This window comes from Malaclemys terrapin, chromosome 14, assembly GCF_027887155.1.
Source record: "Malaclemys terrapin pileata isolate rMalTer1 chromosome 14, rMalTer1.hap1, whole genome shotgun sequence".
NCBI lineage: Eukaryota > Metazoa > Chordata > Testudines > Emydidae > Malaclemys > Malaclemys terrapin.
The window spans coordinates 16,494,972-16,639,150 of record NC_071518.1 but is presented as its reverse complement, the minus strand read 5'-3'; the positions used below and the strand labels follow the sequence as shown (position 1 = coordinate 16,639,150).

The 144,179-nt window shown below is 39.1% G+C and overlaps 1 protein-coding gene across 2 annotated transcripts; it reads left to right on the top strand.

Moving 5' to 3' along the window:
- The first annotated feature begins 37,185 nt into the window (after nucleotides 1–37,185).
- Nucleotides 37,186–140,823, top strand: CDH11 (cadherin 11). 2 transcript variants are annotated; one of them, XM_054048825.1, is made up of 13 exons: nucleotides 37,186–37,315; nucleotides 91,741–91,871; nucleotides 115,579–115,983; nucleotides 117,136–117,430; nucleotides 119,708–119,827; nucleotides 120,334–120,501; nucleotides 123,683–123,870; nucleotides 127,277–127,530; nucleotides 128,541–128,677; nucleotides 128,872–128,993; nucleotides 129,824–129,941; nucleotides 138,209–138,460; nucleotides 139,508–140,823. In XM_054048825.1, the coding sequence occupies exons 3-13, from the start codon at nucleotides 115,756–115,758 to the stop codon at nucleotides 140,002–140,004; spliced, it is 2,379 nt and encodes a 792-aa protein (XP_053904800.1). In that variant the 5' UTR covers nucleotides 37,186–37,315; nucleotides 91,741–91,871; nucleotides 115,579–115,755; the 3' UTR covers nucleotides 140,005–140,823. The 2 variants fall into 2 exon arrangements, with proteins under 2 accessions (XP_053904800.1, XP_053904799.1); XM_054048824.1 differs by lacking the exon at nucleotides 37,186–37,315 and adding an exon at nucleotides 42,826–43,235.
- The last annotated feature ends 3,356 nt before the right edge of the window (nucleotides 140,824–144,179 follow it).

Sequence of the window (144,179 nt, the reverse complement as noted above, 5' to 3'; positions counted from 1 at the left end):
CAAAATAAAAATTTTAAATGCTCTATGAAAGATTTTGTGGAGTATGTATGATGTATACAGAATGCATGAGGGTACAGTGAAAACAATAAAGAGGCACAGAGTTATGTGATGGGATGTTCACCCCACACTAGCCCTGAAGGGGTTACAGAATCTGGCAAGAAGTCAAAGAGGGAAGTAGGAAGGGGTCGAGGGAAATAGCAACAGGGTCTGGGAGCAAGCTGACCTGAGTTGCTAGACATAGTGTCCCTGGACTGGAATGTAGAGTAGGGGCAGGCTCAGGTTCCCATATCAGCCACTGGGGAAGTGGCATAGGACCTGGTCTTGGAGCAGAAGACTCTCTAGAATGGCATGTGGATACCTGATCCAGTGGGACTTTGATACCCCGGAAGGGGAAGATTATACAGTGACCTGGCCAGAGGGCTGAGTCACAAAGAGAGAGAGCCCCCCAAGTCACAGAGAGAGATAGGCCAAGAGGTGAGTGAATGACAGAAGGGGGCACCAGGCGAGAGAAGAGCTGATTCCCCATACACAGCCATGAGGAGGCACCACAGCAGTGAGTGAACCCCATTACAAGGTGGAAATTTAAATTCCAATTTTAAATTTTGTCTTTTAATAAACAAACTAAATAAAAAAAAAACCCACAGTGAAGCCTTTGTGTCATTAAGAGCAGCCGATTACCTTCACCTTCTGCTGCTGTAGCATTATTTCTGTTCCTTCTGTTTGTTTTGGTTTTTGTTTTCCCCTGTGCCATTTTGCTTGACTTATCTATGATTGTGGCTTCAGAAATACTGGTATAACTAGCATTCCTTATTGGGTGAGCTGACCTCGAGAATCTTAAACTAATAATAGATGGTAGCAGTCTCTAATAAAAATGACCTTTATGGGTGCCTGGGAATACTGTTTGCACCACAGATGTACTATATAGAAGCAGTGGAAGAAAAAGCTATTGTTTGTGAGCAAGAGTATATTAAGACAGGAGGAGTCAGTACTACTTGCTAGTGGGAGGAAAAGAAAATATTACTGTTCTATTACTTACTGTAGCATATTCGTGGGTATGTTTTCATGTCTGTTTCCATTCCATTTTGCTAAGCATCTTGGAAAAAAAGAACGTTTATAGGGTTTTGGAGAAGGGATGGATGGATTGATTGGGGAAAATATGAGGGTTCTTTCTCCCTTTTCCCATCTTGTATTTTGTCCTAACAATAGGAATCTCTCACCTGACTTCTGTCTGCTCCTCCAAAATAAAAACTATAGTAGGAAAACAAATCTTAAACCGTAATCCAGAAAAAAAAAGAACAAAGTGGTTTCAAGGAATTTGGCCCAACTTTTTGATATAGCTTTGATTTTCTTTCTCCTGGTTTCTCTCCCTGTGTAAAGTATCCTAGAAGCTCCAAATCACAGAAGCATGTAACAGCAATCAGAATTTTCTCCTTGACCAAAAGTCACCCACTGGCTCCAATATAATGAAAAGCAAATATGACAAGTCGAAATGCAGGGGGTCAGAGTGTGAGTGTGTGTGTGTGTGTGGAAAAAAAAATCTGATCTTTTCTTACCTATATTTGAAAGAAACTTTTTTTTTATTTCAGTTCATAAAAAAGAGGTTTTGTATGACTTTCTTGGCCACAACATTAAGGTCAAGCAATTGAGAATGGAAACAATAATCTTCTCCAGTAGCATACCCATGAAAATTTGCTTAAGTTTTTTCTGGAAAACTGCCCTTCAAAGCTCTTTCCCAAGTAAACTTGCAATGGCATTTCAAAAAGGATCCTGGGTGCCAATAATTATAGGGTAAATTTGGATTGTTACTGCTAATTTGCTAGCCATGCACAAAATACCTGTTGAACAAATCAGACTCTAGTAATTTACTATCCAGGTGCCTAAGCTTGTAACAGCTAGCATGCTGAGAAAACATTTGAAGATACTCACTGGAGTTTATATGTTTTCTGTATTGCTTTTCCTATTACTCTGATTGCTGATCTTCACAAAGCCTATAACACTTAGAAAGATAAAGCTGCCATCCCAGATTGATGGCTGTACTCATGGAGCAGTGGAATGTCAGAGTAATTTGATGTCAGATGGGTCACCCCATTAGGAGGTACAGGTTCATCCTGTTTTTGGATCATTTGTTTTGTTTTCGTTTTCATAAAGAAGCAAAGCTGGGTTCACTGCATTTTACAGCAAGATAAACATGCTACTGTGTAGATACCTAAACCTGGTGTCTTTAGCAATAATACAGAGAAGGAAGGTTTGGGGTCTAAATCTCAAGTCTAGAAAGTCCAGGATCTAGGTTATCATCCCCTACTTGTCAGATTTAGTGATTTAAGCTTCACAACAGCCTTTTGAGGTAGGTAAATATCCTCATTTTACAGCTGGGGAAGCTGAGGAAAGGGAGATTCACAGAACGTAAAGCACAGAGTGCCTTACCCACAGTTACAGTGGAAGTCTGACAGAGCTGGGAAGATAACCTGGAACCTCTGATGTGTTTTTGAATTGGCCAGACCATGTCTGTATGGGAAGGTTCACTCCTCCTTCATTCTCACTTGTCAAGGGAGTACAGAGTCAAGTTAGAAATTGGCATGTCCTGGAACATGGCTTCTCCATGAAAAGCCATTTATTGGAAAGAGTGCTAATGGAGTAACTTAAGATGCAGCAGTTGCAGAGGCTGCAACCTTTTCTCTATGTCCCTCCCCCCTCCTTTTTTTGCCTATATAGTTGCCTATATATATACCAACATCATCATATATTTGGGCACTGTACCAAAGATAAAATCAACAACAAATAAAATAAAATGTGGCCCAACCATTCTAAGAAAAGCAAGGTAAAGAAAAATAACCTTCTAGAAAACAGCTGATGCAAGAATGGAGAACTGCATGGTAAAGGAGGAAAAGTCTTAAACTGAGCTTTGTAAACATCCACAAAGGGACCCAGCTGGACATACACAGGGAGGGATCTCCATAGACTGAGAAAACTCTGCCTTAGTTTGATCTACATTAAACTTTGCCCTGAAAAGGAGCTCAACTCAGCATTATGAAACGTAAGGGCCCACTACTGTAGTGTAGTCCATACTCAGGAACAAATTCTTGCTGAAGTCAAAGGAAGTTTTGCCTGTTTAACAAATGCAGTATTGGCTTGTGATTGTATAAGTGAAATAGCCGATTCTTAGAGTTTAATTATTTGACATCAAATAATTTGCAGCACATGTGGCAGATTTTCATTTAAAACTGCTTTTCCTATTAAAGACCCAAAGCATCCCCAGTTAATACACTTAGGCCTTGATCCTGAAAACACTACCTGCCAGACCCCTCACCCCACAAATAACTTTGTGTGTGAATAGTCCGATGTGTGTGAAGTTACTCACATGGATAAGTGTCTGTAGGATCTGGGCCTCTCTTTCTCTTTGTATTTGTTTTAACTTCTTAAACTTTAACATGGCCATTATTTGTCTTTCTGTATTTGTAAAACAGGGCAAAAAAAAGTTTTCACTGAGACATGGTCTCTAAAGGAAATACCACTTATTGATCCACAGTCACATGGTCTTTGGTGCTTTGCATAATTTTATTGGTTAAATTTAATAGTGTTATTGGTTAAAGCTTTTAGTCTCAAGTCACAACTGCTAAGGGTGCATCATGAATGCCTTGTGGATATAAATAGCATATTAACTTGTCATGTTTAACTGCCAGCTTTTTTCTCCAGAGGCATCATGCTTGTCAGCTCATTTTTCAACTATATCTCACTGCTCTGGGTGTAGCAGAAATTATATTCTGCCTGCATCAAATCCTTAATATATGGTTAGGGCATTTAGCAGCTCCATAACATTATTTTATTTTATTTTATTACTTTAAAAAGAAGTTTTTGTGAAGTCTTTATTGTGTTATGTTATTTTTATTAGTAGGATAAATTCTTCTCTCAGTTATATTGGTGTAAACCTGGAATCCACTGAAGCCACTGGGAGTTAACATGGATCTGCTCTGAAGTATATGAGAGCAGAATCTGATGGATTGATAGCTTGTGTAACTTCCCTTTTTATTACTGGAATCTCTCCCTAATCCCTTTCAACGGTGTTTCATGGTTTCAAATGATGCTGTAACATGTACTGGAACCATAAGAACAGTTCATCAGTTGTCTCAGTTGGGACCATGACATCACTGTATGTCAGATCTGCTTGTGGAAGTCATGTTAAATTATGTGATCCCATGAGGAAAATCTGAGGCATTGACAGCTGTCTAACATATTTCAGGTTCAGTACATCTACTTTAGGGTTCAAGCTTGCGCTATTAAGGATCAGGACATAGGACTGATTCCTGAATTTCCCTACCAAACCTGAAACATGAACAAACAACTGGAAATGTCGACATTCAAGGTGACAAAGCACGCTCACACACAAAGGGAAGTTTCCAGGTCAGGGCATATTTCCTTGTCAATAAAAGACAGAGCCCAAGAAAACTGTCCCCGACTTGAAGAGATTCTTCCCTTCTTCTTGGGTCCTATTCATACCTCTTCATCTATATAAGATATTTAAAAGCACCTATCACCTCAGCATATACATGGCATGGACCTCCCATGAAAAGCAGTTAAGATAAAACATCTCCATGGAAAAACTGACAGCCTACAGCCTCATCCATTGTGAAGCCATTTGTGAAATTATATACATCCAACACCACAGAACTACTAATGTATAAATCCAATTGTAAATATTAACACTCAGCAGTGTAACACACAGTTTGGGAACCCTCTGGGAAATTTTATCTGTGTAAAAGCTTGGCATTTTGAGATAGCTATAATCCCACTCTCATATATATTTTACAAATAAAAAGAAATTGTACCAATTTGCCATAGAAAGTATGCTGAATCTTATTATGAATTAACTCAAAGAAGAGTACATATGAAAGTGTTTGGCATCAACTTTGAATGCTGAAGATTTGTGGGTTGGGGAAAGTGGCAGGGTTTTATTTTATTTTTAATTTTTTTTTTAAGTAAAACACTCTTGGATGAATTCTGAAATATTACTCAGTAAGAATTCCTACGGACATCAGTGGGATTTTCGACAAAATGAGGAATACAGTTTTTGGTGCAGTATTGAAGAAAAAATCCTATTCAGTTGTGTTCTTCAATGTGCACAAGGTTGGTGTTTGTGTAAGGGGCATTTTGTGGTATGTTGCATGTTTACCGTTGAACCAACTGGTAAATTTCACTGAGACTAGAATTCAGCCAGAAGAAATGCAGCACTGTCCCACACTTATCTGTCTCAAATGTGAATGAGTAGTGATTCATTGGTTCAACATCTTTATGAAATAACTCAACATCTCTTACTATGTGAACTGAGGCCATTGAATGGACATTTGCAGATAACCTTACATGGATCACGATATGGAATGAGGCACTTCAACAGCAGAGTCAAGGGAAAGGGTTGGGATGGCTTTGTGGCCTGCATCATGCGGGAGGTCAGACTAGATGATCATAATGGTCCCTTCTGACCTTAAAGTCTATGAGTCTATAAACTGTAGAACCCTGCCTTGCACCTCCCAAAACTTTTTGAATGCCTTCTGCGGTGTATGTTGTGACCTCAGACACCCTCATTTATTTTTATGATCTTCCCTTCTTAAGGCTGTTGCCAATAATGTAGAACTATTCTGTGGATTGAGATGAGTACAGTGGGTATTTCTTATAGTTCTCTTGCTGAAATTTAGCCTTTGCAGACATCTGTGGAAATATAGATAGATTTCTGTATAGCTTATTGTATTCAGTCTTACACAGAATAGCAAAATGTTCTTTGAAAATTTCTTTAGGGTTATCAGTCCTACTTAGGCATTTATAGAGTGCCCAGCACTCTAGTGCCAAGGTCAATAGGACATCAGTCTCATACAGTTTATGAAAGTCCTTATGGAACCTGAGTTCAAGTACCATAAAGTGAACATAACTTTCTTTCTTTCTTTCTTTCTTTCTTTCTTTCTTTCTTTCTTTCTTTCTTTTTCTTTCTTTCTTTCTTTCTAGTTGTCATTCAAAGGTTTAGTGAGCTGCAATTTATATCAAGTTCCATAGTTCTGAGTATTCTTCCAAAACTCCTTTTTTGTTTTGTGTTAATTTTGCCAACCTGCCAAGTGGCACACTCTACATACATTTATCAAGCATTATACCTGTGGCACAGCATTAGAGAGAACTGGAAAAGGATTTGGGTTTTGAGCAGTATATGCCCTAGGTAACTGCTCCGCTTTGACTTCTGACACATTTCTCAAACGAACAGCACCACATTCTGGTTCCTGGCCCTTCATGCACAACACAGCAGTTATGGGGTTAATATCATATACCATTTAAAGGAAACTGAAAAGTAAAGATTAGAAATTACCTGTGGTTTTACCACTAGTAAAAAAGCAAAGGCTGGGTTGTTGCGTTTTTTTTTTTTAACACCTCATCTATTTCCTATCGTGAAGAGTGCATACAGATGTAGGCAAAAAGTACTTTGGTGAACTGTGTGCACTTCAGTTTATCCCGGTGATGAGCTCTAAATCTGAAAAGGTGACAGAATATGGCTCTCTCGATGACTTGTTTGCACAATCTCATTCTAGAACTAAAACCTTGTGCATCTTTAAAACATGTGCCACACTTTAAGCAAGTAGAATAATGCATTTTCTGTTCCTAAACAAACTTTACTATTTTTCATCTGGACTTAGTTTTCTACTGTCAGCTAAAAATCCATGCATGTGGTTGTGTATTTATGAGCAAGTATTATCTCTAAACAGATTTGTAACTAAAACCAGAAATATCTTTTTATGGGAGACAGCTGGTTGGGAGATTAAAGAAACACAGCAAGGGAGGGGAGTTCAAATTAACAAACATTCCTCAACAAGGAATGTCTTTAAGCATTAGCAAGCTCTTAGCTTGCAACCTAAAAAACATATCTAATCTTACCCACTGGTCTGTACTGATGGGCTTCGCTTTATTTTTATTTTGATGACCCAAAAAAAAAAAAAAAAAACCTTTGAAAAGTCCAGTATGTAGCCATAACTCTTTTTCATCTCAAAGCATCAGAGAGAGCCTATAAATATTCTGTCAGAGTAAAAATTTCCAATTACGCCATGTGTTGGGATTCAGTGATAAAGAGTTACATCTGACAACGTGTGCACTGTTGAAGTTCTGCTTGGGTCAAATGGTGCTTACTCTTGAGTGACTTCACAAAAAACTTCCAGCCCATTGTGTGGCCTCACAGGGGGGCCTCCATCAAAAGCAGTCCCTTTGCCCTGCGGAGTGCAGGCACTGTTTTCTCCCTGCAGAGCGAATAACCAGAAAGGGGAGAGAGAGGAGGCAGGCTCTACTCGCATCTTCCACATCAGACTCAGAACAAAGTCAGTGCACCATGGGAAGCAATCTGTGCCAGCCTGAAGCTTGTCCATCTTACACATGAAGGAGAAATGGTGCCTGCATGAGACACAATCTCCCCAGTGTTCTGGGGTTGTGCAGCTCCACATTCTCCTTTATGCAGGGCTGTAGCCTTCAAGTGTCTCTGTAGGAACTGCTGGGCACTGAACACTTTTGAAAACCTGTCCCTTATTTAAGTGCCCAAATGGTGGCTGAGCTCTTTTGAAAATCTGGCCTCCATTGTGGTTGCTGGACACTTGAAAATCTGGCCTTGAGTTTTTGAAAAATCTGGCCCAATGTATTATGTTGCCGTGTATAATCATTTCAACTTTTTGTTTAAATATGGTCATTGGGAATGCTGCCAACTTCCAGTGGAGCTATTAGTTTTTAAGTCAGAAAAGTTACATTTGGAATTGTTATCCTTTAAATTTTTCCTAAGTTCTTCATATGGGGCCAAATGCTTTGCTGGAGTAAACTGGCACTGCTTTATTGAATTCAGTTTACACCAGCAGAGTATTTGGCCCATAGGTTTTCACAAACTTTCCAGAAATAATTGGACCAGGTAGGATACAATCATTCTTAAAATACATCACTTTGTATCCAGTGCTTTCTTCCAAGTTCCTTGCAACTCAAAACCATATTTTGGTGCATGTGTTTCTTAACCCTCCACTACAAAATGGTAAAATATCCCATCCTTTCATGTGGTTAGTTAAAACCACATTCCTGGTGTCCACATGTTCGACACATCTGCTTTACTTGTTAAGAAGAGGTTTGCTGGTTTTGAGAGAACAAGAAGAAGAAGTGAGAATAATAATAATAAAAAAAACCCTTTCAGCTAAAGGACAGCTCTTTATTCTTTCAATTGGTTAATAAATGTTGCATTAGGTGGGGATGAGAGAGACCAGGGTGTCTCTCTTGCTCTGTGCTCAGCTAGCAGCATGAGAAATGTGTTAGACAAACTACATATGTTAGTATTCATATGCCTAGCCTCATGCTTTTGAGATAAAACCAGGAGCATAACTGTTGTGATCCGAGAGTGGACAGGCACTTCACAAGTCTAGCCATACAAAGCAAGGTGACTCGGAGTGTGTGATTTAGGGCATGGCTACACTTGCAGATGTAGAGCGCTGTGAGTTAAACCAGCCCTTGGAGACCTCAGCAGGGAAAGCACTACAGTGTGTTCATGCTGTCAGCAGCAAGCGCACTGGCGTGGCCACATTTGCGGCACTTGCAGCGGCATTGGGAGCGGTGCATTATGGGCAGCTATCCCACAGAGCACCTCTTCTCATTCTGGCACTGTGGCTTGTGGGAAGTGGATTGGGGGGGGGTGAGGGGCATTCTGGATCCTGTCCCAATGCCCCGTGATGGGGCAATCCCTGTGCTTCTGTCCACATTTAGCGCCATCTTTCAACATTTTTTGTACTGCGCGCTCTGTCTTCCTTTTCGGTCTGCAGGAATGGATCCTGAACTGCTGAGGAATATGTTGATGGGTCTCGCCAGCACATCACGAATTGCAGTAGAGTTACTCCTTAAGCTACAAACCGACAGTGAGGAGTCCAATGATGTGATTTCCTCCTCCTGCCTTGTTGAATTGGGCTCTGAAGTGTCCATGGTGGTCTTCAGAGTGGAGGTTGGGTTGCCCCCAAGTACTGCGTCCAGCTCTTTGTAGAAATAGCACGTCCCGGGGGAAATCACCTGAGTGGCGGTTTGCCTTGCACGCTTTGCGATACGCATTCCGCAGCTCCTTCACTTTAACCCTGCACTGCAGTGTGTCCCGCTCATGGCCCCTTTCCAACATGTCCCTTGATATCTGCTCAAAGGTATCATAATTCCTACAGCCGGAGCATAGCGGGGACTGGACAGCTTCCTCCCCCCTAACACTGATGAGGTCCAGCACCTCGCCATTGCTCCATACTGGGGATTGCCTGGTGCGTGGAGGCATGGTCACCTGGAAAGATTCGCTGAGAGCACTCCATGCCTGGCTGAGCAAACAGGAAGGGGATTTGCAAAATTCCCAGAGAATTTAAAGAGTGGATCTGATGGTTGGTCACCTGAGGGAAGGGCAGTAGAATTCAAAGTGATGACCAGAGTGGCTAGAACAGGCATTGTGGGACACTTCTGGAAGCCGATCAGAGTGCATTAATAGACTAAGGCGTCCACACTGGTGCCACAGCGCTCCAGCCGGGGCGCAGCAAGCATTTTGCTTTTCGGGGAGGTGGATTACCAGGAGTGCTCCAGCCGCAGAGTCCTGGCACTCTACATGCCTTGCCAGTGTGGACACGTCATGAGTTAAGGTGCCCGGGGCTGCTTTAATGCACTCTAACTCACAAGTGTAGCCAAGCCCTTAGAATGGACGGTGCTGGCCCATCAAAGTTGATTGTGTTGTGTTATATTCCCCATTTGAATTGTTTGGTGTGATTTATCCTTGCCCCAAGGTAGCTGAGCAGGCTTTTTTCAGAATTTGGGTGCAAATTAACATTACCAAAATCCTACTTATTAGACAGTTATTGTATTTGTATTACATATCTATAGTTAGTCACTGGAGGCTTGTTCAGAAACGTTCAAAATCAGGGAGCTTGACAACTAAAACAGGCTTTTTCAGTTGTCAGTGTACTATAACTCAGGATCTAATCCAACTTGAAGTAGGACAATGTGATATATTTGTCTGGATTGTTTTTTATTTGAACTCATCCACCTTCAAAGTAAATTAGTGTTTAAGTGCAATCAGTAAATATTGGGACATGTGGCAGGCCTACGCTGATGCTGGTCACACAGTACTAGTTACCTTTACCAAATCTCTAAGATGCAGCCCAGCTAATCAACTCACCCCAGGCCCTGTCCCAGTTTACTTTTGTGTTCAAAGAGGACATTAGCTGTCCCTGTGCAAAGTGTACCGGGATTCACAATGGGAGAGGGAATATTTTCCCTTCCTACTCCCCTAGGAGATTGTCTGGTTGCTTTCTGCCCCAGTGACCCTTTTGGTGAGTAGGGCAACTTCCCTGCTAGTCCCCCGGTATGTTGTGGTAGCTGTGTCCTAATATCCCCGGAAAACCAAGAGGTGGGCGTCTTCTGGACCCAGAAGTGAATGGAAGAAAAAGCCAGGCAGCAAAGGTTGAGAGGCTGGAGGGAGGAGGGGAAGGGTTCATGGCAAAAATGACTTGGGAGAAGGCAACTGGACATTCTGGATGGAAGCTTTCTCAGAGTTGTGTGTTCTATAGAACTACAGCTTCCAAGCAAACCAGCAGGGGTTAGTTGGATGTAGTCCATAGCAAATAGGCCTTGCAAGTTCTAATTCATGTATACCTTGCAGGTTTCACTTACCCCTTCCTTTAGGATATAAGCAATGCCATTGAAAATCTACTTTAATTTACAATAAGTGGTTTGGTGAGATGAATTTAAAAATGATTGGTGATGAGGTCACTATGCTATGCTTCCAATTTCAAATGATAAGATTTCAAACAGAAGCTGCTTTTGTCTCTGCCCTTCCCAATTTTTACAGCTTCAGGACCTTTAGCCACATGTCTGACCATAGCCTTTTCTTTGCTGCATTGTGACACAGATATATTTGGGAATAAAAATGGAGTTTTGAAACAATTTTATTTAATTTATAAGGAAACTGGCTGCATGTGTAGATGCCAATTTGTTTTCTTTTTCCAACCCACAAATATGTACTTGATGCACATTATAAAATTGGAATCCTATCTCCAAAAATCTATTTCATTCATTGCTTTATGGTAAAGCATTGTATCCATCCCACCTCTCTTTATCACAGATGCTTACTACTAAATCATAATGAGGTAGAGGAAACATTTTTTTTAAGTTTATAAATAAATGCAAAGGAGACAATATGGTAAGTGCCACAAGTCAAGAGAAGACTTTTCCCTTATATTCATTAAAAAATTACTGATTTTGTTTTATAAGTTTAATTTAATATATAATATATTTGGTGTAGTATTTGCCCAGTTCTGTTTATGAATATTAGCTCTGTGGGCACGCCAAGCAGAACTGAGGTTACCTAATTGTGCTGGGAGTATAATAGGAATCCAGAAATTCAGCACAACATTAGACTAAGTATGTTTCATCCCAAGGCTAGAGTATCTCCTCATTGTTGCCAGGGATGCAATATAATTATTATACTAATCCCCTTGCACTTATTTGGCACCTTCCTTCTGATAGACTCAAAAAAGTTTAAAAGCATTAATTAAGTTTAACAACACCTTTGTAAGATAGGAAATACAATACTTTTTGAACAGATAGGCAAACTGAAGCATAGAGCACTTAAGTGCTTTGCCCGATGCCAAGCAGTGAGTCACAGGCAGAACTGGGAAATAAAGCCAGGAGAACTGACTCTCAGCCACACATTTTATTTTAGCTTTATTTTAAGAAATTAATGAAATTAATGAGTACAGGTGCAGTAACAATAGTCAACCGCATACAATAGAAAAGTCATTCCTAACACATTGGAAGCATACAGAATGTTATGTCTAAAAAGCAAAAGAAAATGATATTAACACAAAAGGCAAGGAGATTATGTACCACATTATTGATTTAATGTGCTTATTATGGCTATGTAGTGGGTTACTTAAATGGTTATCTGAAGGCTAAATAAGAGTAATCATAAGGTAGAAAGAAAAGGGGGAGAGAGCGAGAAAGGACCAGAGGAAGAGAAAGAGAGAGGGAGAGCAGAATTATCTTCCCAAGAATCAACAGGATCAATTATTATTTTTATCCTGGGAGGTTTTATGAGATATCCTATCATCATCCAATAATTATAAACTGCCAATCCAATAACCAGTATTTTGTTCTAACTATTAGATGATGCCGTAGCCACAGTATAGAATCAAGTGTATTTTACGTATTGTTCTTCAGTCAAAGAATAAAAAAAATACTTTTCAAAGAGCCTCATGACCCATTTAAAAAAAAATTCTCTGTTTTGGTTTCCCCTCAGTTTATTTGTGCTTACGGGAGCACTAGCTACTACAGCAGTTGTGTAACTCTGGTATACCTGATATTTTAACCATTGTTTTGTCTAGATGTCCCCTAAACAGTGTTAGACAACAAAGATACAATTCTAGCAGCCCATCTACTCTGGTAAGCCACATTGCATTGTATTCGTGGTGGCAACAGTGGGAGGATGTAATAAAAATTACTAGAGTTAGCCAGTGTGTTTGTAGAACGTTTCCCTTGGTCTTTTGGTATGTTCCTGGTACTTATATTTGTAACACACAAAAATTTTGAAGGTGCTAAAATTGGAAGATCGTATGCCCCCAAATGGAAAGACTAAATGCTGAGACTGACAAAAAGCCTTGAGTTCCTTTTGTTATATATGGTTTACTTGTCACTTGTGGGCCATGTGTTATTTATGGCTTTACTCATAAGATATAATTTAGACAAGAAAATTTAGGTGAGATATGGTGGCAGTGTATTTTTCTTGATCATCCTGGGACCAGGGCAGTTATAAGGTAGTAAAGCCTGGGTTAGGTGATCTTACCCTATATAACATGGTAAAGGCCTAATCTTTATTTAATGATTAGCAATGTATAAGTAGTTTGGAACATCATGTATATAATAAATATTTTTCAAATGGAAGGAAAGCTTTGGGAGTAGTGAATGAAAAGAAGGTGGTGTTAATAAAAAGAAAACATGTCATACTGCATATAAAAGATTGTATTGAGACTAAAAGTCTTTGTCTTTGTGTTTCTGAAAATATCCAGTTTCTTGAACTGCTATATTCCATATGATCACTGGGATGTAGTACTCTGTAAGTATGCAAATAAAACCTGGTCTATGGATATAAGTGGTGGTTCTGTCCTTGGATTTGTGAGATAACCTGTAGGGCTGGTTGAATCCGTCCTGAAAAATCCTTAAGCAGTAACACTGCAGTGGACAAGTATCACAATATGGCTTTATTTCTGAAGCAAGAGAATAATCGTGTCGTGGCTTTCTGAACTCTAAAGCTTTGAATTTAGGGTTTAGGAAGACCATAGAACTGGAAATCGCAATAGGTGAGACAAGAAGTAGTTAAGGTATGAATAAAGACTTCAGCAGAGTTAGGATTAAGGTAAGGACAGATTCTGGTAACTTTCTCAGGACAGGAAAATTTACTGGAAGGGAGAAGTAGATGGGAAAAGTAAGTAGAGTATATGCATGATTCCAAGTATGACTCCAAATGTTCTGCTCTAAGGAACAAAATAAAGGTCAGAATTAAGAATTGTTATAATAGAGACAGAGATCAGGACAAAGAATATTTTATTCAGTCTGAAAAATTCACCATAAGGAAGTAAAGGTCATATTTCCTACATTTAAAAAATAAGAAGATAACAAAATAAACCTGATCTTCTATTGAGGAAACTAATTCTCCATTTGATTTAAAATTTCCCACCCTAGATATCACACTCTAATCCTCTTGGCCCTTTTGGGATGTCTCACTTTTAAACATTTGCTTAGACAGTCCGTCACATTTAGGCAATCAGTGGAGGAAAGTTCAATCCCTGCACCTAAATGTGAGAAGGTTTGTGTGAAAATGCCCAAGAAGTTGTGCAGATTTCAGACGTTCAAACACCAGAACACATTCAAACACCAGAATAGATTTCAGACGTTCAAACACACAGAGGAATGACTGCATTTTAAATGCCTAGATGAGTGGATAGCTTGTCTCCATGAGATTCCTCCAGGAGTGGACAATAATGTTAAGTCCTGCTGGTGTGTTCTGAGGCTATAACTAATAGGTGGTTTCAGCTGATGAATCGTGGCTGTGGACTATGGGGAGGGTTGCAGTGCTGTACTTCTTTGATTGGAACCCATACATCTTTGGGTATATCCCTGGCATAATTTCTATTCACTGGAAAGAAAGCTATACACATTACATGCATTAAGAGAATATATTTCAATGTAAAAATCTAAGAGTTATTTGAAAACAAACAGCTGTTTAAGGTGATGGCACATGCAAAACTATATGACAAACTTTATAGCAAATAAACCATGAGACTTTTAAAATAAACATGCTGTTTATTTCTCCAGGATTGTGCTAAATAATATAAATAATCCCGTTAACGTGCTTACTAAAACATTGTTACGAAGGCTGATGTAATAAATGACAATGAATTAGGTATTAAAAAGTATGTCCCTAGTTTTGTTTTTGTAAAATTGATCTTTGATTGACTTTTAGAGTTTAAGATTTATTCAGAATCACCTCGTCCTCCACCACCCCTTCACTGCTTAAGTACATACAGTACTGTAACTTTGAATGTTATAGCTAGTTAGAATGCCTAGAAAATTTACATTCTTTTAAACCTTGTGGCCTTAAAGGCCTTAAAATCAACAGCTCTTTCATTTTTACTTAGAAATTCTGATTTTTCCTAATGACACAGCATTCCTTATTTACCTGGGTTAGACTTGATTTTACAGCTACATAGGCAATATGATGACTGCTGATCAACATCTCACTGCTTTATGGGTTTTGGATTTTTTTAAAGGCTTTGCATGGCAATTAACATTGTTCTTATTTTTACTTTCTTTTCTAATGTCTCCCTTTTCAGCTTTTTATGTTGCCTTGTAACTATAACACTCACTGTTGTATACTGTATTTGATGTTTTACCTAGGTTTCTCTTGTTGTGTGCTTTAGACATCAGGTGTTTGATTTTTGTAGGTCACTTCAATGTTACATTCACAATGGATTCTTTCAAATAGTTTTACATTTTGAACAAAACTAGAAATACATAATTTCCTTTCATGCTTTTAGCTTTTAATTCCACCATTTTAGACTGTTATACTGCACCTCCTAGTCCTTTTTTTGTACTACTTTAAGGTTTTGTGGGAGCAACACTTCAAGGTTTCTATTATAATTACTATATCCATCTTTTTTGCTCTGTGTGCACCCCATACACTCTAAATCTGTGGGTCGATCCAAATGAAGAGACGTGGACAGTGAATTCTGCTTGGGGCAGCATTAACTCTCTGACTTTCCTTTGCAGTTACAGAGCAAATCTGAGGTCTGTGAGCCAATGGCAACAGAACTATTAGTCATCCATGCTGCCAGAGTTGGACTCCCTCTGTGCAGCTGCCTGATATCTGTGGAGTCACAGGTACTGGAACTAGGGTTGTGCTGCACCCCCTGTCTTGAAGTGGTTTCCATCATATACAGGGTTTACAGTTTGGTTCAATGGCACCTCCACCTCACTACAGTTGAGAATTAGGATCTCCATGGACTGCCTCCTACCTTTTGGGGCCCTGTCCTACCCATTCCATATTGCTCCTGTAGAGTGGACTTGGGGAACGTGTAGCTGAAGATTCTGAGCATTGATTTATTTCCTCAGTGCAGTTTTGTGTGGGGGAGAGGGTGCTGATATTTATGACATTATCGCTAGAATCTTTAGTCTATTGGCATATGGGCAGGGCATGTGCTGTACCATCCCTTTGGATGATGCAACACCCTCCTTGTTGCACCCAACTAGCTTCAGGGGCCAGTGGGAGGGTTTAAGTAGCTGTGGGCCTGTCTCCTCCCCAGCCCCTGTTCTCAGAGAGAGTGTTCTTTGACTTATTATCCAAGTTAAGAGCTGAGGGTGTTGAGGGAATTGTTCTTGGGGCATCAGAAGTGGCAAAAACAATATCAAAACAAAGAAACTGCTCCAGAGCTAGTCTACTAAAGTAACCATTATGTTAGTCTCCACTGTGTGCTAATGGAAGCCTTTTCTGTGTTTCTGATGTCAAGTTTTCAGGAAGAATTGCAGTCACCTTGAATGCTGTGAAGGTAATATGAACCCCATCATTCCTTTGAGGAAATTTACATGAAAATGAAGCTACACCTTCATAGTATAAGTAATACACAGAGCTCTTTACACTGTCTTAGCTTTTCTAAAATGTTTTACAATTCAATACACTTTATTCAAATAAAATATTGCTTGATTTTAAAAAAAGGAGTCCCTGGTAGTACTGCGTGATCACTACTTTTCTAGAATTATGTGACACTAGAAATAATGGACCATATCCTCTGCTTCTATAAATTGGCACAAAACCACTGATTTCAATAGAATTTTGTAAATTTATATCAGCAGAGAATATCTGGCCAAGTTGATTTAAAATAAGATTATCCAATCAGCCTAACATAGGTTACCAGACTTCAAATAAATGAAGAGTGGACAGCATGGGATTGCATAGGAATTGCACGGAGGGAAAATGATTACACTCCAATTCTCCCCATGTAGGAAGAAATAGTGTGTGTTAAACTTAATGGGAGTTCTTCTTTGAGTGATTGCACAAGTCCATTCCACTTCAGGTGTGTGCACACCCAGTGTACCAGAGTTGGAGATTTTTCCCTAAGCAGTACCTGCCAGAGCACATGGGCACCTTCAGGAGTCTCATGCTGCTGCATCATGGTATAGAGGGGCACCTGGAGTGCCTCTACCCTTTGTTTCTTCTTACTGCCCATGGTTGGTAGTTGGAACACATAGGCTTGTTTACTGCAAGTTTTCTCCAACTGCAGAGGAATTATCTCCCTTCTGAAAATAGCTAGAGGTACTCTTGATAGTGTAAATGAGTGTAGGTTTTCTTTGTTAGTTCCTTATTCTGACTTTGGGCATTGGATTCTTCTTTTATACAAAGGGTTTGGTCGCTCAGTACAAGGGTATGCCTCAGACTGTGTGCATTAAGCTTCTGCTGGCTGCAGTAAGTGATCATCATTCCAAATTCCTAAAGTGCCAATGACAGTGAAGGCCATGTTTGAGACCACTGTCAGATGTGCAGGAACTATAAACCTTGGACTAAAAAGGATGGAGAGGTGAGACTGTGTCACATTCTCATGGAGGCTGCCCTGCGTCCACCCTCAGTGCAAGCACTGAGTGCTCCTCGGTTAGGAGTGCCTCTCTGGACGTTGTATTGGAAACTCATCACCAATCCCCTTCTCCAGTGCCAAGGAAGAAGCAGAGATCGGAACACTGTTCCTTAAAGGAGCTGAGCTCCTCTAGAAGGTCAAAGTCTCCAGTACTGTCCACTGGTAAACTACCAAGAGGAAAAGATAGCGTGTCATCTGGAATGAGACGCGCTGTGGTACCAACTTCTTCTGATTAAGGGTTGTCAACTCCAGCTCTGGGCCATTGAGGCCAACCCCCACTGTGGTGCCAAACCTTTGGTTGCTAAAACATTAATCCGGAAAAAATGGAAAAAGTCAATGACAACCAAATATTGATGCTTGGCTCGGTCATATGGCTGACCTTGTATCTAATGAATGACTGGCATTCTGCAAAAAGGGAATGCCCAAAAAAGAAAATTTGGGCAGACTTTTTAAAGGTCTGTGATTAACTTAGACCATGAAGATAAATATGTTGGTTTTCCTCCCTTCCCTTTATCCTAACTCTCTTTATTTACTTTGTATATTATGATGAATCTGGTATTCTGGAATATTTATTGTATTTGGAAAAAAACTAATGCAAAACTATAAATACAAAAAAATCTTTGTGGAAAACTCCATCCTCTCTATCTTCGCAGATAACACAGCAGTGATGTTCTATGTGAACAGGCAGGAAGAGGCTGAATGAGACTTAGTAAAGAGTTAATACATATTTGGGAGTTTGTATCAGCAATGCAATGAATCTCAAAGTGTCGTAACTTTCTGATGTTAAAAACAACTTGGGGGATCACCTGAGTAGATTCGTCAGTGGAGATGGTGAGTGGTGTCTGAGGCTGAATGTCATGAGATTCATTTTTCAGGACTCTCAGGGACCTATAAGCTGTTCATCTCAACAGAAAGGGCCAACTATTTTGTTCCAGGGCAGGGCTCCTTGACAGATGCTTTCCTATTCTCTTGGAAAGACAAGCTTTATACCTACTCTTCTACTCCTCTCTTTCCCAAGTTGTTAGCCAAGCTCAAGCAGTATCATGGGCTACACTGAGCAATGCCACAATACATGTGGCTCATCAGAGCTCTGTAGCTGAGGAGGCTAACAATGATCTTTAACAAAAAAGCTCCCTACGAAGTGGCATATGTTAACACTGAGTTGTGTGTGTCTGCTGGTGGTTCCACAGATGATGAGAGCTTGGACTGATACCACATAACAGGATTTCTCCTTTTAGTCTGGTAATAGAGACTGTTTTGGTGCTAAAGGTTCAAAGTTCTGCTGATGACCCATGACAACATTCTAGAGATGTAGCACACATGCATCTGCTCATACTTTGCCCATGTCAATTGCTATGTATGGGTATAGTGGAATAATATCAGAGGAGACAATGAGCATGTGAATTTCCTCCCCATTATCCCAGCGGGAGAGGAGTTCTTGATCTGCTGGTTCTCAGTGACCTGAGGAAGTATTGAATTCACAGACACAGCCTAAAGATAGCTTTCCCATGCCAAACGATTGTTTGGAGGCTGTCGAAGTTAGGATCTCTTAGGATGAAGATTATCCATGTGGTGATGGCAATTTAGGGGTGGGAAAGGTAGAGAGGATACAGGATTTCTAGAGCTGTACGGAGAACAGAAGTTCCCTTTCGTGAAAAATTGAGTTTTTGAAATTTAGTTTTCACTCTGATTTGAAACAAAACCTAACATTTCCAAACTCCCCACAAAAACAAAAATTTGAAAAAAAATGCTTAGTTTTGGATTGGTGAAAATGTTCCTTTTAGACAAATCACAATATTTTCTTTTGAAAATTCACAATATTTTTAGTTTGATATCTAATTTTTATAATACAACATTTTTAAAAATTCAAAATGAAAAGTCATTTCAAAATGTAAAATCAAAACATTTTATTCCAAAATATCAAGATGGACATTTTCAGCACTGTTTGAACTCCTCTTGCCCCCTCCTCCCCCACTCCAGTTTTCTTCCAAAATGAAAATCTGATGAAATTGACCCAATTTCATAAAGTGTTTCGATTTCACCAGAAATGCATATTCTGATTGAATATAATTCCATCTAGGTTTTTCTGACTAGCTCTAATAATGTCTCCACAGCTCCTGCACCTACCCACAGAGCATGTTTAGGTTTGAATTATGCATCTGAGTGATTTTCACCAAGTGTACGGTACAGAGTACAGCCAGTATATATGGCCTCCAGGGGCTTACCAACACATTAGTGCCTTATAAACTAGATTCAGGATCAGGTCAAATTATAAGAGAGAGTTTACACTGCAATAATTAAGCTATTAATTCACAAATTAATTGATATGTAAAAGTGCCTTTTCCTAAGGCATGTTGTTTGATGACAAGAATATTACTATGTATTATGATGATAATATTCGGAGCATCTTTAGCATTTTTCATTTCAGGATTTCAAAGCGTATTACAAACCGAATGAATCATGGCTCACAACACCGTTGTGAATTAGATAAATGACTGTGTCACTGAGACAATTATTTACCATTTATTTTTAGTAGAGTTACAATATATTGGTGGTTAAGAAGACAACATATAAACTCTTAATGGATTGCTACTTATTTTAGCCCACATATGGTACATGTAACATTTCCCGTTACATTATATCAATGAATTATTCATGTCTTTCCTTTTTTTTTCCCTTGGTCTGGATCTTTTTTCAGATTAGTGTTGTGGTTTTGGATATGAATGAATCTGCTGCTACTTCGCACATTTTTTCTCTCCTTGACACTGTTGTTGCTCCAAAGGTATTTGAGTCTTTTCTCTGAAAAATATTGTGGAATTTTACTCCGTGATTAAGGATCTTTCCTCATCATGGTTTTCTCCATATGAAGGAACTTGACTTAAATTATGTGAATAACTGAAATGGACTTACCGTGCAGATCTGTATTTGGCCACTAATAGAAAGTATTTTATTTTTCCTTGACCATTTATTTTATTTCATTTTATTTTATTTGAACTTGTAGCATAAATCATGTATTACCAGAGCTCTTAATGGCCTTTCGTTCTGTGTTTTGTATAACAGTTTCTTCATTTTTTTCCCTGCCAACATTAGTTGTTGACAGTTGGATCAGTTTCATTTTTCTGAGTATATCTCTCATAGTATATAGAGAATACAAAACAATTTAATAGTATTGCTTTTTGTTAATGTACTGCATTCTGTAATTATTCTAGATATAAATGGCACTTGGCAAACCCATTTCCCTTGATTTTTTTTCTTTTTTAAATCCATGCATTTTCTAAAATTTTCTTGTTATATAACTATTTCTAGCAATGAATTTTCTGATTCTTTCCTTGGTCTCATTTAAGATACAGTATAATATTTGTAATATTTGCCTTCAAGGACTTTGATTACTGATACAGTATTTTGATGGTCAATGAGGCTTACCTGCTCCTCCATGCAGAAAATGCATAATGGTGTGGTAACCTTGTTATCTTGAACATCACTCTTCTTCTAATAGAACTTCCCTTAAGCATCCCCATCAATCTTCACATGTCATGTACTGTGTACCATGAATAAGTTGAAATCTGTGCTCATATTTGATTGTATCTTATAAATGTTTGTTTTACACATTTTAAACACTGCCTTTTCATGTTTCATTCTCTCTCTCATGATTAATATGTTCAGAGACTTGAATAAATAGGTAGTTTGTTTTCCAGGGAGATGTAAATTGCAAGGAGATTTTTGTATTTGATTATATTAACATGAGACCAGACTGACAAAGTTTGCAAAAGCAAATTGTAATAGCTCACGGAACTTTATTATTATTTGAAAGTTCAGCCGAATACCTTTCAGTTCACCATTTTCTTATTAATAGACAGAACTGTTAATATTCCTTGAGAAATAAAATCTATTTAAGACTTATTTTAATTTGGCTATGAAAATTTGTAGGGAAGATGAAGGTTTGGAGGATTTGGAGCCAAGAAAACTTTGAGTAAATCTCTTACAGAAAGTCATATAGTAAACTGCATTCAATAAAAGGAAGGTGAATGTGCAAACTAACACCTTAGTGCAACTGGGTCCTACTCAGGGGTAAAAGTCACATAAAAGACTTACCGGTACGGGGGCCTGGCTCTGGGTGGGCGGAAGGGGCGGGACCTTGGCAGAAGGGACGGGGCTGGGTGTCAGTCACCCCCAGCAAGCCCTTCCATGCTGCCTGGCCTACGCCACCCGGAGCTCCAGCAGTGATTTAAACGGACCGGGGCTCCAACTGGTGCTGTGGTAGCGGCAGCCGGGAGCCGCGGGCCCTTTAAATTTCCGGGCTCTGGGGCAGCTACCGCCTTCTGCCCCTTCCTCCCCGCCCCCAGTTGGTGGACCTGGGGGAGGGGGGCAAAAGGGGCAGTGACGTTATAGTGCTGCTATGGCAGTGCTTTAACGTCAGCTGTGTACAAACCGGTACCAGTGGCCAGTTCTTACCGGTATGCCGTACTGGCCCTTACTGGCCCACTTTCACCTCTGGTCCTACTGACTTCAAGCATATGCTTAAGTGCTTTGCTAAAAAGGGATGCTCTTCAGCATATGTTTGAAGTTAAGTATATGATTAGTCAGTTAAACCACAATTCAGCAAAGCACTTAAAGACATATACACATTTAGGACATTATTTTCTTAGATCTGTGTTGAAAGCATCTATTGTACCTTTTCCCTTTCTCCTATTCATGAATCTTATAGTGATGTTAATGGGAGTTCTGCATGGAGCTTGAAGAACAAATCTTGGAGTGCTTTTTGGGGACATACAAGTCCCAAAAGAGGCTTAAAAGTTGTGTGTCAGCTGTGCAAGGAGGAGACCTCATCTAGCAGAGAGCCCAGCCGAGGAGACTCAGAATCCCATCTGTGCCATGGAAAGCTCTGCAGTTTAGGATAGAGAGAAGGAACATGCATAGGCCAGGGATTTATCTTCAAACTAACACTGACTGAAAATACTTTAGTGAATAGTAGATTCACTTTTCATTTAATTGATGACTCATGAATAACATACTGGTCATTCTTTGGTGTATATTCTGTTATGCCTTTGCTATAATTAATCGAGCAAAAAATAAGTATTATATTTCCTAATGACAACTTTTTGCCTGGAGAACAAAGTGATGCTAAAATTTTAATACTCTATAGGGTCTTCTACATCAAACTGTACAACCTTTAATTCTAATTTTAAGCCTTAATTGCTCCAGGCAATCATAATAAACCATTATAATTTTTAGATGTATGTCTAGTTGGTTTTCTATAATTATACTAAACAAGGTCTAAGAATGTTACTGCAGCATATAATCCAAATAATAAAAACTCACTTCTGTAATTAAGACAACACCATCTTATAGCTCTTTTTCCAGATATAAACCTAGTAGGATTTGAGAATTTTTTTTGGAAATAGCTTTCAGAAGATTAGCAGAAATCCTGAAATACAGTCCACCAAACAATGCGTATTATTTTACAAATACCAGCACATGTTTTAGAACATTTCTGGTTATTTAGAATTTCTGCTGGTACCCTCAAGATCCATTATGGTTAACCCAACCCTAAGATAGAGAAGGTTAAAATGTAAGGCTTGATTTTCCAAAGGCATAGCTTTCCAAATTTGCATGACTAATTAGTACATATATTTACTAAATTTGCACACACAACTGTAGTAAGTGCATAGAAGAACCAGTTACATGTATAAATGACTAATTGCATGCATAATTACTGTCATTTCATACACAGTCACAGTAAATACATGCACACATTATTTTTGTATATACATTTATATGCCCCACTTTTAAAATTCTAATCTTTAATCTCTGCATCAAAACCTTTCATCCATAGATTAGCACCAATACAATTCATTTTATGTTAATCATTTTGGGGGATTCTCATTTATTCCAGAATATGTATCAACTATTCCTATTACTTTAGAGCTATCAGGAAGATGAATTTTATGTGTTCTTATGCTGGATGAGACAGTAATGTGAATGAAATGGAAATCGTCCTCTGCCTCGAGAATTACAGATTGGGTTGTTGAATTTGCCATGCTGATGACATTAGAGAGGGTATCCCTCAAGATGTATGGTCTTGCAGCTAGTCCTACAGCTAATACTCAGGCAAAATTTACATTAAATTCTATGGGAATATCGCTTGATTAAAATAGGACTGCAGGATCAGACCCTTACTATATAACATTGTATGCTCAATACTCAAACTCTGAAAAACTGAATGCTCAGAATTCTCAAAAACTGAATAGCCAACATCTGAGTACTCAAAGCAAAATTCCTTGGGCATCAAAATACCTGTTTTCATATCTGAAAGTTAAATGTGGTTAAGTACTTTACTAAATTGGGGCCTAAAAGAAAATGTCATAAATGTATCTAATAAAGTACAAATTAATCATATAAAACTAGTTTAAAGGTCTAGATCTCATAAATATCCTCCAAATTCCATCTGGAACAGAGCATATCCTTCTCACTTGTAGGTTCACTCATTCTATTTCACTCCTCCATGATGTTCGGTTTGTTTGTCAACTTTCAGGTCCTTAAAAACTAGATTCTTTAGGCTGCTGCAAATCTCTTAACAACTGCATTTGAAATTTATCCAACTCTCCAACAGTTATACAATCTTGTAAACTGAAAATCCTTGGATCTTCTGGGATATTGCTGATTAAGATCACGTTTAATCTCCTTCCAATATCCTCTGAGTGGTTAGATCCTGATTGCAGTGATGTACATTCGGAGTAACTCCATTAAACTCAATGCAAAACATAAGTCGAAGGTCTTACTTCAGAATTAGTAAGAGAATAGTGGCTTGGGATTTTATGTTTTAACTCATTGCAATAATAAGTGTAAAAGCACCTGAATCACAGACCTGCTTCCTCATCCAACAATACTTGGTGGCCAAAAGTTTTTTAAAATCTTTGTTTCTAATTTGAACTTGATAGCAAGAATAATTGTATTAGTGATTCAGCAAATATATTTTTTAGCTTTTAGTACTGTATCTATTTGCCTCCTTAAATTTTCACTCCAGCACAGCCTTAATTTGCCCACAGCGCTTTTGGGAAAATTTGCTATGTAATTTTAGGTAAAAGACCAGGAATTATTTTTTGCCAGAATCATTTGGAAAAAATTCTCTCCTGTCTTCATGTTGTCAGGAATCCCAACCATCTGGACACATCTTAATCTGAATTTCTTTTCTAGGGGTACATCTACACAGGGATAAATGACTCACCACTAGCTCTGTTCAGGGGCTTGGGCTCTGGGGCTAAAATTCGCTGTTTAGACGTTCAGGCTCAGGTTAACCCCTGAGCTCTGGGACACTCCTCTCTCGCAGGCCTCCACCCCAAGCCCAAACATCTACAGAGCAATTTTTCAGCCCTGGAGCCTCAGTCCATGTCAACTGACATGGGCCAGCCACATATGTTTTATCCCTGTGTAGACATACCCTAGGTTATCTATTTAGACCATCAGTACAATGGCTTTTAGTATTCTCAGCTAAAATGGTATCATGTCTGTCAACCAAAAGCAATATTGGATCTATTTGTCCTTAAATACATGTGTAGCTTTCATTGGCACATAGGGTGACCAGATGACAAAGATGAAATATCGAGATGGGGCGGGGGGAAAGCTGGAGCACCGCCCGCCCTGCTGCCGCCACCGCTGCCAGGCAACACAACCCCATCTCCACCCGACTCTATGGTGGCCGCAACAGCTGAGCGCGCCCCGGCCTGGAGCTGCCAAGCCCACGTGCTGCGGTAGATCCCTGGGGCAGCCTGGCTCGCTTTCCGGCTGCCCTCCCTGCCCGGGCTGGGCCAGGCTGCTCTGTGAGCCATAGGCGCAGCGCAGGAGGCCCAGGCCTGCCTCGCCTTCTACCGGGGGCTCAGGCGGAGGGAGCCGCTGCGGGATCTCTGCCGGGCTGTGCTCACCTTTCTGGAAAAGCTGGACTGGAGCAGTTCACAGGATGAGTGCTGGGGGCCACCCCCTCCCTCCAGGCTTGTGCCACCATACAGCTGATCAGCGCAAGCCTGGGAGGGAGGAGGAATGTGGCGTGCTTGGGGAAGAGGCGGGGCCAGGGCAGGGATTTGGGGAGAGATCTAATGGGGCAGTGAGGGGGTGGGGGTGGGGGTGGGGCCAGGACGAGGATTCTGGGAGGGATCCAATGGGGAAGGAGGGGCGGGGCTGGGGGCGGGGTGAGAACCTGTGCACTGGAGTGGAGGGCAAAATTGCTTGTTTGTTCAGTGTCCCAACTGAACATCGGTCGGGACGCGGGACAAACAAGCAAATATCAGGACAGTCCCGATAAAATCTTCTGCAGGACAGCATTTCAATCGGGGGGAGGGATAGCTCAGTGATTTGAGCATTGGCTTGCTAAACCCAGGGTTGTGAGTTCAATTCTTGAGGGAGCCACTTAGGGATCTGGGGCAAAATCAGTACTTGGTCCTACTAGTGAAGGCAGGGGGCTAGACTCGATGACCTTTCGGGGTCCCTTCCAGATCTATGAGATAGGTATAATTCTCTTAGCCTCCTGCATTCTAATTACAAATTCAAATGGTGATGTCACCAGGGTGGCTGGCCCTTGTAAATGAAGCAGGTCCAGCTTCCCAATGTCAGATGGCCAATTAAGAGGGTAGAATGGCACCTGGGGCTATAAAGAATCATGGAGAATCAGAGGAAGAGATCTAGTGAGTCAGAACACCCTGAGACTCGGAAAAGAGCAGGTGGGAGCAGGGGGAGTGTGGAAGCTCCTGGAAGGACACTAGTTGGTTCATGGGAGAAGACTGAGGGCAGAAGAGTACCAAGAGGCTTTGCTTGTTGACCTCCACAAGCCAGAGAACCAGGACTGGAGAGAGCTGAGGGCCAGAGAGCAGCAAAGGGAGTTGCCTGCTGACTTCTAAGCAAGAGAGCTGGAGCCAAGGACTGGACATAGCAGGAAAGCAATGGAGGAGCTTACCTGTTGACATCTCCAGGGCTGGAGAGTGGGATCCTGGGGAATAGTCAGAGGACCAGGAGGCATGAGAGGTGCTCCCAGCACAGAGACTGAGGGGAAGATCAGGGTTTCACTCCAGTTTCTATCTTGTAAGGGCTCAGGTGGCTGTCTCAGCAGAGGGACAGAAGAGGACCAATGAGGAGCCTGTGTGTAGAGGATGATAGGTTATGTCAATAAATGAGATGGTTCAGGATTTTAAGGACTGCTTGCACTGGGATGGTAAATGGACTGTGTATTGGGACTTATGTTTTGCCCCATTTGCACCAGCCCTAAAGAGCGTATTATTGAGGTAGGAGAGCCTGATGTCGAGTTACTGGGAAAACTGCAGCAGGCACACTGGTTGTGCTGTAGCCTGCAGCAGGAGAGCAGGAGGACATTCAGGGTGGGGCCGCCCTATGACATGTGTAGACTTTCTGTAAAGTGATAAGAAAATGTACGTACTATTGAAGCAAGTTCCTATTGCTGTGAGATGTGTCTAGAGGTGATTACAGGAATCGTTGTTGTAACACCATGGGTACTCCTGTATGTTTTTTGTGGTGGTTAATTCTAGAAGGGATCATGGGCTGGGAACAAACATAACTGTTGGGGATCAAGTTGGACGTTGATTTTCCCTATGTTCAGAAAGTGAGCTCTAAGAAGGGTGAAATTGAGACCTTTGTATTCCATACTGATGAAGAATAGAGTGAAAACAACTCAGAGAGGACCTAGTATGAAGGCCAACTGATGGAGTAATTCTTAAGAGATCAAAATTACTTAGGGCACAAATATCTAACTATAAATGTTGGAGAATGCAAGGGACTCTCTAATTTACTTGTTTGCCTTATATGTGTGCCCTTGAGTATGTTTGGTTTCTGTTATTGTGTTAATGATCATGTCTGATGTAAAGAAATCTCTCTTTTATGTTGCCATGACAGCAAAAAAATCACACAGAGGGGATAGTGGGGCATTCCACCATGCCCTGACAAAATAAAACAAAACTAATTGGTGGTGGCAATATATAAAACCATAAAGAAATTCTCTAAAAACAACTTATGGGCAGATCCAGTTCTTTACTTGCAGGAGACAAATGAGAAGCTCCACTGAAGTGTTACTCACTAGGGCTCTAAGAAACCTGTCATTTGGCTGAGTTTTCAGTGCATTCCATCTTTTCAGTTTCTCTTGACATTTCAGATTGTCATGTAAGGCAATCTGGCATATTTTATGCTGATTCCAGAGTACCCAGCAATGGAATAAGATGTTTTCTTGCCCTGCTCCTGCAGAAAAAAGGGAGCTGACAGGCTCATCCCCAAACAAGACTCATTCAGGAATAACAGATGCTACCCTAAAAATAGAAGATAAGGGAGTAAGCTCTCCTGCCCTTAAAAGCAACAAAGTGGGGAAGCAGATTTGCAATCCATAGGTTACCGAGGTAATGAGTGCAATATGAATGCATGGGTCAGATTAGAGAGGACTACCTCCCCACCCCTAAACTAATGCAAAGGCAAGAGAGGAATCCTGAGCTTTCTTATGAGTGGAATTCTCATGAAAATTAAGGCTCTTCTCTCAGAAGTTAAGGGCTATATAATCAGTTTGGAGATAGCTGAAATATTTTCTGAGGCTCCCAGTCCCATGAATCTGCTGCTCAGGTTTGTGAAACTGGGTGAATAGTTTGTGTGACCCATACATGATTTATTTTTGTTGTGAAACCTGAAAGAGGCCTGGGTTGTCAAGAAAATGGTAAATTGCTCTCGGGTTTTTTTAATGATACAGTATATGGGAATTTTCAGGCGGGACTGAGATTCATCACTGATTTTATTCAGTAGCATGGCTGAGTAGCCTGAAAATGCTTTCCACCATTTACCAATACCCACCATATCCACGCTTAAAATGTCGGGCATTCTTTGATGTTTTAAGGCTTTTCATTATTTTAGTTTCTCATTTTGAGAAATGGAAGGCAAGTTGTCCCAGGTCTCCACTACTGAATCATCAGAAGATTCAGCTTTGTTTTTCTTCTCTTGTGCTATGTTTTTCTTCTCAATAACTAATGTTCCCAACTAAATAAAACAAATAACCAAAAGCATCAAATTACTAAAACAACAGAAGAACAGCTACTAACAATTTGTTTTTGAAAGCTGTATGGTCTCTTGGCCTGCTTATATAAATGCCTGGAAAATGGCATCGCCTCATTTACTCAGTGATGAAGCATGGATAAATTCAGCTGTTTGATTAGTCTTCCCCCCTACCCCTCTCCCATGAAAATGCCATAAAACAACAAGTTGCTTAACTTTCCATTTTAGTTCACCTCAAGTTAAGTCTTAGCCCCAAATATTCTCCTTAGTCACAAAATCTGAATAGTGTTTTGTTTTGTTTTTTTCAAATGGGTGCTCTATAGAGGACAAAATCTTCCCAGACTAGCCAAAGAGTAGTAGAAGCCCTACCCTGTGATTTGTGGTGTGACCTTAGATCTGTAGGGGTATGTGATGGTGGTTCAGCATGCAATACTTATGCATGAATGTTTGGCTGGTGGAGCCACCTAGTTGAAGATCTGATGGCCATTCCATGTCTTTACACCAACACTCCCTGAGTGATACTAAAAAAGAACCCTCCTGGGGCACTATTCCGTGGTGTACACGGATTGCAGACACCATGGGACCAGATCCAAAGGTCACAACAGTTAGTGGAAAGACTCCTATTGATTTGAATGAGAACTCTGTGAACTTTCCATATCTTGTGCCTCCAGACATTGGAACCTTATTGCTTGTGCTGATTTTTGAATAACGTAACTGCCGAAGGTGTTTTACCCTTTAAAAGTCAGAGACAAACTATTTTGCTAGATTCTCTATTACATCCACCAATTAAGAATAAACACCTTACCTTCTTTGAAGCAAAACCTGTCATTTTCATCCAGCCTTCTCAGTCTCGGGGAGTCACTTGTACCCCTTGACCAACTAGTATATGACAATTAAAAAAAAATCTGCCACAAATGCTGAATAAATACCAGTCTCTTTAAATAACCATCCATAATCAAGCAAATTGGTGCTTTATTACACATGGGAGTTTTGCCTAAATCTTATATTGCATCCAATGATCGATGAACTTTCAAAACTAAATGGAAGAGTTTTCTACTAAAGCAACATAGATCATTTCATTTCTCTACATTTCATCACTGATACTGTTGTCCTGCTTTATGATTGATTATTATGTGAATCGTCTAATGTTTTAGTTATAAATCATGCGACTTAAAAAAATTATAATGTTTAATAATATTTTTATCTAATGATAAAAGCAGTATTAAAGAATTATAGCCCTATGGAGTTTAAAGAGTCAAGCAAACTTATTTCTTTGTATATCCATTTTTATTCACTTGGGCTTATTAGATGGAAGTGGCTATGGATTGTTTAAAACATCAAATAGATGTTAATGCAGTTTTGGTAGTTCAGTTGATTCAACTTTATCTATGGTTTAAAGTAAAAATAATAGCTAAAGCTTTATCATTTTATCATTATTTTGTTGGGCTATAAACAAATGGCTTCATTTATAATTGTTTACCCAACAGCTACAATTGTGATAGTGATTGTGCACTGAGATATGTGCAATATGGTCATTCATACACCAGTATAACAGTGCCTCTGATTAAGGCCTTGTATGGGTAGATAAGTAGCTATTGACTCATAGTAGCAGAAATAGCACAGGGACATACACAAAAATCACAAATAAAAATCTGAAATACTTGAGGCGCATGCTGGGCAAGATTGACTATCTCAAGCTGTGGGCATTAAATGAAGAAAGATCTTTGTGCTAGATAAGCATGACTGCCTGGTGTTCATCAGTACAGAGGGTTAGCTGCTAAGATTACAGGAGCATCATTCTCCATTAAATCTACTTGGCCACATTTTGGACTATTTGCAAATAGTAAATCATATCTTGTCTAAATAAGAAATCTTTTGTGAATCATAACATGCATTTTCCTTAAATGGAGCACAAGAAAACCTAGAAATGTCAAACTGTAAAGGTTTTAAATATCCTTTTGTCATGAGTGGGAATAAGCAAAGCTATTAATTATACAGTGCATGCTGTACAAAAGAAATGATGCTCAGAAGTGAAATTAGAACACAAATATTGGTACTAAGGATTAAGCTATATCATGTTTTTCTGTCAAGTTGTCTATGTTTAAACTGTGTATGCTATCTAGTAAGTTGAAATGATTCCTTGGACAATTGTTTTAATGTAAAATGAATTTTATTCAAATTATTTCCCCCAAGTTCCCGAATCATTTAAACACCCCAACCAGGATCTGGAATTTCAGTAAGGGCTCAATCCTGCTTGCCCACTTAATCACAGTGCCATTGAAAGGTAAATTCTCTTTATACAATGTTGATGATAATTTTTTTTAAGGTGCAGTGTTAGCATCTCAATTTCCTAACTGTAAATCATATCTTGTCTAAATAAGAAGTCTAACTTTCTGACCTGTATCCCTAAAAGCACATTAGCAAAAGACACAGATGCATTTAAAAGTTTAAAATTAATCTGACATACCATTTCAGTTTCTTCTAATTTTTCTGTGCTGTATGGATATTAGGTAATAAAGACTATTGTTATAGTGAAGTGTGTAATATATATTGTGACAAAGTTCCTCCTCTATCTTGGTGGTCCCTGCGCTTATTGGTGGATTTTCTTGCCGCAGAGATTCACCATGTGGGTTGGGGAACAGCCCACAGACCTTCCCCTCTGGAAGAACCCACAGTCCAGGTCAATTGGGAGGTTTGGGGGGAACCCAAGCCCGCCCTCTACTCCAGGTTCCAGCCCAGAGCCCTGTGGACTGCAGCTGTCTATAGTGCCTCCTGTAACAGCTGCATGACAGCTACAACTCCCTGGGCTACTTCCCCATGGCCTCCTCCAAACACCTTCCTTATTCTCAGCACAGGACCTTCCTCCTGGTGTCTGATAACACTTGTGCTCCTCAGTCCTCCAGCAGCACACCCTCCCAGCTCCTCACACTCACACCCACACCACAAACTGAAGTGAGCTCCTTTTAAAACCCAGGTGCCTTGATTAGCCTGCCTTAATTGATCTAACAGCTTCTTCTTAATTGGCTCCAGGTGTCCTAATTAGCCTGCCTGCCTTAACTGGTTCTAGCAGGTTCCTGATTACTCTAGTGCAGCCCCTTCTCTGGTCACTCAGGGAACAGAAAACTACTCATCCAGTGACCAGTATATTTGCTCTCTACCAGACTCCTGTACCCCACTGGTCTGGGTCTGTCACAATATATATAAAAACAACAAGGAGTCTGGTGGCACCTTAAAGACTAACAGATAACTCCTTGTTGTTTTTGTAGATACAGACTAACACGGCTACCCCCTGATACTTGACTATATATAAACAAATAGTATAGTTACAGTGGAGTGAATACTATATCCTCAGTGTGCAGTACTTTAATATAAACAAATTCACTTACTTTAGAATGGCATTCTCTGTAAATGTATTTCAGTCTAAGTCCTGTAAGGACAAATAACCCAACTTAGGGTATGTCTACACTACGGGATTAATCCGAATTTAGATAATTCGGATTTGAAAAACAGGTTGTATAAAGTCGAAATGGATGCGGCCACACTAAGCACATTACTTCGGTGGTGTGCGTCCAAGTACCGGGGCTAGCGTCGATTTCTGCACCGTTGCACTGTGGGTAGCAATTCCATAGCTATCCCATAGTTCCCGCAGTCTCCCGCGCCCATTGGGATTGTGGGTTAAGATCCCAGTGCCTGATGGGACAAAAAACATCGTCGCAGGTGGTTCTGGGTACAGCCTCACCTCCTCCCTCCCTCCCTCCCTGCATGAAAGCAACGGACGGCAGACAACCATTTTCGCGCCTTTTTTCCTGGGTGGGTGAACACTGCAGACTCCATACCATGGCAAGCATGGAGCCCGCTGAGCTCAAGACAGCAGTCATGAATATTGTAAACACCTTGCGCGTTCTCGTGGAGTTTATGCTCAGCCAGGACCAGAGAAACGAGGCGAGGAGGCAGCGGCGGCGGCAGCGCAGCGACAAGCATGATGAGGACATGGACACGGACACGGACACAGAATTCAGTGAAACCACAGGCCCCGGTGCTTTGGAGATCATGTTGTTAATGGGGCAGATTCTATCCATGGAATGCCGATTCTGGGCAAGGGAAACAAGCACAGTCTGGTGGGACCGCATAGTGTTGCAGGTCTGGGACGATTCCCAGTGGCTGCAGAACTTTCGCATGCGTAAGGGCACTTTCATGGAACTTTGTGACTTGCTGTCCCCTGCCCTGAAACGCCAGAATACCAAGATGAGAGCAGCCCTCACAGTTGAGAAGCGCGTGGCGATAGCCCTGTGGAAGCTTGCAACGCCAGACAGCTACCAGTCAGTCGGGAATCAATTTGGAGTGGGCAAATCTACTGTGGGGGCTGCTGTGATGCAAGTAGCCAAAGCAATCACTCAGGTGCTGCTACGAAAGTTTGTGACTCTGGGAAATGTGCAGGCTATAGTGGATGGTTTTGCTGCAATGGGATTCCCTAACTGTGGTGGGGCAATAGACGGAACCCATATCCCTATCTTGGCACCGGAGCACCAAGCCACCGAGTACATAAACCGCAAGGGGTACTTTTCAATGGTGCTGCAAGCACTTGTGGATCACAAGGGACGTTTCACCAACATCAACACGGGCTGGGCGGGAAGGGTTCATGACGCTCGCGTCTTCAGGAACACTACTCTGTTTAAAGGGCTGCAGCAAGGGACTTACTTTCCGGACCAGAAAATAACTGTTGGGGATGTTGAAATGCCCATAGTTATTCTTGGGGACCCAGCCTACCCCTTAATGCCATGGCTTATGAAGCCATACACAGGCAGCCTGGACAGGAGTCAGGAGCTGTTTAACTACAGGCTAAGCAAGTGCAGAATGGTGGTAGAATGTGCATTTGGCCATTTAAAAGGTCGCTGGAGATCATTATTGACTCGCTCTGACCTCAGCCAAAGAAATCTCCCCATTGTTATTTCTGCTTGCTGTGTGCTCCACAATCTCTGTGAAAGTAAGGGGGAGACCTTTATGGCGGGGTGGGAGGCTGAGGCAAATCGCCTGGCTGCTGATTACGCGCAGCCAGACACCAGGGCGATTAGAAGATCACACCATGAGGCGCTGTGCATCAGAGAAGCTTTAAAAACCAGTTTCATGGCTGGCCAGGCTACCGTGTGAAATATCTGTTTGTTTCTCCTTCATGAAAACCCTCCCCCTTTACTGACTGATTTTCTGTAAGGAACCCACCCTGCCCCTTCCCCCAGCTTTCTTTCAAACCAAATAAAGTCACTATCATTTAAAAATCATTTATTCTTTATTAATAGATTAGAAAAAGAGGGAGGGAACCCGGGTGGTATTTGGGAGGAGGATTGCTGGGAAGGAAAAAGCCACAAAGAAAAGGTTAAAAAAATAACAGCCTTTTGCTTGGGCTGTCTACTGGGGTGGAATGGGAAGGTGTACGGAGCCTCCCCCCCCCCGCGTTCTTACATGTCTGGGTGAGGAGGATACGGAACATGGGGAGGGGGGAGGGTGGAACAGGGGCTGAAGTGGCAGTCTGTTTTCCAGCAGCCGTTCCTGAACCTCCACCAGACGCCGGAGCAGCCCCAGCGTTGCATCCTTCATCCTCTGGTCTTCCTGCCGCCACCTCTCATCTCGAGCATCTCTCCTCTCCTCACGTTGGTCCCTCCTCTCCTCACGTTGGTCTCTTCTCTCCTCACGTTCACTGACTTCTTTCCTATACTTTGAAACTGTTTCCTTCCACTCATTCACATGAGCTCTGTCACTGCGGCTGGATTCCATAATTTCCGAAAACATGTCCTCTCGCGTTCTCTTCTTACGACACCTTATCTGTGATAACCTTCGGGATGGAGGAGGGAGGCTTGAGGAATTTGCAGCTGGTGTAGGGAGGGGAAAAAAGAGAGAATTGTTTTAAAAGCTACATTTTGCAGAACAATGCTTATACTCTTTCACGGTGACCAACACTGTTCACATTACATAGCACATGTGATTTCTGTGCAAGGTCGCATTTTGCCTCTTAATGCTGAGTGCCTGTGGCTTTGCTGCTAGAGATCACAGGTCTGGGCAACAGAATTCGGCTTGCATGCAGCCATGGTAAGCCATTGTTTTACAGCTTCTGCCCCCTCCTTTCCCACATACCAAGCATAGCCTGTAGAGTGCTGCAGAAGCCTGGCCAATCTCAGCCAGTTGGGGGGGGGCAGTGTGGGGGAGCTTGTCTGGGCCCCTTCAGGCAAGTAGAGTGCTGCGGTTTTTCTGTTAACATTCAGCAGCACCAGAAAACAAACTAACCCCCCCCCCCTCGCCATGAATTCTCTGGGATGATCGCTGTACCCCTCCCCCCCACCGCGTGGCTGGTATCAGGGAAGATCCCTGCAGGCACCAAACTAAACCCCCCCCGCCGCCGCCCCCCTCCCGCCATGAATTCTCTGGGATGATCACGGTACCCCTCCCCCCACCGCGTGGCTGGTAACAGGGAAGATCCCTGCTAGCCAAACGCGAAAAACTCAGGGCCAATTTCCCATCTGCGCTCGGCTAACTGCAGGGAAGGATTTATTTTCCGCCACAGGCAAACATCCCAGTCGGAACGGCCACCTCTGTCCCCTTAATTAAGTTCCCGTATTTCAACCAGGTTACCAGGAGTGATATCACTCTCCTGAGGATTACACAACAAGATAAAGAACGGATGTTGCTTGAATGCCAGCAAACACCGGGACCATACGCTGCCAGGCTTTGTCAGGCAATGATACCAGATTACTTGCTACAAGCATGGCGTGGTCAAGTGTCCTACCATGGAGGAGGGAATAAAGATGCACTGCCCAGAAACCTTCTGGCAAGGCTTTCGGAGTGCCTCCAGGAGAGCTTCATGGAGATGTCCCTGGAGGATTTCCGCTCCATCCCCATACACGTTAACAGACTTTTCCAGTAGCTGAACTGACCGCGAATGCAAAGTCAGGCAAAGTAATCATTAAAAACCGTTTGCTTTTAAAACAAGTTTTATATTTTAAAAGGTAAACTCACCTGAGGTCCCTTCCATGGGGTCAGAGTCTTGGGTACTGGCTTGGGAGGCTTGGGAGGGTACTTCAGTCAGGGTGATAAAAAGATCCTGGCTGTTGGGGAGAATGGAGTGCTGTGTGCTCTCTGCAAGCTCATCCTCCTCCTCCTCCTCCTCCTCCTCTACCCCATCGGCAGAATCCTCAGGCGTCGCTGATGAGACTATCCCCGACCCAGAATCCACGAACGCAGGTGGGGTAGTGGTGGCAGCGCCCCCTAGAATTGCATGCAGCTCGGCGTAGAAGCGGCATGTCCGCGGCTCTGACCCGGAGCAACCGTTTGCCTCCTTTGTTTTTTGATAGGCTTGTCTGAGCTCCTTGACTTTCACGCGGCACTGATCTGAGTCCCTATTGTGGCCTCTCTCCATCATGCCCTTGGAGATTTTTTCAAAAGTTTTTGCATTTCGTCTTTTAGAACGAAGTTCTGCAAGCACCGAATCCTCTCCCCATACAGCGATCAGATCCAGTACCTCCCTCACGGTCCATGCTGGTGCTCTTTTTCGATTATCAGCCTGCATGGTTACCTGTGCTGATGAGCTATCTGTGGTCACCTGTGCTCTCCACGCTGAGCAAACAGGAAATGGAATTCAAATGTTCGCGGGGCTTTTCCTGTCTACCTGGCCAGTGCATCCGAGTTTAGATTGCTGTCCAGAGCGGTCACAATGATGCACTGTGGGATAGCTCCCGGAGGCCAATACCATCGAATTGCGGCCACACTAACCCTAATTCGAATTGCTAAAATCGATTTTGGCACTACTCCGCTCGTCGGGGTGGAGTACAGAAATCGATTTAAAGGGTCCTTTACATCGAAATAAATAGCGTCGTTGTGTGGACGGTTGCAGGGTTAATTCGAATTAAAGCTGATAAATCCGAATTAAAGTCGTAGTGTAGACCAGGCCTTAATTAGTTATTCTGGGCCAGATCCTTAGATGCATCAACTGCGTTGACCTGTTCTGAAGTCTAAAGCTGGCAGAAAACTGGCTTAGATGTTTACCTGCGGATTTGACTGGCATAGGAGCTGACTATGCCAACCCCTACCTAGCCCCCGACTTGACAGACATGTTGAGAGTAGAGGTGAGAGAAACAGAAAGGGTACATGGTCAGAGTGCTGTTGCATCCCAGAAATTCCTACCAAGCATACCAGCCCTTTGGAGCGATAGCCAGCTGGCCTAATTTTGATCCGTCTTAAACCATACTGGGGACTGAATAAGTACAGGATGGGCCCAGAGATCATGGATCTGGAAAGGGCCATACTCAGCTGTGCTCAGCACATGTTGAACCAAATCTCCTGATGGTATAAATTGATTTAGCTCCTGTTGCAAAAGGTCTTAATCAAAACCAGACTTTCCATTAAAAGGGCATTTGATAAAAATGGAAAAGGATCTCTACCAGAAAGATTTTTTTTTCCTCCCATTATAACATGAACAAATTTGAGCCCCGGTTCTGTAATTAGATCTCTAGTAGTGGGTCCTTATACTGGCATGGTGTCCCACTAAAGTCATCCCCAGTGGTCTGATCACACAGATTGGATTGCAAGATCAGGGCCTTTGATTGCCCATAAATGGGGAGTGAGGTGGAAGAAGAGGGGCTGGGCACTACCACCAGAGTTGCCTTGGACCTGGCTGGGGTGGGCATGGTGGAGATGGAGGATGGACACTGCCACCACAGGCATGGCAGGGAAGCTGGGGTAGAGAGAAATAACTCTTTCAGGATGTCATTAAAAAAAAAAAGAACAATAACAACTAACCAATTACTTTTACATTGAGATGCAGGCAATACCAAAATATCTTCCTTTTGTGTTCTAGATGAAGAGTCACTGTCCACTGTGAACTCACTCTCAGTACTTAGATATACTTGTGCTCAGCAGCAGATGTCCCCTCCATCTTACTTTTTTCCTTTCTTTCTTCCAGATTTGGACAATTTTTCACTAACATGATACACTGAGGGGAATGAAAACAAACTTTTTTAGTCACTGATGTACCAGAATGAAAACATATGCAAGCCATTTACTTCAGGGTGCCATTTGGTATAGAGGTGGAATGCACTTTTGGGGAGTACCTGTTACAGGTCAGTATTCATCATTACAATTTTAATTTTTACAAGAAGACACTTGTGCAGTATTCAACTGGTAAATCACAAGGGGGGAAAGATAATAATATACAGATTGGAAATACAATATTTTCTGTATCAGAAGTTTGTTTCTTCTCCTTCCCCTAATCCTCATCCCCCCCACCCTTTAAAAAATAGAGCCTTTGTCTTTTCTCTTCTTTTTTTTTAATACCCTCAGGTTCAAGGTCCCACACTTCATCCTCATGGCCATGGAGAAATACCAAGACTTGCAAGCTTTGTTGTGGTAGCAGCTTCTATATCAGTTGTTTTAAATGAGATGATTTTTTTAACTTGAAAATATCTGTTCTATATTTTTTCAACCTTTCTCAAAAAACAAACCATAGTTAAAGTTCATATCTCCTGAAAGAAGATAGTTGTGGCTGCAAGGATGGCTGTGGCTATTGGATGTTTTCTGAGGGCTGCCAATTTTCACTTGTGCAATAAATGAATTAAGTTCTAATCATGTCCCTCTCACCAAGATGCACACTTCTGCTAAAATACACTATCCCTCTAGGCTCTCCTCTTCTCACTGTGCTGCTGCAGCTGTTGCTATTTCCTTTTCCTACCTCTTGGCTCATGAGAATACTTCTTTTCTCTCTTCTCCAATCCCAGCTGCTCTTTGGTTTCTCACACTGAACCAAATTCTGCTTTGTTTCAGTGAAACCGCATTGAACTGAAGTCGTTGGTGTAATTTTGGTCAATAGTTTCCTCTGTTAGCTGTCCTAACTCCCCAGTCATCATCTTCTTGACACCTTTTCTCTCACCTGTTCCTTATCTTTCTCCATTTTGAGCTCTTTCCAACTCCTGCTGCTAGCAATGTGGGAACCCTGTTCATGTTGCTTTTATACCTCTAATACTTTCCAGCAGAAAGAGTGAAGGGAGTTGCAAGACTGTTATAGGTAACTAAGAAGGAAAAGAGGGTTTCTGGAAGCCATAGGGAGGAAGTCGCCTGTTGGGGACCAGAGAAGAAGGGTGGGAGGGGAAAGGAAAAGAGGCAAATCTTTCATATGAATGCAGCAATAATCCCAAAGAATCCAAATGGATAAGGTATAGGGATAACCTTCGGAACTTTTGAAGTGCTTATCTGAACTGAATCTTTTTAAATTTACCAGTCAGTAATTCCTCTCAAACCATTTTGAGCAGACTAAAACATATGTCCAGTTATAACTTTTTTAACTCCAGTTTTAACTTTTTTAACCTAGAAGCAAAACAATTGTTCTAGCTCCATCTGAAATGTGTTTTTTTGTGAATGTGTGGGTTAAGTTTCATGAACTGAAGTGCAGTCCTCACTTTCCCAGAACAATTATTAAATTAGCAGAGCTGCATGTAACTCTTCAGATGCTTACAAAACTAATCAGCTAGCTTATTTTCAAATGATAAATTGTGTTAACTTACTATACAACCAGCAGAGTTTTAACCAATTCCAGATTTTGTACATTTAAACCCACAGTAGAGAAAGTAACCTTCTCTTAAATTTTGCAGATCTGTTATCATAGATGTTCCTAACTGAAATATACACATATGTACAAATAAATAATGCTTAATAATGTTTAAAATATGCATAAACTTACTTTATTTATACTTGACACTGATTGCATTTTGACAATAGTTTTCTAGCAGATGCAAGTGGTAATTATGGGCTTTATTCTTCTCCCATTGCCACTTTGTCTTTGACTTCAGTGGGAGCAGGATCAAGACCAATGTCCATGGCAGACACTTGCTACTTTTTCACTCCTAACTTTTGCACGAGGAAGTCATCTCTAGACAGATTTTCTTTGAGTTAAATGTGATAAATTTAATGAGCACTGGCCACAATGCACACTTCCTAACATCCAGCCCTAGCTTTCATCAGTGAGGAGGGAGGTTCCCTAAGCAGCAGAATTGGTCTATGGAAAGACATTGCATGGCACAGAGCCCTGTACGTAGCAGGGTTGGGAGGGCATGGTTTGGGTAATCCATGTGGATCCTCCTATGCTACATCCCATGAGGGGAGGATACATAAGAATCTATTTTAACCATCCAGATGGTGTAGATTCTGCTGTTCTGCCCAGGGGATTTTTCTTCCCTTGCCTCCTGTACATCTCCCTTTAGTATTTGGTCTAGGCTGGACTCTGTGTTCTGGAGTTATCTGCCAAATCTTGGTCCATAAACAGGAAAAATCCCATTGACTTCAGTAGGAGTTTTTCCTGAGTAAGGATATCAAGATGTTGTCCTTCCAAAATAAATCTCCTGAAATGGTGACATAGTAATTAGGACCTGTTCCTTTATTTATACAAAATGGAGGGGCTAATACTAATTTGCCATATTCTGCCCTCAGATATATCCATGCAAACCACTGTCTTCAGTTCCTAATCATGAACAAAACTTGACCTAATATGTCTTGTTTTGTGGTTTGGCTGCTGACTGTTGATGCTATTGAATACACAAAGGGCAGCACTGAGCTTGGGACTGTTGATTTGGATGGGAATTTCACCTTAATTTTTCCTGCAGGATGGGACCCTCCAACCACAACTGCTATAGGCACAGGATGACACAAGACAAATCTAATAGAAACAGTGGATTAGTTTTAATCTTTAAAATTTTAGCTCAGAAAGCAGGGGGCAAATTTAAGCCAATCACCAGATCCAATGTTGACACACTCATTTGTTAACATGCTTCTTGAATAGAATTAATGCACCCTTACATTATAGATCAATATGCTCTTTGACTACAGAGTATTACAAGTACCTTTTGTGTATGCTTAATTAGATTGAAATTGCTTTCACATTTCCTTTATATTCAAGAAAAATCTGATCTCGGCAGTTTAAAAAGAAAATCTCAACAATCATCTCTCCACCTATGCTCCCAAAACTAGCAATGGAAAAGGGAAGAAAACATGTTCCAGCAAACTCTCCAGCTCTGAGCTTTGCCAAATGGAAATTCAGTTACCACTAGAGACAACAGCAGAACACACTAGGTATCAGTCACTACAGTATATACTCAAAGGAAAACAATTGCTTATTTCCATGTCATAATTCCAGAGGATTTAGGGCCTAATCCACCTTGCATGAAAATCAGTGGAAAGAGTCCCATTAACTTAACTGGGAGTTGTATCAGGCCCATTGTGAGAAAAGTAAACTCTGTGTTCTGCTCTGTATATGGGACCAGACTTTATATGACTTAGCCAACTCTTACTTGTATAAAAATCTCGCAGCGTGCTGCCTTCCCTCAAAACAATGCTCACAAAATTCCTACTTCTTCACAGCTTCCCTCTCCCAAACAAATTCCCCTCACAAAGCACATCCAAAATACATTCTCATCAAACAACTTCTCTGAAACTCTCTTCCCTCAAAACACCTTCCTCTCACTTAGTTCCCCACATCAACTTTGCTCTTATAAAACTTTCCCCCAAACCACTTCTTCCACAAAACAAATTTCCTCCTCACTAGATATCTGCCACCTGAAAACACTGTTCCCATCAAAATAAATAGTAAATAAATAATATTTTATTAGCTTGTTTTACTCCTTTCAATTCACATCTGCAATGTTTATCTTTTTCTTTCACTTCTTATCTCCTGTCTCACCTAGATCATAAACACCATGTGGCAGGGACTGTTTTCCTTGTTACTTGTCTGTAAAGTGTCCAGACAATGAAGCCCTAAGTCTGGATTGGGGTTTTCAGGTACTATCATAATATCAGATGATCTTACTCCATATGTAATCTAAAACTTTCCTACCCCCTAAAAACTGTTTCCCCACAAAGGTAACCCTGCCCCAATGGGATTGTGAATTGAATCGCCAACTCACAATGGCCCTTTCAATACTTTTTTTTTTTAATTCTCCAATTCTACCAACCCAGAGTGCCTGAGGCTCCCTGCTCTCTTCCTGAGACCAGTGGTACTCAGGAGGAAGTAGCTTTAATCTGCTGGGCTCATGAGCATTGTGTCCCTCCCAGCCCAGGGTGCTTTAGTCCATCTGCCTACCAGGCTGCCCCCTTCCACATTTTGTTCCTTCTCCAATGGAGTGCCTGTACCATTTTTTTCTCTGCATAGAGTTGTTGGTAATGCTGAATTAACCACAAAGTACAAGAGTCATAGCCAGACCCCAAAGAACATAAAGTCACAGAATAATGTGAGTGTAATTGGTGAGAACCTGTGGAACAGACTGAGGCATGGGCAAATTATCTCCACCAGATGCAGGCTCCAGTGGATGGATCCATCCAACCCAAACACTAAAGTAAGCTCCTGGGATTAGAGACCACCCAACTGCTTCTGCTGTGCTTATTTTTGGGTGGCTGGATATTAGGTGGCCATATATGATCTGATGCTGCTGGAGCACAGGTGACAGGGTAAGGAGGTGCTTTAGGGATAGCTCAGTGGTTTGAGCATTGGCCTGCGAAACCTAGGGTTATGAGCTCAATCCTTGAGGGGGCCATTTAGGGATGGGGGCAAAAAATCAGTACTTGGGTATTAGTCCTGCTTTGAGCAGCAGGTTGGACTAGATGACCTCCTGAGGTCCCTTGCAACCCTGATATTCTATGATTCTATGACTGTTACACCTCGTATTCACTGGGAATCCAGGGAGCAGACAGGTCTTCACCACCACCACTGGTTCTAAGGCTGATAGAAAAGGGGAACTTGGGCCATGGTTCCTAACTGTGTGTGTTTGGGGGCGGGGAGTAAGGCCACTGCCATTAGTTTTGAAGGGTGGTCCTGGCTGTACTTTTCTCTGGAGGTCCACGAAGTGAAAAGACTCAGCCACTTCTGCTGTTCACTGAACAGTCTGGGGTGGGGACCATGGCCTCTGCCTCTGGTTGTGGGGAAAATACTGCCAGTAGTCCTCAGACAACTAGAGACAGGGTGGACAGAGGGGTCTGGAAGAGGGATCGATCTCTAGCTCCACCTCACCTGCTAGAGCAGGGGGTCATGCAAACTCCTCCCCAGCAGACAGCCGTGGATGGTAGGGCTACTCGCTCTCCGCCCTACCAACCAGAGCTGGCCAGGACTTGCCAAATGGCAAAATGTTGAGGAACTTTTCTAGGAAAATTTGTAACTTGGAAAAATAGCAGTTGATGGGGTCGTCACCCCCAGGCTTCACCCAGTTCTACTAACAGCGCTGGCTGGGGTGGGGCAGGAGGGCTCCTCTCCCCCCCCACCCCCAATGAGGACTTCCTACTGGGCTGGGGCCCCCTCCACAAATGGGGTTCGTTTGCTGGGCTGGGAGTCCCCCCACAATCGGAGCCCCCTGCTCCCCCCCCACACAGCCAGGGATCCCCTGCTTCGCTAGCCACCGAGTCCTCACTCCCCCTAGGTGGGCTCCCCCCGCCTGAGGAGACGGAGCAGTGGGTTAGCGGGTGGCCCCAGCCGCAATCCCAGCAGTGTGGGTGGCCTCGCCCCCAACACCCGTGTGTGTGTGGGGGGGGGAAGGGGTGGAGCCAGGGTCCCAGAAGACCCCCCCATGGCGGGGTGCGGGGAGCGCCTCAGACGGCCGTGCCGCAGCCCTGGCGGCTGGCAGCCACCCCTCCGGGGCAGCTGGACAGAAGGACGGGGCTCCGGGCTCCTCCTCAGAGCTTCCCACGCCCAGCGCCCGGGGAGGAATCGCCCTTGGGAGGGAAGAGAAGAGCCCGGGAAGAAGCAGGAGCCTCCAGCCTATTCCTTCCTCTAACCCTGCTTCGCTCCCCCTCGCTCTTCCTCCCTCCCTCCCTCCTCCCGTCCCCTCCTTCCCCCGCTTCTAATTCCTGCCGCTCGCTCCGAGCCTCATTCAGCCGCCGCCGCCAGTGGAGTGTAATAGGCTGAGGATGCCGCTGTGTCTGTTCAGTGTCTAGTTGTGAATGGGACTTGCCTCCTCGCCCTCCGCCGCAGGTGACCAAGGGAAGCAGCCAGCCCGGCTGGACTCCCAGGTAAGGCTCGGGGCCATGCCCCCGCTGTCCCGGGAGAGCGGGGAGGGAGGTTTTGCTGCTGGGGTTGCCTTTGAGGATGGGTATTTTGGGGGTGAGGGGGGGGACGGTACTAAGTGAAGGCTGCTGCCGGGAAAGGAGCTGCGAGGTGGAGGGGAAGAGAAGGAGCGTTTCGGGTGGTAGATAGAAGCGGAGTCGCTGTCTGTAGCTCCCCTGCCCAGTGGTCGAGGGAGCCGAGCCGGGTGGATGCCTCTCTGTGCGCTAGAAACTTGACAGCCGCGAAAGGCTAAGGTCGGAGCGTGCTGCTGGAGATCTGTGCTGTGGGGAGCGCTCCCGAGCCCCTGGAGGGGACGGGCAGACGCGCACACCCAACATAGACCCTTTGCTTTTGGTCCGGGGGGGGGGCTTGAGTATTGGGAAAGCCGTGCAAAAAAAAGGGTCCTGGAGCAATCGCCGGGCAAGCACAAGCCACATCTGGCAACTCTTATCCCTAGCTCCGGAGCAAGTCTGGCTGCGTTTCTCTGCACCAGCTCGGTGCGACTGGAGCTGACTGGGTTCCAAAAGGGGAAGAAGTGATCGTTCCGGAGGGGAAAGAAATCTCCTTGCGATTCAGTATTTTTTTTTTTCAATCTTTGCGTGCGTGTGTGTGTGTGTGTGTGTGTGTGCGCGCGCGTTCAAAAAAACGGTCCGCCGGATAAGCAGGCATCAAAAGAAACGAAGTGAAAAGCAGCTTTTCCCTTGCCATGGTAGCTCCCAGTCATGAAATGGATATGCAGAATGCAAGCGAAAATAGGAGTGCATGAAATGAAAGATGCCTTCTCCGGAATAGGAAGGGAGGGGGGAAGGGAAGCGAGCAAGACTTTGATTTTTTGCTTGTTTTCAAATTCATGCAGCAGTAGTCACAAGATACTAAAATGGTATCTATAGACTGGGTTAGTCTAAAAATCATTATGGTCTATATGTAATCACCATCTCAATGAAGGTAAACTAGATGAAGCTTTAAGGCTGCAGGTCCACATACATACCATTAACTTTTAGAATAAAATCCCTTCCTGTGTAATCCTCCAGGACCACATATTGCAATCTGACATCATAGTAAATGACTTTACCTTTCATAGATATGCTCATATGTTATCCACCCTTTTAAAAATATGAATTTGGCCAGGATAGGACTGAAATAAGCCAGTTAGCATATACTGGGGAATCCTCTTTGTACCGTTGCTAAAAAGGGCACAGTGTGACTATGTAATATAGTATTTTACCTAGCGAAGTATCTACAACAAAGGATTCTCTTTAGCAACAGGAGTCACTAATTCAGAAAATGGGCTTTAATTTGGGGGAAGTTCATTTGTTTTTCACATTCCAATGGTTTGTAACTCATTGGAAAGGACTTTCTTCCTGTTGATTTGTGTTGATGATATAAGAAGTTCACAGACCATCAACCTCTATTAAGAAATCAAATATTTATAATTATTTAATAATAAAACTGTTGAATACAAAAAGCAATAAATAATTCCAAAACAGAGATGCTGAGACATGTCTGGTGAAGCAGGCAATGTACTTATTTTTTTAAAGCTTGCAATATTTCCAGATTTATGTGGTTTCTTAGGTAAATATCACATTTTTCTCTAGTCCAATTAAAATGTTAATAAATAAATGTTGTATTTATTTAGGGGGTTTTGCAGTAATTAATCTGAAGTGGGCATAAATCAATTCCTTTTTCACTGGGATTTGAAACACAAGTCAATGATCTTTTGGGTCTTTGGATTTTTTTATATGGAAATGCAAATGCAGATGTTTTATTATGAGCAAAAATTTTATAGCACAACATCAGCACAATTCTTGATGTGGGGAGATAAGCAATAAAGAACAGGAGAGAGAATAATGTAAGCTAGAGCAAAGGAACCAAGCTTCATATCTTTATTCCAAGAAGCCTTCCCTCTGCCCCCATTTCTTCTACTTATTAAACCCTAGAAAACAGAAGTTTCTGATTGCACTCCCAAAGCAGTTTTCCTTGCTATTGCAAGAGAACAAAAAAAATTAAGTTACAAAACAAAGGATTACAGATCTTACCAAGGAATGTAGACCTCTATAGGAAAACAAATTAGAAATCACCTTGTGATTAGGATTTTCTGGTTGAAATATTGAATTTGTATTTAAACATGAAGCTTGGTACTCTAATATGAAGAAATAAGTATGATTGGAATATGCTATTTGTAGACTTTTCATAGCAGCTTAAACTTTGCTGAAATACACAAAGTCTGCTTATATAAGTGTTTTTGTCTGTAAAAATTATGATGATCTGGACTAGATCATTATTAAAGAAGCAATTATAATAAACTGTGTTAATAGATGGGATAAATAACTGCAATTTGTGATTGGCAATTTTTGAATGAAGACCTTTATAGAAAAACGTCGATTGAGAGACTGGATGATAAAATGAAATGATTTCTGTTGCACAACACATTTGGAGCAATTATAAGAGTTAGAAAGAATCTCATGATTTTTCTGCAAAAACATTTTTATGTGTTATGTGAGTTCAAGTGCAATTAGCATACCATTTTAATAAAGTTTGAAGTATTGCCTTTTGTTCAGTTCAGGATATATGTATCAACTTTGGAGTTGCAGTAGCTTAGGAGGCTACATTTTCCACAGATCATTTAAACAAATAATGAGACTAAGCAGAAAATATTTTTACTACAGTATTCTTAAAAGGATGTTCTTTTTAATTCCAGTATTGAGCCGTTTTTTATAAAAATATAATGCAATTTCAAACCTCTTTAAAAATTAGTTCTCTTTTTTGTTTAGTGTGTCTCTATTAAAATTATTTGAATCCATTCTGAATGGATGTTTTGCCATCAGATGTTAGTGTGTGAGAAATAATATTTTCACTTGTTTCACCTGAAACCATTAAGCAACATACCTACATATTTCTTGGTGGCAAAGCCTTGGTATTTGTATGTAAATCTCAGAATCTATAGGCAATTTCTAATAACATGACATCTTTTTTTTTTTTTTTAAAATGGCACTTCAGTTTTCACGGTCCCTTTCTTGGGCCAAATTAAAAGGCCATTGAAGTAAACGGAAGTATTCCCACTGACTTCAATGGACTTTGGATCTGGCCTTGATGCATGTGATTTAAGATGGCTTCATTTTATAGTTAAGTACTGACATCTCATTTCACTGTCGAACTTACTCTCCACATTATTTTTTTTTCTCAATGGTACTACTAATAAGTTGAACAATATTGAATGTATCAAGTGTATATTGTTAAAATTATCCCAGTGACATAAGGGTGCAGAGGTGGAGGTAGGGGGGTGTCTCTAATTGTGTATTTGAGTTATATTGTTGAAGATCAGGGGGTTCCAAAACATTCTCCTAGAAAGTTTAGTTATTTTTTCATTTTGAATACTATGCTCCAAAACTGCATATACAGGATTACTAAACCCTTTTGTTTGTTTGTTTGTTTGTTTTCGTGTAAATAGTTTGAAGTCATTAAAAGATGGTTATAAGACTATATTTGAGACATTTATAAGTCAGAGGATTGATTTCACTAAAAGATCTCAAGTTTTGGATGCAGTTTTTACAGTACTTATATTTGTTATGGTCTCTGGATCAGTTTAAAAATTATGTTTTTTTTTTTTAAAGTTATAGAAGTATGAAATCAAGAAGGAATTTATATCAAATTCTTCCAGATTTACTAAACTGGACATTATGTAGTTTAATGTCTCTGAAGTAACTGTGGTAGTAAAGAAATTATAGCTGTAAGTCTGTTTCTTTCATGTATAATGGTAGCTGGAAATTTGGGGCACTCTAAATTTGGTAATTGTTCTTTCAAAGGCACTACACTTGTGAGCACTAGAGGGCACTGATGCTCTTCTCTAAATCACTTTAGTGGCCCATCTGCTTCTCAGGGCACTATGAAAAGACGTTTTGTTACTACCAGCATTGCAGACCCTCTCAGGGGAGACAGAATTCAATCTAGCTGTGGTTCAGGCTAATGCTCAGGCAGTTTGTCAGGATTAACATCTTTCTAGTCAGTGGATCGTGTTACCTTCAGCATCATATTACCACCTTGGAGTTCACTACAAAGTTTTGAAATCATGTAACTTTAGATTGTATGAGGAGTGACACAGCTGGAGTCTAGGTGTAAAATAAACAGTATCTGTTCTCCCAGCAGCAATGATTTTTAAGGGATTTGCTATCTTCTTCCTCTGTCTTCCAAAAAAAAGCATCAATTCATGCTATGGGAAAGGAAACAAATGTAGAGACAGAGAGAGGGGAAAAAGTAATATGATAAAAATTACTGGTAATACTTGGATAATATCTTAGCACATTCTTCCCAGTGATTGAGGATATTTGAAAAAGACTGAAAGACACTTCAGATAAGAAACAGGCATGCATTTTATATTCAAATGGCCAAATTCTGCTCTTATTTACACTGGTGTAAACTGGTGTAATTAGAGTTCCTCTGAGTTTACATCGGTGTAACTGAGAACAGTATATGGCCCACAGCATCCCAGCTGTCATTTTGCAAAACACTTTGGAATACAGAATTCAAAAACATATATAACTGATACTTAGGGTGCCCAGATGTCCCATTTTTAAAGGGACGGTCCTGTTTTTTGGGACTTTTTTTTATATAGACACCTATTACTCCCACCCCCATTCCCATTTTTTTCACAGTTGCTATCTGGTAACCCTACTCATACTTGAAAAATAAGCCATTACTAATAACATGCAGAAATGGCATATAACAAAGTATTGATTTTAAAATGTTAATTATTGGCATGCGAAATTGTAAATCAATCTGTAGTAAGTACTATGCATACAATTTCTGATTCCAGTGTTTCTCTCTATTTGGGCTGAAATTCAGACACATGACCTGAAGTTTAGATGACTTTCAGAAATTTTAGCATATGATTGCAAAACCAGAAATTCTCATGGATATAGTTTAATGATAGTTACAAGGTCTCATTAAATCATATCAGTCAGTTAACTTCAAATATAAATCATATAAGTTATTCTATAGTAGTGTGTAATGATTAGAGAGAGCTTGTACATACTTTAAGAGAAAACGGTGATTGCCCCTGCACAGACATACTTGGGTGCAGAGTCCCTTTCCTTCCCCATCCCCAGTGCACCTTTAGCATCCATAATGCTCTTAGCTGTTGTCAAAGTGGATAATTTACGTTGCCAGTGGTGCTCAAAGGCCCACAAGGGAACATCGAGGTGTGGTTGGTTCATCTGCAGTGCCTCCCCACCTTGCAAGCCAGCTAACATTCAGAGGCTGATTTCAAGTGGAGCAGCCAGGACTGCTGCTGGCTCCTTTGTGGAAGAAGGCATTATCCCTTCCTCTGTTTGACAAAGACATAATACTTTCTACTGTAACTGGCTGGGTGGTGCAGTGGTTTCCAAACCTCCAGGCCCCACAGTGCTCAGCTGGCTCCAGGAGCTGTAATTTAGCCCTTCAGTTTTAAAATGCTGTCTTAAGCAAATGCTAGTTTGTTGATTCAAACTTTTGCAATGAACAAGAGTCCTCTCCCTTCTGAATCAGCTAAAGAATTCATCAAAGTTCTTAATTGTATTGGAATGGATACTGAGTTGAAGTAGTAGAAATCAATCTAAATGGATTATAGGAGCAAGGATTAAATGAAGGGTGGAAAAGAGGATGCAGGGTTTTCTGAAATAGTACTGGTCAAACACTATTGTACATTTCCAAGAATAAATTATTGTTATAAGTATAACTTAGTAGCTCATCACCAAAATAAATAAATAAATAAACAAATAAAACATACCACAATGGGGCAGATATACAGAACTAAGTATGCCACTCATTAGAGATTAAATAATATTATTGTAAAGCAAACACCATTGAACAGAACTCCTGATGATACATTTTAAACAGAATGAACCCAAGTGTAGAAAACATCAATATATCTAAGATGTAAATGCATTTGAGATTTCATGTTACTGGAGAAGTAAGAGACCATACGGGTTCTCACTGAAATCAGTGGCAGAGCTCCCATTGATGCCAATAGGAGGGAGGGACCACATTGCTCAAAGGCTGGGATAAAATAGAGAAAGAATGAAGTTCAACATTCTTTTAAAATACCATTTGCAGAATTTCAAGGTTTGTGCAAGGTGACAGTTTAATAACACTAAGAACTCAGCTCCATTTATCCACCAGACATGTACAGCACCGACAGTGCAAGTTTCCCCATGCTGCACAAGCATGGCTCAGTCCTGTTCTAGGCAGAGTCTAGATCTAAGAGGTTACTTCATCCTCTGTACACTCAGAACTCTCGGTCACCCCAATGAAACTGGCAACTGGGGGCGCCAACTGGGATTTTATAATACGGACATTGTGTCTGCTTGGAACAGGACTGAGAGCACCATTTAATATCTACTCACTCACGCCCGTCACCCCAATCGGGGTATGGGCTGCCAACCACAGATCTCCAGAGTCCTCGATCCTGGGCCATTTGCTCTAGCTGGTTCCAGGTATAGCCCATTTTTATGCTATCAGCCTGAAGGTTGCGTCGCCAGGTGTTTAGTCATTGCCAATTTGGGCCAGGTTAAAAAAGATGCCTTATAGAATATCAGGATTGGAAGGGACCTCAGGAGGTCATCTAGTCCAACCCCCTGCTCAAAGCAGGACCAATCCCCAGACAGATTTTTGCCCCAAATGGCCCCCTCAAGGATTGAGCTCATAACCCTGGGTTTAGCAGGCCAATGCTCAAACCACTGAGCTATCTCTCCCTCCCTCCCTTATCCTGTTACCTTTCTCCAGAGCCATCCAGTCTGTTGAAGAGATGCTTCAAATGTATTGCATTTCTGTGGTCATAAATTTTGCATAATACCTGCTTATAAGTATTATCTGTTTGCTTTTGTATTTCTGCATAAACGGATGCTACAGACTTGTTGAAATGTAATTTTTATCCCAGTGAGTCTACTGGTGTGTACTTTCAAATAAAATAATCCAGAAACATATTGAGTCTCAGTGGTTAAGTTAAATAGTTAGTTACATGCATGCTTATCATTCTGCCAAGAATAAATCACAGTTGAGTGTAAACCAGATGTGATAGCTCTATTGGAATCAGACTAAACCCTATTTCCATGAATGCTAAACTGTTTTAGTAATACACACATGTCGGCATAAATTTAAATGGTCAGCCCCACCTTGATTGAAAGTAATTATCTCAAAGATCTTGGCTGCCCCTAATGAATAAATCCTATGTTATTCCCTTTGCCTTTTTTCACCCACTAATTTAATTTTATATGTGGACTTGTAACAAACACAATAAATGGATTTTGTGTAAACTTAGTCTAGAATTTCATGTTAAAATGTTAGTACCAAATTAAAAAAAATACTGTTCAAAGAATAATTTAAACTATAATTAGTCCCTGGATAATTAGTCTCAGATTCAAGCCTTCTAGTTTTTTTGTTGTTTTGTTTTAAGGTGATTTCAACACACATATATATATAATTCAAAGGCAATTATTTCTTAACTCAGACAACTTTTAATTTGTTCTATAAAAGTGAAATTCAACAATTATGCCTTGGTTTTAGCCAATTAACTAATTAATAATTGAACTAATAAACTTTGTGATATAAGGATTTTAAGTAAACACGTCTCCTCATTTTGGTATTTGAACCTGTAATAATAGTATTAAGAGCAAATGGTTCTAACTGGTATTTTTTTAAAAAAAGGTCTTCTTGAATAGTTAGGGGTAAGTTTTTTGGTGTTTTGTTTTTTATTTTTTTTTAAGTTCCATGTGATTAATTGCAACATTTCAGCAGCTGTGTGGTTACTTTAGGCTAGCTTTTGAGACCCTTAGTAATTTTAACTCAACAAGAAGTTCCACTGACTTCAGTGAGACTTCTGTGGCATAAGGTACAGCTCAACATGAATAAATTAATCATGGCCCTTTAGTAACAGTTGAATTTCTGCAAATCATCCTTTTGGATTTTCATGGATCTTTGTGGATCTGGCTGAAGGCAAAGTTTTCAGATCACTGCTTCTACCAAGCAAGGAGTCAGTCCTTATTTACGGTATACATGGTGATATACTGCCTCTAGTTAGTCACTTATGGCTACCATGAAGCTCATTTTGGCTCACTAATCAAGATGGACTTGTGTTTTTCTTTACTGGAAATAATTTGGAACTCTAATAATCACTTAGTGAGGAATAGACAATACTGGGTTGAAATGGCAGAATGCTGTCAGATTAATCCAGCATGCCAAATATACTGCCTGTGATCCTCCACATTCTATCATTAAGAATGAACAAACTGATATAGCTAAAATACGAATCAATTCAAATTTCATCCAAAATTCCAGTGAACCTGAGCAGAGTATCATTTGAGCATAACCCTGACTCCCTCACTATTTTCCAATTGTGCATGTTTTTTTGCAAATGTCCGCCTAAGACGTGATAGTGTAAATTGTTGAGATTGACCATTCTTGCAAGATTTCAAGCCCAGATATAGGAGGTTCAGACAATTTGAAGGGGTTTGAGTGGCTAATATCAGTCAGACTGGAAAGTATTTGTTTTCTTTTTTTATTGATTTACATTTTTACAGTTGTGCAAAATTATGGGTTTTAAATTTGTTTTACTTTTATTGATTTACATTTTTTACAGTGGTTGGAAATTATGGGGGTGGGGTCAGTCAGATAATAATTATTTCATGACATTAGACATTGAGATTCAAAAAGCTAAAGCTTTATAAACATTAAAACACATTGTCAACACCACATATTAATATATGTAAGGTAAATACGTTTAAATCAAACTCTAATATGTTCTCAAGCAATATTATTTTTACTTTGGCTGTATATTTCAATTATTTTAGATGAAAATATTTTTGTTGATTTATGTATGTATGGTGAAATCATCGTTTACTGACATCTACTAATAAAAATCTAATCCTTCCAATCCTCATCATATTCCAGTTCGTTAGAACTTGTAGCCTGGAGAACAAGTCTGATCAATATGTATTGCAATAGTTTTCAGTGGGGTTACAATGCTACATACTATTTATTGCTCTAAAGTGAAACACACTGTACTGCAACAGCAATATGTTTTTGCATATGAAAGGCCGGAACAAGTAGTAAGATCAGTAGTTGGTCAGATTAGATTATCATAATGGTCCTTTCTGACCTGAGAATCTATGAATCTAAGAATTGGTTAATATCCATGTGAAATATGATGTAGTCACAAACAATGGAGGCCCACTGACTATTTGGGCCTAATAGTCAACTTTCAAATAATGAATTTATTCACTTTTTAGAGAAAGAGAGATGTTGTGCGTTTCAGGAAAGAATCTGTTAAAAATCGGTTAGTGCCAAGCCACTATAAAAAAGATAAATTTGCAACTTTCAGATCTACCTTGAAACCTTCTCTTGCACTCTTTCTGTGTCCTCTTCTTTTCCACATAGGATCTTGCCAACAGTTTCAAAGAAAAGATGGACAAGATCCACTATGACCGCCTCTTATGCCCTCCTCTCTAGCACCCTTTTCACCTTTCTCCTTGTTATCCACTCAGGGACTTCCTTTCCTTCCTCTTTAACATGCCCCAGTGAAGCTAGTCCTTCATGCCACTTGATCTTCTTTGCCTTACCAATCTGTCTCTCCACACATAATCTGTCTTTCTCAGTTCAATCCTGGATTTCTACTGATCTCTTGGACATCTACTCCTCAATGTCTCACTAGCAACATAAATATAACATGGCCAAATTGAGTTCATATCCTCACTCAAATCCCCCATTCTCTGTAGACACCGCCAATATTCTTCCTGGCCTATAACTCCTCTCCATTTCATTGTACATCCTAGTGTGTCCAAATGCTGCCACTCCTTTCTGCATGCTCTCTATAAGACTCATCCTTTTCTTTCAGTCCAGATTGCAGGTGCAGGCTGTCATCATCCCTCCATCTTGCTGATTAACATAACCACTTCCTCTCTGGTCTCCCAGACTCCCACATTACTCCTCTTCAGTCCATTCAAAATGCTTATTCCAAGTTCATATTCCTTGCCAATTGATCTAACCACATCACCCCCGATAACTCCACTAACTTCCACTTCTCTAGAGCATAAAGTTTTAACTTCTTGTCATCACCTTCAAGACCTCATAATTTTTGCTCCTCTTCATTGCCAACCTTGTTTCTTTTTGCATACCCTCCCTTCCCGTCTCCTCCATCACAGATACCAGCCTCAATACCCCATTCATCCATTTCAGTGGCAAACATCTTTTGTGCCTTTCTCTATGCTCTCCTGTCCCCAACATGTCTGGAGTGTCCTGGCTAAGCTGATCTGAAAGTTCCCACCCTCTCCTTTTTCAAGCCCATCTTTAAGAACCGCTTCTGCTATCAAACCTAGATGAAATTAACCAGGATATCACTTTATGAAATAAATAAATTGATATATGAAACCTCTCAAGCTCATATTTTCAGTACGGCACGTTGTGCACTGGTCATAACTGGATATTTGGGTAATCTTAGATGCTACTCTACACTTCTTTATTGTCTTGTTACCCATCTGTGGCTACACATTGTCTAGGTTGTAGGCTCCAAAGATCAACGTCCTTGTTGTCTTTCTATTTTGCTAAGTTTGATATATATACCTGCAAGTTAACAGGTGCAGATAGAAATAATAAATAATAACTTTATATTGTGCTTTAATAAATTCCTATCTTAATTAATAACCAACAAAACCCCACTTTTAAGTAATATGATATTGATGCAAACTGATAAATGATGACGCAATCACAGAAAAAAATGGTGTTCCACCTTAACTCACTCTCCCATCATTCTTAAATTGATCTGTTGCGTCTACGTAATACATCTTGAAACCTTCTCTTTGCCGTATGTGGTTCAACTGGGACATTTACAATTAGAATGGCAGAAAATTATGGATATAGTTTCACCCATGCATCACTATCAATTTGTTTGCTGCTTTTCAGTGATGTTGGAACATATACCATGCTGTAATACCACCAGTACCGATGAACTCCATTGAAGCATGAAACCCATAGGCTGTCTCCATACCCCAATAGGGTTCAATAATTCTGTAGCTTATGCAAAGGCATCTTATGCTAGTAGGTGGAAACTGGGACTATCAGATATGTAAGCATTCTGAAAGATGAAAATCAGTGCACATTTTTAAATGCTAATATGTTGAATACTCCTTTTAGATTGACAACTGGAGATATTCAGCACATATTTGGAAAATAACAGAATTTTGCACTTTATGTTCAGAAGTCCTCTTTAAAAGGAGCTATGTCAGTGCACTGATAGGCTTCCAATTATTGGACAAGTTGAATTTTTAAATTAGTTACATAAGCAGAAGAGAGCCTTTGAAACAACGGATCTTTACACTTTGTCAATTAAAATTAGTCAAATTGATTAAAAGAAAAGAAATGTAATCATCATTAGTTCAGGCAAAAAAAAATCTCTTTTCTGGAAAGCGTTTAAGTGTGTGCTTAAAGCTAAGCAGATGCTTATGTGCTCTTCTGAATCAGAGCCTAATTTTATTTAAACTAAGAGATTATGATAGAGATACAAATATATCACCATTCTTAGAGATGGGTCAACAATGGAACTCCCTTTGTTTCCCAACATGAACAATAGAATAAATTAGGATGTAGAATTGAACTACTCCTGGATTTAGTTTTTCAATATTGAAAACAAACCACCCTCAAATTTCCTTATTTTTGTAATGTCATACTTTATATACTTATAAGTATAATTGTTTCTTTTTACATGATTAGGGAAGGCTTCAATTATATAGACCAAAATATAAAAAGAAGTTCATTTATTGAAAAAAGTTATGCAGTTTGCAACAAAGCCCCCTGGAGCAGTATATCATGTACTTGTACAGTATGTTATGCTATTGGCATCTATTTATGTAAATAGTAAATGGATTAAAGTCTGCCTACAGTCACTATGGTGTAAATCAGAGTAACTCTCTGGACATTAGTGGAATTACTCTGATTTGCATCAGTGTTAGTGAAGAGGGAATTTGGTCCAGTATTTTAAACCATTTTTTCTTATTACATTACCTCAGTTTTTACAATAATAACCTAAATGTAGGCATATTTTTGTGACTAAAATGCTAGCTGCATTAGGCATGCAATCCACACACTATCATATGTGAGAAATTGCACTAATATAACTTTAATTTTCCAATCAAATTGAACAAGAAATGAGTTTGGCTGAAATAATCAAGTCTATAGCGAAAATGCCAACTCTGATACTTACCAAGATGTGATAGTTGCTTGTTGTCTTGACCTTGGGTTTTTAATGTTTAGCTAGAGGTTGAAAAGGGTGCTAACTGTAATTAGTCCTTTCATAAGGTTCTGTAGGCCATAGTCTGCAGCAGACTTGAACCAGATTGTCTACATATATCAACTTACTGACTAACTGGGTACCAATCTATATTTTATTCTCATAGCCATTAAATGCTATTTTTATGACCAACATTAATTGACAATTCAGCCTTTTTGAACTTCCTTTTAAAAAATAAAACAAATCAGCATGTTCTTCTTTTTGAGGGCGGTAGATGTAGGGAGATTTGTCTAATAATTGGATTGTTGTTTGATTTTTTTTTTTATTTAAAATGTGAACAAAGACACTATTTTCAGGTTAAAAGTCTACAAAAAGCATGCTTTTTCCAGGGCTTGAATACTTTTTTTGCTTTAAGAAATAGTCCTATTTTTTCTTCAAAATTTGTCTATTTTCACCTGAAAACTAGTCCAATTTTATTAGACATAGGCCCATTTTCAAGTTCAATATGAAATGCATAGAACCTTTAATGTTAGAGGTTAATTCCCTTAGAAGTATTTCACCACCTGCAAATACCTCTGACAACTTTTTATTCTCTGAGTCACTCTTTTGGACAGTTTCCTATATCACCGGTTGTTTACTTATGTATACAGCACCTGTGACCATGGAATAAATAAAATATCACATTAAACATTAGCCTGTTCTACCATTCTCCCAAAATCATACATATTTTTCCTTTGGGGCTTCTCAAAAGGCCACAAGTTTTATTATCCAGCAAATTAGTAACATATCAAATGTTTTAACTGCAGTCATGGATTTCTATCTATATACACATGCACAAAATTATGTGCCTGTTATCTTTAGTAAGCCAGGCATATTCATTGTGACTTCTTAAGTCTATGCCCTTATGAATTGAGGTGTCAGTCTGAATGACACAATTCCTTTTCACCCCTGGTCCGTGAAGGAAGGACAGCTTTCTGCCACGGATGTTACCATGGAAGTCCTCCCTCAAACTTACTTTCCTCGTATCTCAACAGCCTGGTGAGGCTATTTCCACAGTCAGTCTCAATGCTAACAAGAGTGTCAGGTGATAGCTCCCGGTACAGTAGTTATGCTTTCTGTAATCTATATGTCCTTTTTAATGATCTCTCCACCCTCAAGAAGAGACCACAGAATGCATGGAGAGAGGTGCAGCTCCCTATCTCTGAGTGAACCCTTAACCATCTATTCCAGGAGTGCAGATAGGCTGAGGAGACAGGGTTTGAGCCACTTTAGGTTTAGGAAGATCTTCTGTCTGGGAAATTCCTGATAAGTGGTGCAGTGGAGCTATCTTGCAGTCCTAGAACCTTCCAGCAAGCTGAGCCCTGGTCTTAACTTAAAATTTTGATTGACCTAGCTATGTTGCTTAGGGGTGTGAAAAATTTGTGTGCCTGAGTTCAGTTGGTAAACCAACCTAGTCTCAGGTGTAGATACCGCTAGGCTGATGGGAGAATTCTTTCTTTGATCTAACTATTGACATTTGGGGAGATGGATTACCTACATCGACAGAAAACCCCCTTCTATCAATGTAGGAAGAGTCTATGCTGTGGTGCTACAGCAGCATAGCTGCAGCTGAAAGCGTGAATTTCATTCCTTCCATACAACCCCCTACTTTGGTTAACAAAACATATTGACTCTGGATTGGTGCAGAGAGGGGTGGAATTTCACCTCAAGAGATTTAAGGATTTATTTTCTTACACTGAAACTTAATTAACTCAGTTGTACAGCCACTTCATTATGAGGATCTGTTATTGACTGATTCTACCCCACCTGTAAACCTAAACATTCCAAATACATTTACATTTTAAAACACAAATGTAGTATTTCCTCATATCTTTTGTGCACAACTGTCAATAGGGGCCCCATTTTCAAAGAAGGTGGCATTCTATGTGTCCATAATATGCACACTTCTTCTGCAAAGCCAGCTTTCTGCATGCAATAAAATGTGATGGGCTTGCACATGTAGTGTACTGTTTCTGCATGCAGTAATCTAATTGACATGCACAATATATGCCTGCATACATATTTTGTATACATAGAAGTACGTATCATATTTTGAAAAATTTGGCCCTAAATATGAATTCATTTTTTTACATTAAAACCTAGTTAACTCAGTCAGAAAACCACTTTGTTATGAGGAGCTGTTTTTAGGCACTACTGACTCATTTTGCTCCATATCAGGTATGTAATATAAATATGAAGACAAGTTAATTCAACTGGAAAATCATTTCAATGTGAGGGTTTTTTTCAGGCACAGAGAGTGGAGTTTGATTTAACCCCTTCTTCAATGAACTACCTACCAGGTGTGTTACAAAACTGATCCCCTTGTGCAGAATAGCAAAGCTGATACTGTATGTCCCTTTTGAAGTGCTAGCTAGGAACATTGGCTCTTCCAAAATGCTGCAGCTGCTGCTAGCAGTTGCAGCTCGCAGAGAAGGGGTTAAACATGGCATGGGCCAGCTACCTGCCTGCAGCTTCAAACAGACAACTTCTACATCAAAAAATGATTGCAGCAATTCCTTGATCAAAGCTCTGGTAATTTAATTATATTCCTTTATGAAACAAGGGTCCTTGAACAAGCCCAGGATGTCTGGATATTAGAATATGGGGAATTTATTGTTTCACTCCTTCTGATATCCCAACATCAAAGAGAGTTTGTCCTATAACCAAAGTAGTCAGAAGTCAAAGAATTCAAGCAAGGACTGGAGAGTGAAGCAAGCATATGCGACTCATTTCCCGAGCACTTAAGTGAGTTGGAAATTAACCTGACTCCTATGTGGTGAGATATTTACCACAGTGATTTCTTGTTTTCATTTTGTGTAACTAAACATCTGAACTGGACCATACCAGGTACCGAGTGAAATGCTGATCTCCCCCAACTCCTGTAAGGCCTTTTTATTTTAACATTGTTTTTCTTGTTGCATGATTTTGCTTTGTGTCTTACATTGTGTCTTGTAAATCAGTCCTAGAGTTACTAAATTTTAAGTGAGTGAAGTAACTTTATCATACTTTCTGGTTCCAAAGGGCACTATCTAATGTAAACTGTCTTGTCTTAAGAGTGAATGGAAGAAGAGCTCGCAAACCTACTTGATTATCCAGAGGCTCTTGCCTAAAGACAGAAGAGGTCTGGTGACAGTATTTCTGAAAAAAGAATAGTCTGCTGTCTATCGCACAGAACTTCTATTGAATTCAGTGGCAGTTATTTTGAGCCAGTATTGGTCCTTGAATGTTCCAAGAAATCCAACTGAAAGTAAGTGTTGAGGGGACAGAAGAAGAGAGGAAGGAGAGAGCACATAAGTGTTGAAAATTCATATAATCTATACCTCCTTCCTGTTCTTTCTGAGATTTGAGTTCAGGACTGAGTTTAGATCACCTGGCTGGCATTACTAACACCCAAAATATTGCAGATAGATATATTTAAAAGTGATTTTGTTTTGTTTTGGTAGAAAGCTGCAAAGAGGACTAAATCCTGCAAATGCATGAGTAAGTAACTTTGCTCCTATGAATAGCCATTTTGGGCCTTTTTATTTGGTCCTGCTGTATTTTCTTCTGTTGCTCAGAAGGACTTCTCAGGACACTCAGGGCCCAATGCTGAAACACTGCTGACTTTTATAGGCTACTCACATAAGTAAGGTTGGCAGGCGTCCGTTTTTTGACTGGAATACCTGGTCAAAAAGGGACTCCAGCAGCTCCTGTCAGCTCCGCTGACCGGGCCATTAAAAGTCCGGTTGGTGGCGCAGTTGGCGGGCGGGGGCTAAGCCAGGTTCCTGCCTGCCCTAGTTCCATGCGGCTCCCAGAAGTGGCCGGCTCCGCAGCTCCCATTGTCTGGGAACCGTGACATAAGTTAAGTTTCTCAGGTAGTGGACCAGGCCTTGCAGTGCAGATATTGGATGTGTATATGGTGTATGATCTCTGAATGAGAAATGTTGATATTTTCTCAATGCCTGCATTTGCCCTTATTGTATTTGTGTGTGTGTGTGTGTGTGTGTGCGTGCGCGTGTGTGTGTATTCATGGGTTTGATCCTGGAACCAGTCCGTTCATCAAATTCCCATTGAAGTCAGAGGGATCTCTTTGTGCAGAGTGCCTGGGCCCCTCTATCTATATATTTCAGCAGGGACAGAAATTAAAGTAGCAGGAAGCAAGCCGCTAGAGGCAAGAAATAAATGTTACTACACATAGTGAAAAATGTTTTTGAACATGAAACCAAAGTGATAAAGTACAAAATATAAATGAAATAAAATATGGTAGGCTCTTCCTAGCTTCTCATGCTTAACTGTAAACTTATAGAGGTGCCCCAGATTTCTAATATAATGGGGCCTTTGGCAAACTGAATAATTTTATGAAATGTCATGACAATTGTTACAGTATAACATATTTGCCAAACTTGGGTGAATTTAATTGTTCTAAATACTGACATCACTTATCTTATAGAACATGTCCCATATTTAAAATACAAAATGTCTTAGGCCAGACTGCCAGCCTTACTCATGATGACAAGTACCTTAGTCCATGAGTAGTTGCACTGAAATCAGTGGGACTACTTGCAGAGTAAGGTACTCCTCAGCATAAGTTAAGGGTGACAGAATCTACTCTTACAAACTAGTGCTCAGTTACCAAATAACTCTAACAGCCATGGGCTTTATAGCCTCACTAAGGCTAGGTCTACACTACCCGCCTGAATCGGCGGGTAGAAATCGACCTCTCGGGGATCGATTTATCGCGTCCCGTCGGGACGCGACAATCGATCCCCAAATCGGTGCTCTTACTCCACCAGCGGAGGTGGGAGTAAGCGCCGCCGACAGAAAGCCGCAGAAGTTGATTTTGCCGCCGTCCTCACAGCGGGGTAAGTCGGCTGCGATACGTCGAATTCAGCTATGCTATTCATGTAGCTGAATTTGCGTATCTTAAATCGACTCCCCCCTGTAGTGTAGATGTACCCTAAGTCAATATGCGGAATGAAATTTAACTATGAACCAGGGGTCGGCAACGTTTGGCACGCGGCTCACCAGGGTAAGCACCCTAGTGGGCCGGGCCAGTTTATTTACCTGCTGACGCGGCAGGTTCGGCCAATCGCGGCCCCCACCGGCCGTGGTTCGCTGTCCTGGGCCAATGGGGGTGGCGGGAAGCAGCACGGGCGAGGGATGTGCTGGCTGCAGCTTCCCACCACCCCCATTGGCCCAGGACAGCGAACCACGGCCGGTGGGGCCGCGATCGGCCGAACCTGCCGCGTCAGCAGGTAAATAAACTGGCCCGGCCCACTAGGGTGCTTACCCTGGCGAGCCGTGTGCCAAACGTTGCCGACCCCTGTTATAAACAATAGTACCAAAGCAGATTCTAAACTGGTGACATAAGCTTGAGGTAATGCATTTAATATAAGTCCAAATTATGCCTTTGAAGCCATTCATCTTTCAAGTGCAGAATCTTTTATGTTCGAATGCTTAATAAAATGGTAGCATATTGTCTCTAGTTTTAAATAGTCACATTTAAATTATTACCATGAAGTAGCCTAAAACCATAATTTCAACAGAACTGACCTAATGAAAGATACTGATTCAAATATAAATAAAGTTATTAGTTGGTATCAATGCAAACAAGTGTGCAATATCATTGCAGATTGCATTGTAGTCTTGTTACACAGTGTTTCCAACTAATTAACTTATATATACACCTTTCTGTAATGTCTATTTTATTTTCATTGTTGTGAGTAGAGTTAATTTAAGCAGAAATAATATGCAGTCCTAAATTTTCAATGTGAAATCAGTGCAGAGGTATGAGTGGTTACTTTCATCTGTGAATGATATAGTGACAGTGCACATGCCTGTGCCATTACCAGAGAAGGAGGAATTGATTAGCAATAACACACTTCATTAACACTGCACTTTCTCAATCATAGTAATTGTGGCTCTTTCCCTAAAACATCAAGTGGAACAGGTTTCATTTCAACCAAATCAATCTAATGTGTTAAAATTTACATAATTTCCCCTCATTGCATTTATACAGCAGCAGGATTTTTAATTTGCATTGTCTGTATAGTCTATAATCAAAGTGTTAAGAGCACAAGGTTTATTCATTATGTGTGGCATGTGGTGACAAATTTACATAATAGGCTGCATCTTGCTGGTATATTACCTTTGTCTCCCTCCCCCACCTTTGCAATATTGGTGATAACTTATTTTCCATAAACCTCCTAATTCAGTTTCACCAGTTTCTGAGTTCCAGAGAGCATTTATTTAACAGAAATGTCCTTATAAAAAACTGTAATGCTGAAAGATGAAAATGCCTAAGGGAAAGCTTTCAGAATTGGACTAATTTTCCTGTTTCTAATAGAAAGGTGGTATAAACCTATTCAGGTCTGGGTTGCTACTGTACACTGAAGTTAAAAGTTATCGTTATTGAAAGGAAAGATACCTATTTTACTTGTAATGTGCAGAGGCAGTTATTACTTGGAGCCATCCTGTGAGACATTTCAAATCTAAGTTTGGGAATAAAATCAGTAAAGAAATGAAAATACCACAAATATGAATCACCATAGTTTAATTTCACCTATTAGGGTCAAACTCTGCTTTTTGAAAGATAAAAGTGCTTAACAAGACATTTTTTGGAGGAACTTTGCTACTGTTAAGTAACAGGAAAAATATAGGATCTTGATAATATTTGTGACAGATGAAAATGCTACGTATTGGGATCAGTGTAATCCATTTGTGGGTTTATGTATCTAAGGCCTCTGCGGATTGCCACAAATCCAAACATAGTATGAGCATTTGGATCTTTGAATTGGCCGAGATATATTTAAAAATGCATGCATTAGACAGCTCCCTATTTACTGCTCAAAGAAGAACACTCAAGAAAGAAATTTAATAGCATCATTTGTTTGTTATATATTTTTTAATTGGATGTAAAGTGCAGTGGTACATACCATGTTCCATACTCATTAAAATAAATAAAATACAAAAGTTATTTTAGCACAGTTGGCTGCCATTTTCATGTGATAAATTGTTCTGGCATACAAAGAAGTAGTATATTTTGTTCCTTGTGACCACTTCTGGTCAAACAAAATCCTTTCTGAGGATCTGCCATCACAAATGAAGGACACATATACAAATGGACATTCATACTCCTTGGCACTATACTGGTGGATGAAAAGATAATTGTGGAGCCTGCAGTCAGCTCTCCAAATACAATTTATTGAATAAGAGCAAACTTTATTTCTTTGTATTTTTTTGTAGCTTGACCTTTCCCCTTCCCCCATCATATTTTCTCTTCTTTGGAATCAATCAGAGTATTTGTAAAGTAGAGATATACTCAACATCAGCAAGAATAGCAGAATCAGGATTTTATTAAATAAAGTATGTAGTAGTTACTAATCGTAGTAATAGTGTAGTGGTTACCTGATTATATAAAAATGTTCTTTAATGTATAGTTTAGTACTCAAACGTATTTAAATATTAAAGATATTTAGGATATTGAGTCAATCGTTTCATGGAAACATTCACTAAAAATGGTATTACTAATATATAATTCAATATGTCTGATATTAATTTAGTCGCCAGTTTGTAACTGTTGCACTTTACTTGTAAACTGAAATTGTCTGTGATATGAATGTTTTTAGCCCAGATTAAATTAAGAAAAACATGAGTGTGCTACAGACGTCGTGACTTATATTTCAAAAAGCTGTGTAACCCCATTAGCAGTAAAATATCTGACACTTGTGAGCATTCTGACCTTTGTAATACATTTAGAACAGGATTTGTTTTTTTATAATACCTGTTATATTCAAAGCATTCCAAAATGCTTCACAAACCGATGAGTAGATATTGTTAGTGCAAAAACTTCATAAATGAAAAGAGAAGCCATTAAACAACATGACTTCTTTCATATAGAAATGAATTCATTTATGCAAAAGCCAACTCAATAGCCAACTACAGTTTGCATGTTCAAATAGTTTGTAAATAAGATTATAATATGTACACACCCCGTTTGTAGATAAAGCATTGGAGGCTAAGAAGGGTACAAAGACCAAATTTCAAGCCAATTAAATGTGGAGCGAGGGGGAGAGGGAGAGAGAGAGAGAGAGAGAGAGAGAGAGCGTGCATGCTAGGAATCTAGCCAAGGAGAAAAGATGGGGTTTGAGATTATGCGTTCATCAATCGCCACGGTCTTGTGTTAATGTGATTATACAGTTTGTAAATGACCACATTATTTATCTTTTGTCAGCGTTTCACATAAATTGATATTTATGCTGCATAAATCCCTTCATATGCTGCCTCATTCACCTTTTGAGCTTCTCTGACCACCATTTTACCTTCCTTCCTTCTTCCTCCATATCTGTTTTTAAGTGGTTTCGGTACAAGGGGCAGTCCAGAGAATTTTTTCCCTCTAATCTTATGATTTAAAGGACAAAGCATGAGACAGCATGAGAGAAGAGCTATCCTTATAGGGGACAGTAATGAGAGCAAGACCAATCATCAGCTCGCTCAGTCCTTTTCTCAGAGGTAATGATGTCTTCACTTTTTATTCAGGTCCTTATACAATGGTCATCACTGTAATATCTGAGCACCATCTGAAATAGGGAAAGGGCTGGTGTGCGGTAGCTTTTAAGCCTCTCCTTTACTATATACACAATTATGAGAACTGGTAGACACACTGAATTGATTTTGAGAGTTCTGCAGAATATTTCCATCAAACCTGAATTGCAACTTGATTTTAAGGTTTGATGTTTCCAAAAGTCAGCATGTTCTTGTTGATTAAACATGAGCTGACAACACTTCACCTGGAACTGACACTATGCTGCTGTGTCTCTCAGGTTTTCCTCATTCCTGCCTAACAAAATGTAGGGAACTGCCTCATGACATCATAAGTTGTATCTGGGAAGTGGTGAGAGAAGGTGTGTGTGGGAATAGAGCATATGAAGTCAATGGAACGATGATAGTTCATACCAACTAAAGATCTATCCCAGGAGGGGAATTCCACGTGGAGATTTGGGTTAATTGAACTTGAACTTTTAAGCAAACCTACATGTTTGCTTCCAACACCTGTGAATTTAACTGTTATGTTTAGTTCAGGAAACCCTTTATAAACCAACACCTCAGGGTTTTCATAGCCCTTCTGATGTGAGCTTTCCAGTAGAACAAGACCTGCTTCCACAGAATAAACAGTTTCATAGATAAAATACTCGATCTAAAATTAACCTGTTTGTTTCTGCATTCTAATACAAATGGAAAAGCAATATATTTTAATCAAAGCTGCTGATCCCCTATCCACCCACACTTGGAAGTGCCTATTGCTTTTCTCCCCTTTTCATTCTATTTGATATTTGGTTCTCCTATACTATGAGTTCAGTAGCTGGCTTTTATAGATATCTGATTTTGCTGGAATCTAGATTTGTGACACTTCTTGTGATTAAGACTAATCTGCTTGATATGAGATGCTGGGGAAAATGAGTAAAGTAAAAATGTTTGTTAAAGCTTTAACATTGTGTGTCTCAGCAGTTGGGTGCAGAAATTGGCCAGCACTTACATACACCAAGGGAAAATATACTTTAAAGTCCTTTAAAAATACTTACTGGCAATACTGGGGTTTTGTAAATAAACATGAACAATTTTCTTCTTCAAACAAAAATATAATTTAATTATCAACTTGAGTCATATTTCTGTCTGAAAATACCATACCTACTGTAGTTAAAGTAACACTTACGTTTTCTATAATTGAAAGAACCAAGCTAAAAAAACCAAAGCAAAACAAAACAAAAACACACCTTTTCCCATTTTTCAGGATTTTTTTTGTTTTTTTTTACTATGACAGCACTTTGATTTCACTGGTCCCTTGTATAGCAACAATAGCATGGGAGCAGAAAAACTCTTAATTAAACCATTATTTAAGATTAGGTCTTACTATTTAAAGGGTGCTCCTCTACAAATTGGATTTTTTTAAATAATCAATTTAAAAAAATAAGTTGACAGTTTTCTTTTAAGTTTTACTTTCTATTTCAAATGAAATGGATCAGCTGGAAACAGACAAAATATTCCACTAATGAATTCATTGATTCTTTCCTTCCTTTATCCTTTTTCAATTCAGAAAATACACCAACATTCAATATTTAATAGGTTTTTGGAAACTCTTGGTTTTAAATCAGAAAAGGATCAAAGCTATGACATTGCTGATTTTAGAGAAAAATGAAATGTCATGTAACTGGAATAAGTGATACAACTCTTTGTAAGACAATTCATATTTTTCCCAGCATGATTACATTTTATAAATATCCAGTGTTGAACCAGGTATGTTCTGATCTCTCAGGCTACAGACTGATGGGTAGTTCTCTGCTTTCAGAAGGACAAGCAGCAACAGCAGCTAATGACACCACTGGAATTTTTGGCACCTTTTTACATTGCACTGACTCCATGCTCCCAAGATAATTGTCTCTCAGCTTTGCTTTGCTTCACTGAATGCAGGTCACGCAGCAGTGCTCTTCATGAAATTTCCAAAGAATTTGTTTGTGACAGCGGTTAATTTCAAAGCGAAAAAGAAAGAGAAGGGAAAGAAAAGCTGACCCAAAATTCAGCTCAGGAAAAATGGTATTATCACCATCCATGGCTTGGTTTGTTTGTTTATTTTTGCAATACTACTAGTGAATCTCGGCAGAGCCTAGGACTGTGACAGCAAGTGATAAGAGACCTTGTCTATCCCTAGAAAAGGCTGAGTATTCAAGGAACCTTATTCCATATTTGTTGGGGAGGGGACAGGAAATTATGGGTCAGGAAGGTCCTCTATGCTGAGGAGAAGAGTGTATGTGGGGGGAACCATGGATGCAACATACTTGCTAATTTGAAGGTAAGAATCTTCTGCTTTCCAGCAAGTTATACTTATTATTCCATTTAAACATGTAAACCAAGAGATATTTTAAAGGATGCCATACTAGTAGGTGGGAACTTTATGCCTTGTGATAAAACCTTCCTTTGGACTGGCGGTTGGAGGGGGGAGTCAGGATGCTTGGTTTCTATTCCTAGCTCTGCTAGTGATCTACTGGGCCATTAGGCAAGCCATTTCACCTCTCTGTCTTCCACCTTCTCACCCTTTGGGTGGCTTGTCCATTCAAACTATAAGGTCTTCAGGGCAAGGATTGTCTCTCAATATGGATGAAATCCTGGTCCCACTGAAGACCAAAGAAGGAACGTTGCCAATGTCTTCAATGGGGCCTAGGACCTCACAGAATGTATTTGTACACTTTTAGGAACTACCCTATTGCAAATAATAAAGGATCCCCTTACTCCTATTGTGGTTCTAAAAATTAAAGGAAATCAATGTAAGAAAATGTCTTCCAAAGTTTCATTAAGGATAAATGATCTGCAGATCACTAAGGAAAAGTACAATAAAGAGAAGGCAGATATTCCTCATCATCTGCAGAAGGAAAGACCACTTGAGGTCTTATAAAGAGTACCCATATTCTGCTATTGCTGTCAGGAAGCTGAATGAAGAGGATGTGAATTATTTATGCAGGAATATTAAAAAGGTATTAAGGCTAAGGAGATGTCAGAAGCTGCTTCTCCTGTTGAATGATCAAGATAAAGCTGATAAAGTCCTTCTAACTCATTCATCTGTGCAAGCTTTAATTACTAAAACCTGGGCTGAGCCTGATAGAAATTTTTCAGCTTCTTCTGTGTTGCAGAAGTTTATATAGCCAGCCACTTGGTAAAGCTCACTTGTGAACTGCCTCTTCAAAAGTTGATTCTGCAACGGTGTCAAAGGAAACACAGATCTGCCCTACCTATTGAGGCTAATGATATTCTTAAAGACTCAGCTGACGACAAGTTAAAGGGTGAAATTAAAAGATATTATTTTTCTGCAGCTTTATTTAGCCATCTCTGTATATGCCCTGTATTCCTCCAGAAGAGTTCCACGTAGATGTGGATTCACTAACCATGCCCCATATATGTCACATCCTGCCCCATCTTCACAAATGCCTTCACATTAGACTGGATGGAGCCCCCTCTGAAGCACAACTCCACAGCACACATGGAGTTCAAATCTCCTGCATGGACTTTCCCCACTGGCCAGCGGTGTGCAGAGGTACCATTACTAGTACTGATGCCCCGAAGGACTTCCATACTTGAGATTGAGAATATCGCCCTTTATATGCAATCTGTGGAAGATGGTTACATGTTTTTGTGCTGTCATGGCAACTGCTTCTCCTTAGCATTCTGAGAAAAGAAATACCCATCATCCCCAGATTAGTGGAGTAGCACAATATAGAAAAACCCTTTACAGATAAGATATCTGAAACAACTTCTTTAATCCCTGCTCCTATTTGTAATTGATTTTCACTTGGGTTAATAATACAAAACAAAATAAATCCATTTAAAAGTAAACCTTTCTTCTTTTAAACAAATTAATTCTCCCTCTTGACTACCTCAAAACATTTTGGTCTTAAGACTAAACTTTTTTACAGTTCAAAATGTTAAAATGCTGTTAGTGAAAAGATAAATTTGGTAAGAATTCCTAGGCCTTGTCTACACTAGAAAGTGTGTGCTGATATAGCTATGATGATATAGGTTTACTGGCAAACCCTCCTAGTGTACCTATAACTTATACTGAACTTTTGTCAGTATAGCTTCTACTAGTTCCCTGAACAAAATATTCTATACCAGCAAAAGGACTCCCCACCCCCCTTTGACCGGTATAACTGCTTTACACTAGGACTTCTGTTGACATAGTTATGTCACTCAGGAACGTGAAAAAAGCATACCCTTGATTGACATAGCTAAGCCAGCAAATGTTTCAAGTGTAGACCAGGTCTAAATGAGATTTTTAGGACTTCCAGAGCTGCTACAAGCACCTGGGAAACCATCGTATTTGTTTAACCATCTCTCAGTTATGTACTGATTGTTCAAAACTGTTTTACACCATGACTTCATTTCAAAAACTTGATAGTGCCAGAATTAGATAAGGATAAAGCTATCAAATGATGTTAGCTTAAAGAAGAGAGGGATTTCAAAGGCTGCAAAAGCCTGAGGGGAAAAGATTGAAAAATAAACAGAGTAAGTGGGTGGATGGTTGTATTATCTGACGTAAAGGATAGAGCACTGGACTGGTAGTCAAGAAATGTGGATTCTATTCCTTAGGCTTAGGCAAGTCACTCCACCTCTTTGTATCTCTGTTGGTCTTCCATCCTTAGTCTGTCATGTCTATTTATATTGTAAACTCTTGGAGATGGGGACTGTCTCTTACTATACATTTGCATAATATCTAGGGTATTAGGAGCCTCGTCATCTAGGTGTTTGGGCCTCTAGGCAAATATAATATATAATAAGATTTATTATGAAATTACTTACATGACCCTTCAGGCTTTTCATGCACGTTACATACAAACCTCACGTAACAGAAGTGAAGCCTATGGACGTAGTACAATCTGAGGGCAGCTGTGCATGGCCAAAGATGAAACTGGCGTTACTAAATTTGCAAAAATCAAGCGTTCAGAAGTTAGAAAATGAGAGTAGTAAGGTTGTCCATGAAACATATGTATTGTACCTGCATATTACCATATAGTACTTAACTACATAGGCACATACTTTTTTTCTACTTTTAGAGTTCTATGTCTAAATGGTTAAGTGCAACACATTATTATGTATGGATCAATAACAACTTGGTTTTTTTCTGTTTCTTTTCTTAGTGCTTGCTCATTCAGTAATAGTCTAAGGAAATCTGAATTCTTAACTGAGGGAAATGCATTCGGTGATGTTTTGTATTATGGTTTTCTTCCCCCCCCCCCCCGCCCCTCTCTTTTTAGTTTATAGTGCAGACCTGAGCACTCACATTGTTTCAAGGAGTGAGGGAAAAAAACGTGATTATATATTGGATCTTCAGATATGTCAATATTAAGTACACAGGGATAAGAGAGTTAAGGAAATCAATATATCTCTTCCCCTCCTTGCCCACCAAGAAAGCAAATATTATTGCAGCACACCTGATTTTCCAGTACTTTTCTACTGTGTATAAAACCACTTTATTTTCTTTGATAACTGAAAAGGCAACAGTGCCAAGGTATAGAATTTACTATCTTGCTCTTTCATTGCCATTTGGCTAATAGCTTCCAGGACATGTTGTTTAGAGTCCAGTCCAACCAAGCTTAGAGTTATCTCAGTTACAGCTGCTTGTGGGGTAAGGTATACAAGCCTTTTGTCAAAATCCCCCAGCAGAAATGAGATGCTGAAGATGAGTGAAACTACAAGTGGTCGGAGCCAAGAGACTCAGAAGAACTCCAGCCAATGGACATAGCTGTGAATTTGTTTCCTGTTAACCATCATAGATTCACATGAATCTACATGTGAATTTTTAATTTGGGGCTTTTCCATTGTACAAAATAAATGATCACTCACAGAGGAGAATAAGCATTTGATGCTAAATTTGTCCTGAATTTTCAAGTATAGACACTTGTAAAACACATTATACGCAGTTGCTGCTGTTCTTTACTTTTTTATTCCTGTTTATGTTCTTCTGCCCTCTTCTCTTCCAAAATTTGGACTTTATGGAAATGATAGTGATTAAAGCTTGGCTTCTTGTGTTGATGTATGAGAAAGAGAAATAGATCAAAATGTGGATTGTATGTGCTCCTTATATTGTCACTGTTCTGCATAATATGCATTGTTTGGGATTTTTATTTGTCAGTTTTTCTACGTACAAGAAAAACATAAGCTAAGAAATCCATGTTCTTGAAATCCAGTGTTAAGAAATAAGGTGAGTTTGTACAAGGTAAACAGATAAAATTGAGCAACGGAAAGTGCAGAAGAAATTAGAGTTTACGAAATGCTATAGTAAGAAAATATCCACTTTTCCCCTCTAATTAAAATTAGTTTGACTCTTGGTGAAAAATGGGCAAATAAAATAGATTCTAATATTAGCAGATCACCCATTCAGGACAAAAATTGTGTTCAGTTCACAAAAATAATAAACCAAGTCTTTCAGTCCTTCCAGATAGACTTGTATAATTCTCTGATCATGTTAGACAAAGGAAAACTCCTGTATCTTTTGTGAAGTGCTAATCTCCCAAGATCAAAAACCTGAGGATGCACTCAATCTCAGTGCTCCCATTTTATTTTATAAGATTAAAAAAATATTAATTCCAATGTATCCAGTTGGAGGAGCCTAGAACCAGAAAGGTTTATTTCTGAATTCTACAGAAAGTTGTTGGTCAAGTATCAGATTTGCAGCTACAAACTCTGAATTAATCCCAAATTGGGTGCTTTCTAGAGACTGTGAGAATGACCTTAATAGTAACAGGGTATCAGAAAGGGAGCTTGCCATTACCTAGACAGAATTACAAGCCAATGTTGATGAGAATTCAAGATGGCCAAAAATGGACGAACCTTCCTGGTAAAATTCTTGGAATATTTGCTTCACCCTGATTTAGTGGGGATTGTCTACATTAAGAAGTCCACCATTGTGCACTCAGTCATTTGGATGGCTCAATGGCATATTTTCTTTTGGATAATGAAAAAGAAGAATTTGATTGAATTGAAATCTGTTTTGGATACATACATAGGTTTAATTTTAGTAAAAACCTTATTTGCTTGGACACACCTTCTGTACACTAACCCAAGAGCTATGATTGAGAGTACTGGACACTATTTGTGACTGTAACATTAACTGAGGTACCCATTGGGGTTGTTCATATTTAATTTTCATTTATTGCGGGAAATAGGGCTGCAGTTAATTACAATTTGGGAGCATCCAGAAATGTTGAGTAACAAGCTGGACTTTGCTAAACAGAAGTTCTAGCTGTGATTATTGCAACTATTCTGAAGAATCCTCCTAACTTGACACTAAATCATGCTCCAGCTTTGTGATTTTCTTTTCAGTTTCCAGTTATAAAATAAATTACAAAAATAGGAAGTAACCTCATTGTCAAAACTGTGCCTAAGTTGGAAATCCATTATCACAGAATTTCTCAACAGGTGATGATATGAAGGTTCATATCCTCAACTATGATGTTTGGCATTTAATGTATATGAAACAGTGCTCTCCACAATATATGTTCCACTCTATATGCATCCAAAGAAGTGGGCTGTAGCCCATGAAAGCTTATGCTCTAATAAATTTGTTAGTCTCTAAGGTGCCACAAGTACTCCTGTTCTTTTTTCTTAGTGCTATGGCAGGTGCCAAAGAAAAGCAGACTACAGCAGGCACAAATTATGCCAACAAAATGTTTGCTATAAAGAAAAGAAAAAGATCATAACCTGTTCATTACAAAAAGCTGAAGTGAAGGAGACCAGCCAATGCACTGGGGGAGCTGGGGGGAAAGGGATTTGAATAAAAACTTCCTTGAGGCTTTAGTTTGATCATAAACTTCTTAATGAAGACAAATTTTGGAAGTATGTATAGTTAAATGGGCTATATTAAGGGAACAAAGCAGCAGAAGAAAGTAACACCTATGAGCCAGCTCATTTGTGAAATCAAAGTAGTGTGTTTCAGACTTGTATAAGATGCTGAGCAGGCAGAGAAATACAAATATTGCCCTAAAGGTTGTGTGGAAGCATGAAAGTTGAAGAATTTTTTTGTTGTATTTGTAAATATGAACTAAATTAATCTTTTCTGGTTTCTTTTGTCTTTGTATGTGTGTAGTTGATGCTGTCTAGTCAGTGATCAGTTCAAATAACTGAAAACCACTATAAATAGGTAATTATGTTTTTAAAAATATTTTATTAATAAATATTGATTTTATCTAAGGTTCTGGATGGTCTTTTAGGGTCTGAACCAGTGCTTAGTCACCTTCCATTGATTTCAGTGGGACTAGGCCTTTACAGAGAATGTTAAAATCAAATTGGTTGTAGTTTGATATTCAGCTTATTTGTAAACACCCCAAACTTTTTTTTAAAAAATTACACTTTGAATCCATGTTTTATATGACAGCCATTTAGCATGGGTTTAATTTTATATTTATTGAATATTTATTAGAATTGGGTAGCTAATTTCTAACAAATAATTCTGTGAAATTCATCTCTTTTTTTCTGTTTGTAAAATGTCCACTAATAAATTGTCCTCTAATTTATTCATTCAAAACTATTCACCATTTAATTTCTGCAAATTATTCTTAGGTCACTATCTTATGAACACTTATGTATTTCAGTAGTTTTACATACCTGAGTAGATTTGCAGAATAAAATCACTGCTGTACATTGTTTGAGGGATAATACTCTAAATCTGTTCCTTGTTTGTGAGCAATCTGATGCATTTCAAGCCATTTTGATTGGCCATATCAATCACATGGTAATGTTCTACCCCATGTTTGGATAAATGTAATTCCTAAAATTAGGTTTCCAATGTGAATATTGGCAATTAGAAATTCAAAATCTGCTTTCTATGACTAGTCTGTAATGATTACTTAACACTTGCTGTTTCAGCAAACATTCCCGGCAGTAACTCATTCGGTAGAATATTCAGAGATACAGAACACATGGTGTGTGACCATGGTCAAAGAGAATTAATTTAAAATGAATACTTATAGAATTTTTGGCAGTATTTGCACAGCATCTATAATTACCCAGGGATCTATCAGAAAATCTTTGTTTTCTGTTGTAAAAGACATGGATGAATAGATAGTTAGAAATATAACAAGATACAATAACTAGCTAACCAAGGAGATGGAATTGATATTTTTTGTATGCAATATAAGAAAAAAAATCTTTTGGAAAGATTTTCTTTTTTTATGAGACATAGAAAATAGAGCCTGGAGCTTCCCTGATATTTCATAGATATAGAAGGGAAAGTTCAATATGGCAGAACTCTGGTCTCTTTTAAACTATACAGTTCATGTCATCTGTGTAATATAGAGTACAACTATGAGTCATCAGACCTGGGTTCTTTTCCTGATTCTGTATAACAATAGCATCTCACTGTCGGAGACTCAGATAACTGTGTCTCAATACAACTGACACTTTGAGACGTGGTAACTGTACTGTGCCCTGTGAAAAATCCCTGACCCTTAAAACAGGGAGAGTGCTGTAATAGTGAGATCCTTGTGTTGCAGTCAGTGATGGATGCAGTGAGAGGACCTTATCCTGCAGTATGTAGTGCATGGGTGGGTTTCTGTGTCTGTGTGGAACCCTGTTGGATTTACAGGGGCTCTGCACACGTGCAGCAGTCTGGCTGCATGCTATACATGCAGGATCAGGACCTAAATGAGGTCTGAATCCAAACCTTACAAAGGACCCCTAATAAACCACAGGGCTCCAATTACATGGTCAAGCTGTAACCATTCCTCCCTTGCAAAAGTGCTCATAGCATTCCTGTCTCCCTAGTCCCTATTAAGACCCTGCTATTCCATGGAAAACCCTGGTGTTTTGTGCTGTTGGCCTTGTCCCAGGGATCCTGGGATCTAAACCTTGCAAATCCATCAACTTCTTTCCTTCAGCACATGGCACTGATAGGCAGGTCCCTGAATCCTGCCTCATCCTATCCCTGGCTGTGGTACTGAAATGCATGTTTAGCTGTGACCATACTTGGTCACAGGGTAAAATTGTACTTGGACGGATTTACTGGCATTGAATGTGCATTACTAACTCATCTAGTCATGGGACTCTTAGAACATCTGATTTTTCTTTTCTTTTTTTTTTTTTTTTAGAAAAGTCTCTAGTGGGTTTTTTGGCTTGATTCCAGACTTAATATTGTTAACAACTATTCCCAGTTTAATAATACAGCTCTACCCCAATATAATGCTGTCCTCGGGAGCCAATAAATCTTACAGCATTATAGGTGAAACCATGTTATATCGAACTTACTTTGATCCGCCGGAGTGAGCAGCCCTGCCCCCCCGGAGCACTGCTTTACCGCATTATAACTGAATTCATGTTATATCGGGTCACGTTATATCGGGGTAGAGGTGTAATTCAGCAATTCAATACTTTTGGCCTATTTTTCAGTGATGGCCTTTGTATCCACAACTCTGGTAGAGTACTATACTTGTTCCTGAATTTAATTGCAGGCTCTAAAATGTGGTCACAAACACATGCTTTTTATCAAATCAAAGCTTTGGTTAAAGTCTGACTGAAATTAGGTCTCTGTTGTGGATTGTGCAAATCCTCAATGCTCTGCTAAGGGACCTGTGATTTTTTTCCTGCTTGTTATATCCTTCTTCAATTCTATTTTTGTCATTAAAATAATATATTTCAGCTTTTTACTGGCACCTTCATTTAGCTATGTCATCTGACTGAGTTGAAACTTTATGATGTTTGACGGTATGTTATATACTGTAACTAGGACAAATCAACAACACATGATGATGAACAGTTTTTAGACTTCCAACCAACACTTAGGAGCACCTAATTTATTTCCAAGGAAGCTCATACAAAGAGCATATTGCATGTATCCTTTTGAAGCTTCCTGATAAAGAGATTTGTTCTATTTATTTGTTCAAATTTCCTTTGTAAATATATATAACCTTTTATTATCTGTATTGGAGATACTCATACTGTGCATCCCTTTATTTCCTTCAGGCTCAATTAATATAATCTTCTCTAGTATCCCAGAGAGGCCTACTTAAAGGCAGTGTTGATTCAAAATTCTGTAGCATGGTTTCACTCATGCAAAAATCCAATCAAAATACTCTGACTCTTAAATCCTTATATTAGTTCTAGATGAGGTGTCTACTATAACTGATCACAAGAACTAGTTACTTACATACCACAATCTCTTGTCCATGTTACTCATCCAGCTAACCCACACTGCCAGGGATGGCTTTTATCTCTTGATCAATTGTAAATTCTTTGCTTCTGGAAAGCATTTGATTGCTACAAATGGGTGGTATTATAAACATATTTTAAAGGAGGGATATTCCTAGGTTTCCCTACAAGGGTTCTATTCTCCATTGAACACGTTATTCATTTTAAACATTGTGCTGTATTATTAATGGATCAAACTGTGGCCCATCAAAGGATTTCATGAAAGGGGATTGAAGAAATTTAAATTAAATTTAAAATTTAATTTAAGAATGGCCCTTTACTCTCCTGTGCTGAGTACCCACATCTCAGGTAGCAATTTGAGCAAGTGTACTTATTGTAAGTGTGTTGCCAACTGATTCCTTAGTTTTATGATTGTAAGAGCAGTGTTGTTTTAATAATATTTAAAAAATATGTTTTGCAAGTACTTTTCCTTCCCCTCCCCTCCCCTCTCCTACCATACCCTCCCCCAGGGTGCACGACATTTATCACCAAAGTGTTCCTCATTTCAGTTTCAAAATACTGGCAGCTGTTTGTAACTTGACAAGGCTGTGAAATAACTTTCCTGCTTCCATTCAGTGCACATATTCTTTCTCTTTCTGCCTCTTTCTCTCCAAATCTAAATTCAAGTCATATCTCTTTGATTTGACATCCCAGTCCTAAATATTATTTGTGAGGAGGACAGTGTAAAATATTTCACAGTGCCAACTAAACTGGTAAGATGCAGCTTTTCTACTTCAACAGAAATTTCTGGGTTTTTGAAAAAAAAAAGTTAATTGTGGCTAAGATGTTTTGCAGCTAAATACTACTTTTCATTGAAATTACACATTCTTCCATGGAACTAAACATTACCCTATGACTAAACTCTTGCAGGAGTCATAAAATGATAACAAATGTTTGGGAGTGTTATGACCATGTAATATTTTCTCTTAAAACTAGAACTGGAGGAGCAGTGTTACCAGTGAGAGGGATATGGCAAACATGGGAACACACTGGCTCACCAAAGCTAGTCATCTTCCTCATTTTTCATAGTCATTTTTCCTCAGGACCATGGAACATGCCCTTACATTTTACAAGTGAATCCATTTTGTACATGGAAAAAAATACATGTGCTCAAACATATCTGGCAATTGTATATGCAGTTATTTTCATTGCACATGGGTGTGTTTATGGCATTCAAATATGACATTTTATTGCAGTTATAGAAGATTTTTGAAAGTGCCTGTGTGTTTTAGGAGCACAGGTTCCATCTAAAAATCAATAGAATTTAAAGATTTAGGAGTACAAGCCCCAATGAATGTGTGCTCCTAAATCCCTTAGGTATTTCTGAAAATCTCCCCCATAAATTTCATGTGCATAGTTAAGTAGGGCCCATGAGAATATGACTATTGTTAGTTTTGTTAAGTAACTTATTAGTTTTGTTAAATTTAATTGTTAAAAATATTCCTGGTATGGGGACATGAGGGCCTACAGAGAATCATTTCTTGTATTTTACTACATTGGGGGCTATCAGACCGTGAAATTTTGCAGGTGAAAAAGCTAACCTAACACTTTCTGTGTGTGTGTGCATGTGCACATACACACACACTCACACATTTTGGATAATATAAAAAATTACACATTTTACTCTCCCTGTACTTAAGCCGTGAGTGCAGTTGGTAACACTAAAAGCAGCATCCTGCCCTTCCTGTATCCATGCAAATGATAGGTGGAAGAAGAGTGGTGTTGGTTGTGGAGATTTTGACTAGGCCATTGAGCTCCAGGGAATGCTGTTGCTTACTGTGCACAAGTAGCAGAAGGGATTGTGCTTCCACACTAGCAGACCATAATTCTTTGTGGGCATATAATTTGGGTCCTTACACAAATGCTGAAGAAAATACCAACAGATATGCTGCCCTGGATTTATGGACATATACTTTGGGTTCCCTGCACTGTCCCTCCTCTTTCCTCCCTTTCTCACCCTGTGCAGTCCAGTTCAGCCTGATACTGTATATAATTGTGATTATTATTTGATATACTATACCATGCACAAGCATGAGTACATGAAAAAATCTTTTTTATATACATTATACAGTGGTGACTTATTATCTTTTGAGCTACTGTGTGACATATACATTACCACAGGATGTCACAGAGATATGCTGGGAAGCATCACAAAGTTCTATAGAAGATAATTCATAACAATTATAAATGAAAATGTTATTGTCTCGCTTAAGTTAATTGGGGATTTCTCAGGATTCTGGTGGGTTAGTCATTCCACTAGGAGTGGCTTTTTTTCTGTGCACTAAACTACCACATTAATTACAAATTTTAAACAAAACCCAACAACATACTGAGTATAGGAAGTCTGGCTCAGAAACATGATTGGTTTTTATTAACCCAGATTCTCTGCAAGGTGAGCTACCACAGAGAAAGTGTCTACTGTCTTTCAGATTATTGCATTTTCATTTCCCCCCTCAACCTTCCATATGTATGCACACAAAGAAATGTAGTGTCAATTATTATAACACATAGTCACCAAATACATTATCCATTTTCTTGAGGTCCAAATTATTTGATATAATTGATAATCAGCAAAAAGTTAACTGATAATTTGACAGATTCTCAAACTACCACATATGTACATTTTCAATTTCTAATAGTGGTTTTAGAAACCATACAACTGTAATTTAGCAAGAATAACTGCAGGTTAAGATGACTGTCTAACTACTAAACATGGCTACATGGTAATTATGATTATGATTACCATGAACAGTGAATGGAAATTCAGCAACTGGTTGATGTAAATATGTCCACCCACTATCAAGTGGAACCTACTAGGTAATTATTTTTAGTGAAACTCCTTTGGTTTAGTGCCTTCACAATTCAAGATAATGAGCTGTAGAACTACCGATATCTCTGGTTCATTTGCAAAATAACAGTGGAGGCATGAAAGTAACCTTATTTATTTTACCAACAGTTTGCTGCCAGTCAAATTTAATGTTAAGTATGTGTGAACATTCTATCAATGTAACTGTGATTTAAAGTAGGGAAAAACCTAAGATATATTTAGGAATAAGGCCAGCAAGAACACATAAAAAGTAATAATTATTAATAAATAGTTTGGACTTACATAGTCCTATCAAGGGAGGGTCTTAATATTGCTTTGGAAGTGTGAATTAACCGAACCTCCCAGCCCCTTTATGAGGTACTGTAGGTAATTATTTTTATCCCTAAATTACAGATGAAAAAACTGAGACATACAGATTTGCCAAGGCCACACAGGAGTTCTAAGGCAGAATATTCTCCCATCTGTATGCCAATTTACATTTTAAACGGGAGGAAAAAATACTAATACATGGATTACATCCAACTTTTATTTTTATTTCAGCTTTCTTGCAAATATATATTTTCCTGCTCTCGTTGGGGAGACAGTGTGCTGGGCAGCTGCCAAAAGGGATCTTTTTATTAGTTTGATCTTATATTAACTTATTATTAGCCAGAGGCTTGTCCCCAGGTACTGTTCTTCAAGTCACACAGCTATCCAGGCTGTCATTTTAACAACAGACTTTCTTTTTTGTAGCCCAAGGATGTTGGGTATTTAGAGAACATTCTGGGGCTATGCAATTAGAAGGTTTAAAAGATAGACCCACTGCCAGGGAATAACTTGAAGATCAGCACTGATGAGGACTCAGCTTCAGACTGTCCAATTTCTTTCACTTAAAAAAAAAAAAAGATTTAGCATTTCAGAAACTTATCATCTACCTTTGCAAAATGAGAAGTTCATAGTTGGCTTGAGGTTAGTGGCCTGTTACAGGGATACCTATTAACATTAATATATTTATTAAGGGTTGATGTGATATTTCTTACTTAGGCAAAACTCCAATTACCTTCAACGGGAGTTTTGCTTAAGTGTGTAATACACAGCGGGCTTAAGTGTGTAATGCACAGTTGACTCCTTGTATATACCATGTGCTTGCTATGTTATTATTTGATTATATATATTTCTACTTCACCACCATTGTTTTGAACAAATCTCATAATACACTTACTCATAGCTTATAGTAAATGTAGCATAGAAAATTAAAGTCTCAGTGGTATTTGGAGACATAATGGCCAGCAGACAAATGTTAAATATTAATATAGTAGACATTTTGGTTAATTTTAGCTGTGAAATTCAGTTTTATGAGCATTTAATTATGTTGTGCAACTCAAATATAGATTATTATTATTTATGCCTTAGCTGTCAAGACTAGATAGATAGGCATGTTATGAAATATGGGGGAAATAACTGCTCATAAGAAATATAAGTATATTGTAATATCCAGGATAAAATATCTTCAACTGATGGGAGATGGAAAATCATATCACCCCACTGTAACATTCCTGAAAATCTGGGTGCTGTATTAATTCTGGAGAAAATTGCACACTCTTATATAGTTGAAAACTCTTACTTCTTGCACATAGTTCAAAATACTGTACTTATCCATTGATATATTGCCATATCTTTAATTTTAGTCCTGGAAATAGCAATCTAAATGTGTTACAGTGTTAAGAATGATTTCAGAGTATCAACCAATCAACATTGTTCAATTTTTTTAATAAGAAACATAGATTTTAAAGGAGATTATTGCTAAGATCAATAGTATTCTCTTTCCCACACCTAGAGTTTTATTAATTTATATATCAACAAGATATATATTGCATCACCTCCTCACTTCTGGGTTGGGGAGTCAACTTTCCCCTGTTGAGAACACACAGAGAGAAATTGGGATGGAGGAAAAGAGGAGAGAGAGAGTGAAGCTTAACAGTTACCTAAAAATAAGATTACCATGCAAATAAATGCCAAATATACTATGGGGTGGGCATGATAAACACAGAAATAAGTTTAACTTAAACTATAAAAAGATTCTTTAAAGAGTCACTTGGTTTGAAATAAGCTCCAGAATGAATCATGTATCTTTCTGTGATGATATAGATGTTCAGTTAGTTGAATTGGGCATATACGAATTCAGAAACATCAGATATCTGTAAAGATTTTAAACAATTCCTCTTTTCTTTATTAATAATAGAGTGAAGGTCAGAGGAAAAAGTACCTTAGACAAAAGAACCCCATCTCTTTGCTCACCTTGGACCAATTCTGAGCTAAAGGTCCTTTCTGGTATCTTGAATGTCCCAGACTTATACTTTCTTGAGTGTCTCTACCAGACCTGGAACCAGCAGGATGATTTTATGGGACATTATATAAAGATTTGTTTTTGAAAGGTCAGTTGAAGTTTATTTCTGTGCTGGCTGTCCCCTACAGCTTGACTAATGGGGGCATTCAGCACATAGTTCAGTGGTTCTCACTTTTTTAGGTTTAGTTTTCAGGTCACGAGGAGAGGTTGATAAAAGGAAATAGAAGAAAGCCAGAAGAAAGGAAGAGAAAACAGACACTGAAAACAACAGGAAAGAAAGATACAATAGGGGTCAAATCCCAGTGAAATCAGTGGGAATTCTGCCATTGAGCTCAATGGGAGCAGATCAGGCCCTTAGATATACAATGGAAGGAAAGGAAGAAAGGACAGAGATTAGAAGAGTGAAGAAACCAAATAAGTAACAGTGCTGAAATTTGATGCTAAAATGTATGCTTTAAAGTAGGTAGATATTCGACTTTGGGGGGAGATGTCTCAGACGCTCTGACTGTTTAGGAAACAGTTTTATGGAAATTGAGCATGAAATCCTGGCTTCATTGAAGTCAACAGCAAACTACAGTATGACTTCATTGGGATCAGAATCTCGTCCTGGTAGTGTATGGTTTGTACCGTTGGAGAACCTGGGTTAAGTGTGACTCAGTAGGGAAAGGATTCAGTGGGTGAGAGTACCATTGTGTGTTTGTGCAAGGATGATAATCAGTAGTGTGTGTTTTGTATATTTTATATCAATTTTATTTACGTGATGGGAAAATATATAAGAGAGGTTTGCCCCTGGGGATTTGAGGATTTTTTTTTCAGTTAGTCTAGTAGAAAATTCCATATAGAAAAGCTGGGTTTTAGTGCACACACTTAAAATCTTTCAGATTGCAGATCTGCTATACGTCTGCTATATCCACAAACATTTAGTTTTTAGAAAAAACTCAGAGAGGTTGGATTTATGGAAACAAATTTGATCTATGATATTTAATAGGACTGAGCCTGAAATCTCTGAATCCACTTTCATTCTTGATACCTGAACAGGATTAGGCTGGAGCAGCACAGGTTTAATTAACATAGACTTAATTCTCAAAGGCCCATAGCCTGCCCATGGGCCCACATGACCCAAAAGAGAGGGGAACAGATGAAGTCCTGTTGCAATGGGAAAGTTGTGAAGGGGGGGGGGAGGGGGCACAATCTCTGTACACCAGAACTGTGATCTGAGGAGGATTCTTTTGTTGGGCAGCTAGTTTGTCCCCTGCTGGGCCCTATGGAACTACCCTGGCTTATTCCCATTTACTTTGAACTGTGCAGAGGATTTGGCCTTCAGTACATACTAAGTATTGGTATTGTAAAAACCAATCATGGTCTACTATAGCCCTCTATGAAAATGTACCTATTCCACTATCCAGTTTGTAATTTCAATCATGTATTTTTCGTGTTCATTTCTCACTTCACTTAATTTTCATTGCTATTAACCAGTTTTCCCTATACCACGATTTAAAGCAGCTAGATTCTGGCTGCTTTTCTCATTGTCCTCTGGTCTCCCCCCTCCCAATTTGCTCCCTCTTTTTTTTAATCTTTTGCTTTCCATTTCCCACCCTTCCTTCTTCTTGATTGTTAATTCCCCTCCCTCTCTTGTTTTTGTTCCCTTGCCCTATGTTCTGGCCCACTTCTTACTGCGGTGGCTAGGCGCGCCACTCAGCCATCTCATAGTGGGGGAAGAGCTATGTGTGCCTCAGTGCTGTCCCCTTATTCTTGAGTGGTCCTGCCACAGTTGTCCTGATTCTACTACGCACATGTACACAAAACCATAGATCAGCTGATGGGCCTGGACCCCCCTTAAGCCTAGTCCCAGGACAGTGCCCCAGCTGACCCCAGCTGACCCTCCTGGCCATGGTCCTGAACTCCCAATGCAAGGCTGTTGTTTCTAGGCCCTCTGTAGTTGTTGTATTTACAAGTTAATTAATGTGTATGTACCTGATTTGCACAACTTGAGGTTGCCTGTATTTTTGCTTTGGGTGTTATGTTCCTTTGGCTCTGTTATCCCTTGTAAAGAAGAACAATAATGAATTTGTATTCAGCTGGGACTTGGAGCAAAAATTATTTCTCAATGCAAAAAACAAAAACAAATGTGGAGCTTTTACTCTTTCCTGGTGTTGATCTTTCTCTTTACTCCCAACTCCCATTTAAGCTGTTGGAGAATAAACAAAGTCTCCACTTCTAGGAACTATTTTATATTTATACCATATTGTTAATTGTCATTCTTCTGGTGGTGTAGTTGTTTTATTAGGCTGGATGGTAGGAGAGGATACGTATACAGAAATCTTCCTTTAAGTGTCATATAATTATTTTCTTTTCCTTTGTGATATTTATTCCTCTTTTGTTCAGTGTTTGCCCTATTATTTGTTTTGTTAAGTGCTTTGCATTTGTGTGTATGATTTATGCTGCTGTCTGCATTCTGTCCTCACATGTAATGTATTCTCTGTTTCATCAAAATATTAGGTATTGCATAAATGTGTGGTATCATGTAGAAACAGTTATCTTCAAGGCAGGGATGGAATGATTACCTGGTTGTCCTTCTTAGATTTTGTCCTTTCTTGTATATAATTTTGATTTTGTATTGTACCATTTTTAAAGAATATATTTCCCCTTGTGAGGAGCATCTCTTGGGAGATGCTATGCACTCTCAGTTCTCACTAAACACACACAAAGTACTTAGCACATTGCAGGATTAGGCCCTTAATACCTATAAAAGTGATGTCACTTGATAATACTGGGGACAGTGTGGTCAGATGCTACGGATGATTATATTAAGCCACCTCTGTTTTGGTCAGAAGCACCTTTTTTTGTTTTAGTCAGAGGCGGCTCAGAGGTAGAGACTACTAACAGTCAAATTGTGCTGTGGGTTTGTGATGTCAAGGTGTGTATGCCAGGGACTAGGATGAAACTACCCAATATATTTCCACTTGTTCATTAACCCACTGACCCACCTTGTTGTTAATTTTCTATATAATTGGCTAATTCGTATTCATATAGTAAATATGAACTGGTTGTTATAATCTGGGCATTTAATTTAATTTTATTTATTTTTATAATGAAGTCTGGATTTTCAGAATTAGACAGGCACATACTTGGCACATACAAGAAACAAGATTGTGCACACATTTGTGTTAATTGCAATATGTGTGCATTATATTGTGTGCACATGAAATTCTGCAAATATTTTATTTTTCATTCATTTGCCAATCTATTTGATCTTTGATTTCCTGATGGTATCTGGTTACTTCTTGAGAAGCCTGTTATTTTTAGAGAATAGTTTTGTTACTTGATCTGCTCGGCTTTTTTGCTCCAGATAATTTTACATAGTTTGTGGCATAAAAACCAGAGTACTTACTTTACCATATTTATTTTTCTGTCTTATGTTGCACTTCACTTACCCAATGTTAAGATTAACTTCATCATTTCATAGATGAAGTTACCTGTAGGGTATACATTTCTGACCTGTGTATACAATTCCTTTTTCTTTATTTTTACATTGTACCATCTCAGATGTTCATTAAAATCTGGGTTTAGATTTGGTGTATTTCAGCAGCCAGTAACAGATTTCCCCACAAATCAGAGCTACACTATGCTTTTGTTCATCATGTATATTTTTTATAGGTGAAATGTTGCATGGCATAATTTTGCTCAGTTTTAGAAGTAACTCTGAGGTTAAGGATGTGTGTTGCACTTTTTTCTACTATATATGTATATATATTACCTTCAGAATTTCTCATATTGCATTTGTGTACAGGTATTCTACATCAAATAAATTACACACACACACATACATAGATATTCCAACTCCCAATCTTTCTATAGGGGCTGCGAGCTTAAATCATTGTTATGTTCTGAATTTATAAGGTATTCTATTAAACTGTCCAAGACATTTTAAAATCATACTTACCCTGATCAGTGTGCAAGCCAAGTACTTTATTCTGGTCACTTTTTTAAACAAGCTATCTTTAACATTCTGGGTGAGCATCTGGAAATAGTTGTTGTATTTTTATAAACTAATAGCAGCTAGACAGAATATCCGGATAAATAATTTGTTCAAGAAATGCTAACCTATTTTGCCTTTGAATTTACTCTCATGGACCATTGTGATTTTCTTGAATGCATTCACTAACTGATTTTATGTGATCAATATTTTTTTAAACTTTTTCATCATGAATCATTTATGCATATTAGAAATTCTCTTTCCCTGAGCATTTTGCTAGTAAAACTTCATTAATTAAATATTTGCAGATACTAAATACAAAAGAGGTGCAACTATGGCAGAAGCATTTTTTAAAAAAATGCAAATTAATATTTTGTATAATTTATTTTTATTTATTTACTTACTCATTTCTACTCTAAATATTCCAATATTTTGACCAGATTAATTTTAAATATAGTAAGAAACTTGTTAGCACTGTTTCATTTGGGAGACTTGGTCACAGATTGGTATCCATCACTAACAGGACATTTTTTTTCTATTTACTCTATATTTTCCCTTTCTTAATTTAATCCTTACCCCCTTTTATTGTCATAAATATTTTTCTCTGTCTGTCTTATAAACCGTCAGACATTAACATACTCATATTTTGTTAGTTGCCAAGCTGTAGGTATCATCTCTTAGCAAAGCTATAAGTACCTAGCTTTCAAAATCCTTCTGTGGAAGTCAGTGCGTATAGCGCCTTGATCACAGTTGCTGCTCTCCTTTGAAATCCTTCCAGTTCACCAATATTTTTCTCTTCTGTTAGTAAATATGGTGTATGATAGGCATTTTCCTTGTAGCAAAAGATAGATAGGGTGCATGAATGGATAGATACAGTAAGGAGAAGAGGGACTCACAGAATGGAGCAAAGGAGTTTTTTTTTTAAAGACTCATATTTTGCATGCTAGTTGGTTGTATTGGTTTATTCATTTCTAGAAAACATACCAAAGCTGTGAATATTTATTTAGTTCTGCTCCTAATAGTGTTTCTAATAGGGAATTATTTTGGTACAATGAAAGACATTTGTAAATGAAGCAGATAAACCCTTTGGCAGACAAGGAGTGTTTTGTTCAACACAAGAATTCTATTGTCCACTGCTTTAGTTGTCAAGTGCCTAGGGAACCCAGGATTTATGATGATGTTACAATGGCCCTTTCAGTGCAAAGTCTAAGAAGCTGTGAGATTCCGTTCCTCTGCTTTTCAGACTCTCTAATCTTTTTATCATGCAAGGACAATGCAGGATTCAGCTGCTTCTTGGGCCACAGGACTGCCCATTTAACATCAGGCATTGTGAAGGTAATTACCATAGTGACAATGGATTTTTGCATCTAACCAGCAACACTTTCAAAATTTCTAGGGTTGTCACTTTGTATAACCCAAATGTTAAGTCATGGCTTACTTTACAAAAAATAAAATAATCTTGTTAGGAGTTTTATTTAAGGTGCCACTATGTCAAATCCATTTGAAGCACAAGAACTGTTTATTGGTTGTTTATTGGAGTTTTCTTGTAATTAGAATTGGACTTTGAACACAATATTCTGTAAATACAGCAGATTTTTTTTCAATGCATTAATGGGACTTTTTCTTGACTTATTTGCGGTTGTTGTTTTTGTTTTTTTGTTTGAGGTTTTTCCTATAAACTGCAGATCTTGAATATTCAATGTAGCAAAAATGTTTACAATGGAAAAAAATAACAACTACAAATATATCAGGAAATATAGGTCATGCCTGTTGCATACATATAAAGATTACTAAGATAAGCTATGCTCTGTGCTTTTTATACTGATGTACTAGATGGGAACTCTACAGTTGCTTTCCATCATGTTTGTCATGAAAAACATTGATCACAGCGTTTCTCATTCCTTCCCTGAGGTGAAAATGCAGACTTATTTGCTATTTGCTACGCAGAATGATGGGTATTAGTAAGAAATATTGATTTGAAACCCATGTACCCTGCATAAATGCTGTGTTACTGGTAATGGAGCTCTTGTTTGACAGTTAAACTATCGTGTATATAGGAGGGTCCATTGTCTTCCGTTTATGTACATAAGGAAATTTCACTGTACAGTGGCTAGATCTGGGAACTGGGAATAAGAATAAGGGTTTTGAATCCCAACTCTATTCACCCCACATAAAGTTAAAACTAGGTTTTAAGAATTGATGACATGCAGGTGTGTAACTGTGTGCCGAGATTGAAACCCATGCACTTCCAACTCCATGGATACAGATCTTCCAAAAAGCAGGATAGCCTTACCTGGGCGCTACTTTGGTCCTGTAAAGACAGCCATGTACATTTTGAGCCATATAAGCAAATTATCAAAATGGCATAATTTAGTCCCTTTCCAATGTTATTCCTTTTCTGTGCTTCATTTTTATGTAATTTCAAACACTAATGCAAAGACAAGTTTATTTGTAAAAAAAAAAAAACCCACATATTTAAAGAGTGTGATATGTACTTCTCAGTAAACAACATCCACAGCTTGTCTACATAATGTATTTTCATGAATCATGCATATTAGTTATTGAATGATTGCTCACTATATATCATCATCCATAGCTTACATTTGTTTTCTATCATATAATTATTTAGAGCTTTAGTGAATATTTTACAATAATTAATTAATTTAACTTATTCTGTTTGCAAAATATCCATGAGTAGATTGCGCTTTCCTAGGACTTAGTCATAATTTGAATTTCGTTGGTGAACATGTTTTCCAATTTTTTAAATCTATAGATTGATCATAAATATCTGAAACTGTAAGTTGAGTTGGTTACCAAAGTTGTGATTGGCCAGATGAGTTGCATGTTTTCATTTCTGTTCTCTGATGGGATTGGTGAGAAGCATTTCTGGTGTGAATATTTATGCAAGTCAAAATTTGTTATCCATGAACACGTGCATGCAACTTAAATTAGCTCTCAGTCTGTGAACATTTTTTTGCCAGTAAAATTTGATTGCTCTACTGCGGTCGGAAAGCACACACAAAAGGAGAAAGCGAACATAGCTGAAGCAAATTTATTTTAAAATCCAAATGAATATTCATAGTGTTTTTGCATTATTTACCGAGCTCTGATATTTAGAAACATGTTTGTAATCATATCAACACACATTATAGAGTATTTTGTAATAATTTCCCTAAAAGTTTTCATTTAATTTTTGGGTACTTGGATAATGAAGATAGAATGCAATTTAGTCTGATTTCCTAGGAGTGTTCATTGGTAGCAGCCCAAGGGGCTGTTAAAGTATCTGGTGGGCATCAGAAGCATGAGCCTCAATATAGTCTCCTGTCACCACCTAGCCATGAATCCAAATAGCTATGTTTTTTTATCCATTGGTAGCTCTATATGGCAACATATCTTTTGAAAAGTACAGCATGCTTAGGGCCTGATCCTATGAGCTGCTGACCATTCAGAGTTAAGGGCTCTCTGCATCTCCAGGAAAGTGTTCAACTCCTTGCAGAGCTGGGCCCTTGGCAGACTTGCATGGGCTCCTTTAATAATCACAAGGAATCCCCACGTACATGCACTATATTTGAAATACTCATTCAAGTACAATATTGGCAAAACTCTTACCGGTTGTGAATACAGTCTGGCTACTCTGTGGATGGAATACAATTGCCCAGAACCTGGGATGTGGTGTGCCTGGTCTTTGCTGCATATTCTGGACTTAAAGCCAGAATAGTGAGGCACAAAGACTTACTTCATTATAGAGGGACCCTGCTGCCTTCCCCCTCATCTGCTTCCATACTGCTGGCACAGAAGGCTAAACTCCATGGATCCCTGACTGCCCTATCACCACCGTGGGCCATTAGCAGCTAGTGTAATTTAGATAAACTTTTAGGCTTCTTTGAGGTATGTCAGGAGACTGGCCCAGCATTTAGCCAGCCAGGTCTGGAGAGCACAGAGGCCATCTTCCTCAGCAGTGCAAAAATGCTAGGGTAAAATGCAGCCCCTGAGCCAATGTATTCATTTCACCACAAATATAAATATTCACAGGAAAAAACAGCAGGTGAGCAATTAATTTCATTTAGTTTTAATGCTGAGTCCTCTACACAAAATATTTCAGCTGCTTTACAAAAAAGAGAAACCTCTATTAATGGATCACAATTATATTACACTTATTTTATTATTTAAATGTTTAGCAAACTGAAGTCTGTAAAGACAAGGAAAGAAAAGGTTTGAACCATAGAAGCAGAAAATTGTATTCTTGTAGAAATGGGAACTTGGTTTTCTTCTGAGTAATTCAGTTTGTTGGGGACACACAGGGTCATTCTACTCCCCGCATTATATCTATGCTATCCCATTGATTACAGTCAGCTTGCACTGGTATTATCTCACACTGAAATACTTAATAATTATTATCAACTGCATAACAGAAGCTCTGAGAATAGAAGATGCAGCACCCTTTGATCATCTCTTAGTAATAGTCACTAGGTAATAGATTAATAATCATGTGCTCGTTCTCTGTAATGTGGGTAGTGGGTATTTTATCTAACTCCTGTTTAAGGCCCTAGCGTAATAGAAACATGATGATGATGATGCAACCAACCTGTCTGTGTGGTTGGACATTGATACGTGTGTGGAGTCTAGGGCCGGTGCTTCCAGTTAGGTGACCTACGCGGTTGCCTAGGGCACCAGGATTTGGGGGGCTGCATTTTGCCGCCCTCAGTGGCAATTCGGCAGCGAGGGATCCTTCCGCACTCCGGGTCTTCGGCAGCAATTCTGTGGTGGGTCCTTCACTCGCTCCCGGACCTGCCGCCGAAGTGCCCCGAAGACCAGGAGCGCGGAAAGACTCCTCCACCGCAGAATTGCCAACGACGACTGGGAGCGCGGAAGGACCCCCCGCCTAGGGCGCCAAAAACCCTGGCGCCGCTCCTGGTGGAGTCCCACTGACTTCAGTGGGATTCTGCATGAGTGTAAGGAAGCCCTGGTTGGATCCCTTTGAAAGATGGAGCCCTACTTTAGTACTAGTTTAATATTTAATAATTGTAAAGTGCTATCATGAGGCTTTGATCATTTTAATGTGGATTTTACTGAAAGAGGTAAACAAGATATTTAAAAACATTCAAAACAGGTTTAGAATTGTATGGTATTTTATTGAAAACTTGAGGAAGGTACCTCTGCTATTCTCTCCTGCTCCGGGCAGATGGTAAGTAGCATACTGCAGATATCAGTTAACATGTGTATACACACAGCCATAAATATCCAGAATACTGCTGAATCAGACTATAGGTGCTTGCTGGATAAAAAGGCAGCATTCATATTCTGTTGAGGGCAGATTCTACTGAGGGATGTTGAGATTTCTTGGACGAGTAGCTCTCCATTGTAAACTAATGTAGTCATCCTCCATCATCTTGGTTAGTTTAATCATGTAATGTGAAAGATATGGGGCCTAATCTGAGAAATTTTCCAGAGTGCATACAAATTAAGCATCATAACAATGACTGCATTTAATATTAAATTGTGTCTACTTCAACATAAACACCACAATTCAAGGCAGTTCCAGCTGGCTGCTCGAAAGGTGACCTACAGATATATTTTCAGGAACACAAATCCCAATTTTAATTCTGTTTATTGTAACCAGCTTAATGGGCTCAAAAGTCCAGTCCAATTGTGCACTGGACTTTAGAATGAATGGGTGAAACCTCTGAGTATAGAGACAGACACCATCAGCTGTGCTCACTGAGTTCGGGAGGTGCATTTTAACTCTCCAAGGAGTAGAAGAAATGTTAGGAAAAAACTGTGTGTGATGAGTGCCCTTAGGAGAAGGCTGATGTATCTCCTTCCAAGAGGAAAAAAAAAGGCGAACATTGTGGAATCTTTCAATTATTCAGCTAAAAAGCCTGAGGAGCTCTTTTAGGTGCCTGAGACTGTTTGTGTCTGTTGTGAATAAATTTTATAGCACCTTTAGAATGGCTTAGGTCTGTAAACACCTGTTTTGGCTTTGTTTTTTAATTCCCAGCTACTTTTATTGCCCCTATTTAGTTTTTAAGTGTTAGAACAGGAATACTTGTGCCTTCCTTCACCTTGAGATTATTGTTCCTTATAAATGTAAACTGTAAAGTGGGAAGGGAAGTAGCTGAAAATAACTGGTTTTAAATACCAAGCTATACTTCCATCTACGTGTGCGTGTGTGTTTGTGTGTGTGTGTGTGTGTGTATGTATGTGTGTATAGGCTTGGAAGAATTAATTTTTATTGGTAAATGTTGGTAAATGTCAATTTCAAAGTACACACACATAAACCAGCGAAAAAAGTATTTCCTTCAATAATAATCAGAATATAAAGATAGACAAAGAAGGAAGAATGCAGCTTAAGAACTTACTTTCATTTAAGGATATTTACTTTATATATTTTGACATGCGATGTTCATAATTTGTGTTTTAAGTTATAAAACTTTTTGAATCTCAATGTCTGCTGTCATTACATAATTAAGGTCTGACCTTCCCATAGTTTCCCGCAACTGTGAAAATTTAAATAAATAAATAAATGCTTAAAATAAACATCAAAATATTCTGTCAAATTTATTTTAAAAAAGTGGAATTCTGCCCAGCCTAAGTATATAACAGCATCAAGAAGACAACCTGTAGGCTTGGAAATTTAGTAGAAACAAAATACACATTTTGCAATGTACACATTATAAAATAATATGGTTTATAGGCCTGAAAATAAAGTTAATTTTCTTGTTGTATGAAGGAACCTCCCATGACCACTGACCCAAGGAAAGATGTGCTCCATAAACCTGCAAAACAGGAGAGCCACTCCCTGCCAATTTTCATATTCCCAATATAACTGTAACTCTTATCATGAGTATATAGTTCCACTACTCTAGAGGCAGTTTCCTCTTTTCCTTATTCTGTCATGATACTAAGCTATCTGATTTGTAATATGTCTTAGAGCACGTAGAAATGCTGGAAGCACATCTTGTTTGGCTGATGATACCTGACATGTGACTGTAGCTGGGTTGTTGTTTATTTCCCCCCTACAAGTGTCTCTTGATCTGGATAATGTTCCCAGAGCATATTTTATTTCATGAGATTCTATTTGTCTAGGAGGTAGAGAGAAAGATGTGAAGGGATATTGACATGGCCTCCAGCACTTTAATTATGGGAACAGTCTTCCAATAATAGGTCTATATGAGTAAAAGTTACTTGTAAATTCTATCCCGGCCTATAGATATTTTTCTGTCTCCAAAATCCCATTGGGATGTTGGGGTAACTTAAAAGTTAGCGTTTTTTGTTTGCTTGTTTGTTTTCCCTATTATTGTGACTGTAATGTTGCTTTTGATTTCAAATGAACTTTTCATTCTTTGCAGCAAGAGCTGAAATATCGGATAAGTGGCAGCACAAAATTTAAATCTGCATTGTCAACACAGACTCATTAAGTGGCCATTCAAATGGGTGGAATATGTTACATAAATTGGCAACAAGTTTCCAGTGGGTAAAGGTGAGTAAGATGTCTGACTTCATGAGCTTATAATTGACAATTTAGGTATATGTTGCTCTCTTTTTGTTGCTCTATGTGACATGCCATATATACACTGTGGCATGTCAACGATTAGTAACCTCTTGTTTAAGCCAATTTGTTGCCAGATTTTCTCAGAGTTTTCATAGGGTGGGTCCACTGGTCTTCAGTGCCACTCAGAGAGCTGGTGCCTTAGGACATTGAGCATCTTGCTGTGACTATCCTGTAACACACTGTTTGACAAGCTGCACTATTCAGATCATGCTCATTTACATTTATAACATCATAGCTCTTATTAAGGACACACAAAAAGGAATTTAGCATGAAGGGGTTGGAGTGATGGTAAGCTGTAGTCAAGAATTTTCCAAAACAATTAGAGTAACCATATTACATTAATCCAAAAATGGGCTCTGTGTTGCTGTTTTTCTAAGTCTGCATGGATGAGCAACTTTTGTATTTATTTTTCACCTGTACCATTTCATGTAATGTCACTAATCTTGAAACAGCCATTCATACTTGTGCTGCAAAAGGTTTTGTTGTTCACTGTGAGGCTTAACTGAAAAATGCTGCTGAAAATGTGGAGATGGTGATAGGGGTAAACCTCAGACTCCAAACAATGGTTCTATTATTCTTCCTCCATAATTTTATTATCAGCCTTTAACCTCTCACATTCTGTGCTTTTCCGATTTACCAATGAAACAAGGGATTCCTCAGAGGTGAGAATTCTTAGACAGAAATATCCACTATCTTCTGTAATGGATCAATTATCAAATCTGTAATAAATAATAGATAAGTAGTGTCATTTATAGCAGCATCAGATGTAAGATTGCTTTTGAATTGTGATGTTTATAAAAAGTCTACAAGACTGTGACATTAAAGCTCTGAAGCTATCTGATTCATTTACATCTTTTTATATTCAGTACACTAAAGTCCTGCTTGACAGATGCTTCATTTCTGTGGAAATGTCCTTGAATGATGATGATCTCATTTCTGGCAGCCAAATGGGCAAAACACTACAACATCCTTATGAACAGCTACATGGATGTGCCTGTCCAACATTTGCTGAGTCGTTAAGGTGTAGACTGCAGCAATTAGTATCCAGTTGCAATAGAATGGTTTCAACTGTTAAACTGACACCACTCCACTTAATTTCTTTAGGAAATCTATAGGCCTCTTCACATTCAAACTAAGAAGAAGCTGTTCTATATATTTGTGTCTAGCAGTGCTTCTTATTTTGTTATTTATTAAAACTCAATGGCCAAATGTTGCCATCCAGATTCAGTCCTTGGTCAGGCAAAATTCCCAGTAAAGTTAGAGTTTAGCCTGAGTAAGGGCCGCATGATTTGCATGCATGCAAAAACAACACCACCAAATAAACAACCCACCCCCACACCTTGTCTTAATTACAGACCCGAATCTGCTCCCCTGCTCATCAGTGGGAGTTAGGCCACTGATTTAATGGGAAGGCAGATTGGGCTCTCTGCACATTTACGCCAGCAGCTGAACTTTAGTGTTCACATCACTAAGGTTCTGAATAAAGCCTAATCTGCTTTCTTTTCAATTTGGCACCCCTTCTCATTTCTGGCTTCTTAGACGAGTCTAGGCCTACTCCTGCTCTTTTCATTCTTGGCTCAGAGCTACACTCACAAGCAGATTGTATTTTAATGACAATCTTGGATGGGGACAAAACGCCAACTACATGTGCTTAGGAAAAGTAAAGAAGAAACTTAAAACTGCGAATGTGGGGCCCAAATCTAAATTAATTCAAATTAAGCAATATCTTACACTGAAAGCTGCCCCATTGGTTTTGCTAAGGGCTTTTCCATTTCAGAGTTAGGGGAAGTTAGAGATGTAATCATTTCTGTAAGACTTCCTGCACAGTGATTTTAGGATGTCCACTGTAAGGTATTTGCATTGTCTCTCTGTAAAGGGAGCTGCAAAGAGAATGAACAAACACAGCTTTTGTTGATTGTCATGTAAACCTGTGTGTCCAGATAGTTCTTAAATTCTCTGTTTCATTTTGGAGGATTTTTTTCTTAAATAATTTCGCTCCTGCTGTGTCTATTCACAAATGCACATTTTCTGTTTCAGTATCTAAATCGTCAAGAGTAATCAAGGTAAAATATGCATGTACAATTATGATCATTGAAACAAAGCAGCAAACTGGAGCTGTAATCAGTGTATTCCCAGACCTGGCCTACTCTGCCTGAGGACTGGCTTTCCTCTTCTGCTCTGCAAATCAGCTAGGGTGACCACCTTTTAAAAATGCAAAATCAGGACATATGCAGGAGGCCCTGCTCCCTGCTCCTCCTCTTCCCCCTGAGGCCCAGCCCCTAGGCAGACCAGAAGTCAAAGCCAGGCAGTGGTAAGAGCTGCCCAGGGCTCAGCATATTCCAAAAACCATACAAAAATGAACTAATTAATCTTCACAACTCTATTGTGAGGTAGGGAGTCTCATTATGTTTATGCCATCATTTTATATACTACGGAATCCCACTTATCTAATCTAATTGGGACCGGGGACAGATTGGATAAACAAAAATTCAGATAGTCCAGAGAATGGGACTGCAGTGCTGTCTAGTGGCCACAGGCGAGATCACCTGCTTTTGGACCTGTGTATATTGGTTGTTTGGTTAAGACACAGAGCCAGATAATGGAGGGTCGGATAAATGGGATTCTTCTGTATGTCTATATCTTGTACCAAATTATCTGATTTCTTAGGGCAGTTTTGTGTCAGTCTTCCATCAGATGCCCTAAAGCCATCATACATGGCACTGGAGTATTTTTCTAGTATAGTGAACTCCTCTGCACGCATTGAGAAACTGTAGCGTCTTCTGTGCCACATTCATTATGGCTAGGCACGTATCTTGTGGTTATGTAAATCTGTGTGTAATTTAGATGCCTCTTCCAGAGTCCTGACTAGTTGCCATTGGTGTTGCTAAGTTTGGGTCTATTGTCTATAGCAGGGGTTGGCAACGTTTGGCACGCGGCTCGCCAGGGTAAGCACCCTGGCAGGCTGGGCCAGTTTATTTACCTGCTGACACAATAGGTTTGGCTGATCGCGGCCCCCACTCACCGCAGTTCGCTGTCCTGGGCCAATGGAGGTGGCGGGAAGCGGCGCGGGCAAGGGACGTGCTGGCCGCGGCTTCCCGCCGCCCCCATTGGCCCAAGACGGTGAACTGCGGCGAGTGGGGGCCGCGATCGGCGAAACCTACCACATCAGCAGGTAAATAAACTATCCCGGCCAGCCAGGGTGCTTACCCTGGCGAGCCGCGTGCCAAACGTTGCCGACCCCTGGTATATAGATTTTCCCGTTCATTTTTGCATGTCATTAATTGGAATTATGCACTCACATTTCAAGGGGAGAAAGCAGTGGACACACTTGAAATGTTCCTTTCCTTTTAAAGGGAAGATTAAATTAGTTTGAGAATAATTTCCTGAAATTAAAGGCCCTAACCTGAGCTCGCTGAATTCACTGGGATTCTTTCATGCCCCAAATGAAGAATATTGGTAAAACCAATAGTATCTCTCAAACTGATAGAAAAAAATTCAGTACCCCCACTATATTTATGAATTCACTGTTATAATATAAAGCAGGCAGGTCATAATACATCTTTTTAGTGCTCATATGTATTGTAAACCGTAGACTGTGACAGAGGGTCCCAAACATATGATCTTGTCAAGAAATAGTTTCACATCTTTTTTGTACAAATGCCACGTGGTAAAAAGGCCAGATTTCAGATATTTAAAATGTTCATCCTCTCATAAGTGTTAGCAAATTTGAATGTAGACTAATATATTCATACATAATGCACTGTGCCTCTCACAATCTGCTTCACATTATACACACAAAAACCCCATGTTTACCCTTCTGTTTTTTAATGTAACAGTAATTTACATAGTTTTCATAAACCTTTGTTTATGAATTCTCATCAGTCAGTTAAAACAGCCTTTCCACAGTCATAGACTCATAGACTCATAGACTTTAAGGTCAGAAGGGACCATTATGATCATCTAGTCTGACTTCCCGCATGATGCGGGCCACAAAGCCGTCCCAACCCCTTTCCCTTGACTCTGCTGTTGAAGTCCCCAAATCCTGTGGTTTAGAGACTTCAAGTAGCAGAGAATCCTCCAGCTAGCGACCCCCGCCCCATGCTGCGGAGGAAGGCGAAAAACCTCCAGGGCCTCTGCCAATCTACCCTGGAGGAAAATTCCTTCCCGACCCCAAATATGGCGATCAGTAGAACCCCGAGCATGTAGGCAAGATTCTCCAGCCAGACCCTCATTGGCCATTGATACTATTTAGCAGCGATGGCAGGCTGTTCATTTGACTAGAATCATGTTATCCCATTAAACCATTCCCTCCATAAACTTATCTAGCTTAATCGTAAAACCAGACAGGTCACATTAAGGGAGTCTAGTTCAATATTCTGGGCTGCCATGTTTGGAGTATTTAAGTAAGAGTCTACAGAACCCTGTAACACAAAGGCAAAAACATGTCCATTAATATGTGTCCAGCACATATTCACACTGTCCAAATGTAGTCTTCTATATTCAGTATATAAAGAAAATCTCAATTACATAAATAAACACTTGTCATTTAGGCAGAATTAGGTGATTTCAGTTGTATATTAAGGGTATGATCCAACAAAACATTGCAGGACATTAGTAACGTAAGTCATGCAAATAGTCCAGTTGACTTCATTGGAACTGCTCACATGCTTCTTAGCATATGTGCAACATGCCTCAGGTGGCACATGATCAGCATTCATCACCAAATTTCATCCGCTGGTCTTGGTATTGACTGGGAGTGTGATATGAATGCTGATCCTAACACTCCCTCCATTCCCCCGTTCAACACATATGTAAATTGGCCAGTTTTTCAAAAGCATGAATTAGTTTATGCTAATTCCAATGTGCATGCATAGTTTGACAAGTTGGGGTCTAAATGTGTAAATACTGACATCAGGCATTGCTTGGGCTAAAGTAACGTCTTTGGAAATACAGCTAAAAGGTATGTGGGACAATTTATTTATCTTGTTCGAAACATTATGAAAGAAAATATCGGTAGCATATTTTTTCTATGTGTAGCAAAACCACGAAAAACATGGTGAGAAGAAAATATGTTCACATTACACTGTTTCTCACAAATCATGTTAACTCCTGGTAGAGCTGGGTGAGATTTTTCTGTGAATGTTGTTTTGTTTTGTTTTTTTTTGATGGAAAATGTTATTTCTGTTAAATTGATATTTCACTATTTCCATAGTGAAATGTTGATTTCCCCCCACATTTTTAGATTTTCTGTTGAAAAAATTAAATCAAAATATTTAATTTCAGGTCACGTTGACCAGAAACTAAACATTTTGTTTCAAGTCATTTCAAAACTGATCTCTACATCTGCCTGAGCAGCTGCAGTGCCTTCTGTGAGTTATAGTGTTGCATGTGTCATGTTCCCGGTCTCTTCTGGGCTGGGATCCCTGATTGGACATCATCTCCCATTATGCACTGCAAGCATAGGACTACCATGATGCATTGCGGTGGCTGAGTCAAAGAGGGAACCCACAATGCTTCATAGGAAATGAAGTCCAGGTAAGGAGCCTGACCCCTCAAGGAGGATGGGGACATGGGGCAACTAAACTATACTGCCCATCAGGCTGCACAGCAGCATATCCAAGTCAAAATATTTGTTTTTCAGACCAAAAAAAAAAACACCTCTTTTTGGGGCATTTATTTTATTTTTGACAAAAAAATCAAAATGTGTACTGAAAGTAAACACTTTTTATAAAAAAAACCCCAAACCTTGTTTAATCAAAAATCAAATTTTCTGTCAAAAATGTTTCTATGGAAAATTTTCAACCAAGCCTACTTATTTCATTACATAGCTTATTAGAAAAAGCTAGCTTCAGTCTTTACTATTGGCAAACTAATGTCTCCATAATGGTCCCTTTCAGATTTCCACAATGGATAGTTTCAAGAAATAAATGATGTCATTATATAGTGAAACACATGCATGATATACTGATACTATTAATATTACCCAAGACTAGATAATAAAGAAATACTGCTCCAAGCCATCCATGAACTAGAAAAATATGATCAAAGAAAAATGAAATGAAAGCTATGTATCTTGCACCATGTCCTAAAGGGAGGAAGTCATGTGATCTAAGAGACTGCTAGAAGTGATTTCTAAAGCATAGAGTAGCCCCTCCTTATCACCAAGATTGCACTTAGTCCCCAAAAGCTCAGTCCCAGGGACTCTCAGCAGAAATATGTCCCATCCAATCATAACTGCTCATAGGGCATAGAGATGGATGATTTCTCAGAGTCTGCCATATTCTCAGCCATTTAGGGCTTCATAGATAATAAACAATACCTTGAATTGCTCCTAGAAGCTAATTTGCTGCCTCAAGCATGGAGCTTTGCTGCATATTAGAAAGAACACTACACACTGTACAGCATGTACATTTAATTCACTTGAGACATTTACCAAGACCAATTATTGCATTGTTAGTCATAGTTTAAAGAACAACTTCTTTAAAATATATTCAGGAATCTTTCAGAAATACACACTAATAGAACTTACAAACCTAGTGATTTTTGCAGTTTTACTAATTTGTAAATCACTCAGATCAGGGATTGGTAAAATCTAATAGAATGCATTTCTGAAATAGGATTTTCCCAGTTGATTCTTGACAACCTGCATTTGCAACCATTCAGCTATTTTATTTTGAAACGGCTTTTCAATTATATTCTAGTGCTGTAGGGAAAAGGTTTTTGACAAAGGCACGACATAAACCATTTATACTGCAACTCCATCATAGTTCCCATAGCTAAACTAGACTGGACAGTTCATTAAAAAGAAAAATTAATAGCACAAGGGTTGCAGGGAAACAATAACAGATGATGACTGGCCTGTGGCAGCCCACTGAATGCATGTAGTGGGATAAAAATGATTCCCCTGGCTCATAAATGGAGGTTTGTTCCAAGGTTTTAGGCAAAGCCTGTCTGTCTAGTCCTTTGCAAGAAAAAGCTGTATGTCTGAGATACCTGAAAGGTCCATAAAAGTAGTATTTTGAAACTTCTCCAAAAGACTAGTATGTAGCTTTTACCATAATAGAAATTACATATTTCATTAAACTTTGAAAACACAATAATAAACATAATATATGTTGGAAGAGAATATATTAACCAAGAAGAGCTAAACTGTTAATTGGATGATCTCCTGCGAATACCCAGAGCAAGTGAGAAGGGAATAGGCACAGTCATGGCTCCATCCCCTCACTCATTGGCCAGTGCAGTAGAAATATATTGCAATAGGAATGTACGAGTGTTGTTACAGCAATGCTATGAACTCCATTTTCAAAGGAAATTTCACACAATATAGATTCTATGATACGTTGACTGTCATTTTAGGTTAAGAGACATAATCTTCTACTGAAGACAGTTGGATTTTGGAAGGGCCCAAGAAATCGAGCCTCATTTGTGTTGAAAATGAAATATAGGAATATGTAATCTATAAAAGGTTGCTAAGTGAGATTAACAAATTATCCATGAGATGGTGTGTGCCTTCTGTGTGGGGCAGATGGCTGGTGGGCTCTGCCATGAGTATTGACTGGAACCACTGCCACCCCCACCCTTACAAAGACAATGTAATTATCAGAAGAGATCATTTGTAACCCCACTCTCTGATACTGGAGACAAATGCTTTCTGGTGGAAAGCCATGTATTTCTGCTTCTCCTCTCTTGTGTCTGGTACCATGACGGCGCACAGGCTCCAACAAGAAGGATTACTCAGTCTGAGAGGCCTCCTAGCCAACCTGACTTGTTTGAATGGGATAAGATCAACCTTTACTATAATTATGCTTATTATCTATTAATTGTATAAGTTGTTTGGGGTTATAGTGAACCAAACATAGATATACTGCCAGCTTAAAAAAAAGTTAAAAAGTTACTCTTCTCTCTGAGTTTTGCCTACTATAGTTACAGATGTCACCTAAGATTACTAGAACTGAATTAACTTGGAAAAAATCTCTATATTTGTCAGTTTGTTAATGTTGTGGAAATAATCTCATTTGGGGCAGACTGTTCTTTTGTTGGTTTCCACGTTCAGGGGTTAGATGCTAACTGCAAATCTTGCTACTTGTTTTATTTAAATTTTCACAGGGGCTACTGCTCCCTTCTCTCCTACCTAAAACCGCAGGAGAGAAACACACTATCCCAGGAAGCTGCCTTTCTTTTGATGAATCACAATGCACAAATTGTTCCAAGCATAGCACAACAGAGTCTTTGTTAGGCTCTATCACTGCATAGCCAATAGCCCAGCAGTTAGTGATGCTCTGCTGCATTCTTGCAGCATAAACAAAACAATACAGAATTCAAGGGGCCTGCAATGGACTTTACTTTAGCTGCTGAGTCCCTCTCTTATTCCATTATATCCCTTTAGCAAGTTATAGTTATTTAAAAGATGGACGGCTGTTTAAGAAATGTAGAAGAAATACAAAAATATTTTATTAGAGAAACTTATCAGTAGAGAATAGAACAATTAATATTTCTTTTAACACTGTATTAAAAAAAGTGTAGAAAATGCCTAATGCTGTTAGGATATCTTCATATGTGGCTCTTTGGTGGCCTGTTTCTTACTCAGGTTAAACTCTCATTTAAATGTTGAGGGGCTGCAGAACTGGGCCCTAAGAAAGATTCTTTACCGCAGAATTAGCATGTATCATTGTTATGAACCTGCAGTGTGGGTCATTTTACTAACAATTACTTCATTAAAATATTTCAATGTATTGCTTTGCGGGGAAATAAAGTCACTGAGGAGACAGACTCTGATAAACTTACTCATGAATAGAATTCTATGAGGAGTCCCATTGAAGACAGTGGGTTTCAGAATCTGGGTAAATGAGAAAACATCAAAAGCATAAATATAAGATATACTATTCCCTTTATTTGCATCCTTCACATTCACTTATTGCGTTCAAATACAGAATCTGCTTTCTCTAAAGTACATGAGATTGTGGACAGTCTACAGCAATGTCGTTTGTTCTGATGACATAGAATTACTATTGTATCTCTAAGATATAAAACTGTAAGCTGTGAAATTTTAACAAGATTTCATAATTTGCTGGTGGAAAAACAATTAATTTTTACACTGTTTAATTAAACTCTGCTTAATGGGTGGGCAAGTGAACACTTATTTGTGCATCCTCATTGTTCCAACATCATGCATTTGAGTCAATTTGTTTTACAGGATGAAAACAATATCTTGGTCTATATAGCTCTAGATAAAGAAGGTTGTATGAGGTGCATATACGTATGTGTATATTAAGTCTATCTAAAATATAGATAGTAGTGATGTTGCAGCCATGTTGGTCCCAGGCTATTAAAAAGATAAGATGGGTGAGGAAATCTTTTTATCTTTTTTTTTTGGGGGGGGGGGGGGGGGCACAACTTCTGGTGGTGAAAGAGACAAGCTTTTGAGCTTGCACAGAGCTCTTCTTCAGTTCTGGGAAAGGTACAAGGGTTTATAGCTAAATACAAGTTGGAACAGATAAGGAGTTAACACATGTTGCAAGAGACCAGTCCAGGTGAAGTGTGAAGTTATATAGCTGTATAAATCTGTATATTTTAGCTAGATAGGTGAGATAATATCTTTTATCTTGTAATGCAAGATACAGGCTTTTGAGCTACACAGAGCTCCTACCTGAAGAAGAAGTTATACCTTGTATATCTAATATATGCATATATAGTTTGGGAAATGTGAATGTATAATATAAATGAATATCTTAGCTACATAGAAACTATGGGATAAAATTCTTGCTTGTTCTAAAATATAAATTTCTCCTCTTTGGGCTAATTCTGAGCTCACTTATCCATTTATAATTCAAGGTGAAAAACTTATCACCACCACTTTCCAAAGGAAAATCCCTGGGATGGGAAAACTGCCTTAATAACTCCATGTGACGTTTTCGAGGCAGTGCCCACTCCAAAAGACTTTGCTGTCAAGCAAGAAATGTGGCCAACTAGTCACGCAGATGCTCCCATGGTCTTAGGCTGGATCTGAGGATTTTTCTTTCATACTGCCTACACCAGTGGTAGGCAACCTGCGACCAGGGTAATCCACTGGTGGGTTGCGAGACAGTGTTTACATTGACCATCCGCAGGCACAGCCACCCGTAGCTCCCGGTGGCCACGGTTTGCCTTCCCGTAGCTCCCTTTGGCCGGGAATGGTGAACTGTGACCACTGGGAGCTGCAGGTGGCCATGCTTGCAGATGGTCAATGTAAACACTATCTCGCAGCCTGCCAGCAGATTACCCTGATGGCCGCATGTGGCCCGTGGGCCGCAGGTTGCCCACTACTGGCCTACACTGTATCCCTTCCTTAGCCATTTGATTCCCAGCAGCACAGTGATTGCACAAAGAAGAGACTGTAGGCTTGGTGGAAGGAGGTTGTGATCTTAAGCAGCCTCTGTGTTCATACCCCATGCACTACTGCAATGATGTTTGTGCAAAATATGCCTTGTAAGATTTCATTTGAAAACTAACAACACATTAGTCATTAATATCATTGTAAAATACATGTGTTAATCCTTATTTGTGAAGTTATAAAATCCCTCTGTATGATGTTCCTCGAACATGTTTAAGAAGACAGCCAAGCGTCAGTAAAGGTGATAAACAAGTCTGTCCTAGACAAAGGAATTTGGGTTTACCTCGATTTACATATTAGCCATAAACAAAGTTTTCAAGCAAACCAGTGGTGGTTGTCTTGAGCTTGAACTCAAGAGACAGAGAAGAAACTTGGCTTCTGCATGCCACAGAGAGACAGGAGACTGAATCCCCAGGAGGCCTTCCTAACTTTGATGTTTCTTTGGGAATTCTTTGGAATATATGGAACAGAGAGAGATTCCTCTTTATCTTTTACGTACAATGAAAAGGGAAACATGCTCCTCATACTTCTGTGGAAAGTCCTGACTGAGACACAGTCAGCTATACTGGACAAAGAATAATTGGTGAGAGAAGCCATCTTAACCAAAGACTGTACCTTGCCAGATTAAGTTTTAGACGTTTAGATTTGTGTTTTCACTTTTATTTCCTTGTAATCATCTCTATGTTTATTACTTTTGTTGGCATCCCTTAAGATGTTGTTAATAAACATGTTTTATGTTTAATCTAAACCAAGCCAGTCCTGTGTTTGAATTGAAGTAATTCTTGACTCCAGTTAATGTGGTAAGCTGTTGGGTATTGACTCTTTAAAGGCACAAACGGACCTTATTATTTCTGAGTGATCCAGGAGAGGGCTGGACACTTTAGGCCAGACTGTTTTGGGGAAATCGGTAGTGGGGCTGTGGTGTAACAAGTAGGGAGCCAATTCAGGATGTGGCTGTGGTGTAAGAAACAGGCTTCTGGAGTCAGAGCACTGAACCATACCTGTTTATCACACAGACACTGTCTGGGAGCTACAGCAGCGGAGTATTTTCAAGGTACCCAGGGTTATAGGACAAGCATAACACAACCTCTTGCTGGTCTGGTCTCAAACCTGGAATGACATAAAGTGTTGTGATGTACCATTCAGGTGTTAGATTGTTTTTGTGCTTCTTCATCACAAGCGTCCTTCTTTTGATGACAGTAGGCTGACATATGCTGGAAGGCAATTTACCTACTGTCATTTCAGAACCAATAATATTCCACTAGTAAGGTAGTCTTATTCACCTTTTCCCATCTCTGGCAGTGTAAAGGGGCTTTAGTGAAATGAGATTCTGGCCCAGCTTGGCAACAGGGATGATTCTGCACCATAGGAGATTTACCCTTGAATTCATTGAGATCGGGGCCAAAGCTAAAATATTTTATCCAAAAATATTACTTCCTTAAGGTGTCTAACTTTAGTTGACTTAGAGCTTCAGGAATTACTCTAAATCAGGGGTCGGCAACGTTTGGCATGCGGCTCGCCAGGGTAGACACCCTGGTGGGCCGGGCCAGTTTATTTACCTGCTGACACGACAGGTTCGGCCTGTCCCGGGCCATGGAGGCAGCAGGAAGTGACGCGGGGGAAAGATGTGCTGGTCGCGGCTTTCAACTGCCCCCATTGGCCCGGGACGGCGGACTGCGGCCAGTGGGGGCCGCGATCGGCCGAACCTGCCGTGTCAGCAGGTAAATAAACTGGCCCAGCCCACTAGGGTGCTTACCCTAGATTGCCAAACGTTGCCGACCCCTGCTCTAAATAATGATGGTCTCTTTAAAGAACTAGAAATATTGGATGGACTTTTGTTGCAAATTCCCCTGCATAATTTCTGATCTTGCCCCTCTGAGTGTGAGATATCACCTTGGTAAATTGGGGGTTTTATACAAGAGGAATTTGAGCTTGAGGGCATTTAAATGTTACTCATATAGTCACAGTGAAATTCTAGAATACTTGCATTGTCCTGACTATTGCCAACCAAAACCCCAAATAGATCTGGTCTGGACTAGATTTCCATCAAATAAGAGATGGAATAATAATCATCTGTAAGTGGTCAGGAACTAGTAGCCAAACAGTAGTGATATGTGGGATATGATAGTGTCCCCGCTGGATTATATATTAAATAGGATTAGGTCAGACTAGAACCAGTGAAAAAAAACATACCTCATTATTTTTTCCTTTTTGGAAGTGTGTGATTCATAAGAAAAATATTAATTTTATTGACAGGTTGATGGGCCCAAGTGGTTGGATGGTCGGTCTGTCTTCTGATAGTTACATGTCTATCACCTAACTGGATTTTTTGGCAGCACTCCAGGATACAAGAGTGGGACCCACATTTTGTTCCTGCCTGCCTAGGGTCCAAAGAGCTGGGGACACTGAAAAGGCAGTGGGCTGAGTCCTTCTGGTTAATGTCAGAGCAGGACAGGCACTCTCTGAAGGAAGCCACATCAGATTTCTCAGCCAGAGCAAATGTTGCTAAAATGTAGACCTTTAAGGATTGAGGAAGTGAAGTGTGATAGTGGAGACTACACTGAGCAAGCCAGGTTAAAAGAACTATATCAATACACATCTAAATGTTGCCAGTGACAGTTTTGAGTCCAAATGGTTTGGTGGAATGTAACTGTTTTCTATTGAAGTTGCAAGCCATTCTATTTTGGTTTGCCATTGGGTACTCCAACAATTGGTGGCTTCCTTTGTCTTGGATATTGTCGTTAAGTTAGCACAATATTTGACTGTATGGGTACTATTCTGCAAGTCCCCAAAATACTCCCATCTACAGCCAGTCTTATCTCTGTGAAAAATTAACTATTGATTTTCACATGTTCATAAAGTTCTAAGGACAGTCCTTATGTCTTTTAGTACAGAAACTTACACTCCAGTTGACAAATTAAGTAAAAATCAGAATAAACCCTAACATCTTGCACTGACCTGATGAAAGCTGTCTGGGGAATCTTCCATATATTTAAGCTTTTACATCATGTCTGCCATGTGATTATATACTTCTAAATGTATCCAATTCCTCCCTCCTATAGCTCCTTCTTTTACACAGGCTTCTCAGTTTTCCTCTGTATCCCAATGGGCAGAGTTGACCATCTGTAGAGTACATTGTATACTCTTTAAGGCCTGAAACACCTTTTTGAACAAACTTAATTTATGGCCTTCATTAACTTATAAGTAGGACCTTATATTTGGCAATTCTGTAGTGCTTTTTCTCGTCAGCTGAGGAGAAACAAATTTCACAAGTATCTTTGTGAGGTAAGTTAAAACAGCTGTCCAACTACTAAAAGACAATAAACTGAGACATAAAGAAACTAAGTGATTTGAAAAAGGCCATCCAGCAAGTCAATGGCAAAGCCACCTTACAACTCAGGAATTCCTAAATCCATGCTTATTCGATTTCGTACACTTCTGAGATGACTCTTCACATACTCCTCTGTTCTGACATTATATTTCTTTAGAACATATTGTATAAAATCACTATTCATAATTTGAAATCAAAGTTTGGGTTCCAGTACTCTTTCAATGAAAGTTGAGAAAAGCTACAGGTCCTTTCATTAGAGTTTTAGCTCTCACCTTTGTCCTTCCTGCAAACATGTCTGAGAATCACAAGGACTCCTAGTAATTCACTGAACTTTCAGAAAGTGGAGTGTTTATTCTGAATAAAGTCACTTTTATTCTGGAATAGAGTGTTCACACAGTGGCATTATTCTCCCAAAATTATGCTAAAATAGCTATTCTGGTGAATTTCCCCCATGTAGACAGGACAAAAGGGTAAACAACAGTAAATGCAGGTAAAATTATGAGTTTGTGCTATCTCTTTGATGGGAAGCCATTTGTATTGTATTAGATTAGATTCACCACTGAGTTATGCTTCCACCATAGTAATCCAAGAGCCCTGACAGCAGAAAGATTCCTGGAGGGATGGTGGTGCGGAGGCAAGGTGCCAATGGCTTCTACTCTACTAAGGGTCCTATAGCTGACCCAAAGTGGGTGGCACTAATTGGGGAATAGCAGGCTATGCACTGATTCAGCACATCCCTAGCTACTCTCTAACTGCCATGGTCTGAATGGACTCCCCACAGCAATGTTAAAACTGTCCTCTAATGGCAGAATCTCTCAGAGAGGGTAGTGCTACAAACAGCACACCTGCTGGCTCAGTTTCAACTAGCACTTCATGAACTAGTGGAGGTACCTCAAAACTATTCATTTCAGCAGGTTGAAATAAGGAAAGTAGTTTGCCCCAAAGTGCATACAGAATCATAGAAATGTAGGACTGGAAGGGACCTTAACAGGTCAGCCCTGCACTGAGGAAGGACTCTCTAGACCATCCGACAGGTGTTTTTCTAACCTGTTTGTAAACACCTCCAATGACAGAGATTCCACAACCTCCCTAGGTAATTTGTTCCAGTGTTTAACTACCCTGATCGTTAGGAAGTTTTTCCTAAGGTCCAACCTAAACCTCCCTTGCTGCAATTTAAGCCCATTGCTTCTGTAGAATCATAGAAAACGTCTATAGAATCATATAATGTGTGTGTTTTGATGGGTCTGCTTGTAATATTTAGCTTTTGAAGGCATTCAGAATTATCCTTCATCTGGCCTTCGATTCTGACTTTCTGTCTCAATGTTTTATTTTGCATAAATCAAATTAGCTAGCAAGAAAAATTTGGGTGTAATTTTGCCTTTAGTTGGTATAAGCGCTTAGTAAAGAAAGTTTACTAAGAGCTAGTTTAAAACCTGAACACAACATATAATTGGAAGTAACTTGACTTTAGTTGTTGGTTATTTTCCCCACTGGGCATCATCTATTATCACTTACTTATATAATAGCAAACCATACTGAAACTAGTGTGAACCTAAGCTATGGTTATATTGGATTTTGAGCACATAGTAAATGATGAGACTTCCACTTTACTCTGAGATGCACAAGTACACAATTATTATTTAAAATAAACTCTTCCAAGAGTGTAGTCATTATTTCAAATGACTCTATCAATCACTGAGTTCTTTAATAAGACTACCTTTCTTATGCTAGTTGTTTTCCTGCAGAGTTTATGCTTAAAAACAGACAGTCTCTGTCACATTTATCTCAAGCAGATCTCCCTAGGGCAGCAAGTAAATGTAAAACTCTGTTTACAACCATTTTTCATTTCCCAAGCCTTTTAATATCAGTCTCTCAGGCCTATTGCTGTGTCATTCACTTCGTAATGTACTAAGTTGTCTTGTCTCTTTCACTGCTTGTATTGGGTACAGTGCTTGGCAATTTCACTCTCCTTGAATGACTACAAATTAAACTAAATTCAGAGGAAAATAATTTCCTTCTGTGCTGATTTCAGAGGTAGATACTGAAAAGAAATATCACATCCCATTAGTCAGGATGCTTACTTTTTCTCCTCCTTCCTACTGAATAATTTTTATTTCTAAAGAGCCACTGGTATATATTTTAGTCTATGGTTTCCTGATATTGAATCTCAAAACTGTCAAAGGGAAAAATGGCTGCATTTCAAAAGTAATTTTTGGGAAAACCTCGGGATTATTAGCTTTAAACATCTCAGTAATTCAATACAGTGCTGTAAAACATAATTTAAAAATACAGGTTCCTTGCATAAATCTATACGGAATAATATTCTATGAGACTGCAAAGACTGTGTATTATTATCTATTTGTATTACCATAAGCATCTAGGATCCCTACTCAAGGAACAGGACCCTATTGTGTAGATGCAGTACAAATGCAGAACAGACTGAGTAGTCTCACTGAAGAGAATGAGACTATTCACAGTGCATAAATCTTTGCAAGATTGGACTCCCAATATTGTGATTAAGGCAATAATCATTTATGGTCTAATTCTGAAACCATTGAAGTCAATGGGAGTTTTGCCACTGCTTTAGTTGGAACGGGCTGAAGTCCTCATAGACATTTTTATCTCCCAGTTACTAATAAATATGAAATATTGGAGGTTTTGGACTAAACACTCTTAGAGAAAGTATGAATTCCAACACAAGTAGACATACCTGTGCTAGTTCTGATTAAAAATTGACAGGTAGCCATGAGGGGCAGGAAAGGGCAGCTACCCAAATACTATCCTATCTGAGACAATAGGTACTTTAGGAAACCTCATGGTTGTGAGGTTTCCTAAAGTAACAAGGATTCATAAGTTGGTTTGACAGTGCAACTATGTTGTAGAAAAGAGAGAATACATTTAAACGTGCCATTGTGCTATGCTACTTGAATCCGTATATTTTACTTTGCCTAATCAAAATTCTCAGCACAAGACCAGATTTACTGAGCTACTTTTATGTGACATTTTCTTTAACTGAGACAAAAGCAGGAGCACAGAATATGTTTTCTGCTGAAGAAACCTTAAATTAAAACTGAATACTTATCAATCGAAGTGCAGTGATACTTTCTGGTTACAGCTATTCCTCTTGCAACTTCATTTTCCTGCAGTAAGAATGGATAATCCTGTCAGTTTTCAAGATTTGTGTTTGTGTCTGTTTGTTTGTTTGTTTAAATATCTTTAAAATGCTTTTTAAAATAGCTCTAGGAGCTAGCGAGGACAAAAGCCAACCTCCTCTCCCTCCCCTCAAAAAAAAAAATCACAAAATGAACTGACCACACCAGACCAATCCAGGATATATACATAATGAATCTTAACTTGTTGTTATGTTTTATTGAGGGAGATGAGTTGAGGAATGCAGAATGGATTATGTATGTATGTATAAATAAAATTACCCCCCCCCCCAACATGCCCACATATACCTGGCCATTCTGCATTCCTCAACTCATCTCCTGCAAGAAAACGTAAAGACTCATGTTCCCTGAAGATGAACACATTTGGGCTCTGTTTGACCACTTTGGTTTCCAGATCCAAACTCACACTAGCCACATCCCATTTAAACTGAGAGACTATTAGTTTGAGTGCCTCTGATGAGTGCATCTGTGCTTATATGAATCAAAGACAGAGACTATCTCTTAGGCATCCAGGCCTCAGAATGTTTTGAGTTAGACCATGGAGTCGTCATGAGTCCTGACTAAGGGCAGTGTAGAATTGCACTGCCACAGGAGAAGATGAGAGTCCAACTTCTCCCTGTGTGCCCGCTCAGCTATGTTGATGGGTGTGTTTGGGGAGGTGGAATTAAGGCCCACCCATTCCTCACCTGTGCTCAGCCATTCCCTGCCTACCTGAGCAGTAAGAGGTGTAGCATAGTCATATCAGTTCCACCAGCAGTTCTCCTGCTTGTGCTCTGACCCGCAATGTGGGTAGCCCATTCATATAAGGGATAACTCACGTTCTTGTGCACGACTCACTATGTGACTTACAGTTGAACCCTTGAGATTTTATAAACTGAAACCCTTAAGCTCATCAGAAGATATCTGGAGCAGTATACCATACTTGTTCAATCATGAAATAACATATGTATTTGTTCATCTGACAGTACTAAAATTCTGCTATAACAATGCTAATAAAATTGTCAAAGTACTCCCTGGGGATTGAGAGAACATTTCTCTTTTTCACTAATTCTGACTAAAACAGAGAGCTCATTTAGGCTGGGAATTTGTGAATTTTTACTCAATGTTCTTGTAAAATTTCTCAAAATACTATCATCCATCATTTTGTCACTACAGTGTACTCTTGAATATACGTTATCAAATGTATCCCGGAGGAACAATTACTAGTTTAGTGTGTCATGCAGAAGTTCTGGGCTAGACAAATCAAAGGAATTGTTTAGTCTATAATACTTTGACATATAGTCATTTAATAGAGGTACACACAGGAAGTAAGTTTGACTCTATTGGGATTATTTCTGTTATATATAGAAAAAAAAATTAAAGTTGGCTAGACATAACTTCCAAGACTCTGGCTTTGTCATTAAAATAATCTCTGCTGACGCCTTAGTTTTGTCTATGATTCATGTGTAAACAATCAGCACAATTTTTGTCCAAGAAAGTTTAAAACTGAAGTTTTGTGAGGAAAGCTGTCTTTTTAGAAGAAAAACATTTTAGTGTGGTGGACCCAAATTGTGCTTTGTTACTCTGGGTTAACACATTTTACTGCTCTGCTATAAAAGAGGGCAAAAATTGGGCAGTGTTTTCAGTTTGGTAGTATTCAAAGTATCTACAATATAGTTAACATTTGTTTAGACTGGCTATTCAATTTAAGAATGGTATTGATGTAAGCAATATTGGGGTAGCATTTGGACAGACCCTAAACTAGGTGATCAGGAGCAAGAAAGAATAGATCCCTTCTCCATTTAGCACCGTTTGCAAGAACATATCAGAATTACAATTCTGGGCTCTGGGGAGCACAGGGACTGCTCAGTTTATGCATTCTGGGGAGTATATTGCTCCAAAAGGGGAAGGACCATGGCCCTATTCCAACCTTGCAGCAGCCCATGGAGTAGGTCTGCAGTACACAGGGGAGTACATTGCACTGGTAGAATGTGACTCAGGGCTTAAGGATGATCAGTGCCTAATAGGCTCAACAGAGAGCTTTGTTTAAAGATATTTCTAATAAAGTATATATTTTTATTTGCATTTTCAAAAGGGCTGAAGCCCGGCCTCCATTTTTATAGGTACACGTTTCATTGCATTTTTACATCTGACAAACTAATTTCATATGCAAAGCAGAGTACTTGCAACTCTTTCTGGTTCTTTTTTCTTTTGTGATCATGCTGTTAGAAGTGCCCTTTAGAGAAGTGTTCCTCTCCATGGCTCAGGGAGACTTCACTATGTGTTAAATATTTGCAATACAGGTTATATATTGTTTTAAGTTTTATCTCAACTAAAAGCAAACCATGCTATTCATTTGTTGATATAGGGTTATTTTCTGATTTAACAGTGTGAGATAGCTGATTAATTCTTGTTTCTATGTATTCATGGTGGACTAGTATTCAATTTCTAAAAAATATCAGAATTTGCTTGTTAGCAGTTAAAATTTACTATCTCCTCTTAGATCCATCGTGTCCCAAACCTTGTTACAGTATCTACTCAGGTATAAAAAAGGAGAATAAGGTTGGGTTTCTAGTAGTTTCTAAGGAAAATACATGGTGTTGAAATCAGAAACTGTTTATTATGAAATTCCAAACAATAGTGAAAAAATTAGGATATGGTATTTGGGGCAATCTGGATAGATTGCCATCCATATTGTTTGCCTTAATTTCGGAATGGTACAATCTTTCTGTAGAGTTAGTTGAATAATCATAATCATTTTAAAATAGTTATTCCTAACTAATCATTGATTGAAGAAAGGCAAAATTCACAATGAATTATTCTAACTGCTTTATCTACATGTGATGTAGTACAGCATCTGAATCAATCTGTTGCAAATTGTGGCTTTCTGGACACTAACCAGAGCCAGATTCCAATCATCTGCTGCAAATTCAGTTCCCAGATCTGCATGCCATGCTTGGGGAGTGATGAGGTATTTTTCCTCCAGTGTTGGCCAAAAGACAATAATTGGTTTATAAATTGTTTAGCTGTTTTTCCATATTGGCTGGTTGAAGAAATAAACTGTTTGTTTTCAACCTGGAAGTTACTTTTAAATGGATGAAATGACTTGAGTTAATTGTTTTGGAAGCAAGTCTCCTTTCTTTTTAAAGATGCCTCTGTAGTTTGGTTTTTAGTTATATTTGTTGTTGTTATACCTTCATTTAGCTGCATCTCATACACCTTGGCTGGTAGGAAGCACTTTATAAATAGAGCACCAAATACTCAGCGGGTTTAAATCGGAGTAACTTCATGGACTTCACTGGTGTTATGTCAATTTACCCAGCTGAGGATCTGATATAAAGTTATTAACTTTCTTTATTAAGATAGGTTTGGATCTTACTTACTAGTGTGCAAAGACCATACTGCCATACCATTGTGTGTTTACAGAATTGGGCTCTTAGAAAAAGCCTCATTTAGAAACAATACTTCCCTTTGTATTAGGAATACATAACCCTATTCCTCTCGCAAAGAGGTTTAAAAATAAAGGATTGGAGGCAATTACCATTTTAAATCCTAATTAGTAAATTAAGTATGGATGTGTGTTTAATGTTTTGTATCTAGTGATTCACACTTCAATAACTGATAGCAAACACTTGTATGTATCTGAATGTCTGTTCCATTATTTTAAAGCATCTTTTATAAAGCCTTTGCTGATTATTACCAGTATTCTTATGTAATTAAGTTATACGATGTTTTGGGTATTATGGAATATTTGGTTGTTTACTTACTTTAATTGTTGGTGGCATGATTTGAAATTAATGATCTGGAGAACAGGATTCAAATATACAGTTGTTTTATTTTTTTTCTTTCTAAACTTGTTTTGAAATGCTGTTAATGCAAACTGTTCACTTGCTAAGCCTGCTGTAAAATAAGGTGAAACAATGCACCAGCAGCAAAACAGGGCAACTATCTCCATTCATCTTATTGGAGAGCTGGGGCCTTATTATAAAAATGTGCCAGTGCTATTAACTGCTGCACTTCAGAATAGCATGCTTCCAGCAAGTGTACGTGACCAGTATAACTGGCTATAACTTGCACATCATGGTGCTCCATTCATTTGAAAGGACACTCCATAGGAAACTGCTCCTGAAACACATCCATATTTTAAGTTAAGTGAATGCAGTTATGCATCAAGCTGAGCCAGCTACAGTATTTAGAGTTTTGGTTGTGCCCAAAACAGATGAATGCGGACAAAAATATCCCCATGTACAGAGGTGACTTTAGAGGCTGGGTTAAATTCAGTTCTCAACTCTGGTGTAAATCCAAAGTCATACCATTGAGTGTATTGGAGTGACTCTGGATTTACACCTGTGTAACTCTGTGTAACTGGAGAAGAATTTGTCTATATATTTATGATGACATTTCTAAACTTTGAGCTAAGTTGAATGGATATTTACTTAAATGGTAGTGACGCTTAGCCAGTAATCATCAAGTAATAGGTCCTGCAATTTGACTTTTCTACACAAAAGTGAGAAATAATCTGTTTCCATTTTCTCTAAGAATGTTTTATTATCAGAGAAAGAAGTGAAATGATCGTTCCATGATGAAGTTTTTTTTTTTCATGAATAAACCACTAATAAAACAGAATAAAAACTAGTTTTCAGTCTCTTATTTCAGGCTCCACCGCTTCTGGTGTCAAAAATAATTTCACTTATCAGCAAAATGGCAGCAAACATAAGTAAGCTCAGAAAGGACAGCTCTGACTAAATCCTTTGTTCCTTGATACAATCCACAGTTTATACCTAACATAGATTTCTGAAATTTTAAAGCATTTTTCAGAGTCAAATTGTGGGGTTTTCCTTTAAAGGATGAATAGTGTTCTTGGCTTTCCCGTCTCCCATCCTTTTACGACTCTTCCATAATATGGCATAGAGAAAATAATATTGAAAAAAATTCAAATCGTTACTTTAAAATGGTCTTATTAAATATGCCGGAGAAAGAAAAGTCAAATTCTTCTGCACCAGATTATGTTCTCAAAATATATGCATAAGCCTCATTGAATATATTAGGCTGGAGCCATTGCAATGTCATAGTTAAGATTGTTTCTGGTTTACACTAAAAATGGAAGATCAACGTCTTTGTTTTATATGAAATACACAGTGTGTCTGCCCCAAATGTTTAGCACACCCTGTTCCTCAAACCTGAATGTATGTGTTTGAACAGAACTGTGCAAAGAGTACGGTGAGGGGAGGGTATAAATGGGGTTTGGGGAAGGGGATGCTGAATGTGTGGCATTTCTAGTGGGAGAGAGTTAAGAGTGGGGTGCATTCTCTAAAAGTGGGGTGCATTCTCTGTGGTATGGCTCTGTTAATAGTGAGCTGTGTGTCTTTGGGTGAAGGAGTAGAGTGTGGGCAGCATTACCTTTTCAGTTCCTTGTCTTTCTGTGTTACATATATTATTATAGAGCATCCTTAACTAACACAGAACAGTGTTTGTGTGTGTGTGTGTGTGAGAGACAGAGAATTGGCAAATGTCGTATGTGTGTGTATATAACTCTGAGAATAGAATATAGCCTTAAGTTAGTATTTTGTTAGTATTCTGTAGCAGATACAAAGTGAATTACTGAGAAACCTAAAATAAACATTCCAGGAACAGTAAAAGTTGGTTGCTTAATACAGGTATAGGTGCTGGAACTAGGGGTGCTGGTTTCCATCACATTCAGGGTTTACAGTTTGGTTCAATGGCTCTCAGCACCCCGACTATACAAATTGTTCCAGCACCACAGAGTAAAGGTGTTCTTTAAATAAAGGCTGAAAAACACTGTATGGGAAGCCCCAAGGGTATATCCAAGTGGTTCTTTAACATAGGTTGTTAGTACTGGAGATGTAGTCCTTAGTGCAAGTTTCACTGTATTGGACAATCTCATGGTCAAACTTTGACCCTGACCTATTGTACATAAAAGTGATCAGATATAAAGAAAGAGGCAATGTCATTTGAGCAACTAAAATCTTAGGGGTTTGTATATACTGCAATATAAAAACCCCGTGGCTCTGAGTCTCAGAGCCCGGGTCAATTGACTTTGGCTTGTGGGGCTAAACGTTGCAGTCTAGCCATTCAGGATTGGGCTAGACTCGAGACTGGGCTCTGAAACTCACCCATCTCATGGGGTTTCAGAGCCTGGGTTCCAGCCTGAACCCAAATGTTTATATTGCAATTTTTAGCCAGCAGCCTAAGCCTGAGTCAGTTGACGCGGGCCATTTGCAGCCATGGGTCTTTTATTACATTGTAAACGTACCCTTAGAGACACCTGGAATGGGTGCTACTGCCAAAGGTCACATTATCAAAGGGTCTTTAGGTGTTTTTACTCATTGATGATGGTGAAGGTTGGTAGAAATGGGAGTGACAAGGGAAGCACTGAGGTTTGCGAATGCTTCTAAGCACTCACTGACAATATTTTATTAGAGTACTGAATGCAAGCTGCAATCATGTGCATCATTTTCTACTGAATTAGGAGAAGGGGGAAATTATAACTGACAGACTCTTCAATAAAAAAGCAAGGAGTTTTACTGGAAAAGCACCAGAAAAAAACCCTTATCTAGAATAGTCATAGTTGGTAGTAATTATATCAAAGTATTATTTTCCTACTAAATCATTAGTTTTTGAATGCTGTTATTTTCTTTAAGTGGACAATGGCTATTACACCTGTGCTATGTTGGTAATAGTTTCATTTTAGAAATTGCAGTTGGCTTATAATTATCCCTTCTCAAAAGACTGACACTTTTTCTACACTCTTCTTTCTTTCAGCAATTAAGCTGGGAACCTGCAGAGCATTAAAGTGATGCACTTAATGAGAGGTGGCATCCTATATGCAGAACATTACATCTGAAGTTTTCCAGTAGCTCCAAGGTTCTTATTTCAGAGGTGGCTCTGGGTGGAAGGAGTAGATTCTCGAATACTCCTGTGCCTATAAATTAACCAAAAATGAAGGAGGACAGTTGTTTACATGCTGCTCTTATCTGCCTGGGCATGCTATATTACAGCCATGCCATGTCTACAGAAAAACTTAACCATTTAAGGCCGTCACTCCATGGTCACCATGAAAAAGGAAAAGAAGGTCAAGTTCTGCATCGCTCAAAAAGAGGCTGGGTGTGGAATCAGTTCTTTGTAATAGAAGAGTACACAGGACCAGATCCTGTACTAGTTGGCAAGGTAAGAAATGTATGCTACGTTTTCATTTGTATTTTAATAGGTACTATTTCCTGCCTCATTGCGGTGTGGGCTGCTTTTTTCCTCCAGTACTTTTTTCATACCAGCTGCCTAATCAGCACCCTCTGAAACTTCTGGTATTAATTATGTCATCTGTCGCTCAATAAGAATCTGATCCAAAGTGTATTGAAATCAAGGGGAGTCTTTCCATTGACTTCAGTACACTTTGACTTGAGGCCTGAGAGCAGTAGGTTGAAACCTTCACTGCTAGGACCAAAAGGATCATTTGCACAACAAGCCTGATCCCCAAACTGGCCACTGTGTCCCAGTAAATCATCATACCAATCTTAATTTTGGTGTCCAGTCAGTAGAGCCTAGCTCTCACTGTTGTAAGACTAGCCTAGAGAATACCAATTTGTGTAAAAGTTCTAAAATAATGGTTAAAAATAGATTTGACCTGACACGCTAAAGTAAAAGAAAAATGTAAGTGTATGTCTACAAAGCAGCTGGGAGATGTGAATCCCAGGGCATTTAGACTGACTAGCTCACTAAAAATAGTGAGCTCACTAAAAATAGCTATGTGGCACAAGCAGCAGCTTGGGCCAACTGGCTTGGACTTGGGTGGCTAGCCTGAACCACCACTTGTGCCACGTGGCCATGCTGCTATCTTTAGAGGAGAGCTAATGCAAGTCTGCCTACCTGCTCTGAGTATTACAGCTCCTAGCTGCAGTGAACACATACTCTAATTGTATATCTAGATTTTAAGACATTACTCAGTAAGATTAAATATGTTAAACTGCATTAGATATTCTGGGCCTGACTCTCCCCTCTGTTACACTTATTTTACCGCCTCCAAAGTCATTCGGGTTATTTTAGTTTAAGACCGGTGTAATAGACTGGAGAGTCAGACTCACTGAGCCAAATTCTGTTATCAGTTTGTTGATTTAAATGTAAGTTAGACACGTGTAAGCAAAAACAAATCTGGTCCATTGTGCACCTGACTCATGAAATTGAAGTCTGCATTAGTCATGAAAGTTAAGAAAGTTGAGTCAGCAGTGGCTAGACAGTAATGTACAGTAATTCAATTACCATTTTAATGGCTGGAAATACAGTGTATACTGGTTTGTTACAATATGTATGTTTATCGTTTTATAGCTTCATTCAGATATCGATTCTGGAGATGGAAACATTAAATACATTCTCTCAGGTGAAGGCGCAGGAATCATTTTTGTTATTGATGACAAATCAGGGAACATCCATGCAACAAAGACACTGGACCGAGAAGAGAGAGCTCAGTATATTCTAACGGCACAAGCTGTAGACAGAAACACTAACAGACCTTTGGAACCACCCTCTGAATTCATTGTGAAAGTTCAAGATATAAATGACAACCCACCTGAGTTTTTACACGAAAACTATCATGCGAATGTGCCAGAGAGGTCCAACGTAGGTAGGTACAGATAAATGCATGCCAATTTACATTTTTTGGAGTAAATTACATGGACAGTGAATCTTAGGTAAATCTAATTAACATCTTCCCAACGTCTGGAAGGTAAAATGTATTCAGTTCCTCTATTAATCAATTAAACATTCTCTGTCATTTGCTCTAATTAGCTGAAGGATTCAAACTCTGCTACAGTAAATCCAGTATTGCCAACCACAAGAGATCAAAAATCTTGAGTCAGACCCCTCACAAGATCAAACTCATGAGACTGGTCTCAGAAATCATGAGATTTAAAAACCACCATCAAACCATGTATTTTAAGCTGTCTTGATTTTTTTAACACCGCCTCTACTCTTTTGGAAATGTGGGTGTGATAATTTCAGATTGAAAAGTCAACCTTTAATGCACACATACCTTTCTATGACAGCTCAAATGAAGACTCAGTGTATGCATATTGAAGGAGCATTAGAACAGAGAAGATGCAGAATGGTTGTTTTGGGTGGTTTTTTTGGGGTGTGGGGACTAGTCCTAAGCAACGACTCATTTCAAGATAATTTTGTGATGCTTCTGTTATTGGTATCTCAAAAGTATCCCTTCAAAAATGGAGAGCTAGGGCAGAAAGAAGGCAACACTGCTGGTTGGAAAAACAGGGAGCACTTGTATTAAGTGGATATACCCAAGATAACGCTCAGTGGAGAGCTCAATGGTTTGATAAAATTAAAATATGATGGAAAAACCTAAATCACACATATTTAGCAACATACTGTAGAAGGCCTATAAAATGGAGCTGAGAAATGAACAATGAACACTCATCACCCTCTATGTATCAAGTTTTCCAGTTATTTTTCAGTAAAGATTTATTTGAGCTGCAGACGTGTACATGCAAGAATACCTTTACAACATCAGCCACCTTTCAGAGCTTTCTGTTTTTCAGTGCGGTAATTATGTTTAGGCCCTACATATTTTTTTTAAATAATCAATACAATTATATTCAAAATATGTCAAAAATAACTTTTGTCATTCTTCTTTCTTTGTATAATTTGATAACCATGTAAATATCTACACTATCCCACAATCACAATACATTTATTTATTTTTTTAAAAACCCTCCTAATTAATAGTTCAAAGAGCTAAAAATAATTCATTTTATTTTAATTATTCTTCCTTCCCGCAGCCCCTGGGCTTCTCCCCTTCCCCGAACCTGGCAGCATCCTCTAACCTCCCAGCCCAGTTCAGCACCCCCAGTCTCACCTCTGCTCCTCCTACAGTTCTTCATGCCCACGCCTGGGGGATAGCAGCAGCGTCCCCTCTCATCTCTCCTTTCCCAGGCTGGTGGGGGGGAGGGGAAGCTCCAGGGGGCTCTTCACACCCCTCTGCCCATTCCTGGGCTGATATTTCAGGGGGGAGGAGAAGAAGCACCATCCTGTCTGTGTTTCTCACAGAGGGGAGAGGGAGAAGAGAGTTGAGCCACACAGGGCTGCTGGGCTCTTTGCTTCCTCTGCCCCTCATCTCTCCTCTGAGCACGGTGAACCAAGACGAGAAACTCTGCTGGCTTCCAGAAGGGCTGAACTTCTTGAGGGGGCTGGAGCATCACAAGACGAGCTCCAAAACCCTCTGAAATCACTTGAGATAAAATCATGAGAGTTGGCAATGCTACAAGACTGATGGTTGTGGAGACTCTGCAAGCCTGTATGAGGGTCGAGGCGTGGGGGGGTTCCCCCAATTGAGAGGGCTCAAACCAAGGTCTGTGGTGCAAGAGGTGCAATGATCTACAGGGTGTATAGTACTCTTCATTTTGGCTGAGCTATGTAATATCGCTGTGAGCTAGGGCATGGTGCCACTTTACATTTTTCCAGTCAGCCAGCCAGAGAAGAGCTCACCCCTGCCTTGGGGATCACTACAAGCAGCGTTTCTGTGAGTTTACTTGTGGAGAGTGTAGCTATCCATATGATGGAGGTAGTCTTGGGTGGCTGTATAATGCCAAAGTAGTATAATGCCAAGGAAAACATAAAACCTGTGGAAATAGTGTATATTAGGCTGTATAATTTATTGGATGGAGATGACCCATAATCCCTATCATTATTGGTGACTTCCTAGGGCTTGTATTTTCTAAAGCACAAATTGCTAAATAGATCTCAGTAATTGTTGAAATGTGTTTGTTTTGTTTTTTTGGAGTGGAAATAGTCACATAGAACAAGCTACTCTATGGTTTGACTGAAAGCAGCTCTGTGTGGCTTTAGCAAACACATTTACTTTTTAAACGTCCTTCCTCTTCTTTTTTAGGTACATCAGTTATTCAGGTAACCGCTTCGGATGCTGATGATCCTACCTATGGGAACAGTGCCAAACTGGTTTACAGTATTCTTGAAGGTCAGCCCTACTTCTCCGTGGAAGCACAAACAGGTATGACTGAGCCAGACTTATTTGTTTGGAACACCATCACTTTTTCGAGTACATCAATATGAATAACTAAATATTTTGGCCCAGAACCTCAGTAGCAACTGAGGGGCAATGCAGTTCATCTTGGGGTGTGCATACAGATAGCTTTAAGCCACCTTCATTCTCTCCTTCTTCTGCCCAAACTGTTCAGTAGGGTGGTCCTGTGGCATTTAAGAGAGGTATCCCTGAGACAGGACTATTCCCCTTGATGAGTTGCAGAGAAATGGTGTAGAAGCTGATTTGCAGGCTCTATGCTGCTGAAGAATTACCCTGGTGATACTTTTGTGTTGATTTTAGGGCCGCTTTCCCTTCATGGTATGGTGCATAGTGGCTAGAACCCAGGGGAGACTCTGGGCCATTGTTGCTCTACACATCATGTATGATACATCTTAAATACACTGTATAATATGCAGGTACCAGTTTTGAATAACTACAAATATTCATATAACATTTTTCCTTTGAATGTACAGGTATTATTAGAACTGCTCTTCCCAACATGGACAGAGAAGCTAAGGAAGAATATCATGTCGTAATACAGGCAAAAGATATGGGAGGACATATGGGAGGACTCTCAGGGACAACCAAAGTGACAATTACACTTACTGATGTCAATGACAATCCACCAAAGTTCCCACAGAGTAAGTGACAAGTCCCTTAATACATAACAGTTACTACTAATTATACTTAACACTTGTGTAGGGCTTTGTATATTCAAACAAATAGTAACTAAAAGTAACGAATGGAGTACCACAACAGAAATGTGAGATAGGTAAGTATTATTTTATACAGAGTCCTTAAATGATTTGTCTAGTGCTACAGAGTGAGTCGTTTTCAGAGCCAGGATTAGAAGGCAGGGGATTCCTGCTTCGTGCTTCATTTGAAAACCATTGAACCATGTTGTATTATAAACGTACCTATGGTGAGATCAATGTGATGTCGTCTAGACTTTTATGGAAGTGAAGCCCCTGTAATTGAGACAGTTAAAACTAGGCTGGAGAAAGCCCTTGAAAATATGCTTTAGGGGAAAGACTTGCCCTGTGGCAATAAAGGATTAAGATTACTTAATAAGTGTTTTCCAACTCTAGTTTTTAACACTGCAGATGTACAAACGCCTGTTCAGAAAAAGCAGGATCCATTTTGCATTCTGTTCAGACTATAACATTACCAGAAAAAACATCTTTGAGATTCTATCAAAAATCTGATGGAGAACCAGGAGGAGTTAAAAGAATGGATCTTCAAATTCTCACCTCCACTGCATGTCAGGAGTTTATTCTATTTCTGGAGATGTACAATATATATGAGGTTCCCACAGTACCTTGGTCTACACACACCAGTAGGCTCTTGCAGTGAGACTAACACTGTTCTAAAGAAGAGTCAAAATGGCTTTCCCTTATACAGTTCTCTCTATTCATAGCTATTTCCAAGTTGTAGTTTATGATAGTCATTTCTAACTGTGCAAATCCACTTCTGTCTATTGATAAATATGAGTGAATGGCAGATGATCTATTTAATCTTTTTACCTCCGCTGCACCTACGCTGTCTAAGGTGTTTCTCAGTCAAGAGGTGCTTTCTTTGGCCACAGATGAAAGAGCATTGCACATCCTGCTAACAACTCATAGTTATGCTCTTTCAGCTCTTTGACAGCCCTGTAGATGAGTGAGCATCACTTTCTATTTCATGTATTCTTTCAATTTAAGGGCCTGATGCTGCATCCTTCACTTGTATGCATATCAAGGACTGTTCATGTGGCTAAAGATTGTAGGATTGGACCTTTACTCCCTTGTGAATCGTAATATCCACAGATAGCAGATCAAATAAAATTTAGCTCAATTAAATTTTCAGATTGGTGACAAATAATGCTAGTTACTACAAGTAAAGTGCATTAGTTTTTAGTTGCCAGGCTGGCTATTTGGTTTTCATATGTATTTTCATCTTGTTTAGTTGTTTATTTTAGCTCATTCAAACTTTGGGGCTGGATGGAAGTCCAGGCATGGAGTCTTAAAATTACCCCTATCTTGGAGGGGATTTTCTACCATGTAGGACAAATTGCGCTGAATTGTATTTAAAAAAAAAAAAAAAGTTTCACTTGTCCAGCAAGAAAAGAAAGATGTTAAATTTGCAGAAGTCTACCAGTTTAACACATTGCATTCATTTGAGATCTAAGTGACTTTCTGTCAATAGATCAAACTGTTATTGTGTAACCTGCTTTAATTTAGGCTTGTTTGTGACTGGAGTTAGTGTTTTGTTTCTATCGTATATATCTATTGTGTTTACAGTGAATGAAGCAAGTCCACGCCTGGTATATCTCCACTGATGTTCCTCAAATGATACTTGAGGGCAGGGGTTAGATTTAGCCCATTATATTTTATCTTGCTGGCTGTATGCTTTCCTCAGGGCCGGCTCTGGCTTTTTTGCCGCCCCAGGCAAAAAAGCCTCACGCTGTCCCCCCCAGCATGGCAGGGGAGGGCGCCGAGCCCGGCCGCGGGCCCGCTCTCCCCGACCGGCCGGAGCCCCGGGAGGAGGGCGGAGAGCCCGTCCGGGGCTCCGATCTCCCAGGCGTCCAGAACGCCGGGAGTAGGGTGGCGAGCCTGCCCGGGGCTCCACTCTCCCCGGCGGCCAGAGCGCCGGAGGGAGGGCGGAGAGCCCGGCCGGGGCTCCGCGCTCCCCGGCGGCCAGAGCGCCGGGGGGAGGGCGGAGAGCCCGGCCGGGGCTCCGCGCTCCCCGGCGGCCAGAGCGCCGGGGGGAGGGCGGAGAGCCCGGCCGGGGCTCCGCGCTCCCTGGCGGCCAGAGCCAGAGCACTATGCTGCCCCCCTCCAGGTGCCGCCCCAAGCACAAGCTTGGTGGGCTGGTGCCTGGAGCCGGCCCTGGCTTTCCTGGGTTTGTTCAGGTCAGCGTTGATGCTATGGGTAATGTAAAGAATTCCAAACTGGTTAATCAGTATTTAGGGGCAGGCTGTGCTATTTAAACTCTGGCTTGGGTTGGAAGGCACACAGAGATTTGCATCACTGTAGAAAGAGCCGCTGGAGAATTGTGCCTCAGGACACAGTATACTTCTTGGAGCCTCCTGGTGCACAGGAGCATTGCTTACACTGCACCATACTCGCCCTTTCCAGAGATTTGTGCCACTGGGCCCCACAGAGGGTATAGTCCCTGAGTTAGGGTGGGAAAGTTTCCTGTTATTCTCCCCTCTATGGATCTGTGCTGGGGCCCTACATAATACGACATGTACTGAATGGTGCTAAATTTCACTACTTTGCAGTGAATGCAATTTGACATTTCAGGTGAGAACCATGGAAAGCAGCAGATTTATTCTTTTAGGTGTCACAGCAGTAAGATTTTATCCAGTTCCTGTTATATAATTTGTGGCTTTTGAATGAATGTCAGTTACCCTCCTAGGCTTCTTGCAGTTGAAGTTCATACCATGAATCATTTGAAATGTAATTTTCTCTAGATTTTTGTAATAACATCTCCAATATGAATTATAACCTTGATGTCACAATAATTTCTGCATTCTGATTGTATGATCAGTTGGCCTTTTAACTCCTGCTAGAACATTAGAGGTGAAGGTAGTAATTGGGAAGGTAATTTTATACAGATTAGCAACATGACCTCAGATTTCACAAATGACCTCAATCTCAAAGTAACCTAGACCTTTATAATATAAACATTCCTTCAGTGAATAACTCCATTAGTGCATGTGGATAATTTGAAAGTTTTAAAATTTGCTGTGCTATATTTGCATGTATGAATGAAACAGGTAAAAATACAAATACTTGAAGAAGCAAACTGTGCAATTACAACTGAATGCTTTTTGCCTAGGTGTGTACCAGATGTCAATATCAGAAGCATCCATACCAGGGGAAGAAGTAGGACGACTGAAGGCCAAAGATCCAGATATTGGAGAAAATGGCTTAGTGACTTACAGCATCATTGATGGAGATGGTGTGGAGATGTTTGAAATTACTACAGATTATGAGACTCAGGAAGGTGTTGTAAAGCTTAAGAAGGTGAGCAATCCTGTCATTTCAAGCCTATTAATATACACAACATATTTTATTTTCTTTCTCACGGAAGATACAATAGCAATAGATTAGTGTCCATGTTAAAATTATGAAAAATGTGTGTATAAGTTTGTTTATGAAGATGTGATGACCTCTGAGCTCCCATTTTACTGTTCTCTGATAATGCCTAGAGCCAAAATGGAAGGAAGTAACTGAATGGAAAGCAGTACTACAAAAAAGCTCTATATGGGTTTATTAATATAAAGTGACAGCATTCTGTGCTGATCTACCAGTTGAGAAATCAACACCTTTCACTCTTCAAAGCATACTGAGAATTACCACAGAAATAAATGATGGGTTTGCTTTAGTTGTTTTAACGAAGCATTCATTTTCAAGTTGGCAGTGTCATAAGAATTTTAAGATAAAGTGCAAAGTATCGAGGATTTGTCTGCATTTCTGATAAAAGAAATCATTTTAAATATCAATATTGCTTCCCTCACATTCTACGTAGATAGAAAGAAAAGGATGAAGTAGTGTGCAAGTAAGAATAGAAAGTCATGTAGAACAATGTTATAGTCCCATCAAAGGATTCTGCCATTTGACTAGCTAAGATCATTTCAAATGGTTTGTGCCCACAATTCAAAAACAGTTTCCTTGTATTACATTGCTGAAGCCACTGCACATAGCACAATGAACACCTGATAGCAAGTCATGATGAAATGCAACAGCCTCAACTTCATTAGTAACAAAGTCTTGCACAACACTGAAACCTAGCAAACACTCCCTGTAGTTTTAAGGTATACCTTGATGACCCCGGGTCATTTTCTGTGCCCACTACATTACCAATGAGAGTGAGGTCTCAAATATGGACCATGGCATCATTGCCCTCCTCCAACACATGGGTAAGAGGAGGCTGTGCATGTGCACAAGTGAGGTTAAACACTAGGGACAAAAGGTGGGTGAGGTAATATCTTTTATTGGACCAACTTCTGTTGGTGAGAGAGAGAGGCTTTCGTGCTTATGCAGAGCTCTTCTTCATGTCAAGAGTGTAAGCTCGAAAGCCTCTGTCTCTCACCAACAGAAGTTGGTCCACTAAAAGATATTACCCTCACCCACCTTGTCTCTCTAACATCCTGGGACCTACATGGCTTCAACAATACTGGTAAATACCAGGCACATTCCTCTTCGCTCTAGTGTATGAAGTTTGAAGTCCCTGATGTACTCACTCCTTTATTCTCAAAACAAAGGGTAAAATTGGGGTGTGGTGTGGGTGGACAATGGGCATCTTTGAGGCAACATGGGCTTACGTGTGATACTCTGCATTCATGTGGCACTTTGCTACTTTACTTGTGGGGGGCGGGTGCAGGCAAGAAGCAGCATCTCATTAGTGGGGGATCATATTCCATGAATTCCCTGTTTTGCTTTTCACCTTTTGCTTTCTTCACCATGCACCTATGCTATGCTAGATCAAACCCCAAATGTCTGCTCTGTGTAGGAGGAATTGAGCAGTTATCCTCAGAGTATTTCTTACCTCTGCCCCAATCCTAGGTCAATTTCATAAGGGACTTGAGTAATATTAGTTCACCCCGTAACTTTTCCCAAAATGGGAACATTGATCAGGGAGAAGGGTCTCTTGTAAATATTGCCATGACACAGAACTGCCAGCACAATAAAGTCTCAACTATAAAAAGAGTATGCAATTGTTAGAAAATCAGTTAACCTCTAGTACAGCAAAACTGTCATAATACTTCATCACAAAGTGCATACCTGTAATCAAACAAACAAGCACACACAAAACGCAAATAAATCAACACCCTGTTTTAAGTATGTAACATAGAATTTCCTGTCTCTCAAGCTAATACAAAAATATTCTTGGAGATGGTGCTTTACTTTTGAAGTTGAGGCAGTCACTGCTCAGAATACTGGTAGTTATTGCACTACTGGGATGTTTTTTGATTGCTCATTGTTTTAATAGCTCTTCGATTACTGAGTCTGCACGGCTTTTTTAGCTGTAGCTGGTATGTTATCATGGGCTGCAGTCCATTCTATGCTGTTAGCATAGTTTGATAGCCATAGTTGGCACCTGCCTCTCAGACATTTAAGGACATAACCATATTGTGGATTACAGTACTGAAACATTGCAATCTCTCTATGTCAGTGAGACATTGCAGGTACACCATAGTTAGGATCATGGAGGAGAATTCCTACCTCACAGGCTGTGGTGAGGCTTATTCCCTTCATATTTCTAAAGTGCTCAGAGATCCTTGGATGGAAGAGCTCTAGAAGTGCAAAGAATAATCTTCACACTTTCCCCACCATTATGTTTATGATATTTATTCATTAATTGTTATTTCTATTTACTTTTTGAAAAGTGTTTGATGAGTAGATGAGTTAGAAAGACACTATGCCAAATACAAGTGTAATTCTATTACAATATTTATCATCAACTTGAACTCATATAATTTATTCACTATGTCATATGACTCACATCAACCTCTCTTTCCTTCATATGGGCCAGATCTTGACCCTTGCTATGGCCATTGGGTGCCAGCTGACCACCACACCGTGTCCATAAAGCAGACAGATCCAACTTCTGGAGAATTCTTCCACAGTGGGGAAATTCCTAGTTGGTGTAGGGCCACTATAGCACCTCCTACACTACCATCTGACCATAATGTATGAACCATGACCATAATGTAGAAGGCATGTCTCAAGTAAAAGGGTCACTTCTGTATCTTTGATTCAGCCCCTCGTGCAGGGATAGTCAATAGGTGGATCACGGGCCAAAGCGGGATTTTGAACGGACCAAAAATCCTTTTATTTACTTATTATAATCATCATCATCATTATTATTACTATATTAATTTGTCTTGAGTCTGGACCTTGACTATACCTTGACCGAGAAATTTGGATCTTGACAAAAAATAATTGATTACCCCTGCCCTAAAGTAGGCTCCCTTCCACCTATCCCCAAGGGACTGTCTGCTAGCTGGGGATAGACAGAGCTCAGCATGCTCCAGCCACATCCCTTCGTTACTGCTCCTTGCCCCAACATGCTCTCTGTGTTGGGGCTCTAGCTGGAGTAGCAGCAGGGACTCCTGCTGCTGGAGGAATCCCCAGCTGATGAGATGTGAGTGGTTTCCTAAGCAGTACAACAGGCACAGGGCATGGTAGGGAATCTGGCCCAGTATGTTGAGTTTTTTTCTCTACTGTAGATGGAGTGGGTAGCTCCTCACTTTGACTATTTAGCACATGTTTTAAAGGTCTCGGACTTTTGAGTCTTTGCATATTAAGTGCTATGCAAACATCTGGTTTATAGGGATTCTGCTATCATATTCTAAGGAACTAGCTTTTACATTTCAATGTTGTTGGCACTGTCCAACTGATGCATCATCCTCTTATTTTTTTATAGCTCCTAGATTATGAAACCAAAAAGTCCTACAGTCTGAAGGTAGAGGCAGCCAATGTACATATTGATCCTAAGTTCATCAGCAATGGACCATTCAAGGATACTGTAACTGTAAAGGTAGCAGTTGAGGATGCTGATGAGCCCCCCATATTTTTAGCACCAAGTTATATTCTTGAAGTACAAGAGAATGCGGCAGCTGGTGCTGTTGTTGGGAGAGTACATGCCAAAGACCCTGATGCTGCAAATAGTGCTATAAGGTACGCTTTATTAATCTAGTCCTATTGTTTATATAGAAATAAACAAGATAACTTTTTAGTTAATATGATGTAAGGGTACCTAGTCAGTTATCTTCTTTTATTTGCATGTGTCTTTTTGTAGCTATTCATTTTGCACATTTTCTCATATTTAGGACATATTTCATGTACAATTTGTTATAGCTATGTCTGCATACCAACTCATATTGGTCACTATTACAAGGTATATTTACTGCAATATTATCAAAGACATCAATTTTTCAATAAAGTTAGAATAGAAATAACTGCAATAGCTCTGATACTACTGTGTGGTTACTATTGTCAACTGTTAACTTTTTATGACAACCACTATGTGTCTTTGCATATACACACACATACACACACACACATACAGTGAGAGAGGTATGAAGTAGCATTTGCTATGTGTGTTTTCTGGCGTCATCTTGCTACTAATAATTAAGATATGAAGCTATTTAAAATGCTTTGTTGTCATAACATATGCTCCAAAGAGTTGCAAAGTGAATGTCTGAAAGCCATAGTAAAACATACTGTTGTATAAGAATACAGAAATGTTTAGGAAATCAATTAATAATTTTAAATAATCTAGGAAATGATAAATTCTATAATGTTATGAGTGTTCTGAAAATTAAAAGAAATAAATATGGAACTGGTGGAAAATATAAATATCTCAAAATATTCCATACAAATTAAAGGAATTTAGACACTTTTCAAAGGTTATCATTTAAGGTCTTCAAAGAATAAATGTTTTTATTATCTATACTATATAAGAACTTGACAGTGCAAAATGCCTCTGATACATAGACATTAATAAATAATGGAAATACATTTCCATTAAACAGTTGCTTGATAAATTCCATTAATATGTCCATCTTGCAAGCATGCTACTGAAAAACTATATTAAAATAATATGAAATATTCTGTTGAACAAACACTGAAACATCAGGCTGCAATGTAATTCTTTTGTCTAATACTCAATTTTCATCTCCTTCAAGGTATTCAATTGATCGTCACACTGACCTTGAAAGATATTTTAGTATCAGTCCAGAAGATGGTTACATTAAGACCATAAAAACTCTGGATAGGGAAGAAATTGCTTGGCATAATATCTCTGTCTTTGCAACTGAAGTATGTAAGTATTCCACAGAGGATTACAACTCAGTGATATAAATATTATACTCCTCACATTGTTTACATGGAGTATAACAGCTGGAATAATACATAGCAGGAATACTTTGTTTTTGGTTGTTTCTTTTTTAACTTTAATAAAAGTATTATAGCTTTGTTTTGTCTCCATTTTGTTTTGTTTTTCATTTATTCTTATAGACAACCGACATCAGGAAGCCAAAGTTCCTGTAGCAATTAAGGTCCTTGATGTCAATGACAATGCTCCAAAATTTGCATCAACCTATGAAGCATTTATTTGTGAAAATGGTCAGAGCAACAAGGTATCTTCTATCTGTTACATTACCCTGATGGGGGAAGTTCCTTATTCCTGGGTTGGAGTTCAGTTTTGTTAGGAAGTTGGAAGCTGGGTTGCTATTTTTAAGTTTTGGCAAAGGTGTCTAGGGCAAATAGAGAGGCACTTTTTTTTTATTTGACATCAAAATTGAACTAAATTAATGCGTGGGTGCACGCACATGCACACACAACATTTCAAGGTTTGAGTTTTGGCTGGCCATGTCCGCAGGTGTATACCAGCAAATTTACAGTAGAAGCAAGGGTAGGAGTTAGTTTTCACAATCATGGGCACACATCAAATATTGGAGAGACACTCTGTCTTCTATAACAGAAGCATAGAGTGGTGCTTACAGGGTGTAGCCCACAAATGTATCCAATCATACCCTGTGTATGTATTATCCTAGTGCAGATATTCCTACTGCTAGGAGTAGCTGGAGCAAAGGATTACTTCCAATTGGGAGTTTAAATTATTTTATTAACACTACTTTTGTTGCCTATATGTTTGCCAGTTTTGGGGGAAGGGAGGAGCAAGGTAATGCTATGTTCTCAGACCTACCACATTTAAGTTCAATATTATATACAATATTATATTATTATATAATATTATAAAAACATTTGTATTGACTAAATATAGTAACAGAAATAGTTGTCTATTTGAGCTTTATACCCATAGTATATTTATAAGAGTAAATGATGTTTTTTCTTTCTTTTCCCTTTGGCTCCCAAAATTCACAATATTGAAAAAAACCCTATTTGAATACAATATTATGTACCCAACAAAGGCACTATTTGTTTACAAGCTACCTTTTTTATACAGGCATTTATTACAATTACTGCTGATGACAAGGATGATGCAGCCAATGGACCGAGATTTATCTTCAGTTTACCACCTGAAATTATTCACAATCCAAATTTTACGCTCATAGACAACAGAGGTTTGTATGAAGGTTCACCATATATTAGTGTTCAGATCAGCGAAAGTAGAAAACATATGGGTATTATAATTTCCTACAGTATTTTCATTAACCTTGACTGATTGATTGCTTTTGAGTTTTGCAAAAAAGGCAGAAAATATAACTGACAGTCGGAGATATTCTTTGGAATAATTTAGTGCATGTTCACTGGCCTTCAGATTCATAAATATATTTTGTAAATTACATGATACTCTATATGATAAATGCATTGGCATTACAGCCACAAGAACAGGCAATAAACCGAAGATTCACAATTCTACTTAGTTAAAGGTAATAGGTAGACCACAACTTTAGGAGTTCACTGTGACCTATACTGGGCTTGGCATGGGCCCTAGGCTCAGTTGTGAGGGAAGGTATGGGATGATTTTTTGATTCAGTTGTGTTTGTCAATTTGTGGATTTCCTGGGATTAAAATCTGGAGTAAAAAGCCTGCCACTGCAAGGTTATCTGAGGGGAGGGGAGTGCAGATCCAGATTTTCAGTCTGATCCATTATCTAGATGAGGACCAGTCACAAAAATCCACCTTTTACTTCCAACTTCCAATGCACAAAATGTGGGATGTTCTTGTATCCACATTAGCCACAATAAAATGAGAGAAATCCTCAGGACCAGTCTTTCCACAATCCCACTTAATCTCCAAGTGTGACACCATCAATCCTGGACTAGCAATGTGACCCCTAGCAAAAACTCCATGGGAAGGTTGTGGATGGAGGGGAGAGAGAAACAGAACAAAGACATATCCAGTCTTTATAAATATCTCTATGCTAATTGCTTAATTACAATAGTGCATAGAGCATAATACATTGTAATAATAAGTATTTAGCAAATTCATTTTAACATGGTAATTTCCCTGTAAAAGCAAAATTCTTCAAACTTACAGGAAACTGTTTATTAAAAATGAGCTTTAATACTTGAGAAGAAACTTGCTTGTATTCCAAATTCTGATCTCAGTTGCACTGGTTTAAATCATGAAGCCAGCGGAATTACTCCAGATTGACATCAGGATAAAAGAGAACAGGATCTGATTACTTACATCCAACATGAACTTTTTATCTCAAATATTATAACATTTACAAAACGTCCTGTATTATTTTGGCATGATTTCTTCCTTTCTAAACACTGAAGAAAATTATCAGAACTATCAGAACTCCCTGGCCAAATTTCTGATGCATTAAAAAAAAAGTAATATGGATATCTACAGCAAGGTTCCTCAACATAGCAATTGTACATCCAAACGAAGTGGGTAAAGGACCCCATAGAAAGTAGGTATTTACTTTCCTTTATTTAAAAAAAGAAAGAAAAAAAAGGAATGTAAAATTAGTTTGAAGCATACATTTTAAAGAAAAATAAGAACATCATTAAAAAGAAAATGAAAATGTGCTCTTTTCCTTCTAGGCTGTGTTTCACCTTGAAAGATATTCTAGGGGCAGTATATCAACAGAGGCTAGAGTGCATAGAAAGATAATGGACTAGCCTTACACCTTTGGAGACCTAGCTGCAAACTGAGATTAGCAGTGAGTTTGGTAATATCAGCTAAATCTCTAATGGATATTAGTGTGCATCAGAAACCCACCAGAGAGTTTGGCACCATTTGGCATAACTTGCAGTCTATTCAAGAGAGGTTCAGGACTAATATAGCAGGGGCATCCCATGTCAGAACTGAGATACATTGAAACAGCTTCAGGGGGAAGCTAGCATAGTCTCTGGTTTGAGCCAGTTCTATTAGTCCTTCATTTCTACAAGCATCAAAGTCATCTTTCTTTCTTTTTTTGTCTTTTAATGAAAAAGTTAACCCAGATAAAAAAGGTTTTTATAATGGAAATGCAGATAGTCCACTGAATACAGTGTTTTTATATGACACCACTGCAATACATTATTTCAACAAGATAATGTTGTTTTAGGTCACTTGAATCTCTGTCCATATAATTTTCTTTTAGAAAGGATACATAGTATAATGAAATCCTTCCTTCATTTTTTCTTTTTCATACTTTACTGTCTCTCCATCATTTTCATACATTCCTTAATATATTCATGTACATTTTATAAGACAAATTGAACAGAGTGGTTAATGTAACTCTTTTCTGATTAAAAAAGTTGGAGTTAGAGATGAAAGTGAAAAGGTTAAAATTGTAGGTACTTCTAGATAGTAAACCTTTTCAGAGTGTGTTACAATTTGCAAGTCAAATAACTTATGTAATCATTTAAAGTTTCTTTTTTCATTTGTAAATCAGAGTAATCTTTGTATCATGCCACCTCTTTCACAGGGAATTGCTAGTTTCAAAGAAAAAATGGCTTTATTAACTTTTGGAGAACAGTTAATGAAAACTCCAATGTTTAGGTCTATTACAGAACTTTAAAGTGAATACAGTCCTATAATTATCATTTAATAGAGTTTCTTTCTCCTGACTCCTAAAAGTAATTACATATTGCAGTAATCCAGAAAAAGTAATCACATTCTACATCCTATTAAAAGCCTTCTGTGTTACCAAGTTTTTCAGCTCAGGGTATTTTCCATAGAAAACATGAGATAATGGGGTATCTCATGCTGTGATAAAGCATCAAATTACTTTTGCTCTGAGTGTTTACTTACATTATACCATGTAAATAAACAGTACTTTATTTTCCCAGACTACGTATACGTTTGGTGTCCAATCCTACTTCCGCTGAAGTCAGTGTGTGTTTTGAAATTGACTTCAAAAAGAGCAGTAGCCAGTCCACAATATTTAAAAAAAGAAAAGAGTGACAGATTATTAATAGACATGTTTCCTTATTTTCATCCCCGCTCCATCCTGCACTGAGATACTGTTAGGCAGAGATTTACCCTGTGCAGAGTCAAGCACAAAGCCAGTTGGTCTGAAACTGGTGCATTGGCCTTATGTTGGGCCCTTTACACGTGGGGGGATTTCCTCTTAATGCTTGTCACTGATGGAATATAATGTTCTGGAATGCCCAAATATAAGAGAAGACTTTTGGAAGACTCATGGTCCAGTTCTGCTGCTTTTATTTCAATGGCAACATGTTCTGATCTTCAGTGCCACATGTCTGATCAATGAGTTTTGAGGCTCTCAGTAAAAGACATGGTCTCCAGTGCAATTCTCCTTGTTCTTACCATGGAATTTTACCCAGTAATAATCACTGCCTGATGCAGATTCTAGGCAGTTACAACCAGAAGTCTGTTTGGTCTTCCCTGCTCTGTCAACACTTTCACCTCTGGTGCAGCAGCTCGTAATGCTCACTCTGCAATAAGCTTCTGTTGTCAAACAACTATTTGCTTTTCTGCGTGTGCATATAAACAACATAATAGAAACCAAGCAACAGCTACCTTCATGGAGAAAGAAATTTGGAAAGCTTTGGTAAGACCGCAAGAAGCAAAGAAGAAAATCAAAAATGGAAAAATAAATATTGGTGGATATGATCCAATTTTATCTGTGAATACCAGCCATTTCACAAAGAGCATTGGTCATCTAGTCACCTGAAATAATATCTAGCTAGAGGAATTCTCCAGGGAATAGCAACTGGGAAGATGAAAACATGTATATTCCAGAATGGACTGCAAAGATATTTGGGATGGATGTTTTCCTCCTTCTGTAATGTGTTATGGCACATTGTAGTCCTTGAAATTGCCAGCCAAGCAGCTGCAGTATGGTTCTTGCGGAATGATTAAAGAATCCAACTTTAACCAGCATGGATATTTAACGTCTGTTTCTAATACTGTGTACCCGGATTACAGTTAGGCTCTGTTTTGGAATCAAAGGGCATGAAAATGATGAAAAAGCAAGGATGAAAATATTACCCTGGATTACATGTTACCTTTATCCTGAGAGGTTAAGGTTTTATTGTCTCCAAGGCATTATATACTGGATTAGAGAGTTGGTCACAACTAGAGCAGAGGAAGAAATGACAGGTAGTGGACTTAATATTTCACATGGTGTTTTTGAGTGGCTTCCCTTTTTATCTGTCATTTAAATGAGCATCAGAGTTTTCCTAAATCCCTACTGTGTGGCTTCCAGTATAATTTTGAAAACTATTTTGCTGAGGCATTACTGTATCTTTGAGTTATTTTAAGCATTCACCCAATTCTTTTATGAAACTTGCAAATTCCAAATCTTTGCCTTTGATCACTGGTCAAATATGGAAGAACATACAAGATTGCCTAAATTGTCTGAAACTTAGTTACTTCTTACTTAGCAGAAAACAAGCAAACAAGTCTAAGCAATTCACATTATGACATACTAGGGAAAGGAGATTTAGGCTTGCTTGGGGTTAGGCAGATCTGTTTGGTAATTAAATTGTTGTGATCTTGGCATAAGATAATCAAATCAGAAAAGTAACGAGACAGTCGGGTGTTATCAGTTGTCAGAGTTTAGATTGTCTACAGAGTACCATTTTGGTATTTGTTGGGGTTGGAAGCAGGGCTCTTAAAATCTCTTCTGTCCTGTTTCTGGAATCTCCAGGCAACTGCGTCCACTGCAGGAAAGGTAGCCCTGCGTCCATCAGTCTGCAAGCTCTTTCACCATAAAAATGATCTGACATCTTGTGAGCTTTTATTTGGTTGATTGAGAAGAAATGGACTATTATTCCTAATGTGGAAAATACTGTACATTAGACTAATATTAGTGGATACTTTTTTAGACTAAAAAATGTAAAAAGGAGTTAAACAAGGCTGATACACATTGTATGCCACATTTCAACTGACAGCAAATTGTTATGACCACATTCTAACCCCCTGAAATTTAAAGACTGTTACACAGACACTGCCACCTATAAAATGATAAAAGTGTAAATATTTAGCAGCACAAATGGGTTTTGAAATGGATTAAACAGTATCTGCCAAAGCTACAAATACTAAAAAAATCAGACCTTGTATTTGTACATTTTTGTTCATGATTTTCTTCTTTGACAGGGTAACTGTGGATAGAGGGAATATGGTGGACATAATATACCTGGACTTTAGCAAGGCTTTTGACACAGTCCCACAGGACATTCTGATAAGAAAGCTGGAGAAATGTGGGCTCAGTGGAACTACCATTAAGTGGATACATAATTGGATAAACAACCATAAACAAGGAGTAACTATTAATGGAACGATAGCAGATTGGAAGGCCTTCTCGAGTAGGGTTCCACAGGGATCTATTCTGGGTCTGGTGTTGTTTAGTGTCTTTGTTAATGTCCTGGATGTAGGAATAGAGAGCATACTGATCAGATTTGCAGATGACACAAAGCTAGATGGGGTTGCCAACATTTTGGATGATAGAGCTAAAATTCAAAGGGATCTTGATAAATTGGAGAACTGGGCTACAGACAAATGTAAGGTGCTACATTTTGGGAAGAAAAATGCATAAATACAGAACAGGGGATAGCTGACTTGGCAGCAGCACAGCTGAGAAGGCTTTGGGAGTTGTGGTGGATCACAACCTCAACATGAGTCAACAGTGTGATGCTGTTGCAAAAAGGGCAAATGCAATGTTGAATCACATTAACAGAGGCATAGTGTGCAAGTCATAGGAGGTGGTAATACCACTCTGTTCAGTGCTGGTTAGGACTCAGCTGGAATACTGAGTCCAATTTTGCTCATCAATGTATAGAAAGGATGTAGAGAAACTGGAAAGGATCCAGGGGCAAGTGACAAAGATGATCAGAGGGATGGAATGCAAGCCGCATGAGCACAGACTGAAGGAGCTCTGTATGTTTAGTTTGGAAAAGAGGAGATTAAGGGGGACATGATAGTGGTCTTCAAATACTTAAAAGGCTGCCATAAAAAAGATGGATGAAAATTGTTTTCCCTTGCCACAGAGGGCAGAACAAGAGGTAATGGTTTCAAACTACAGCATAGGCGATTTAGATTAAATCTCAGGAAAAGCTTCCTAAAAGTAAGAACAGTAGGACAGTGGAACAGACTGCCTAGGGAAGTCATGGAATCTCCTTCACTGATGGTTTTCAAAAGGAGGCTGGATAGCCATTTTCTTGGAGGGTTTAGACACAACAAAATCCTGCATCTTGGCAGGAGGTTAAACTATATGACCCTTGTGGTCCCTTCTATCCCTATGTGACTATGATTCTATGATATTCTCCATCTCAAGCAAAACATTATCACCCAGTTACTGTCAAAATTCAAATGTATCATGCTGTTTTGTAACACAGTCAGACTTCCAGAGAGCTGGGGTGAGGTCCATATCAGGTCCAGATATGTTTCTAATCTCTCACAGATCCCTACATATCTACCAGGTTTGGGGTTGCAGCAAACATTGTCCAACACGTGGGACAATGTGGGGTGATTTCCACAAGGAAGTCCTCATGAAGATTTTCTTCCAAAAATTCCCTCTGCATGTAGAAAGCAAGATTCTGCCCCATTAGGTCTAATTTATTCACAGGTTTCTCTGGAAATAACGTTGGTCAGATCATTAAAGAAGTTTTATGAATGGCATTATTCTGGAATTTATGCTGAGTTTTCAATAGGAAAGGATTAGTCTTTGTTCCGTTCTGCTGTATCCCAAAGCAGCAGCAAAATAGATGCCACAGAAGGTGACTAACCTGTCTTGATTAAGAAAGAAGACTAAAAGAATCATCCTATTTTCCTTTTTCTTTCCTTTTGGAAAAGTGAGAAAAAGAAAGCGAAGTTTGGGTAAAGTGAGATCTGAACTGAACATTAGCCAAACTAAACTTTTCTGAGGATCTGAAAAAGCTGGATAAAATTGCTTCTTCCACTCACCGCAGTGTTTTTGAGTTTTGAGTGTCCTGGGTCTGGAAGCACAAGAAATGCCACAAAGAAGCACTGTTTTTGTTTTTCTTAGTATTTCCTGTCTGACCAGAAACAGGAAACACTGGAAATCTCATCAGAAGGTCTCCTTTTACATACTCTCCTGCCTAATTTTTTTTGTCCTAAGGAATTTGAATAAACATCCAAACGCTGGGGTACTTATTCAAACTGAAACTTGGATAAAGAGCAAGTTTTCAGTGTAAAGTATAGCTCCAAACCCACTTAAAATTGTTAATTTTTGAGCATCATTGTGTAATTCATTGTGTGTGTTCAGGCATCTTATAAGGGAGCACGGCTCAGTGGTCATGTTGCACTCCCCATCAGTAGCCGACCCAAGCAGGGAAACTAATGATCCAAGTAGCAGACCAAATTCAGTAGTGAACCTTGATCATGTGCCACCCAAGGCACATTGCACATACACTAAGAAGCATCTTATATCAATATACACTTTCAAGCTTTCTGGTTTCTGGGATCAAAGAGTGCTGAGGAGATATTGATTGTCAGAATATTGTTTACTTAAATATGTTCTAGTGAAATGGCCATGTGGAATATCAGGGACCAATTCTGCCATGATATATTGTGTGCATTTTCCTTTGATTTCAGTGGGAATTGCACTCTTATAAGAATATCTTTGGGCAATATCTATATAAAATCTAATCCTTATATTTTTTTAAGGGGATAGTCTGAGTACAAAGGACCTGATCCTAAGCTCCTGGAAGTCAATTTGCTTTCCACTGACTCCATTGGTTTTGGGTCAGGCCCAGAATCAGCATAGGTACAATGTCAAGGCCTAATTCTACAGATGTTTACTACTTGCCTTAGTGCTTAGTACTGTGAATTGCCCAATGGGGTCCATTATGGCTTCTCTTTATACTGAGCACCACAACCAGCAGTACTTGTTTGCATGATCGGATCCTCTTTTTTTTTTTGGTCACAAACACTGTTTTTAGCCAGTACCCACTGTGAATTGCTGGTGTATATGTTCCTAATAATCTAAGCATTCAGCAGCAACCTCTTTTAAAACTGTCATAAATACTTTTGCCTTATAAATAAATGCTTTGATTTTCCTTGTGGTGCTGTATTCTCTTATGGTCGACAATTAAAAGGTGAACAGAAATATACAGAAATTGTAAATGAGAGTAATTTATGCAGGAAAAGAAATGTGAAATGCAACCAAAAAAGGCCAGGGGTGTATTGTACTCCTTGTATTCCATATCCCGCCCTGGAATAATTTAAATAAATAGGGCACTACTGTGTATAGGATATTTACAGTATTTCTCTATTCAACTATTTAAATAAAGATATTTAATTTCTCATGTCATTAGAAATGGGACAATCAATTTACTGTACATAAATACAGCATTAAAACAGTGAAAGCAATTGTAGCAAAATGTAGTTTCTCAATATTTATGAAGATGATGAGTCTGAGAAGAAACTGGATGATTAAAGATTGTCTTGTTTGTTTAAACAGATAATACAGCGGGTATTTATGCTAGACGTGGTGGCTTTAGTCGACAAAAGCAGGATTTATACCTTCTTCCTATTGTAATAAGTGATGGTGGAATCCCTCCAATGAGCAGCACCAATACCCTCACTATTAGAGTCTGTGGCTGTGACAGCAATGGTTCCATGCTCTCATGTAATGCTGAAGCTTACATCCTCAATGCTGGACTTAGCACCGGAGCTTTAATTGCCATTCTCGCTTGCATTGTGATTTTGTTAGGTAAGGAAATTCCCTACCTATGTATCTGCTTTTGATTATATTGCAATGTTAACCCTGACTTGGCCACATTTGACATACTATATGTTCCCTCATAAAGATGAATTTATTTAGTATTCTTCACTTCCCTTTCACTAGAGCTGAGACCCTGAGTAAGCCCAGCTAAAGTACTCTATATAACAGCTTGAGAGAGTGATACTAACTCCATGACACAAAGTTTTTGGTTTTGTGCCCTTCGCTGGATGACCCATTGCTTATTGAGGTCAGCCTGGAATAATAATTCATGCCAGCTCTTTGCCTTTAACTTCCCTACTGTTGAAGGAGAAATAAAGACAAACTTATGACTTAGAAGACCTGCCATTGAGAGAAGAGCTGTAAAGCATCATAAATGTCCTGAGTATTTAAAAGTATCTATATAAATCACTAGATGACTCTACAAGGAAACATTTATTTTTAAAAAATGAGTGACAAAGAACAGGTCACGTTTGCCTTTGCCCCTTCACCTATTCATGTCATCAAAGAAAAGTTATTGAAATCTGGAGCTAGAATAATTCCTATTTCATTGTGGCACCAGGGTGTGGAATTAGAATTCAGTGTTGCATGTTGCAGGACAGCAAAGGTTCATTTCTACCTTGCAGTCATGCAGCTGATTGGGCTTCATATCTCAAGCAGGTACACCTTTCTTCTGAATAGTTGGCTTCCCATACAGTCACAGATCTGAGATCTGTGCAGACTAGGAGTCCATCAGTGTGGTACCCAAATCAAAGCCTTAAAGTAATCACGTAATAAGCACTGGTATCCAGCAACAAATGGACCCGGTCCAAAACCTTGGATCTGAAACCCCTCAGAACTAGGGAAATATCCCATCTGTATCCAAACTTTGTGTCTCACAGCCATCAAGAGTAGCTAATGGTAAATGTAATAATTATGACAAGAATGTGATATGCTTTAGTCACTGCATGATCTTTCTCTTTAGAGAAAAATCATTTATAAAAATAGACTTTGTTTGGAAATTAACCTAACTTACATTCTTTCTTATTTTTTCTGTAGTCATTGTAGTGTTATTTGTAACACTGAAAAGGCAGAAGAAAGAACCTTTAATTGTTTTTGAAGAAGAAGATGTCAGAGAGAACATTATAACTTATGATGATGAAGGTGGTGGAGAGGAAGACACTGAAGCCTTTGACATTGCTACTTTGCAGAACCCTGATGGCATCAATGGGTTTATTCCTCGTAAAGACATAAAACCCGAGTATCAGTATATGCCAAGACCAGGGCTTCGGCCAGCTCCTAACAGCGTTGATGTTGATGATTTCATCAACACAAGAATACAAGAGGCTGATAATGATCCAACTGCTCCTCCTTATGACTCTATTCAGATCTATGGCTATGAAGGAAGAGGCTCAGTGGCTGGTTCACTTAGCTCGTTAGAATCGGCGACAACAGATTCTGATTTGGACTATGACTATCTACAAAACTGGGGACCTCGTTTTAAGAAACTAGCAGACTTGTATGGTTCCAAAGACACTTTTGATGATGATTCTTAACAATAAAGTTACAAATTTGGCCTTAAGAACTGTGTCTGATGTTTTGAAGAATCCAGAAGAAATGTAAGCAGGTATTTTTTTAAAAATCAAGAAAAGGCTCATTAAAACATTTAAGTTTGACAAAGAGGATTCCTTTAATAATAATGAAAAGGACATAAAAGTGGTAAATACTGTGAAGTACCTTTTCTTACAAAAGGCAAATATAGAAGTTGGTTATCAACTTCACTAGAGAAAAAAACCACTTGTGAAGTACAAAATATTTAAGGGAAGGAAAATTCTAAAAGTGAACCTACAAATGAGGGAAATCTTTTATGTATTATGAACATCTAAATCTTTTATGTCAAAGAAGCTTCCACACGTTAGAAAAAGATAACAGTTCTGAGCTGTAATTTCGCCTTAAACTATGGACACTCGTATATGTAGTGCATTTTTAAACTTGAAATATATAATATTCAGCCAGCTTAAACCCATATGATGTATGTACAGTACAATGTACAATTATAATGTCTCTTGAGCATCAAACTTGTTACTGCTGATTCTTGTAAATCTTTTTGCTTATACTTTCATCTTGAACTAATACGTGCCAGATATAAAACTCTGTCTTGTTGCAGTGGGAGGCGCCCTATTTCTATGTCATTTTTAATGTATCTATTTGTACAATTTTAAAGTTCTTATTTTAGTATACATACAAATATCAGTATTCTGACATGTAAGAAATGTTACAGCATCACACTTATATTTTATGAACATTGTACTGTTGCTTTAATATGTGCTTCAATATAAGAAGCAGACTTCGAAATAAAATGATTCTTTTTTTAATTCTTGTTTTGGTTATTAAGCATTTAAGAAAACATGTAGTGTTTCTAATGTTCCATTTATAGTTCTAACTAATTTACTACAATTGTGACCTTTTAATAGCCCTATTTATTATGTGTTTGTAGTTGGTTTATTGCCTTGTTAAGTGATTATTTAAAATCAAAGATGTTTTACAAATGTTTTTAGATAAGAATCTGTAGTGTCTGGTAAACATTTTGTACCCTCTCTATCTACAGCTTGTGGCTGCTCCCAGAGTACAGTAATACCTTTCATACAAAATTATTGTACTCTGGGAGTAAATTAAATTTAATACTTTTAAATATTTCCCATGTAATATGCATTTATCTTATAGCCTAGAAAGTCCATGGATCTCAGAAACAACTTCATACATGAACTGGAGTGCACTGTGCTTACAGTATACTCCACACTTGTTAATTATAATATCTTTACTAAGCTCTGCGAGTTGCTAAAGACTTAAATCTGACCCACTTTAGTTAGTAATTCCCTAAAGACTGTTCTACCTGACAATTACCTTACCTGAGCATTAATTATGGTTCTGGTACTTAGAAATGTTTTTAGTTTACTTCAGTAGAATTGCCTCATCTACAGCTAACAAGATATTTTAATTTTTAATAAGCGAAATATTGAGTATTTTCAGAGTTGGTCTTTGTAATGTATGTTTTTAATCTAATAAAATTGATCTATAACTTTTTTTATATTAGTTTGGAATGGGCAAGGGACAAAAATATGTTCTGTGCATCAACATTTTCAACATCTGTGTGCAGCTGTAATTCTGCTAAATTTAATATAGTTTGCTGGTAAGGGTCAGCGATCAGCAACTGCAATATGAGAAGAGGCAATAAATAGCAATGATATAAATTTTTCCATCTTTAATTTTAGAAATCCCATCCTTGAATTGCAGTCAGGTACCAAACTGCATAACCTTAGAGGAAATCTTATTTTTTTGATGTACTCCTTAACTGAAATCCCCATATGTAGTTAAATTTAAATCTAACTATTAAAAATTTAAAAAATATATATTTTCAGGCATATATTCATAAAATATTCATTTTTCCCATTATAACCCTATTTTAGTTTGCTGAAGGAGCAAATTCACTATAAAATGTTTTATTGTAATATTTCACTTTATTATATGCATATGCATTCTATATAATTACATAGTTTATTACTTCTTAACTTGGTTCAAATTTCCTTTTTTGTTGATTTTTTCTATGTTTATAATCCAAAGAATATTTTGCTAGATTTGCACATTTCTCCAACATAAATTTAAATAATAATAATAATTATTAATAAATAGCAATTTACAAATTAACATAGAAAAAAATAAAACTATTGGTAAGTTTCCATCCTTATCATTGGTGTTTTTATTTCACTATTGGGCAAGTTTTAGAATTAATAACTGCATTTTCTACATTTATGTTTAATTTTTTTTAAAAGGACATTGTCAATTAATTTTTAAAAAAATAGTTTTAAGTGTTTGGTTTTTAGTCTCTGTTGTTTGTAGCTCTCTCTTAGAAGCTTGGAAATAAATTTTCTTTCCCTGCTGATTTTTGTCCTTTTTCATTTGGCCTCTTCCCCCACCCCTTCGAGTGAATATGAAATTAGCATAGTTCTTTATTGGTTAACTGATGCTACCTATATAATTCTGGGAATGGTGTTTAATTAGCTAACAATTGCAGAACTCTCACAAATGGTTCATTTGTGGGGAAAAATAGTGACTCTAAAGCCCAGATCCTTGCTGGCTGTGTCTTAGAGCTTGTGCAGCTCATGCCTATCGGTTTCCTCAGTCCTGAGGTGACTGTAGATTGGGTTGGAGTTCCTGATGTACTGGAGCAGACTGTGGGCTACTGCAATTTGTGACAATGGCCGGAAGGAGCTGAGGAACATGGGCATTAGTTGTAGTTACTTACATGATATGCACAGTGTGGTGTGTATATATTCTCAGAGGGCCCAACCCAACATCCATCGAAGTCAGTGGAAAGATTCCCATTGACTTCCATGAGCATTGGACTGGAGTCTCAGTCTAGAAGAGGGATTGAAGAAATCAGTGTGGCTGTGAGTATTTTAGAGAGAGTGAATGATGCAGGAAGCATAGCAGATATACTGGACTAGGTCATTTTAGAAAATGTTAACCCTTTAATTCACACAAACCTTGCCTGACCCATCATTCCTAGAAAAACAGGCTACTGTGACATCCATTAGCCACGTGCAGTGTTTACATTTAATTTTCCTTCATCGCAGTCACCTAAGCACATGCATGTGTTCTCCTGTTGACAAAGGGTGCAGCCAGATCTTTGTCTGGCTGCTGTGATTGTGCTTGTGCCCAGGTTCTGATGAGGTCTTTCAGAAAAACTGAATGCCAGCTATGTCAGGTATTATTCTGATTATAAAATATCCATAGTGCATGCCATGCAGAGGTCTGTCCCCTCCTGTCACCAACAGCACAAAGTAATTGTGTATGCCAGGATAGTGCTAGTTGCTAAGGGAGCTGTGAGACCCTAGGCTGCTTGCTTTAATTGCTTCATGTCAGGGTTCTGGTGAATGGATTTGGGAGCCCTGACCTCCTGTTACCATGTAAAGGATACTACTTCAGATGTGAATACTCAAACTTGCACGTGCCTAAATATTTGCTTTCTAGGCACATTTAAGTGAGATTATTCAAATGCTCTCAGCAAATGAATGCAAAAGGGACACAATCAGAGCTGAAGAAAAAAATCACTTTTAAATTTGAATGAATGACTTGAATGTTCAGAAACCTTGGTTGCTAGAGTAACGAATTTGAATTTACTGGAGCTGAATCTTTCTAAGTTTCTAGTGCTATTAATACTCTTCCCATTACAGTCAATAGGAGTTTTGCCATTGATTTCAGTCTGATTTATGAGGGACACTACTGTTATAATTTTGTCTGTGTGTCCAAAACTTTATTACAGCTTCGACAACCAACACAAACTCCAAAAGGCAACATATCTTGGCTGGAGTAAAAATGGGGAAATGACACCCACTTCAGTCTCTTCCCAAACTTGCCACTTGTTCAAAGCATCTCAACTGTCCAAGACCTAATAAGTCCACTTAAACAGAAGGCCCTAACTCCTATGTGATTAATCATTCTTTGTACTTCCCCTCACATATTGCTCTTTTGCCATGTAGTATAACATTTCCAGCAGATTGATTTAGAAGAGAAACAGGTTAGATCAGTGTTTCTCAAACTGGGGTCGCCGCTTGTGTAGGGAAAGCCCCTGGCAGGCTGGGCCGGTTTGTTTACCTGCTCCGTCCACAGGTCCGGCCGATCGCAGCTCCCACTGGTCGCTGTTCGCTGCTCCAGGCCAATGGAAGCTGCT

Bases quoted from the DNA above. Each gene is read 5' to 3' on its own strand.
- CDH11 (XM_054048825.1), top strand. From the start codon at position 115,756: ATGAAGGAGGACAGTTGTTTACATGCTGCTCTTATCTGCCTGGGCATG. The intron at 117,431-119,707 runs GTAGGTACAGAT...CTTCTTTTTTAG, and splicing joins GCCAGAGAGGTCCAACGTAG to GTACATCAGTTATTCAGGTA. The intron at 120,502-123,682 runs GTAAGTGACAAG...CTTTTTGCCTAG, and splicing joins TCCACCAAAGTTCCCACAGA to GTGTGTACCAGATGTCAATA.